At 34.3% G+C, this 140550-nt stretch overlaps 16 protein-coding genes, 1 long non-coding RNA gene, 4 other non-coding genes and 1 pseudogene across 29 annotated transcripts in view; 8 read left to right on the forward strand and 14 right to left on the reverse strand.

Annotated features, from left to right (window-relative positions):
• Nucleotides 1-10632: 10632 nt before the first annotated feature.
• Nucleotides 10633-15860, forward strand: LOC112792042 (disease resistance protein RPV1-like; annotated as a pseudogene).
• Nucleotides 15861-16302: 442 nt separating this feature from the next.
• Nucleotides 16303-18963, forward strand: LOC112792040 (heat stress transcription factor A-8). 4 transcript variants are annotated; one of them, XR_011870255.1, is made up of 3 exons: nt 16303-17076; nt 17161-18229; nt 18657-18963. XR_011870255.1 is itself a non-coding variant. In XM_025835116.3 (2 exons), exons 1-2 carry the CDS (start codon nt 16861-16863, stop codon nt 18091-18093), a joined length of 1149 nt encoding a protein of 382 aa, XP_025690901.1. In that variant the 5' UTR covers nt 16303-16860; the 3' UTR covers nt 18094-18366. The 4 variants fall into 4 exon arrangements, 2 of the variants coding, with proteins under 2 accessions (XP_025690901.1, XP_072069342.1); XR_011870256.1 differs by having other exon boundaries at nt 17169-18229; XM_025835116.3 differs by lacking the exon at nt 18657-18963 and having other exon boundaries at nt 17161-18366.
• A 46-nt stretch (nt 18964-19009) lies between these two features.
• On the reverse strand, nt 19010-27237 carry LOC112792041 (vacuolar iron transporter 1). The gene is made up of 4 exons (XM_025835117.3): nt 26870-27237; nt 26700-26785; nt 26487-26601; nt 19010-19435 (listed from the first exon to the last, which is right to left on the reverse strand). Exons 1-4 carry the CDS (start codon nt 27112-27114, stop codon nt 19138-19140), a joined length of 744 nt encoding a protein of 247 aa, XP_025690902.1. The 5' UTR covers nt 27115-27237; the 3' UTR covers nt 19010-19137.
• Nucleotides 27238-27447: 210 nt separating this feature from the next.
• Nucleotides 27448-32553, reverse strand: LOC112792043 (TMV resistance protein N). Its single transcript, XM_025835119.2, has 4 exons — nt 31871-32553; nt 30119-31205; nt 29710-30009; nt 27448-29599 (listed from the first exon to the last, which is right to left on the reverse strand). The coding sequence occupies exons 1-4, from the start codon at nt 32314-32316 to the stop codon at nt 27611-27613; spliced, it is 3822 nt and encodes a 1273-aa protein (XP_025690904.1). The 5' UTR covers nt 32317-32553; the 3' UTR covers nt 27448-27610.
• A 40-nt stretch (nt 32554-32593) lies between these two features.
• Nucleotides 32594-35334, forward strand: LOC112792044 (uncharacterized). The gene is made up of 7 exons (XM_025835120.3): nt 32594-33445; nt 33521-33607; nt 33733-33777; nt 33863-33958; nt 34053-34154; nt 34493-34647; nt 34741-35334. The coding sequence occupies exons 1-7, from the start codon at nt 32882-32884 to the stop codon at nt 34820-34822; spliced, it is 1131 nt and encodes a 376-aa protein (XP_025690905.1). The 5' UTR covers nt 32594-32881; the 3' UTR covers nt 34823-35334.
• A 168-nt stretch (nt 35335-35502) lies between these two features.
• Nucleotides 35503-38417, reverse strand: LOC112792045 (uncharacterized). Of its 2 annotated transcripts, none has more exons than XM_025835122.3 (6): nt 38218-38417; nt 36697-36745; nt 36578-36596; nt 36169-36246; nt 35969-36073; nt 35503-35892 (listed from the first exon to the last, which is right to left on the reverse strand). In XM_025835122.3, exons 2-6 carry the CDS (start codon nt 36699-36701, stop codon nt 35776-35778), a joined length of 324 nt encoding a protein of 107 aa, XP_025690907.1. In that variant the 5' UTR covers nt 36702-36745; nt 38218-38417; the 3' UTR covers nt 35503-35775. The 2 variants fall into 2 exon arrangements, with proteins under 2 accessions (XP_025690907.1, XP_025690906.1); XM_025835121.3 differs by having other exon boundaries at nt 37997-38255.
• On the reverse strand, nt 36948-37031 carry LOC112793557 (small nucleolar RNA Z159/U59). Its single transcript, XR_003198249.1, has one exon. It is a non-coding gene; the product is annotated as a small nucleolar RNA Z159/U59 (small nucleolar RNA).
• LOC112793556 (small nucleolar RNA Z159/U59) lies at nt 37226-37309 on the reverse strand. Its single transcript, XR_003198247.1, has one exon. It is a non-coding gene; the product is annotated as a small nucleolar RNA Z159/U59 (small nucleolar RNA).
• LOC112793560 (small nucleolar RNA Z159/U59) lies at nt 37466-37540 on the reverse strand. Its single transcript, XR_003198252.1, has one exon. It is a non-coding gene; the product is annotated as a small nucleolar RNA Z159/U59 (small nucleolar RNA).
• LOC112793558 (small nucleolar RNA Z159/U59) lies at nt 38000-38092 on the reverse strand. Its single transcript, XR_003198250.1, has one exon. It is a non-coding gene; the product is annotated as a small nucleolar RNA Z159/U59 (small nucleolar RNA).
• Nucleotides 38418-46731: 8314 nt separating the features above from the next.
• Nucleotides 46732-48732, forward strand: LOC140178212 (uncharacterized). Its single transcript, XR_011870475.1, has 3 exons — nt 46732-46883; nt 46975-47029; nt 48644-48732. It is a non-coding gene; the product is annotated as an uncharacterized lncRNA (long non-coding RNA).
• A 6027-nt stretch (nt 48733-54759) lies between these two features.
• On the forward strand, nt 54760-57727 carry LOC112792047 (uncharacterized). The gene is made up of 4 exons (XM_025835125.3): nt 54760-55039; nt 55484-55750; nt 56090-56290; nt 56373-57727. The coding sequence occupies exons 1-4, from the start codon at nt 55037-55039 to the stop codon at nt 56634-56636; spliced, it is 735 nt and encodes a 244-aa protein (XP_025690910.1). The 5' UTR covers nt 54760-55036; the 3' UTR covers nt 56637-57727.
• Nucleotides 57728-58900: 1173 nt separating this feature from the next.
• Nucleotides 58901-63418, reverse strand: LOC112792046 (mitochondrial import receptor subunit TOM40-1). The gene is made up of 11 exons (XM_025835124.2): nt 63085-63418; nt 62907-62988; nt 62704-62806; nt 62513-62608; nt 62170-62220; nt 61934-61999; nt 61380-61481; nt 60820-60888; nt 60648-60731; nt 59400-59495; nt 58901-59252 (listed from the first exon to the last, which is right to left on the reverse strand). Exons 1-11 carry the CDS (start codon nt 63185-63187, stop codon nt 59196-59198), a joined length of 909 nt encoding a protein of 302 aa, XP_025690909.1. The 5' UTR covers nt 63188-63418; the 3' UTR covers nt 58901-59195.
• Nucleotides 63419-66082: 2664 nt separating this feature from the next.
• LOC112792048 (small ribosomal subunit protein uS9) lies at nt 66083-66989 on the reverse strand. Its single transcript, XM_025835126.3, has one exon. It carries the CDS (start codon nt 66706-66708, stop codon nt 66271-66273), a length of 438 nt encoding a protein of 145 aa, XP_025690911.1. The 5' UTR covers nt 66709-66989; the 3' UTR covers nt 66083-66270.
• A 2063-nt stretch (nt 66990-69052) lies between these two features.
• On the forward strand, nt 69053-70290 carry LOC112792049 (putative clathrin assembly protein At1g03050). Its single transcript, XM_025835127.3, has one exon. It carries the CDS (start codon nt 69142-69144, stop codon nt 70255-70257), a length of 1116 nt encoding a protein of 371 aa, XP_025690912.1. The 5' UTR covers nt 69053-69141; the 3' UTR covers nt 70258-70290.
• Nucleotides 70291-74074: 3784 nt separating this feature from the next.
• LOC112792051 (THO complex subunit 2) lies at nt 74075-90557 on the reverse strand. 2 transcript variants are annotated; one of them, XM_025835129.3, is made up of 32 exons: nt 90220-90557; nt 89934-90059; nt 89391-89432; nt 89210-89269; nt 88985-89047; nt 88742-88822; nt 87896-87967; nt 87755-87802; nt 87575-87643; nt 87348-87481; nt 86583-86658; nt 86280-86473; nt 85898-85978; nt 85077-85287; nt 84741-84977; nt 84574-84654; nt 84361-84480; nt 84202-84261; nt 83498-83625; nt 80616-80712; nt 80368-80496; nt 79699-79802; nt 79442-79622; nt 79091-79266; nt 78295-78901; nt 78076-78180; nt 77745-77900; nt 77580-77660; nt 77087-77506; nt 75724-76893; nt 74839-75137; nt 74075-74459 (listed from the first exon to the last, which is right to left on the reverse strand). In XM_025835129.3, the coding sequence occupies exons 1-32, from the start codon at nt 90352-90354 to the stop codon at nt 74390-74392; spliced, it is 5613 nt and encodes a 1870-aa protein (XP_025690914.1). In that variant the 5' UTR covers nt 90355-90557; the 3' UTR covers nt 74075-74389. The 2 variants fall into 2 exon arrangements, with proteins under 2 accessions (XP_025690914.1, XP_072069343.1); XM_072213242.1 differs by having other exon boundaries at nt 74075-74482.
• Nucleotides 90558-93786: 3229 nt separating this feature from the next.
• LOC140177775 (uncharacterized) lies at nt 93787-94164 on the forward strand. The gene has a single exon (XM_072210940.1). The coding sequence runs from the start codon at nt 93787-93789 to the stop codon at nt 94162-94164; it is 378 nt and encodes a 125-aa protein (XP_072067041.1).
• A 4208-nt stretch (nt 94165-98372) lies between these two features.
• On the reverse strand, nt 98373-99576 carry LOC112783378 (receptor protein kinase TMK1-like). Its single transcript, XM_029297488.1, has 2 exons — nt 99099-99576; nt 98373-98872 (listed from the first exon to the last, which is right to left on the reverse strand). The coding sequence occupies exons 1-2, from the start codon at nt 99541-99543 to the stop codon at nt 98373-98375; spliced, it is 945 nt and encodes a 314-aa protein (XP_029153321.1). The 5' UTR covers nt 99544-99576.
• A 2708-nt stretch (nt 99577-102284) lies between these two features.
• Nucleotides 102285-108081, forward strand: LOC112792052 (26S proteasome non-ATPase regulatory subunit 1 homolog A). The gene is made up of 13 exons (XM_025835130.3): nt 102285-102709; nt 103155-103224; nt 103522-103627; nt 103819-103927; nt 104018-104186; nt 104359-104831; nt 104946-105081; nt 105186-105434; nt 105526-105746; nt 105826-106084; nt 106196-106428; nt 106498-107011; nt 107346-108081. The coding sequence occupies exons 1-13, from the start codon at nt 102564-102566 to the stop codon at nt 107667-107669; spliced, it is 3009 nt and encodes a 1002-aa protein (XP_025690915.1). The 5' UTR covers nt 102285-102563; the 3' UTR covers nt 107670-108081.
• A 1644-nt stretch (nt 108082-109725) lies between these two features.
• Nucleotides 109726-116225, reverse strand: LOC112792053 (histidine kinase 4). Of its 3 annotated transcripts, none has more exons than XM_025835135.3 (12): nt 115537-116225; nt 114382-115000; nt 114068-114301; nt 113814-113983; nt 112853-113071; nt 112569-112755; nt 112427-112478; nt 112087-112316; nt 111865-111963; nt 111066-111781; nt 110472-110975; nt 109726-110385 (listed from the first exon to the last, which is right to left on the reverse strand). In XM_025835135.3, the coding sequence occupies exons 2-12, from the start codon at nt 114754-114756 to the stop codon at nt 110145-110147; spliced, it is 3027 nt and encodes a 1008-aa protein (XP_025690920.1). In that variant the 5' UTR covers nt 114757-115000; nt 115537-116225; the 3' UTR covers nt 109726-110144. The 3 variants fall into 3 exon arrangements, with proteins under 3 accessions (XP_025690920.1, XP_025690919.1, XP_025690918.1); XM_025835134.3 differs by having other exon boundaries at nt 114382-114826; nt 115537-116211; XM_025835133.3 differs by having other exon boundaries at nt 114382-114901; nt 115537-116211.
• Nucleotides 116226-135866: 19641 nt separating this feature from the next.
• On the reverse strand, nt 135867-137879 carry LOC112792054 (IRK-interacting protein). The gene is made up of 2 exons (XM_025835136.3): nt 137388-137879; nt 135867-137296 (listed from the first exon to the last, which is right to left on the reverse strand). The coding sequence occupies exons 1-2, from the start codon at nt 137592-137594 to the stop codon at nt 135974-135976; spliced, it is 1530 nt and encodes a 509-aa protein (XP_025690921.3). The 5' UTR covers nt 137595-137879; the 3' UTR covers nt 135867-135973.
• Nucleotides 137880-139590: 1711 nt separating this feature from the next.
• Nucleotides 139591-140550, reverse strand: part of LOC112792055 (protein SUPPRESSOR OF FRI 4) — a 3296-nt gene continuing 2336 nt past the window's right edge. The window contains exon 7 of one of the 2 annotated variants that reach the window (XM_025835139.3): nt 139591-140101. In XM_025835139.3, the coding sequence (XP_025690924.1) occupies nt 140030-140101 (72 nt within the window). In that variant the 3' untranslated portion in view covers nt 139591-140029. The other variant, XM_025835138.3, reaches the window with a different exon arrangement.

The raw sequence follows: 140550 nt of genomic DNA on the forward strand, positions 1-140550 counted from the left end.
CCTTGCAGAGGAGATTCTTTTGGGGGAAGGATGATGGTCGACCTGGCATGGCCCTTGTAAAGGGGGAGCTGGTACAGACATCGGAGAAGCTAGGAGGATTGGGGGTGGGTGATGCAGTGGTCCGTAATTCGGTTTTACTGCTTAAATGGTGGTGGCAATTCTCTAAAGAGGAATGCCCTCTATGAAAGAAGGTTGTATGTTCATGCAATAGTTTGAATCCAAATCACTTGTTGTCAACTCAGATATTACTGAAGAGGGGAGACTGTGGAAAGACATATGTCAAGTGCAAATAAGGGAGCAACATGTCAAGCAGAAGATGATTGATGGCTTGGCTATGGAGGTAGGAGATGAAAGATCCACCAGATTTTGGGATGATACATGGTTGCAAGTGGGAAAGCTGAAAGACTCCTTTTCGAAACTCTTCTTGATTTCAAACCAAAGAGGATCAGTAATTGGGGATTGTGGGTTTTGAAATAGGATAGAGTGGGTTTGGCACTTACAGTGGAGAAGAGAACCGAGACAATGGGAGACAGATACACTGAACCAACTGCTTAATGTCTTGCAATCTGTTAGACTGATAGCGGATGTGCAAGACAGAGTGGTGTGAAAATTTGATAAGGAAGGCGTTTATTCTACTAATTCATTTGTGCAGGTTTTACAGGAAGAGACTTTGGATGAGGAGCTTCTGAGATTCAGGTTCACAAAGGAGATATGGAAAGGTCTAGTTCCGTTTGGAGTGGAGCTGTTCGCGTGGTTTGTTTTGGTAGGCCGGGTCAACACAAAGGACCGACTAAGTACTGGAAATCCTACAACAGAATGATGTGGTGTGCGTGCTGTGCAAGAAAGATGTTGAAAATATACATCATTTATTTATTACATATGAATACTCTTGGCAGGTGTGGCGTGCTTGGATCTCGACGTTTGGACAGATATGGATTATTCCTGGTACGTTGAAAGAGCATTTTGAGAGTTGGAGATCCATCCCAATGAAAAAAGAGAGATGCAAGTATTGGCTAGTTGGATTCTTTTCAGTTATATGAATTATCTGGCTACGCAGAAATGATGCTATATTTCGGTGCAAGACAACACAGATTGATGACTGTGTAAAACAATCATTCTCATGTGCTAAAGAATGATGTTATAAATAACTCATATTGTTAATGGCTATATCAAAAATAACGTAAAAATTGTTATGTTATTGATAACTACGCAAAAATGATATTTTTATTTTACAATACTCTACTTAAGTGTTAAACTCTTAAAAAAAAAAAAAGTTGTCTCATATGGGACTCTTGACTTTATAATTTTTATATTATGCCTACTTTACCTAGTGTGTATTATCCTAGCTAGGCATATTTCATCACAATATCGATAAACCTTATCCAAGTGCATATAAAGTTAGTATACAATAAATTAATAATAAGTGTTTGTCTCCTGTATTCGTTATTAACCTAACTTATTATACATCAAAATGTTGCAAAGAATGCGTACGATAAATGCGAAATTACGTACAAAAGTGGTTGAAACTTTCATTCTACGTCACTATGCGTGCTTAGTTTTTAATGAGATAAGATAATGTGCGATTACTTTTTTGGTTTAGTGGCCTAGTATACCCCATCAGATATGTATGAGTATAAATTATTGAGCAATGTTAGGGGAAAGCAACATTTGTGATTGATAGTTATTAATTAATTATCAATAATGATTTAATAGTATAAGATTGGTGTGAAATTTCATCCAATAACTCACCTTTTTCTACTGATTACATACTGACCAAAATACAATAAAATTGTTGGCCCTAAACTTTTCTTAAATTATTTTGTTGACTACTCTTTCTTTTTCGTTAAGGATGTACGGCTTTATGTTAGTTTTCTATTTTTTTTTTTTAGTATTTTCGGTTTAGCATATGAATAACCGACTAATCTATTTGTGTTGTTGACCCAACCTAAAAAATTCAAGGCTTACTCACGCACTAGTTTTTTGTTTTCAATTTTCAACTTGTCATGTGTAACTTCTTCATAGGCAGATTAATAAATTTCAATAACTTGTTTACGAAACAGATGCTCACTTCTCTATTTTCCAATGTTTCTAATGAAAAATGAGTGATAAATAAATATATAAAAAAATTTCCACTATATATATATATATATATATATATATATATATATATATATATTAGTGGAACCAAGTCCATCAAACTGAAAATATTAATAAGTAAAAAATAAAAATCTAATCATTATTAAATTAAAACAATGTGCTTCACCGATTACATTAAGCACAAAATTAATAATATTATAATAATTTATTTATCGTATCATTTTAATAATATTTTTAGTTTAGAATTTTTTCTTTATAGAGTACATATATAATTTAGTGATTCAATTTTCATTTATAGTCAATACCAAACAAAAATTTAAAAATGCAAAGTGTCTAAGTTTTTAAAGTAATTAAATTTAACTAAATTGTTAAAAAAAACTATTCACGTGTTTGTCATTTTTCTTTTTAACTATTTTTTTTTTCTTCTTCTTTAACATCGTTATCGTCATTGTTATCGTTATTGCCGTCGTCGTCGTTGCTACGACCACTATATTTTTCAATGTCGTTATCGTTGTTGTTTCTTTTTCTTTTTCTTGATGTTGTTATTTAATTTCTTTTTCTCCTCATCCTTCTTTATCATTAACATTGTCTTTGTTGTCATCTTCATCTTCTTTAATTTTTTCTATAAATATTCAAAAAACTAAAACACAAAAATTTTGATGTACAACAGATAAATTTTAGTGTAGCAAAAATTATTATACTATACTTTAAAAATTTGTGTATTATGTGTAAAAATTTGTATATTATACCAATAAAAAACATGTAGTATACAAGGTACTGATGTATATATCACAGATTCACAACAAGTTACAAACTTGAAAAATAAAAAAATCCAAAAAGTAGTTCCTTAGTTCGTTAGTTAGTTAAATTCTATTGAAGTTGTAATTAGTTCCTTGACTTAGTCTTAGATAAACTTGTATATATATATATAAGCGTCCTTAGTCGTAGAGAATACAATAGTTCATTTTTATAACTCAATTCCATCTAGTTTTTTTTATTGTAATTCTTCCCTGTATCTAGTGCACAATTTTATTTTTTTCTTCTTCAATCCAAATGCATCATTATTCATTTATGTAGCACATAAATTTTGGTGTACAACACAAAAATTTTAATTTATAGTACAAAAATTTTGATTTGTACCATAGAAATTTTTAAAAAACTACATAACTAGAACATTTGTAAAATTCAAATAAATGCTGAATAATTAATTAATAAACTAATTATAAACAAAACAAGTTTAAAATAGAAACTCGGACACTCATTTTAAAAATTTTGACCTAAAATAGAGCTAACGGACTTAAAACTGCAAACGGACCCATATTGGCCCACGGTTAGAAGAGAGAAGAGAAGTGAGAGCGAATGCCCTAATTCACTATTTATCACTTCCTTTCAAATCCACATAACTTTTAATTCGTAGTTCTGATTGACGATCCGTTTGCAGCTATACGTTCATCTTGGCTCCCTCTTCGATATCATCTAGCTATTGTGGTAAGAAACTTCAAAATTCTTGTCCCATTTTCTATTTTTTTCTGAAAATGCATTTTTGGTTAGTTTGATGTTGAAATTTTGTGATTTTGATATTTAGGGAAAGCTTAACCTTGATTTTTAGTAGGGTTTTGATCCATTAACACGTGGTTTGAGGTAAGATAACTCTATCCCGTTCAATTTTTCATATATGTGCGAGTCTTAGTTGAACTATGTGTGGAATTTGGTGATATTAGAGTTGCATAGTTGATTTTGCACAAATTACATGCTTGGTGTGGTTGTGAAGCTTTTGTTGAGGTTTGAAGTGGCACTTGTGCTGATTTTGGGTCACTTGGTGGAGACTTGGAAAATTAATCAAAACTTGGGTCCATCCAGGAAGAAATCAAAGAGTTGGAAAAATTGCCGTCATTAATGTACGAATTTTGATTTCAGGTAGATATTATGTAAAATTGTGTGAAAAATCTAAGTTAATTATCCCTAGGATTGGATTGAATGAAAATGATGGCGGTTATGTTTAAATTGGTTGGTGAGTAATATAGAATAGTATAAATGGAATTGGATATGCATAATTGACTTGGTGTTGATTGATGGTCGAATAATGATGTGTTTGACATGAAATTGAGAATGAGCAATATATATATGTATTTGAATGAAATTGTGGTTTAATTTGCCTATTAAGTCTTTGATATGAAAATTGGGTCGAAAACCGTGATAGGGTGAGATATTCTTTATTTGATAAGTTATGGTAAGTTGGATAGTTGTCATGTTGTGATTGGTTGTGAAATGATATGGTTTGGTTGAATGATTAGATTGTTGATATTCGTTTGTTGATGAAAATTTTGGAAATTGAATTGATTGTAGTGGAAATTGTTTGATTAGGTGTTGAATAGTTAGGAAATGGTGAATGAGTGTTAAGAATGCTTAGAAATAGTTTTGGGATGGGCTGAAACTAAATGAATAGATGAATTGGTAAAAATGAACAATTGTGTAAAATTGGTGAAAAATTGATTTTTGACCAACTTTGACAGACATAACTTGGCGCTCGGAGCATGAAATTTAATGAAATTATTTTAAATTAAAGCTAGTGAAAATATATTTAAAACAGTCTAAGAATGGATGAAAATTGATAAATATAGCAAAAATTATTGATGTTTAAACTTAGGGGTGAAAAATTGAATTATACAGGGTTGCAGAATTTTTAGCAGAACTGAATCTATACGTATGCACCTATCATGCGTACACATGTAATTGAACTTGCGTGTATTCATGGGTCATGTGTACACATGACTTATAAAAAAGAAACGAATGAAAACGACCTTGCACGTACGCATGAAATGAAAACAGAATTAAAATTGTGCATATACAGAGGTCATGCGTATGCATGATGTCCTAACCCAAATTGAAATCATGCGTATGCACGACCGTGCTGGTTTTCTAAAATAGATAAAGGATTGTGATTAATAAATATAATAACTTGTGAAATTGGTTAAAGAAACTAATATTGACTGGGTATGGCCTGAATGGCTGGATTGGCAAGGTCGGAGAATTGTCCTGCTTGCGTGACAATGACGTGGATTTTTGGTGGCAGAATTCAAGGTCCACAAACAAACTGGTAAGTGCACCAGGTCGTATCAAGTAATACCTCAGGTGAGTGAGGGCCGATCCCACAAGGATTGATGGATTGAGCAACAGTAGGCGAATGATTCCTTAGTCAGGCAAGCAGAAAGTGATGTTTTGGGGTTCAAAAACATTAAACAGTAGTTCAGAGAGTAGAAAACACAACAGCGAAAGTGGTGTGAGATATACGAGAGAAAGCAGTTAAGGTTTCGAAGATATTTACTTTTTCGGATTAAGTTTTTTTACCAACTATTTTAATCATGCAAGATTCATTTCATGACAAATTATCAGTGACTAAACCCTAATGTCTTAGTGATTTAGTCTCCTCTAACTTAGTTAACCGCCAATGTCTTGGTCACTTAATTTCGATTAAAGCGTTAAGTTCCATTCTAGTTTATGGCCACAAAAATCCTAATTACCAAAAACTAAGAGAATTATATGTCACATATCCCGATTAGTTCAAGTAATTAACGATTTAGGAAGAATTTACTTTCAAGCTGTTGTTCAGGTGAGATATCTCTTCCAAGAATCATAAGAACACATATAAAATAAGGGTTATTCTTTCGATCTACCCAAATTCATAAAATGAAGAACAAAAAGTACAAAAGTAATCTTTGAAATTGAATCAATACATTAATTAAAATAAAATAGTAATAGTCTTAATCCATAGAAATAAATAGAGCTCCTAGCCTTAACCGAGGAGGTTTAGTGGCTCATGACTTTGAGAAAAAACTAGGGTTCAAAAAATGTGAAAGTGCGCAAGTGCTAAGATCCCCAAAGGATGAATCTTTTCTCTTTTATATCTAACCTAATTTGATTTCAAACTAAAATAAAATAATAAATTCTAAACCTAAAAGATTTTGTTTGTAATTAAAAATAACTAAAATAAAATAAAATAGAGTAATTAAAAGTTAAATCCAACTAAAGATGCTCCTGTAGTGAAGTCTGATTCGAATTGCTTGGCGCTAAACGCCAGCTTTGGCGTTTAATGCCCAAAGGGGACAGAACGCTTCCTTCCAATGTTGAGTTGCTGGCGCTAAATGCCAGTTTGGCGTTCAGCGCCCTAGTGGGCATCTTCAATTCTTCTCTTTCTTGCACAAAATTCTGCCAAACTGATCCGAACTTTATCTGAATTAATTAAAACACCAAAATAATTCAAAGTAGCATCCAAAGAGGATTTTACCACTAAAATATACTTAAACTTAATAAATTCTAACTTAAAATAAACAGAAAATAGGGTAAAGATGCTCACGCATCAATTTCGTCCCGCTTGCATATTTTTGGTTTGGCACTTGTACCCGGCAGGGACGAAAGTCTCATCCCGCTTGCTTGTGGTTGCAGTGTGACTTGGAGAAGGTTACAGGTCACTTTTCCTTTTAGACAGAATGATACTCCCAATGAAAAAGTGACGGGGCACTCTTCCTCTTAGACAAGTGATAGAGTACTCTCTCTCTGAGACAATTGACAAGACACTCTCCCTCTGAAACCAGTTTGTGATAAGTTGAGAATGTTCTTTTTGAAGATGTAGTAGATTGTTTTGCCCATATTCTCTCTGATTGCAAGATAACAGGGCACTCTCCCTCCGAAACAAGTGACAGGGCACTCTTTCTTTGAGATGGCTTGTGATAAGCCTATATAGTTTTTCTATTGGAGATGTGCAATTGAGAAACAATGTTCGTGTTAGCTACCGAATGTGTCGGATTTTGGCAGTTTAACCAACACGTGAGTTCATGGCCAGTAAGACAAGCATGCATCATATGCATCTATGTGACATTATTTGAGTGTGCTTATTGTATTTGGTTTGTTTATCTGGATAATTGTTAATTGCTAATTATATTACTTGCTATAACTTGTCTATTGATTGTGTTTGAATTGCTTTACTTGTGTTTGCTACTACTGAACTAATCATTAGAAACGAATTGGGAATTTAAGATGTTTAGACTAAACATTGAAAATAAATCGATTGAGACTTAGTTTTGATATAGAGTTACTGAATTTGGACAATTATGATATTGAGACAGATGATGATTAGTATTGGGAAGAACTGAGATATAGAGATCACTAATACATATGAGATTTAGTCTGTTTATCGTATTTGGATTAGTGGAACCCTATGCTTGAACTTGGTATGTTTGGAGGCTAGGATTGCCTAGCGGGTTCATGTAATTTTACATAATCTCTATTTGGAATTATTATCATATTAGGAACTTTCGGATTCTCATCTATTGTGGAATTTTGTTGAATTTCAGATACAGGATGTGACGCACCTTGCTGAACGTGCTGGATTTCTCTTGGAAAGTGAGACTGCTTTTGGGATTTTATTTTGTACTTAGTGTATTTATATTCTCCACTTTTGAACATGTATTTGTATATCTCTCTTAGAGGTTGATATGGACAAACAGGTTGTACTTTGTATACTTCTGGGTTGTACTATACTTTCTATCCGGCCTTTTCTTTGTAGGTCGAGACTGGTACTTACTATGTATCTCCTTTTGAATCATATATATTTATTTATTTATATCTCTTTCTTTTTTGTATACCGACGTTTGTTACTTTTAACGTTTCAAGTGCGATGCGATTGTCGTTTTTGTTCACCTTTTTTCACAGGCTCCTAGCATATTAATATTTCTTCGAATATATATGTACGCATTTTGTTTTTAAGCATCGTAACGCCTCATCACGTTTGATTTACCACTATAGCGTAAGGTTTTGTATGGTAAGATGTTATAACATTGACTCACCAAACTAATAAAATACATTCGCAGCAAAAATTTGTGTATAATGTACAAAAACTTGTGTGCTATGTTTCTAAAATTTGTATGCTATATGCAAAAGTATTTATTCTATATCGATAAATTTATGTTATGTGTAAAATTTTATATTATGTTTTGAAAACTTGTGTGCTATATCAATAAATTTTTGTGCTTTTCAACAAAAATTTAGGTTCTGTAAAAAATACAAAAAAAAAGTGTAGTGATATAAACACGCATTTTTTTCGCTAAATTTTTTACCAACTTAATTAAACTTAATTACAAAAAGACTTCTATACATAATATTACTCAAAAAAATTATGTATTTCTAGTTAGATAATTATATAAATCACTTTATATTATAGTATATCAAAATTAAATTTATAATTTAATGTTTAAAATTAAAGATCAGTCTAAGATTAATTTGTTAATCTCTAAAAATAGACTTTTGATACTAACAAAATTCTGAATGATCAGATGGACCGTCTACATTGGTCTTTATAGACCAACTTTATTTCATATCAATTTTTACAAGAATTTATTTGACGGTAAACAATTTTTATGTATAATGTTAATTTAAAATAAAATAAATTGATATGATCTTTTGAAAAAAAAAATCAACATTCCACATAACTTAAAAAAAAATTAAATATCAATAAGTTATAATTCAAATAACATAATTTTTTTATAGTCATTTAAGAGATTGTGATTTCGAATATTCTTATCTTTTATATAAAAAAAAACTAAATACTAAATTTACTTTATTATTCTAAATTATAAATTAGCATACACTTAATATTCACGCATCAGGTACCCTCCATTACATTCATGCACTTTGGGTTTTACAAAAGCTATGATATATTCTATATATTAAATTATAAATTATAATTAGAAGGATCTATTATAATCTAAACCTTGGATGTTGATAGCTTCGATGATAGCCAATCAGAGCGCAAAATGTGGCTGAATATCTGTTTAGATCTCAATAATAATCTGATGTGCATCATCGCACTTTCCAATTGCGTTTTCGGGGTGCAGCATGCAAAGTGATGAATAGGCCATCAAAACCAAACACACAATGCCCCAAAAAAACACACATTAAAACACCTATCAACCTTTATCAAATTGGTGTCCCCTGCCAAAGCATAAAGTCTTTGCAGATAAATATTAAAAAGAATTGGATAAGAGTGGGTGTAATGGCTTCGCTAAATGAAAAACAAATAAATGGATAAACCACTCATGTTTCAAACTGTTGGCCCTCTCAATGTTATTTTAGGAATTAATAGGCATTATAGTGAACTATTTACTTAATTATTATCCATTGTCTTTGTTCCCTTGGAATCTTTCCATGAAGAGAAGTGATTGGTAATAATTAAGCATGTGATGAGAGACTAAACTTTCACTAGTTGGACTAGAAGCATCGGATAATATTTGAAATGCCAACAGGGGGTAGAGATTGGTCAAGATTTGCATACTCCTTTTCAAGTACCATTGCTATTGCTATGGATATTTGACCAATAGAGCATTAGTATATTTTCATGCGTATTCTTTCTATCAATTCTTCTTCTTCTTTATTTTTTGTTTCTTTTTTGGGACCCAATGTTGGATGATTAAAGATTAATGAAACAACTGGAACATTTCGTTTGAAGAAATTAAGGGAAATGCCATCTAAATAATGGTGAGGATATTTCGAACCAATTTCTTTTTTTTAAATAATATATATATTGTAGCTAGAATTGATGGCCCCACATACATATGTTACCAATAGAAAGAAGACCTTGTGGTCCTGGAATGGAATGAGTCTCGGGACCTCCAAATGGAAATAGAAAAATGATGTCATTTGAATTATAATTGATTTGTAAAAATTGATGGAAATTTTATAATAACTAAATTTTGCATTATTATAAAACTCGACTTGGTGATGGATTCTGCTGACTGCTGAGACATTGAGTCGCTACTTGGAGAATGGAGATTGTCCTAAGGGAAAAAAAAAAAATCTATCTAGTGAATAAAATGTTTACAAAGACAAAATATTGCCGTATAAGAGGGTTTGTTTTTTTCAGAAATAAAATGCAAAAAAGGTTCATATTTTTTCAGATATTATTTTTGAACTTTAATTTTTTAAATATAATTTTTTTTGTTTAGAACAAGTTTGCTGTACCTCGGACGAACTCTATAAAAATTATAAGAGTTTGCGCAAATTCTCATCAAATATTTTAAATTCCACCTTTTTAATCAATTTTAATCCATTATCATCATCTCCAAATAATATATAGATTTAGAAATAATATATAAGAGTACACAAAAATACACAAACAACAAGAATGACTTTTTAAAGGACTTTTTTAATTATAAACTAAAAAAATAAGACATATTTAACAATGACAACCATTATCATCATCTCAAAAAATATATGTACCCAAGTACGGGGTACGGTGAACTTGCTCTAAACAAAACAGGGGCGGAGCTAGGTACAAGCAAAGGGGGGCAATGGCCCCCCTTAATTTTAATTTTTTACATGTAAATTATATATAAATTTCAGTTTAGCCCCCCCTTAAAATTTTATTTTAGTCTTATTTTATTGTGTAAATATTTTTTGCCCCCTCCAATATTTTTTCTAGCTCCGCCCCTGAAACAAAAAAAATCATATTTAAAAAATTAAAGTTAAAAAATAGCATTTTGGAATATAGATTTTTTTTATTTTATTTCTGAAAAAAAATTCTCGTATAAGAAATTAGAATTTTTTTTTTCTACTTAGAATGGAATACATTTTATTTTGTCCTATAATAAAAAAATTGTTTTGAGAGAGGACCATGAGACTGTAGTGGGAGCCCAGGCTACAAAAAAGCCCAACTCATTAAATTATTAAAATATAGAGGCCCATTTTTCGCCTGCTGTCCCTGTCCGTTGTTGAAGTCAAAGTCAACTGGTGGCAGTAGCTGAAAAACACGACTTGTTTCTGAGACCAAAGTCCAAGAGCAGAGAAATTCGGTAGCCATGTTGGGCAGTTCTTCTTCTTCTCCTCCTCCTGCAATGAAGCATGATGTGTTTATCAGCTTCAGAGGGAAGGATACTCGTGACGGCTTCACCAGCCATCTCTGCACAGCACTGCGCAAGAGACACATTGAAACTTACATGGATGACAGGCTTGTGAGAGGGGAAGAGATTTCACCCGCACCGGAGAAAGCAATTGAAGAATCCACCATTTATGTCATTGTTTTCTCCCAAGGCTATGCTTCTTCCCGGTGGTGTTTGGATGAACTCACCAAAATCATGGATTGCAAGCACAGATTCGGGAGGGAAGTGATTCCAGTGTTCTTTATGGTGGACCCGGCACACGTTAGGCAATCAGATAGGAAGTTATGAACAACCATTTGAGAAGCACCAACAGCGATACGAAGACAAAGTGCAGGGATGGAGATCTGCTCTATACCAAGCAGCTAATCTCTCCGGATGGGATTCACGAGCATTCAGGTTAACTATTGATTAGATTTATAAAGAAAATTAATTATAAATATAAATTATTCAAAACTTAACTTTCTTTTCTCGAAAGATTGATCCTTTGACCTTTCGTTAAAATAGGGAATTCTTCTCTTCACTGAGAAGAAAGTTCACTTTTTGCCAAGGATATCTATTGCTTTAATTAGTTTCTTTAATATGTGCCAGACCTGAATCCATTCTTGTTGAAGAGATTGTGGAAGATATTTGGACAAAATTGAATAGTCAATCCATTAATGATAATGGAGGACTTGTTGGAATTGACAAGCATATTGAACAAGTTGAGTCCATCTTGCATGGTGATTCAGCAGATTTTCGGATCGTAGGGATTTGGGGCATGAGAGGAATAGGTAAAACAACAATTGCCCATGCATTATATCGTAAGCTGGCAACCTAATTCAGTTACACAAGGTTTTTTGACGATGTCTCAACAAAAATTAGAGAGTACAAAAATGATGGAGGATATAGGGACAGGAGGCACATGCTTCAAAGACTGAAGGTTCTCCTCATTCTTGATAATGTGAACAGCGCAGATCAACTTGAGGATTTGATTGGAAGGCGTCGTAGCTTTGGTCCGGGAAGTAGAATTATTGTGACTAGTAGTGACAAACAAGTGCTCAACAATTTAACTGACGAAATTTATGAGGTTAAGAATATGGATTTTCAGGATTCTCTACAACTGTTCAGCTTACATGCCTTTAAACAAAACTACCCAATAGAATCCTACATGGAAGTATCAGAAAAGGTACTCAATTATGCTGAAGGGATTCCGTTAGCTCTCAAAGTTTTGGGCTATTTTCTTTATGGTAGAACAAGGGAAGCATGGGAAAGTGAGTTGCAAAAGTTGGAAAAACTTCCCAATCCTAAAATCTTCGATGTGTTGAAATTAAGTTTTGATGCGCTTGATGAGGAGCAACAAGATATATTTCTTGACATAGCCTGCTTTTATAGAGGGTATGAAGAGCATACTGCAAAACAAAAACTTAATGACTCTGGTTTCTCGGCTACCATTGGAATAGAAGTTCTCAAGGAGAGGTGTCTCATATCTGTTTTGAATCGGGAGATTGTGATGCATGACCTAATACAAGATATGGGACAAGAAATCATCCGTCGTCAAGGTGTCAAGGATCCTGGAAAACGCAGTCGATTATTTAAGCATCAGGACATTTATCAAGTTTTAAAAAAGAAAAAGGTATATGTTTAGCTCTGACTTTGCTTTCTTATTCCCCCCACCCACCCAACAACAAGTATCACTTGCTAAGTCATACAGTCACATACTCATATTGATTGACTTATAGAACCTGTAGCATTTATCAGTTCCTTGCTTTTACTTTTAGGGGACAGAAGCAATCCAATGTATTGTGCTTGACATGTGCAAAATTAGAGAAGTTAACATACATTCCAAAACCTTCAAAATGATGCATAAACTGAGAATGCTCCAATTCTACACGTCAAAGTCAGCAAAAGACTCAAATGTACACATTCCTAAATTTCTTAAAAGTCTTCCGGATGAGCTAAGATTTCTTCGTTGGGATGGTTTCCCTCAAATATCTTTGCCACAGGACTTTTGCCCAGAAAATCTTGTTGAACTCAATATGCGTGATAGCCATCTTGAACGACTCTGGGACGGACATCAGGTATTACAAGCGTTGTGTAACCTTCATTTTTATTCTTTTTTAGTAATGAGAAGTACTCTTTAAGTAAATTACAATCTTATCCATGCAAAGCAGAATTGGTCTTGTGTATTTTTGTTAATTACTCATTTAATTTTTTGTCCTAGGATTTACCAAATTTGAAAAGACTTGACCTCAGTGGTTCTCGGAAGCTGATTCAAATACCAGACCTCTCGCAGTCTCCAAATATTGAAGAAATAATTCTTAGTCATTGTGTAAAGTTGGATGTCGTTTACTCCTCTAGTTTCCTCGCCAAGCTCAGCTGCTTATGGTTGAATGGTTGTTATGAGCTTAGGATTTTAAATCTTCCTAGTAGTATCCTATTGGAATCTCTTGGTGTAATAGTTCTTTGTGACTGTCCTAGCCTTGAGATGTTTTCAGTCAGTAAAACAAGTGAGGGAGTTCTACCATTTGGCTGTTTGCGTCATGGAAAACTCAGATGCAATGAGAAGAAGAAGGAAGAAGAGAAGCGTGCATGAGGAACGCATTATTTTGATATTTTGCATCCCATTGTTAGTGCTAAAGAATATGAAAACACCGAGGATAATATACACTTACTGAGGTTTAAAGTGTTGAGAGAAGGTTCGCCCTCGTCGTTCCCAGGTCTTGAAGAGATTTGTTGGTTAGATCTCTCTAATTGCGAATCCCTCACAATCCTTCCAGTTGAACTTCTCCAGATGAAATTTCTAAAAAGACTTGATCTCTGTGGCTGCTCAAGTTTGGAAAGTTTCCCTGAAATAAACCAGACTATGGAAAATTTAACTGTTCTCATCTTAGACAAAACAGGAATACAAGAACTACCTTCATCCTTGCACCATTTCGTAGGGCTTGAAGAACTGAGCTTGTATGGGTGCCGAAGGCTTGAGTTTATTCCATCTTCCATCGGAAGTCTAAGTAGACTCTGCAAGCTGGACCTTACCGACTGTGAATCGCTTGAAACTATTCCAAGCAGCATTTTTAAGTTGAAGTTGTCAAAACTTGATTTACACGGTTGCTCAAGGCTGAGGATTTTGCCAGAGATCATGGAAGCTGCAAAAAGTATTGCACACCTTCGGTTAACAAAAGCTGCAGTAAAAGAATTGCCTTTGTCATTGGACCGTTTGGAAGGCCTTACAACGTTGTGCTTATCATTGTGCAGTGATCTAGAGTTCCTTCCGAGCAACATTGTTAATCTAGGCCTTCTCTCTGATCTCGATTGTTCTGGTTGCGTCAATTTAACAAAAATCCCAAATAACATTGATCGTTTGTCATCACTAAGAGAATTGTCATTGCAGGGAAGTGGTATTGTGAACCTTCCTGAGAGTATTGCTCATCTTTCAAGCTTGAAATCATTGGATTTAAGTGATTGCAAAATGCTTGAATGCATCCCTGTGCTTCCACCATTTCTATAACAGTTATTGGCATTTGATTGCCCATCTGTTAGGAGAGTGTCAAGTTCGAGCCTTAAACTCCCCCCAGATTCCAAGGAGGGTCTCTTCAAATTTCATTTCACCAACAGCCAAGAATTGGATCCAAGTGCTCATAGTAATATTGCTGCTGATGCATGTGATATGATTATCCAGGATGCATATAAGTCTGTGCTCTTCTGCTTTCCAGGGAGTGAAGTTCCTCAGTGGTTCCCTTATCGATGCAGGGGAAATTCAGTTACTCTGGATCCAGGTTCTCTGAATCCGAACAACGGTGATAGACTCATTGGTTTCGCACTATGTGTAGTCTTAGGAAGCTCTGAAGTTCAGAGAAACAAGAATAGGGAATTTCCCTACAGACTCAAATTTGAATATGAAGGCATGCATGTTCTTGGCAACAATGATCATTTAAGGAACTATTTCTACTGGAAGGATATACGTATATTCGAGGTCCATCATACTCTCGTGTGGAAATATACTTTGGAATCTTCAGCCATTACCTACATGCTCTCTCATGCCCGAAACTTCAATTTTGAGATATGCGAAGAATCACATGGATATGGTGTACCAACTTCCAATGTAGTAGAGTGTGGAATATGCCCTCTTTATACCAAAGAGAAAGATAATAATTTTCCTGCCGGAGATTATTGGGTTCACTACAAGGCTTGCGCACCAGATCACTGAATTATGGTGAGATATGTTTTGAAGTATCCCATGTCATTATTGTTTTAGCTGCTCTCTTTTGTCCCACGGAAATATTCATATATGCATAAACGTCTTTGGTTTTGGGTGAATTATTTTCATTGGACCTTTCATTTTTACTCCATGTTTATTATGCATTAACTGCAATTCTTTCAGCGATAGGCCGATAGACAAATGCCTTTTGAAAGGGTAAAATATTTGATGCGAAACCAGAAGATCTTTTGTTTTGCATGGTCAACGTGGAACAGCTGAGGATAACAAGTCTTTTTGTATTTTTGGGTATGACCATGCTTTTTCTTCCAAACCCACTTCTCTTGCCATTCCTTGGATAATACTTGGTTTCCTTTAAATTTCAGGCATTTATTATTATTATTTTGAATTTGGCAGACGCAATTCTGTGGTGGCATTTTCTGCATTCATCAGTACCTGCTTGTTCAGTTTTCCTGCATGACGACGCATGATGAACGCGGTTGTTTCCCCCTCCTCTTTTTGGTTGGTTGAGTTCATAATCTATGAAGCCATGTATAATTGATTAATTGTTCTTTGTATTAGGTGAATTGTGACTTAATATTTGGATTAAAGACCGTTTCAGTTAAGAATTTTTTATATATATTAGGTGAAACTTTTTTGTATGGAAAGTGTTATAAGGAACTCCAGTTACGCCTAGTGTATAATCAGTTATACATCAGTTTAAGCCTACTTCACTTATAAAAAATTTTAGGTTAAAGTATTTTTTTTTTATCCTAAAAGATTTTGTAATGTAAAAAAACCAAGTACAAATTATGAGCAAGATGAATTGATTCCTTATATAATAAATTAATAATAAGTTCTATTAGGAACTAACTAGGAAGGTAGTCGATTAGAGTTAACTAGTTGAAAAATAAGAAATGTTATAAAAAAGAAGAAACAACTTTCCACTATCTTAATTTTTCGAATTTTAAAACTAAAAATACAAAGAATTGACTTAAATTGACTTAGGTTGCAGTTGGTTTTCTAGATTTTTTTTATTAATAATAATAGAATAGAATTTTTTGGACTGACCAAGTACATACTTTTCTATTTTGGTACTGAAAGGAGGCCAAAATCCAAAACTTCCTGGGGAATGTTAACCCTGTGTAATAATCATCCTCAATAATCTACTTAAGATTTCTAGGAGGGCTATCCACAAAATGTAATCCTTGATGAGCATTGAGATTCTCTTTTGCAAGAAAATCTGCACACCTGTCTCCTATTTATAAGCGTGTTGGAAGATAAACTCCCATTCTCTGCTTTTTTTTTTTGGTATTGTATCTGGATGTTCTTCAAGCCTTTCCTTATTAGCAAGTAAACAATGAAGTCCAGTCTAGAGGGAGTCTGGCAGCCTAGTCTAGAGATGAAGCCCAACTAAACAATGAAAGAAAACGACCGTGACCAAAAAAAAAAAAGAAAGAAAAGACAAAAAGAAGAGGATTTGGGAAAGGCGTGAGAAGTTGGAAAGCAGGGAGTGCGTGGAAATTTCGATTGAAGAGACGAAGAGAAGCGAAGGCCCCTTTTCCTTTCGTTTGGCCTTGTTGCGCAAGTCAAGAATTTGTTTTTGTTATTTTCCCCTGAACCCCTTTTCTGAGCATAACATAAACCCTCGAATTGGAAGTGATGGTGGCGAAATCAGGCGAGAATGGCTGTGTGGCTCCGTTCCTTCAGAAGTGCTACGATATGGTCTCCGACCCTTCCACCGACTCCGTCATCTCTTGGACCCATCAAGGCCACACCTTCCTCATCTCCGATATCACCCAATTCTCCCTCACTCTTCTCCCCAATTACTTCAAGCACAACAACTTCTCCAGCTTCATCCGCCAGCTCAACATCTACGTACGTCTCTCTTTCATTTGCTTTCAATTTACTTTTGTTTTCTCCATTTGAGTCGGTCATGGATAACTCTAAATTATGCATCAGGGCTTCAGGAAAATTGATACGGACCGCTGGGAATTCGCCAATGACAACTTTGTGAAGGGTCAAAAGCATTTGTTGATCAATATTCGGAGAAGGAAACATCCGCACGCTGCAGATCATCAAAAGCCAGACAATTCTGATGAAGCAGCAGCAAATGATGGGCTTTGGAAGGAAGTGGAGAATCTAAAATCCAACAAGAATTCCCTCATGCAGGAGTTGGTTAAACTCAGGCAGCATCAAGAATCTGCCGAGAATAAGCTGCTACTCCTCACTGATCGCCTTCAAGGAATGGAGAAGCATCAGCAGCAGATGCTATCATTCTTGGTCATGGTTGTTCAAAGTCCCGGCTTCATGGTTCAACTCCTTCAGCCTAACGAAAACAATTGGCGAATGGCCGAACTTGGAGATGGGAATGGGATGATAGTAAAGTATAAACCTCCGGTGCCCGAAAATCTCAAGCCTGTAGTTCCCCGATCACCCACTTTCGAGAAGCAACCGGAACCTGAGCTTTCTTTCGATGGTTTAAAAGACTTGTGCATCAGTTCTGAGTTCTTGAAAGTTCTTATGGATGAGAAGTTGTCTCCTTTGGAAAATCATCCTCCATTTCTTCTTCCGGATTTACCCGATGATGGTTCATGGGAGCAACTTTTTCTTGGCAGTCCTTTCTTGCAAAACACTGATGAAGCTGACAAGCCCACTGTCAGCGGAATGGAGATAGAACCCATCACACCCGAAGATCAAACTGAAAAGTCTCAGTCTTTTGAATCTTTGATTCTAGAAATGGAGAAAACTGAAGAGACCGATGCATTGGAATTACGAGCTGATGGAGTTCATTTGGAGGGGTCGGAGAAACTGAAATCTCTAACCAAGCAAATGGAACTTCTGGCTTCTGAAACTGACAATGAAGAGGAGGAGGAAGAGGAAGGAAGGAAGTGATAATAATGCTGGAGGGATATTTTTCAGTTGGATTATCTTCATTGAGTACCTTATACTATATAGATATAGCATTTAAGTTTTTTTTTGCTTCCATCTTCTACCTCCAACCTTTGTTAGATCCGCATCCAAAATTATAGTGAGTCTCCTAGTTATTACACATGATCTAGATGCTAAATATAGATAATATTCTTCTCTATGTTCTATATGTGAATCCAACTTGTATCTGAATACTAATCGCGGTTTCCTTTTATTGACAGACTTTGATTTTTGACACTTAGTTGTAGGATGGTGCACTTACTTTAGCTATACACAATGAAATCAATATTTGGTAGCAATAGAAAATGTCAGGGGAAAAGGGCCTTAAAAGGAGATTCATTTTCTATTAGTGGCACATGTACTAATATATATATATATATATATATATATATATATATATATATATATATATATAATTGAAAGCATGGTTTCTGTCATATTTTTGGCAGAAGGCAGTAGTAGTAGTAATCGTTGCTTTGTTATAACTTATAACTTATTCCTTTCTTTCTCTCTGTTTCTTCCCACAGGTTGATGCGTTAAGGAGATAAACTCAACCCTGGCCTCTGAAGGGGTATTCTTTTCAAGTCTTCCATAGGATTCGGCTAAAATATAATGAAACAAAAAGAAAAGAGGTCTGTGCTCACTGCTCAGTGACTCCTATAGGATTAGGCTAATCGCTCCTATAGTGTCTACCTCAACTGACATGGAAGATGCCTTAAAGATCGATGCATTATGAAGAAATATGTTATTGCCAAATTTCTAGTATTCATTTTTTAAGTATTACAACGAGACGTATAAGCTTCATTCTTTAATTTATTTGTTTCTGGGTGGAAATGAAATTCATGATACGCACTCATGCAAGCTACAAAGATAAAACATCTAGTGATAACATCATAATATATTAAACCAAAGATCAGATCAAAAGTTGAATAGCAAATTGTACTTGTATGAAACAAATGGTAGCTAGAGAAAATGAAAGATGTAGCACATAATCGTAAAAACATGAATCTAAGTGTGAAAAGCCTTTGCGAGACCAAAAGCAGCAGCAGAGGCAATGGCACCAATTAGAGTTGTCTCGAAAGCACTCCTGAAGGGTCTGTTGCCTGTGAAATATCCCTTGGCATAGCCAAAGATGAGCAATGCAAATAAGGTAACAACCACTGATATGACAACAGCCTCAGCTGCGTTCGGAATGAACATGTAAGGAATGAGTGGAACAATGCCACCCAATATGTATGCTATGGCAATGGTCATTGCACTGTGTAAGGCTCTCCTTGGATCTGGCTTTTCTAGTCCCAGCTCAAATCTGCCAACTCAATAATAAAGCAACTCATCAAATCCTCACCCAAACATTAGATGTATATATTCAACATGTGTTACTTGATCAAAACTTTTTCATGCTTATGACCATTCAAGCTAAGTAGAAGGTAACAAGAGATGGCAATAGTGACTAATATGATGTATATGACTAAAAAAGAGAGAAAGAAGAGGGGTGGGGGGGGGGGGGGGATAATAGTTGATGAGAAATTAAAAAATTGTTATTTTGAAATTGGGTTCATATAAAATGAATCTGATTTCTAACTTGAATCATATTGGTTGTTTCTTAGATTTCAAACTCGATAATTTTGCTATAATATATTATTTTTCCAAGGAGCTTTTAACCTAACAATACTATCAATAATGCATTTTGAGCTTATTTGGGTGCTATTAATTTTTTTAACTTACAATTTATATTTTTTATATAATAGATAATCAAAAAATATTTTTATATTATTGTACACAAACATAATCGATGGATAAAAAGATCTTTTTACATTAGAGATCGAAACAAGCCTAAACCCTAAACCCTAAACCCAAACAAGCCTTATATCAACTAGGGGTGTGCATGAGTCGGGTGAAATTGGGTTTGATGTGACCCAAATTCGACCCGAAATATATACCGGGTCTATTTATTATACCCGAACTCGGCCCTAGACCCGATGAAACCTATACATTTTCGGGTCACGATTATACTGGATAAAAACCGAGCCGTTAACATTACATTACCTTGATACCTTCTTATAAGCTAACATGTAAAAATATCTAAATTTCCAAAATTCCAACCATTATTTGACATGGTAAAATTCACTTAGAAAAATATAACAAGAACCAACTCTTCTCTAAAATTAAAGTATAACCATAATCAATACTAATATTGTCTAATAACACCAAATATTTAAATCAATACAAATAATACAATATTATGCATTAATCTAAAATCTTATGCATTTTAAACGTAAAACATTAACTTATAATCTTATAATAACTAATAACACAAAATATTAAGGTTTACAATACTTAAATTCACATAAGAATAACCATCATCCATCACTAATAACACAAAATATTAATTGTGTATGATGACCGGGCCACCGGACGGAGTTCGGGTGACTCGAGCCATGGCCCGAACCCGACCCGAAATAATAATAGGGTCTATTTTTGAGACCCTTACCCAACCCTAGATCCGGTAAAATCACACCAAAATAGTCTCTAAAGTGTTTAAGTTGGGCCGGGTCTTCGGGTCGGGCCATGCCTACCCCTACTATCAACTCAAAGAGTAATTTCTAGAACATATATAGAGCTTGTTTTGGTGCCATTAAGTTGTTAGAAAAAAAAAAAAAGTCACCCAAAAAAGTTGTCATAAAAAAGTTTTTTCAATGAAATTTTTTTGTATATTTGACGAAATTTTAATAATAAAAGTAAAAGTATTAAAAAAATAAAAAAAATTAGAAGCTACAATTTACATTTTTTAAAAGATATTTTTTACTAATAAAAAGATTTTTAACATAATAAATAAATAAATGAATATTTTATATTATTATATTTAAACATAATTGTTAAATAAAAAAATATTTTTACATTTAGTATCTAGACATAAAATTATTTTTATTTTATTGAAAAATCTTTTTAAAAAAAGCACTGGAGTTTTGTTTATAAAAATCCATCCAAACAAACCTAAGTAAAAAAAATCATATGTATTTAATCCCGAGTCAATAAAATATATTATTTTGTTTAATTTTACTGCATAACATAAATAACTAGATTTTATTTTATGTCAACTACGTAGAAAGAGCTTTTTTATTTAAATAAATAAATTTAATTATTTACTCAAATAAATTGATTTATAGAATTTTACATTTTTTAAATATTTAGTTACAATTTCGTTGGCAAAAAAAAAAAACAAAAATAAAGAGTACGATATTTGTATTAATATTAGCAGCCATAATAGCGCTGAATTATTTCTACATTTTCGCTATTTGTCACAGAAAATTTTAGAAGGTTAGATTTAACGGTGTTTGTATAATTTTCTGGAGTGTTTGAGAATACTCTAGATGGTTTCGGAACGTTCTAGAATGTCCTAGAAGGTTCCAGAATACTCTAGAAGGTTCTAGAAGACTCTAGAAGGTCATAGAGTATTCTAGAAGAGTATAGATGTATATAGAAGTATAAAGAGTGGTATGGAATAATCTAGAAACATTTAGAGAGTTGTGGTAGGATAGATATTTGTAAAGAAGGTTCTAGACGATTAATCTGGACCGTTGATTAGATTTAATCCTAACCATCCATTGAGGAGGTGGATGGCTATAAATAGGGGTGAGAGTTAGAGTTTGGGTGTGTGTGAATCATTTGTAACAAACACTTGAGCAATAAAGTGTTCTTTCCACCAAAGCTTCCTTTCTCTTGTGTTCTTAGCTTTCTTGCTAAGTATTGAGGGTTAGACTGACTTGGCCTTAGCTCAAGAGGTTGAGTAAGTCCGAGTGCCGGCACGGTAGCGTTGGAGTGTGTCCAAGGCCGTGACAATTTGGTATCCGAGCAAGGTTCGAGAGGGAGCACAAGTGGTTTGTGGGAATGACTTCTAATATCACCATGGAGCATGTTGAGTCTCAAAGGGGAAGGAATGCTACTCCTTCTCAATGGGGAGGCAAGAAGATCCGTTCTTCAAGTGAGCCTAGATGTAAGGACCCTAACTCCTTAGAAGAGAGAGTTTCTATGTTGGAGAATGTTCTATCCTCTATGGATGAGCGTTTCCAAAGGATAGAACATGACAAGGAGACCCTCGAGGCTCACGTGTTAGGAGAACTAGATGCTTTCAAAGAAAGCATGCTCCAAATCGAAGAGAAGCTTGAGAATTCCTTGAAGTTATTTGAGGAAGTTCGAGTTTGGTTTGAGGAGGCGAAATCTCGACCAACCATTATAAGGGAGACGACAAAGATTGATCTCCCCAAGCCAAAGGAGTTCAAGGGTGTAAGGGACGCTCGCGAGGTGGAGAACTTCCTATGGCAAATGGAGAGGTACTTCGAAGGCCAAGGGATGGTCGAAGAAGCAATAAAGGTACGCACTGCAGCTCTCTACCTTTCTGATAATGCTACTTTGTGGTGGAGGAGAAAGTGCGTAGATATGGAGAAGGGTACTTGCAACATAACCACATGGGAAGATTTCAAAAGGGAGTTGAAAAGACAATTCTTCCCTGAAAATATGGTTTATGAAGTAAGGAAGAAGTTGAGGGAGTTGAAGCACAAGAGTACAATTAGTGACTACGTAAAGGAGTTCACTACTCTCACGCTTCAAATCCCCAACTTAGCATCAGAGGATGCATTGTTCTTCTTCATTGATGGACTCCAACCTTGGGCAAAGCAAGAACTACAAAGAAGGAATGTTAAGGATGTCGATGAGGCCATCGTGGTGGCCGAATCACTCACTGAGTATCATAGGGGAGACTCTAAAACCAAGTCTTCCTCCAAGCCTAGTTCTGCTAAAGGTGGGGGAGACAAGGGGAAGAGTTTCTCAATCAAGAAGGAAGGAACATACTCTTCAAAGAAAGAGTACGAGGAAAAGAAGAAGGCTTTCATGCCCAAAGGAGGATGCTTCGTGTGCAAGGGGCCACACCAAATGAAGGACTGTCCTAAGCTAGAGACTCTGGCATCTATCGCCGAGGAACGAGAAGCTCAAACTCAAGTAACTGAGTGTGTTGGATCCATCCAACACATAAATGCTGTGAAGGGCAAAGAGGCAAGCACCGCAGAAAAGAAAGGCTTGATGTATGTCAAAGCCTTTATCAATGAAAAACTCGTTATGGCTATGATCGACACTGGTGCTACACACAACTTCATCACGCCTGATGAAGCAAAGAGACTTGGGTTGAAGATCACCGAAAAGAATGGCTGGTTCAAACCCGTGAACACCAAGGGTGAACCCCTTAAGGGAGTAGCAAAAGGGGTTGAGATGACTCTTGGTTCTTGGAAGGGCCTTGTGGATTTCTCAGTAGCACCCATGGACGATTTTAAAATAGTCATCGGGCTCGATTTGCAAAGGAAGGCAAATATAATACCTATGCCATACTACAATATAGTATGCGTCATGGAGAAAGGGTCTCCATGCATGGTCCCTACAATCTCAACGGCGGGAGGAATCCCGATTCTCTCGACCATGCAACTCAAGAAAGGTTTCAAGAAGGAGGAGATGATGTCTTTGACTTTACTACAAGAGGAGTCAACAGCCAAAGGAGAAGATGTTCCCTATAAAATCAAGGAAGTCCTTGAAGAAAATAAGGATGTGATACCTTTCGAGTTGCCAAAGCAGTTACCACCTAGAAGAAAGATGGATGACAACATTGAATTAGAGTTAGGAGCGAAACTGCCTATCTCAAAACCATACAGGATGGGGGCCATTTCTATGGTTGAAGGAGATATTGTGCATACCATCAAGGAAGGGTTGCATCACGATCCATTAGCCAAGAAGTTGGTGGAGTTGGCTAGAGAAGGTAAGACCAAAAGATTTTGGTTAGAAAACGACCTTCTCTACACAAAAGGGAAAAGACTATACGTTCCTAAATGGGAAAATCTGAGAAGGAAGTTGGTAAGAGAATGCCACGACACCAAGTGGGCTGGTCACCAAGGTCAGCGAAGGACCTTAGCACTCATTGAATCTTCTTATTATTGGCCTCAAATGAGAGATGAAGTGGAGAGCTATGTGAAGACTTGTCTTGTGTGCCAACAAGATAAGATTGAAAACAAGACACCAAGCAGGTTGTTGGAACCTCTGCCCCCATCAGAGCGACCGTGGGAAAGTGTCTCTCTAGATTTCATCTCTGCCTTACCGAAGTCCGAGGGGTTTGGATCTATTCTCGTGGTAGTGAATCGATTTTCGAAGTATGCTACCTTTATACCCGCCCCTACTGACTGCACTGCAGAGGAAGCAGCACGACTATTCTTCAAGAATGTGGTGAAGTACTGGGGATTGCCTAAGAGCATCATTAGTGATCGAGATCCACGCTTCACAGGACGACTATGGACAGAGCTGTTCAAACTCCTTGGGTCGGAGCTTCATTTCTCAACAAGCTTCCATCCTCAAACCGATGGGCAGACTGAGAGAGTGAATGCCTTACTTGAGTGTTACTTGAGGCATTTTGTAAGCGCTAATCAGAAGGATTGGACAAAACTCCTGGACATTGCTCAATTCTCATACAATCTGCAAAGGAGTGAGTCTACAGGGAAGAGCCCATTCGAGATTGTGACCGGACAACAGCCGCTTACACCTCACTCTCTTTCTTCCTCTTACTCAGGGAAGAGCCCTGGAGCTTATCATATGATTAAGTCATGGGAAGAACAAGCAGATGTCACTCGTTCTTACCTCGACAAAGCTGCCAAGAGGATGAAGAAATGGGCAGATAAGAAGACGAGGCATGCAAGCTATCAAGTGGGAGACAAGGTAATGATCAAACTTCTTCCACAACAATTCAAAGCCTTTCGCAAGGTTCATAAGGGCTTAATCCGCAAATACGAAGGACCATTTGAGATCATTGGACGTGTTGGGGAGGTTGCTTACAAAGTACAACTTCCTCCCTCTATGAAGATTCACCCGGTCTTCCATGTGAGTATGCTTAAACCATATCATGGAGACCAAGACGAACCGAGTAGAGGTGACTCAAGTCGCGCTCCGCCTGTGGTAATTAGATCATTTGATAAAGAAATCGAAGAGATCTTAGTTAATCGCATCGTGCGACGAAGAGGGGTGCCACCAAGTATCCAATACTTGATCAAGTGGAAAGGGCTCCCGATAACCGAAGCTAGCTGGGAAACTCACGAAGATCTGTGGCAATTCCAAGATTACCTAGAGCACTATCATGAACAGAACGCGACGAGGACGTCTGCGCATTAGGTGGGGGAGAATGTCACAGAAAATTTTAGAAGGTTAGATTTAACAGTGTTTGTATAATTTTCTGGAGTGTTTGAGAATATTCTAGATGGTTCCGGAACGTTCTAGAATGTCCTAGAAGGTTCCAGAATACTCTAGAAGGTTCTAGAAGACTCTAGAAGGTCATAGAGTATTCTAGAAGAGTATAGATGTATATAGAAGTATAAAGAGTGGTATGGAATAATCTAGAAACATTTAGAGAGTTGTGGTAGGATAGATATTTGTAAAGAAGGTTCTAGACGATTAATCTGGACCGTTGATTAGATTTAATCCTAACCATCCATTGAGGAGGTGGATGGCTATAAATAGGGGTGAGAGTTAGAGTTTGGGTGTGTGTGAATCATTTGTAACAAACACTTGAGCAATAAAGTGTTCTTTCCACCAAAGCTTCCTTTCTCTTGTGTTCTCTTGTGTTCTTAGCTTTCTTGCTAAGTATTGAGGGTTAGGCTGACTTGGCCTTAGCTCAAGAGGTTAAGTAAGTCCGAGTGTCGGCACGATAGCGTTGGAGTGTGTCCAAGGCCGTGACTCTTGGGATATTGTTAATTGATATTTTAAAATATTTATTCATAAACGGTTAGATCCAAAAGATTAAAAGACCTTAATATATGCCCACAGTTTTATTTTGAGTAAGTATATATCTTTAAATATTATTTATATAATATTTACTTGAGCTATTTATTAAAAAGTATAAAGTAAAATGTATAAGATTATGCAACTTAATGCTAAGATTATGTAACTCCCACGTATTTCTTCCATGCCTCTATAAAACCAATTCCAAGGTTTCACTTAAAACTACTTTTTCAAATATCATTCCCTTATCTCATTGTCATTGGACCATGTAATGTGATGATAACCATATATGCTCAAAATGTGATGACCTAGTTGCACCCACAAACAAAAAGGTGGCTATCCATTTCAACTTGTCAACCAATTGGCATTAGTCCATATGCAATACATTCAAGTTTATAATTCAAACCTTGACAATAGATATTAGAGTAATGTTAGGCGGATTTTTGAGAGTGGATTTGACATAATTGGCTTCGCTTATTGCAGATAAAAACCATGAATAAGTTGTGAAGTTTAATTAAATTTGGAGATTATGAAAATTGAGTGTGTGAACTTACTTCATCATGAAATCAAGCCATGCTTGTGGATTCTTTCTGAGAGCACTGACCACAGGTCCATATTCATGTGCCTCTATTCCGTATTGAGCTAGAATTTCTGCTACCTCCGCCGCTTCTGATTTCTCCAACAAAACATATGAATATTATAATTTAATTTTTAAAAAATTAAAAGAAAAAAGAAAAAGAAGAAATTAGTCAAATTACAGTGCACACCAGTATCAGGAACAGTGATGATTTCTTCTTGCTCCCTTTTCAATTCTCTTTTGTAGTGATCGGATTCGCTTTTTGCCGCCAGATACCTGAAAAGTGCAACATAATTGGTTTGTTTTGCTTTCCGAGAAAATCCAGAGTAATTGCGAAGAGTTAGTCTTCAAGGTACGTACCCGCCGAGTCCCATGGAGATGGCGCCGGCGGCGACTTCGGCGATGCCGGCGGTGAGGACGATGGAGGAGGTGGCATTGGCGCCGGAAAGGCCAGCGGCGAGGGCAAAGGGGACGGTGAGGCCGTCAGAGACTCCGATGATGATGTCTCGGACGATCTCGCCGGCGGTGAAGTGCTTCTCGCTGTGTTCATTGAGAAGCTTCTGCCTCTCAGGTTCAAGCCTTATGCCATTTTCGTGGTCACCCATTTTGCAACGCTGTTTCTGTTCTGTGAACGTGAGAATGTGATCTTTCCAACCAAACAAAGCCTTATTAACCCTGACTTTGGTGCGGTAGCTATTAGCATTAACAATCCAACATGTGTTGGTACACTAATCAATTATTCATGTATTTATATATAAATATATTAACAATTGATTTTAGTATATAAATATTTTTTTTATTAAAAAACCGTATTAGTCTTTTGTCTATGACTGCTAATCATTTGTCCTGGTCACCTTCTAAATTCTCTTTTATTATTTTTAAAAACATTTTAAAGTAAGTATATATCTATAGTAGACAATCTTTAATCACTCCTATCATTTAATTTGCAAAATATTTTTCCTTTTTGTTCATGCATATTGTTCTTTTATATAGATTCATAGAACCTACAATACATTCTGAATGTTCTCCAAAAAGCTAATAAATGTGATTGAGTTATTACAATTATAATACAGAATACAAGAAATAGAAAATGATCCTAAATCAGTTGGTATAAAGGGGAGATATTCCACACTCCTTTATATTGAACCTTGGCCTATAATTTGGCCAAGAGCGACCAACATCATACTTGCATATCTGGAAACTGAAGTTGTGTGCATTATGAGACAGCATGTGGTTGATGGTCTGAGTCTCCAAGTAAGATTTCCAAATGAATGTGTGATCATGAAGAATGAATCTCTGTCTGCCCTTCCAATTGAAATAGTATCTTAGCTGATCATTGCTGGGAACAACATGAATGCCATCATCACATTCATATGTGAATCTATAGCTAAAAACACTATATTTACATTCTTCATCATGCATGCCTTCAAGTCCAAAAACCACACATAAAGCAAAACCAATGAACCTGTTATCACTGCACCAATTTAGAGAACTCTGCTTCAATGTTACTGAATGTCCTTTGCAACGATTAGGGAACCAATGAGGAACTGCACTCCCTGGAAAGCAAAACAACACAGACCTATATGCAGTATCTAGCATTCTTTGCCATGCATCACCAGCAATATTACTCTGAGAACTTTGAGTCAGTTCTTGGCTATTGGTAAGGTGAAACTTGAAAATACCATCTTTGGAATCTGATGGAAGTTTAATGTCAAATCCTGAACTTGACACTCTCCTAACAGATGGGCAATCAAACGCCACAAAGTGTTCTAAAAATGGTGGAAGGCCGGGGATATTTTCAAGCTTCTTGCAATCACTTAAATCCAGTGATTTCAAGCTTGAAAGATGAGCAATACTCTCAGGAAGGTCCACTATGCTGCTTTCGTGCAGCGACAATTCCCTTAATGATGACAAGTTTCCAATGTCACTAGGAAGTTCTGAGAGTTTCTCACAGCCTGAAAAATCAAGCTTGGAGAGAAGGTTTAGATTACCAATGCTGTTTGGAAGAAACTCAAGATCTTTGCACAAGTTGAGCTGCAAGGTTTGAAGCCCAACCAAATAGGCCAAGGATGAGGGTATTTCTTTAATTGCTGTTTTTGCCAGGTTCATGTGAGCAAAAGACTCTGCAGGTTCCGTGATCTCTGGTAAATTCTTCAGCATTGAGCAACCATGCAAATCAAGCTTTGTCAACTTCAGGTTGAAAATGCTGCTAGGAAGGGATTCAAGTGCTTCACAGTAGGTAAGATCAAGAATGCAGAGTTTGCTGAGACGTCCAATTGAAGATGGAATGAACACAAGGCTTCTGCAACCATGCAAGCTCAACTCCTCAAGACCTACCAAATTTTGCATTGTTGAAGGTAATTCTTGTATTCCTGATTCATCTAATATGAGCACCATTAAATTTTCCATATCCTCTTCTATCTCAGGGAGCTTCTCGAGATTTGAGCAGCCACGAAGATATAGTTTTCTTAGCCATTTCAGCTTAAAAAGGTTAATTGGAAGGGATGTGAGGGATTCACAGTAAGAGAGATCTAACCAACAAAGCTCTGAGAGACTTGGAAATAATGATGAAGGTGAACCTTCCCTTAACACTTTCAAGTTTAGTAAGTGTATATTATCCATTGGTTCATCATCTAAATTAGCAGCAGCACCCCCATTGGGGTCAAAAGTGTCAGAAAAGCTCTCAAATAAGGACCCTCCTCTTGTTCCCATCATACACCGAATCATAGACCCTGGCAAACAGTTTCTGAAGAGACTCTCTATTGATCTACTGCGGGAACAACCATGTAACACAACATCCTTTGTGGTGATGCTTATTGAAAACAACTCAAGGTTGCTACAGTCATTGAGAACTATTAAGCCTGAAGATTTTGACAGAATGTTGCTTGGAAGATTTAGATTTCTAAGCTCAGTGCAGCCGTTTAGCCATACGCAGTTGAGCTTGCTAAGGAAACTTGAGGAGTAAACTCGAACCAAGCTTTTGCAGTGGCTGAGAAATATTTCTTCAATATTTGGGCAGTGGGAAAGGTCTGGTAGTTGAACAAGGTTCTTGGAACCACTGAGGTCAAGTCTTTTCAAATTTGGTAACTTCTGCAACCAAAAAAAAAGAAAGGAAAGAAAAGAAAAGTAGATGAATAATTGTGTAAATTTCACCTAGCCATACATGCATAGAACAGGAACAGTAAATGAAACTGCATTACCTGATCCTTTTCCCAAAGTTGTTCAAGTTGACTATCACACATGTCGAGTGTAACAAGATTTTTGGGGCAGAAGTGCTGTGGCAAAGATCTTTGAGGGAAGCCATTCCAACACAGAATCCATAAACTATCTGGGAGACTATGAAGAAATGCAGGAAGGCGCACTTTTAAGGCTTGAGTTGAGCTAGACTTATAGAACTGGAGCAGTCTCAGATTATGCATCATTTTGAAAGTTTCAGGATGTAGTTGAACTTCTTTGATTTTGCACATGTCAAGAAATACACACCGGATAGCATCCGTCCCCTGAAAGAAAATGCAGTTGCAGCAAAATTCAATACCTGCCAAGTTCTTTTGCAATATGTAAAGAATGACAAAGAAAAAAGAATTCGAGATGAATGCATAAAAGCTTTACCTTGTTTTCTCTTATAACATGGTAAATGTCTTCATGCTTCCATAATCGACTTCGTTTTCCAGGTTCATTAGCACACTGTTGATGAACTATTTCCTGACCCATTTCCCGTATTAGATCATGTATCATCAGTTCACCTCTCAACATAGATATGAGGCCTCTATCATTGAGAACTCTGATTCCAGTGGCAGCATTGAAACCGCAGCTATCGAATGCTTGTTTTACAGTATTCACATCATGTCCCTCTCTATAGAAGCAAGCTATGTCAAGAAACATATCCTTCTGTTCTTCACTAAGCCCATCATAACTCAGTTTCAACAAGTCATAAGTTTTAAGATTGGGAATCTTTTCAAGCTTTTGCAATACACGTTCCCATTCTTCCTCTCTGCTACCATGAAGCATTGATCCTAAAACTTTGAGAGCCAAAGGAATCCCTTTTGCGTAACTTAACATCATTCTTGATAAGCTCATATAATTTTCTGTTGGATTTTTTTGCTTGAAGGCATTTAAACAGAATAGTTGTAGGGAATCTTGAAAGTTCATCTCCTTAATCTCATACATCTCATCAACTCCAGCATCCTTAAGCGTTTGCAAGCTCCTACTTGTCACAAGGATCCTACTTCCCAGGCCAAAGATACCATGTCCTCCAATGAAATCTCTTATTTGAGCTGAATTGTTCATATCATCAAGAATGAGGAGAACCTTGGACACTTTAAGCTTTTCTGTTAACACTCTCAATCCCAAAGAATCTGCAGGCATTTTTTCTTCTAGAAGCTCTGATATATATTTGCTTTGTGTGTGCTGCATCCCATGGTTTTCTATTTGTTGTTGAACATTTACAGCAAAAGTGCTGAAACTGAATTGGGATGACAATTCATGATACAATGCACCAGCAATTGTTGTCTTACCTATTCCTCCAATGCCGCATATTCCTATGATCCGAACGGCTTCTAACTCAACATGCAACAAGGAGTGGATTTGTGCAATATGGTTGTGAATTCCAACCAGTCCTTGGTAATCAGTTGAGTAATTGCTTTTCAATCTTCTCCAAATGTGTTGAACAATTTCTTCAACAAGTATGTAATCAGGACTGGCACCGAAGTGGCACATCATGATAAATTAATTAAACAAGCTAGTTAATAATCTTCAACCTACAAACTAAAACTAATTAACCTATGTACAAAACACGAGTCAATCAAAATGAAATGAAATTCAAAGTGATTGCACTTTTTCTACATAAACATAGACACATTTCTTGGCATTATTATTCACATAGAAACATTTCTTGGCATTATTGTTAATAATTGGAGTTCTATTTAAAAGTCTGGCCAATGTATTATGCCATAAAGTAAGATTTAAAGTTCCTAATACTTGCTTAATTTGATGAATAGGTTGATTATCTGATCGATTAACTTAAGTTAGTTTATATTGAATATAATTTTGTTATGCCAACGTATGCATAATACTTAACAGACAAAAAATAAATAGGTAATACGTCATTGACTTTTTAACTCAAAAATATATGTCACTAACAAATTAAAAATTTAATGTGAGACATTTAAGCCCTCTCGTCTAAAATATATAAAGATAAATAAATTCATCGATAAGATTTAAATGTGTTGCATTTTAAAAGGTGAAGAATGTTTTTATATTTTTTATTAATTGATAACTTATTTATCTTCTAGATAAAAAAAGTTAGCATCTATTTATCATTTTTTTTAACTAAAATTTCTTATGATTAGAAGTGACCTATACCTGTATATTTTTGAACGAGGGGGAGATAATCCAGCAACTTGAGTTAGAGCAAGCTTCCACCTCTGCACTTTGTCTCCAAATCGTTGTTGATGCTTAACAAACGCATCAGCATAACTGCCTGTTTGATTGGCAACATTTGATGGATCCATCTTATAGAAAACAGGTATGACATCCCTTCCATATCTCTCCTTGCATTCCAGAATCTTTGTGAGTTGGTCCAAACACCGCACCGAATGGGCATAGTGTTGAGAGAAAATGATGACATAGATATTTGATTGTTGTATTGCTTCTTTCTCTTCTCCTCCGTCATCATCACCGCGCGTGTCATGCATGTAAGTCTTGATCCTTTTAGCGCATAAGGCTGCGTAAAGATGACTGGTAAAGCTGTTGCGCGTGTCTTCTCCTCTAAAGCTGAGGAACACATCATGCTTCGTATTCCCCAACATAACTCAACTTCAATTTGCATATATCTCGTGTTTGTTGTATGTATGTATATATATTAGTAGCAAACTAGCAATTCTTCTACATGAACGATTCAACGTGTGAAAAAGTACAAGGTAGTGGTTGCAGTTCAGTTTGATTAATCAGGTTTTACCGAACATGTTTGAGCAAATCAACATGAACGTTTCTTCGTCAAACATTCGAATGCGCCACGAAATTAAATAAAATAATCGTGATAAGTGGGACTGGCAACAGTGCTTATGTTGATCTGGTATTGAGCAGGAAACGCAAGTTGAAGGACGATTTTGCCCTCCGGCATGAGCCGCTACTACAGTCCCTTGATTCATGCTATTCAATTTGTCTACCACAATACGACAAAATAGCGGGTTTATAAAAAGTTAGAGATAGAAAGGGTTTAGGCCTTTAGGGTGAAGACTTTTTAAGATAAGAAGTAAGAAGACTATTGCACCCTCCAACATCCGGTGTGTTTTAAAAAGAAAAGAAAATCTATCCCATTCAGCCGCCAACACACACACACACACTCTCTCTCTCTCTCTCACACCCACATCAATGGCTTCCCTCACCCTCCCGCGCCACACCGGAATCTTCTCAGGGTCCCTCCCGACGCGTCCCACCCTCAGATACGCCGCGCCTGCCAAGGTCCGAATGTCACTCAGCGAGAGCGGGCCCTCCATCGCCGTCGTCGGAGTCACCGGCGCCGTCGGCCAGGAGTTTCTCTCCGTCCTCTCCGACCGCGACTTCCCATACCGTTCGATCAAGATGCTGGCCTCCAAGCGCTCCGCCGGCCGCCGCCTCACCTTCGAAGGCAACGAGTACGTCGTGGAGGAGCTCACGGCGGAGAGCTTTGGCGGCGTCGACATTGCTCTATTCAGTGCCGGCGGCTCCATCAGCAAGGAGTTCGGCCCCATCGCCGCCGACAAGGGAACCATCGTGGTGGATAACAGCTCGGCGTTTCGGATGGACGAGAAGGTTCCTCTGGTTATTCCAGAGGTGAACCCTGAAGCCATGCACGGTATCAAGCTCGGAACGGGGAAGGGTGCTCTAATTGCCAACCCAAATTGCTCCACCATCATTTGCTTGATGGCTGCTACCCCTCTTCATCGCCATGCCAAGGTGCCAAAGCTTCAAACTTTTCCTTCTTTTGCTTTCTGGGTCTTTGATGTTGATGTTAATTGATGAATGTTGCAGGTATTGCGTATGGTTGTTAGCACATATCAGGCAGCTAGTGGAGCTGGTGCTGCTGCAATGGAAGAGCTTGAGCAGCAAACTCGTGAGGTTTGATCTGTTCTTCATCTACTTAGTTCATTAACTTATTTCAAATTCTGCCTGTGGGAATAAATAAGAAGAGCATGTTTTCATTTCGTGAATTGATTTTTTCTTTTTTCGTTTTCTTTTTTAAGGTGTTGGAAGGAAGACCACCAACTTGTAAAATATTTAAGCAACAGGTTTGACATTCTCTGTTTGTGGGTGGATACTTATAATGATCAAAGGGATCAAGAACAGCTCCCTAATTATGTTATTCTTTTGCAGTATGCTTTTAATATATTCTCGCACAATGCATCTGTTCTTTCAAACGGATACAATGAAGAAGAAATGAAAATGGTCAAGGAAACAAGGAAAATCTGGGTGAGTTGTAATTGGACGTGCCTAACTTGTTATTAGCTTATCTCACAATGTGCAATTCTTATGCCTTGCTTATTTCACTGTTAATCTCTTGCAGAATGACAAGGATGTCAAAGTAACTGCAACATGTATACGTGTTCCTGTTATGCGGGCTCATGCTGAGAGTGTGAATCTTCAATTTGAGAGCCCCCTTCATGAGGTAGTTCATGTTCTGATGAATAGAAAACTAGACACAGGCTATTCCATGTCTTTAATATTCATTATATGCACATATGTTCCTTTTACATCATTGTATCATTTGATCATTTTACTGAGTCAGACTGTCTGTTCTTTTATTCAGTTCTTTTACATCATTGCTCTGTTTCATCTACATGGAGTTTCCAAATGATAAATTGGTGCTGTGAACTTATATTATGCATTTTTCTATTTATTGAGGGCAATTATATATGTTATGAAATATAGGATTTTGGTGGTGAAATAGAAATCTTGTCTGGAAGGCTATGATCTAACTCGTCTATTTGGGTTTCACTACCTCAGGATACTGCAAGGGATATTCTGAAGAATGCTCCTGGAGTTGTGGTTATCGATGACCGGAAAGCCAATCATTTTCCTACACCATTGGAAGTCTCAAACAAGGATGATGTTGCTGTAGGCAGGATTCGCCAAGACTTGTCTCAAGATGGGAATAAAGGGTAAATATCTTCCACGGCAATATATTATTAGTTTTCAGCTTGCACTTGATCATAATTGTAAGGATCTTACATCAATGGTGGTTATGCACACAGGTTGGACATATTTGTATGTGGTGATCAAATTCGTAAGGGAGCTGCACTTAATGCAGTCCAGATTGCTGAGATGCTTCTATGAGTTCTGATATTTGAAGGTTGTGGTACTCAAGGACTATGCTTCTTTGGAATCAGTTTTGTACTTGCTAGTTTGATGCCATTATTCATTCCTCTCATTAGATTTAACTTGTCTGAGGTTCTTTGGAATCAGTTTTGTACTTGCTAGTTTTGAAACTATTTATGTTTTTTTATCAGAGTTTAAGGCTTTTATTTGCAAAACTTCTGTAATCTATAATCCTTTTTCTATTGGTAACGACAAGCATCGGAAGACAAGACACCACCCATGCTTACTGCTTAGTTCCAACCTCTACAGTGTACACAGATCAAGAATTGATTGGATTCCTCCGGTGTATTTTATTTTGTGTTGATCCTCGCAAATCATTTGCGTCTTTAATATTTGTAATTAGGAGTTTAATAATGGACATTTGACGACGTGTTTGCCGATGCCATTTCTTCATACTTGTCAAGGGAAAATGTGTAAAAACAAAAGTTAATACAAAAGTAACGAGTACTTAAGGACTACTTATTTCAAAACTATTTAGATTGATTTTAGAGTGTTAACCTGAGTCGCGTGATAATGACACTAAGTTCAAAAGGTATTTATGTATGGTTGAGATTGAAAAGCTTATAAAACTAAAGTCCTCCATCCTAAAATCGTAGTGTGGCAAAAGACAAGGGGAGTGGGAGACGACATAATCAGAGTAGAGCGAAATAGAACTTCAAATATCTAAGGTTAAAAGCTATTCAATACATCTATTGGTTGTACATGTCGAATAAGTACATAAAATGGAAGGTATTCATTTCAGCTTGGGCAACTCATCAAATCAAAACGATAATATACATGATCCGCCAACATCTAAAGACGCATATAATATCAAGGGCAGCATAGTCTACGAGAATGTCATCGGGAAATTCAAGACATCAAAGAAAAGCAACTACTCAGCCAATGACTTCAAAGATTGAGTGATAATATGCTTATTTAGGGTTCCTAAGAACAATGATGACAGAATCTCCACGGAGGAACATTTTGCTGATGAATCTATCCTTGTTGACTGGCTGAGCCTTCTTCTTACCTTTACCAGTCTTTGGCACCTGTTTGTAATAAAAACTATTAGGAGGCGCGTGTGATGAATACAAGGAATTTATTGCAAAAAGAAATAAAGAATACCTCAGTCCACATCTCCCGGACATTTTCAAGAACCATATTGCAGTGTCTATCAAAAGCCCTAACACGACCAAGAAGCTTTTTGTTGTTTCGGCAATTGATAAGTACCTGCATCAGTGAATTGGTTGAGCAAGAGAGCACATCAGAAATCTAAGCCTCAGAACAATAGTTGATAGTACTGTACAATTGAAGAGTAAACACACCTGCGTGTTGTTCTTAACACTCATCATGAGTACAGACAGCGGACCGGTGTTAAACTCCTCTTCCTCAGTCTTACTAGTCTATAGAAATAAAATACACAAGTTTGGTTAGATATTGAAACAGGATGTTCAACTGAGCTCTAAAGTACTAAACAGTAACAAAATAAACACTGCAAGGACATAGGGAGATGAATCTTAAAACTAAATTCAAGAAAGGTAGGTTATGTTGCTTCCATATGATCATAGGAAGGAAACAAATCTGCTATAGTTCGAACTCCAAATTCTGAAATCTGTCTATTAAAAATCTGACACTCTAAGAACCTAAACATGTAAAACAAAAATTACAATTTATAAACCAGAACATAAAAGAAACTTGACACAGCATAGTTGCTTGAAGAATAAAAGAACTTACATCTTCCTCCATGGGCCGGCTTCAAAGAGAGAGTTGGAAAAAGACAACAGAAATGTTAGTGTTCAACAGGGAAGATAATATCCGAAAAAATAAACACGGAAATAGTAAGAAATAAATACCTCATGTTGAGAAGAAATGAAATGCAGTTGCAAAATTCTTCAAGTAAAGCTGAAACACATAATAGATAACATATCAATCAAAAGATATTTTAAAAAAAAGTTATGAACTTATTTATAAGTTTAAAGGAAAAAATTACAATAACAAGAAATACAATTCATATGATAGAGAAATAGAGAGAGAATAATTGAAAGTGCAACAAAAAGTGAATGTAAGAAAGGAACAACAGAAAGAGGAAGCAAAATATTAGTAGGCCTCCTCAGTTCAGGTCTCCATATATTTTCCGCATGGATTACTCGGAAGAACGAAAGTTATATTTTTGATCATCCTTGGAGGCTTTCTGATAGAGATTTCAGAATGGGATAAACATAAATCACTAGATAATAAAAGAGCTACATCATTAATAAACATGAAACAACCAAGAGACTATTTCACTACTTAACTCGTGCATTTTTAAAACTAAAATAAAAAAGTGAACATTGAGAACCATAAAACTGGGGTTATTACGGGAGAACAGCCAAGCATTAGGAAGCCTCTTCAGTTCAGGTCTCCATATAGTTTCCGCATGGACAAATCGGAAGAACGAAAGTTATTTTTTGGATCATCCTCAGAGGCTTTCCAATTGGTTTCAAGACATGGCAGACTCAGAAAAGAAAATCGACAGAAGACCTAATAGCACATGCCAAGCTAAAATAAAACAGTAGAATATATAGTTGAACAAACATCATGAAATTGGGAAGGCAAGGGAGAGGGGAAACAAGCAAGCATAAAGCCTCTTCAGTTCAGGTCTCCATGTAATTTCCACATTGACAGCTCAGAAGAATGTTTTTGATCATCCTTAGAGACTATATGATAGTTTTCAAAATGGCAGGACACATCGTGTACAAAGGGCCACAAAGAAGGGGAAAAGATTTCCTCAAAAACTAAAAAAAAAAAAGAAAAAGATAGCAATGCAACATCCTTCAAATTAAGAATAATGGTTCATACCAAGAACAAAATGACTTGGGTAAAGAATTAAGCTGAAAAATCCAGATAATGGAAACTTGATTTATTCAGTGTGTCAAAACTTTCACATGGGATTTGCTTCCCCAACCATGTCCATAAACCTTAGCTAGGGTTCCAGTTACTACGACTACAATCGGGCAGTAGAAAAAAGAACAAAAAAAATCACCAAATCTAATCAAATTCGAGTTCAAAATAATCAGAAACGGTGCAGCGGAATCTATCATCTTATAAACAAAGCACTTCAAAAAAGAAAAAAGCATAACGATAAGCAGGAGGATGTGTTTGGGAAGTGACAACCATGTCTCCTCAGTTCAGGTCTCCAAAAAAGCATTCCTCACAGAATTGTTCATCAGAAGAACGAAAGTTTTACTGAAATTGATCCTCATCAGAGACACCAGCACTTCCAGACCGAACTTAAGCAGAAAATGAAATGCAAAAACACACACAGAGGAGCACTTATTCAACAACAGAACCACCATTATCGAACAATGGTGTACGTAAATGGAAAAACAACATACCTTACGCACAAGATCTGAAACCGGAAAGTGACGAAGACGAAGGTTAAGCTACCAGACTTGGCAGATTTTATAGTGCGAACTGGTAAAAATCGCAAAACCCTAGCTCATGTTTTGGGATATTCTGGTTATAACTTATAAGAGAGAAAACCCTAGTTTATTGGGTAGGCCCATTTACATTTTTTGGCCCATCTTAATATTTTAAAAATTAAAACTAAGGAAAACCCTGTCCAAAAGAAAGCCTAAGGAAAAAAAAACAACTGCTAGGAAACGACCCAAAAAAAATGCTGCCAGCAGAATAACTAAAAAAAAATTGGTTGGTCAAGTGGTTAGTAAATTGGTCTGCTTATCATAAAAAAAAAAAAAAATGGTCTGTTTAAGCAACTGTCGGGGATTTAAATCTTACCTTGTCCATGTTGTAACCCATTGGCTAATAGCAAATCTTTTAATGGATCTCCAATCTGCGACGGATTAGTCATTGATTTGCCGAATTTAGGGGTGTTTATAAATTGGATCTAAAAATTGCGGATATGAATCCGATCCGCAAGGCTATCGACTCGGATCTGATCCGCATACTAATAGGATCGGATTGCGAATTTTGTGTAGGTATCTGCATATCCGCGTATCCACAAAAATAAATAAATAAATTTTCTTTTTATGTTTTATTTCAACTAATAATTATCATATATGTTGTATTATTTTAATTTATTATTTAAGAAAAGTATATTCAATTTTATTTTAAAAGTAAACATATTTAAAATAATAGAAAAAATGTATTTTATTGATATTTTTTAATAAAAATAAGCTGTTAAAAATATTTTTGTATTTTACGAATATAATCGATACACAAATGTGCGGATTGGATCGGATCGAATCCAAGCTTAAAACTACAGACATGGATCCAATCCGATCTGATAATTTTAGTGCGGATTGAATAGAAATTTTGGCCATATCCGATCCGATATGCGTTTACCCCTAGGGGTATTCATGGATCAGATTCGATCCGCATATTCGCGGTGTTTATCCGAATCCAATCCGAAAATTGCGAATGTGGGTCAGATCCGATCCACACACTAATAGGATCGGATTACAAATTTTGTGTAGGTATCCACATATCTGCAAAAATAAATAAATATATATAAATATTCTTTTTTAAGTTTTATTTTAACTAATAATTATCATATGTGTTGTATTATTTTAATTTATTATTTAAGAAAAGTATGTTTCATATCATTTTTAAGTGTAAACATATTTAAAAGAATATAAAAAATGAATTTTTTGATATTTTTTTAATAAAAATAAGCTTTTAAAATATTTTTGTATTCTGCGCATATATCTGATATTCAATCCGCAATTGTGCGGATTGGATCCATACTTAAAAACTACGGATTGGATCTGATAATTTAATGCAGATTGAATCAAAATTTTAGCCATATACAATCTAATCTGCATTCACCCTTATTCAGCCCTTACCAAATCAAAAAATACTATGAAAAACTAAAAAAATAACAAGCTCATATAGTCACAAGGATAGCATCATCGAAAATGTTGGAGCAGAGCTGGTGTGTGCATCCTCCAATTGCTATCAGAGCCACCCTCAAAGCAAACGCTCTTCCTCTGCGAGCCACTCCAAGATGCCACGAAGAGATGCACCAGTAGTGGAGTGGAGGCCTAAAGGAACAGTGAGCAATTAAGTAGGGTGGTATTGTTAGAAACCTTCTTTTCAAAGTGGGTAGCTGAGAATATCTTCTTATTTTTAAAAGACAGAAATTAGGAGACAAATAAAATTTAGTTTTTTTATTATATTATTATAGAGTGTACAGAACTAAATTATGTCTTAGTATACTGTTTGACTTAAACTAAATACAAAAACTAAAATAAAACAAAATTATTTAAATACCCATTTCACCTCTTCTCCTTTTTTCTTTTCTCTTCTTCTTTTTCCTTTTTTATTTTCTCTCTTTCTCCTCTTCGAGGCTTACACCCATTGCTACTTTCTATTCTCCAACCGCCCTTCCTTTAAAAAAATTTTCATGCTCGTGGTTTACCCACTTTGTTACAATTACTGATCTGGATCCAAACCCAATCTAAGTGAAGGTTCTAAAATCTCAAATGAAGGAGCAATAGAGAGAGGCCCAATCAAAAATAGAAGAGAAAGGAAGGCCCTGTTTGCGCTAAGGACTACCATATGGGGAAGTGAGGGTAAGAGTACAATAAGAATGTAGGAAGAGAATTAGTTATGACTATAGTAGAAAATAGGATAAGTGGGGTAAAAGAAGAATCAATTTGTTAGAGGTGAAATCAATTTCCTAGACTCAAAGGAAGGGAGTGTTACCACTGTAATTCGCATTCACAATAATCAATTCTCTATCTCATACCTTCTTCTATTTCTTTAAACCTTGCTACACTAATTCTAAATTTTGTGTTGTGAATTTCATTCCTAACACACTTCATCTTGGAACTCACCACTTCATCAAGGACCAAGGTTTTATTAAGCTTCCCTTCTCCTCCATAGTCCATTTAACGTTTAATTTCTTTTAAAATATTTTTTCTATTTTGAGATTTAAGAAGCCATGACAGTAGAGACTTAGGAACTCCACTAGCATAATGAAATGGTTCAATGCATAGAAAATTCATAGCTCTTGACGATGGCAGCGAGGATCTCTTCGTCCACCACTCTACTATTTGATCCAATAATTACTAGACACTTTCGGATGATAGCGGAAAATAACTCTTCTTCGGCATGTCTTCCATGGTTAGGTCTCGCTCGTTTGGTGGTTGTTTGTAGTGGAAGAAAAAGAGGATCAAGAGGACAAGGTGGTATTGACCAACATCTTGTCTCTCTTTGCTGCTTTTGTCTTTGTTAGTTTTGTCTCCGTCACGACGACAATATTGGTGGCGGCAGTAGAAATGGAAATTAAATTGTAGAAAAGGAAATTAGATTGTAGGAAAGGAAGGCATGATTTAGGAGAAAAAGAATAGGTGGGATTAGACTAAAAATTTAAAAATTTGGATGAGTGTAATTTTAGAAATAAATATTATTAAGACTTCAGTTTTTGTTTTCAAAAATTTCAATTTCTGTGTTTTTTATTTTTTAAAGATACTAAAGAGATTAAAATTTTATATGTGATTGAAATTTTAGTTCTGAATTATGAACACCAAATATAATAACTCAAAATAAATAATACCTTAGAAATACTTGGGGCAGAGGGTAGGATGTTCTTGGGATTCTATCGGGTCGGGCCAGAGCGATAATTTGGAGAAAAAAACGGGTTGGGTGGATGGGGTTGGAGGTTTATGTTTTGGGGATGTGCCCATCTCCAACCCCAAAAATATTCATCCTCGAACATAAAACATTTCGTAAGTAATTGTTTATTCTTATACCCTTATTCTTAATACTAGGGGTGTTTGTGGTGCGGTTTGGATCGGTTTTAAGAGAAAAAGTCATTCGATCCAAACGCTTAATTTATGTGCGGTGCGGTTTGGATTATATGAACTTTTTTTGGAAATCCGATGCAATCCGATTACAAGTGGTTTGGATGGGGTTTGGATCTACGGTTTTTTTTAAATAAAAAATAATAACTTAATTTATAGAGTTGATAACTTGTCCAACAATCCAACATAATAATAAAACGTAAATTCCATAAAACATTATAAAGCAACATGTCCAAATATATAACAATCCATACCTACTCAGCAAGTTTTGAATAATAATTCTTCAACATAAAAACAACCAAACAAATCTCAACAATATAAAATTAAATAATATAACAAAGTCTTAATAAAACATAACATAAAAAACTCGAAGCTTAGAAGTGAAGCACCAATCACTAATCAGATTCATCACCAGAGTCTTCTTCATCTATTAGTTGAGGCATTGGCTCAAGTTTTACAATAAAATATAATAAAATAAAGATTAGTAACTTAAACATATTATCAAGTAGTAAAGTTAATCAATATATGTAGATATCTCTCGCAATTTGACTTAGAACAGGATATTTGTAATTGTTAGAGCTCACTTTCCATCAAGTTAAAATATCAAAACTACTTGGATCAACTGGTTTCTCCAAGGACTCCATGTGAGATATAAATCCACTTCATTTGTGTTGACACTCTCACTTGTTTGTACATCATTTTCAAATGCTGCTGCAAAGCGAACATCATCAAAGACACTATCATCCATATCCACATCTTGGCTGTGTTGTGCAGATTGGTGTGCTTGATTATTATTGAGAGCAACCCTATAGTTGTTGAACAAGCCATTGAATACTTCCTTCACCTTACCACGTAAGAAATCAGCATCCTCCTTCTCAAACAACCTTTGAAAACTTCACTCAACGAACTTAATCTTATATCTAGGGTCAAGTATCACAGCAACAAAAATTATCATATTCATGTTCCTCAAGTTACCCCAATATTTATCATACTTAGCCTTCATTTTTGTAGCCATATCCTTAAATAATATGTCATTACTATCAGCCCAAGTCTTCAAAGAACTAAGAATTGAACAAAAGTGATGAAAATATGAAGAAGAGGTCACAAATGTAGAACCCGAGACTTTTTTTATTACATTAGAAAAAATCTTCAAAAACCATACAAAGATCTTGCATTATCCCAATCTTTATTCTTTGGAATGCCCCCTTGCATCATTACAAACTCAGCATCCTTCTCACTTAATCTCTTAAAGGCTTTTTGGAATTTTAAAGCACTATCAAGCATTATGTAAGTGGAATTTCACTTAGTGGGGACATCTAGTTGCACACAAGAGCAGTCTTGGATCCTAGCCTCTTTAATATAACTTTTAAACTTATACATGCGACTAGGAGAAGCACGAACATATCTAACAACATTCCTAATTTTACTAATTGAAATATCCTTCAAACCATCATTTATCACCAAGTTCAAGATATGAGCACAACACCTAACATGCAAATGATCACATTTTAAAGGATGTGAATTCTAATCTTCCATTCTATCTTTCAAGTAACAAATGGCAACATCATTTGAACTAGCATTATCAACTGTGATGCTAAAGACTCTACTCATTCTCCAATTTAAAAGATATTTTTCTATCTTTCTACCAATTGTTTCACCTTTATGATTTTTGATGAGACAAAAGTTAAGAATTCTCTTTTGCAACTTCCAATCTTGATCAATAAAATGCAAGGTTCTGAAAACTGAACTGGTCATTGAACCGCTCTAGCTACTGGTTTACCGGTTTACAGGTTTAATCGGTTCGACCGTGGTTGAATCAGAAAAATCGTTTTATAATAAAATAATAAATAAAATATAAATAAACACACCAAAACTATATGATCTTATCAATTTACAAACTCAAAAAATTTCTTAAAACACTATTAAAATATATGTTTCCAAGCACTTTTGTTATCATCATCTTCAGCAATCAGTTTCAACAATTATTCATGCTTCAAGCAATCAACAACAAAATTTAGAACTAACAAGTAATCACTTTTGATGTGAAGAACATTACAAACAGTTTCTGAAAAATATTCTAATAATTAGCAATCAGCTTCAACAATTAAATGAATTAATCATGCTTCAACAATTATTATTACAATCAACAGAGTGTAATCCTAGGGTTAGAAGCTAGAAACCTGGAAAAATGCAGAGCTGGCGGGGACAGTGGCGTGACAAAAAGTGTCGAACAGAGCTGACACCGGCAGGAGGACACTGCGCAACGGAAACTGGCGCTAGCAGTGGTTGCGATTTTCGAAGGCTAACTCCGCGACAGTTCGTGGCTACGTGAACAGAGCTGGCTAATGTTGGTTCAACGGATGTTGCGACGGCAGCAGTGGCTGGACGAAAGTGGCGGTGGCTCAATGGATAGTGAGAATAGAGACTGGAAACGTGAGAGGTGAGAGTGGAGACTCGAGAGAGGAGAGGGGTGAGGTCTGTGTACCTCTGTGACTACTGACTATGGTTCCCTTTGGCCCCTCAGCATGCAAAACGTGGCGTTTGGGACAAATTTAAAAAATCGGCCAGGTCACAGTTTGGTTCGACCGATCAGTTCCTGGCCGGTTTGGCGGGCCAACTTCGGTTTTCAAATCCTGCGGTTTTATCTTTTGTTCGAACCGTATTTGGTAACGGTTCCCTATTCAACCAGTTCGATTGGTCGGTTCAAATCGATTTTCAAAACATTGATAAAATGTGCAGTGAGACAAAGATAGTTTAGATTTTGTATAGAAATCCAACAATCAGTGGTCAAACACACACTTTGATTTGAATTTATAAAGACACTATTCAACTTATGTTTTTCATTCATGAACAAGTTCCAACAATCCCTAGCAACTGATATCCTGCCCGGAATATGGAGTTTTGGCTGCAAAATACTCATGAAATAATGAAACCCCTCTCCTTTGACAAATCTAAAAGGCAACTCATCTACGATTATCATTCTAGCAAGAGCTTGTCTACATAAATCAAGATCAAATGATACAGCAGTCAAACAATTACCCATCCTATTTCCTTCTTCTTTTTTAAGTTGCTGCATAACAAGTGTTTTTTTTGTGTGGGTTCAAGTAAATCTTTTGGAAATTTTCTACACTGACCCAACAAGTGACTTTTAAGATTGCTAGTACCATTTTTATGTGAATCAGCCGTATAAGATGCTCCACACCACTTACATATAGCCCTTGGTTTAGGACCACTTTCATCTTTTTTTTTTTTAAATACTCCCAAGTCTAAGATCTAGGTCTAACAGGTTTTTTTAGTGTTACCTGTACCTGGTTCTTCAAACTGGCCAGGATTAGTTGACTCATCAGCCACATTTGCTTTGCCTCTCCTCCTCTTAGATCTAGTTCCTTCATTGTTTTTATCACTGTGTGGCGGTAGCGACGGTGGTTGCGTCTGCGTCTGCTTTGTGGCTGCGACTGCAGCTGTAGCAGCGGCATCGACTCCGACTGTCCCGAAGATTTGACTGATTCAAAAGTGGACGGAGTAGCACTAGTAAATCCTGACTCACTACTTTGAACATCCTGTGATAACCAAAATCAGTTTAAGTTATCTTAATATTTTTTTAAATAATCAACATATTGAATTGTTACCAACATACACATTCTAAAATAAGAATATTATCTCAGGATATAAAGCTGACATTGTTGACCTTCAAATTAAAAGCTAAAACCAAACTGAACAAATATAAAATATGTAAAAGTACAACACAAAATTAAATATAACAGATTCTCAAAGATAACAAGAATAGATTGTTAAAAATAACAAATTTAACATATTAGATTGTCAAAGTAACAAGAACAGATTGACTTCAAATTCAATATATTAACAGAAATATAGAAGAAAAACTGCTTCTTTTTATTTTTAATAAAAAAGTCATGAAGAAAGCAGGGTTGGGAGTGGTTCGTGGATATTATTATTATTATAACTATGGTTTGAAAATCAAATGTTGATTATTTGATGATTGAGCTTAAACTAGACTAGAAAATCGTGTAAACTTTGATATGATCATTATATAAAAAAAAAGTAAAAACTCACTGAGAAGAGGAGGCGGCAGACGGCGTCGGCGACTCAGCGTGTGACAGTGACAGTGAGTGAGGTCTAAGGTGCGTGTAAGTTTGTGACTCTATGAGATACGACGAGAGACTGTGAGTTAATGAGAGTGAAGATTTGTGAGTATTGAGTATAGTTTCTTTCTTTACGTTATGCCGTTAGGGTTTGTGTTTGTTTGGGGGAAAGAGAAATGGGAAATGAATGTGTGCAGTGCTGTGGGTGACTCATGACTCGGTGTGGGCCTAGGCGGAAAAGTAAGGGAAAATGACTAAGGTGGGCTGGGTTGCTGTATGGCCATATGCCATATGGGTATCATCATCATCATCATCATCATCATCATCATCATCATCATCATCATCATCATCATTATATACGGTTCGGTTGTGCAGAGTGAAATCGCAAACCGAGCCGAACTGCAATAAAACCAATCCAAAATCTAAAAAACATTTAAAATTGAGCGGTTTGAAACAATTTCTGGTTTGGATCGGTGTGGTTTCGCTGTTTTTTTTTTTTTTACCGATTTGGATCTGAACACTACTAGTACTGAGTAGGGTTTTTTTCTTTAGGTTATGCCGTTAGGGTTTATGTTTGTTTGGGGGAAGGAAAAATGGGAAATGAATGTGTGCAGCACTGTGGGTGACTCGTTACTCGGTGTGGGCCTAGGGAGAAAGTAAGGGAAAAAGACTAAGGTGGGCTGGGCTGCTGTATGGCCATATGTCGTATGGGTATCATTGTAAACCCTGGTTAAATTAGTAGATAATTAGTCAATAAATTAGTTTTTAATAAGGAAAATTAGAAATGTGAATATTATATCAAATTAGGATAGAACTAATCGAAATGAGAATTTTGACACCAATTTCAAAAAAATTGGTCTAAGATTGGACCGAACGGGCCAAACCGGTTGAACCAGATCCAAACTGGGCCGTGGGCCCAACCGGACCAGCCCTTTAAGTAAAAGCCACGTTCTTCTTCTCCTCATTTTGGCAGAATCAAAGGGCAACATAGGAGAGGAAAGAAAGAACGTCAAACCCTCACGTTAACTTCCGTACACCGTAACTTCTCCGTCCGAGCTCCAATCGCTGCACCGTTTGCGGCCACGCGTTCACCGCGTTGAGCTCTACGTTTCTACTGGAACAATTTTATAGGTAAATTAATATTTCACTTCATTCTCTTCTTTCCCCCAATTTTCGAATTTTGAGTGGGAATATTGAATTTCTTTGATTTTTGATGTTTTAGGATCTAATTAGCTTGAGGAAAACGTTCACTCTTGCTTATGTGAAGCTTGGGTAAGGTGAGGATACGATAATTCTATTTTAATTTATTAAATTTGATTTTTGAGTATTAAATTAGATATATATGTGTTATAAATATGTATGAGGTTGTGAATAAATAATTGGAGCTTGAAATTGTGAATACTGGAACTTGGAGGAAGCTGATTAGTTGAGGTTTTGAGGGCTGTGTTCTTTAGGAAAATTGTCTTGGAATAATACTTGGGAATCGGCTAAGGTATGGTTTAGGTTTCTTGCATTTAATATATAATGTTATGTAAAAACTTAGGCTAGATGACTATAGGATAAGTTGGATTGCATATGTATATTTACTACTTAGTATCTTGTTGATGAACATAGTTGGTTTGGTGCTTGTTGATTAACTGGTGATTTGGTGAATTATTGATTTGAGGTATAACTATTATGGAGGCTGTTGTGATAATGAGGTATTTTGTGTTAAAAGCCTATGATTTGTGAACTATGATTCTTAGTTGAATTTTGGTTGTTGGATTTGAATATTGTATGAGTATAATTGTTGATTTGAGGTAGATTTATTGTGGTGATTGTTACGATGATGAAGAAGGGTATGTTGAATTGAAAAGAATGCAGGTTTGGACCTGAAAAGGGTAGCAAAGTCTGAGTTTTAGAGGAGATGCAGCCGAAATTTTATAAAAAATTAGAGATTTTGTTTATATGATTATTTAAAAATATTTAGATTCAAATGTTATATGGTTTGATTTTGAGTTATTAAGAAAATGAGTATGTTTTAAGTTTGATTCATTTAGAAAAGAATGAATTATGTTTTGAAATGAAATTATTGATGGACGGAATGAAAGGTGTGACAATGAATGATAAGGATTGAATATGAATGATGTATGATGATGAATGAGATGCGATTGAGAATGATGTGGATATTGATGAATTATAATTGAATTATTTATATGGCTTATGAATTTGAATGATCTGAGATACGAGATTCCCTGGATTAACTGCCGTGGCTTGCCACCACGTGTACCAGGTTGAAAACTCGATACTCTATGGACCCTACGACGTAAGTGTGCCTGGGCATTATATAAATTCCTGGGAATGTTACCCCTATTGAGCAATATTGATTATTTGAGAAAAGCTATGCATATACTCTTGGGGATGCACGTCGGGGGACAGTCTAAGTACAATTCAGACTTGTCGGGTTGGCTGGATAACCGACAGATGAGCCTCATCAGCCATAGGACAGGCATGCATCATATGCATATTACTTGAACTACTTGCTTGTGTCTTAATTAGGTGTGCCTATATGTACTTGCCATGTTAAATGTATATTTGTTACCTGCAGTAATTGTAACCTTCTTGTGCTTGCCTTTATCTGTCTATTTGTCTCTGAAAATGCATGATGGAGTTGGAGGTATGGAGGAATGACAGTATGAGACTTAGATTTAAGGTTAAGTTAAGTTAGGTTGAAATATTCTTAGAAAATCACCTTTTATGGCTTCTGTTTAATACTTTAAGCTCTATAATCTGAATATCGGCGTTCTAGGATTGCCTCTGGCATTCCCAAAACCTTATATATTATGTGTGTGGCACCTTTACCATACTGAGAACCTCCGGTTCTCATTCCATACTATGCTGTTGTTTTTCAGATGCAGGTCAAGAGGCATCTCGTTAGGCGTCTGGACTCTTGAAGCGAAGTGGTTACTGGGTTATTTTGTTATGCTATGGTGTATATATATATATATATATATATATATATATATATATATATATATATATATATTGTGTGTGTGTACTTGCCTTTCTCTCCGCATAACTTGTTCTTTTTTATCCTCTTAGAGGTTTACGGAGAGGCATGATTATATATGTACTTTTGGATTTTGGATATGTATGTATATATATGTAAATATTCTCCGACCATTCTTAACTTCGCGGGTTAAGTTAGGAGCTTGTTATTTTGTATTTTTGGCACTCTATTCCTACTTCTGTTATCTTATGTTTAATAGCTATGATTTTCTTGGCATGCAAGTAAACTCGTTTCTCGAGCGTTGCGCTTTTATTTTGCGATCTTTATTTCCTTTATTCTTCGAGACTCATAGCATATTATAATTCTTCTGCTATTATATATATATACACATTTTATTTTAGAGGTCGTAATTCCACACCACCTCTATTTTACGACTTAAGCGTAAAGCTTTGCGTAGTAGGGTGTTACAATTATTATTATTATTATTATTATTATTATTATTATTATTATTATTATATGCGGTTCGGTTCGGTTGTGCATAGTAAAATCGTAAACCGAACCGAACCGCAATAAAACTGATCCAAAATTCCAAAAAAAATCTAAAATTGAGTGATTTAAAACGGTTTTTGGTTTGAATTGGTGCGGTTTCATAATTTTTTTAGATCGGTTTGGATCTAAACATCCCTATTTAAATACACCAGTACATAAGACTGAGATAAAAGTAACTAACAAAAATACAAAATAATAACTTATAAGGCTTGTTTTTAAGTGATATTTTTAAAGATAAAAAAACAATTTTATATTTAAATATTTTATATAAAAATATCTTTTTATTTAATAATTATATTTAAATACAATAATATAAAAATATTTTTTATTTATTTATAATATTAAAAATATATTTTTAAAGTAAAAAATTCTCTTAAATAAAAAATATAAATGATAAATTATACTTTAAAAAAATATTTTTAATATTTTTATTTTTATTATTAAAATTTTGTCAAATACATTAAAAGAATGTCTTTTTTCTAACAACCTAATGATATCTAAATGAGTTTGTAAACAATTAAATTTCTATCTAGACTTAGTTAACTATTTGTATTTTTTCATTGATAGCTAGCATGGCCGAGTGTCTGGCCAGTGAAAAATTGCTCAATTACTCAAAAACGGTAAACCCTAAGCAAGGATATTTTCGTTCATGAAAAATAATATTGTATTTCCTTCTTAGCAAAATAAAGGATATTTTTTAGAAATAAAATTAAAAAAAATTCATATTTTTTTAAACACTATTTTTAAATTTTAATTTTTTAAATTCAATTTTTTTAGACCAAGTTTGTCGCACCCTAACGAATTTTATAAAAATTATAGAGTTCATCTTATTCCGTGAACTCCCTTTAAATTTTTTAAATCCACGTTTTAAATTTGTCCATTATCATCACTCCAAATAGTATACAGATCTACAAAAATAATGACGATGATAATGGTTGTCATTGTTAAATATAATTTATTTTTTTAATTTATAATTGAAAAAATTCTTGAAAAAATCATATTTGTTGTCTGTATATTTTTATATATTTTTATATATTGTTTGTAGATTTATATACTATTTGAAAATAATAATAATTGATAATAGATTAAAATGAATTAAAAAGGTCAGATTTGAAAAATTTAAAGGAGTTAACTGGCATAAAACGAACTCTATAATTTTTATAGAGTTTGTTGGGAATGCGACTAACTTAATCTAAAAAAATTATATTTAAAAAATTAAAATTTAAAAATAGCGTTTGAAGAAATATAGATTTTTTTTATTTTATTTCTAAAAAAAATCCGGAAAATAAAATATCACTTGATATGACGCGCTTTCGATTCTTGATTCTTCTCATGCCATTTGCTTATTGCTTATTGGTTTGTGTAGTATCAGCAAAAGCAATAGTCTAAGCCCATTTATCTGCTTTTATTTCACACCAAAAATAGGCACTCTTCTTAGTGAAAGTTACAATACTTCAATATTGTTTGAAATTTTGAACTCTTTTATATTATTAACCTTGACGCAGTATTTTAGGGAGTATTCTATTAACGGAATTTTTATTGTATATTGATAAAATTATTAAATAATTAATATATTTTTTTTATAAAATTATAAACATATTAATTATATCTTTTAAAATATATTTTTAATAAAATGATAATTATAATTATTATTGAGATTTTTTATGACATACTATTGAGAATTTAATATATTCTATTGGTATATAAATTATTAAAATTATTAATTCGTTTATAAAGTTTAATTAATTAATAATTTTAAAATTTATTTATTTTAATTATTTATTTGATATTATAATTTATTTTATAAAATTTGTCTTATATACTATTTTTTTCATCTACAGCATCATAATTTTAAAAATTAACTATATTATAATATATCATTTAATTATAATATATATATATATATATATATATATATATGAAACAAAATTAATATTTTTTAAAGTGTTATTTTAAATCAATTTGTCAAAAATACTTGAAAAGAAAAAAGAGATATTGAAAATAAATTTAAATACATTGAGGTACTGCATAATTTTTTTAAGATTTTATTGGAAATGTTTATTTTAGGTTATTAGTTGAATGTAATTTTAATTTTTTATAGTTAAAATTTAATTTAAAAATAATTTTAAATAAATAGTCACAAATCAAGGAGTAGAATAGTGTTACATTATCGTCAGATTCGTAATTAGAGTGTTACTTCTAATGTTTAATCCATGAAATTAGGGTGTAATCGAATTGGCTTGGGTTGGGTTTGGAAGAAATTGGAAACTGAATTGATTAAATTTGATCGTTTTGAAATAGATTGGATAAATATATTTTCGTGACTAAATTCGGACCGATCATGTCAGTTTGCATTAATTTAAATATGGAATTAGAATTAGATTTATAAAAAAAAAAGAAAAAAAGAAAAAAAATTTGCAACGAAGAAAAATAAGAATAAAAAGAATGTAAACAAGGTAGCGTTTGGTAGAAAGATAGAGACTGAAAGACTAAGACTGAGAGATAAAGACTGAAATAAATTTCAGTATTCTGTTTAGTACAAAGTGAAAGTCAGAAATTGAAATAAGAATGAAGTTCTAATTTAATTTGTACAAAAGGTAAAATTAGAATTAATTAATTAATTGAAATAAGGATATTTTATGTATAAAATATTATTAAAATTTCAGTATCTGTTTCTAAAAATTTCAATCCCTTGTATCTCCAGTTTTTGGAGATACTGAAATACTTAAATTTTATGAATAGAGACAAAAATTTTAGTATCAGTCTCTGAACCAATAAACATAATAGTATAATACTGAATTTTAGTCTCCAAATCTCTATCCCAGTACTTCAAACAAATGCTATCTAATGGTTGAAGTTTAATTAAAGTTAGGTAAAAATTATATAAATTTGTATATTTTTAATATATAAATTGTATATTTAAATTTTTAAAATTAAAGTTAAATTCATAAATACTTTTATGTAATTAATGACATAAATTTTGTTCTCTTTTAATATACTTACATAAAATAAATGGTATTTTGATCTTTTTATTTTAATATATTTAAATAATATTAATATTAAAAGAATATTTTTGTTTTTTAATTAAATAAATTTTAAATTAAAATTAAATAATTTTAATCTTAACGGGTATTCTTTAGTCTTTTCAAATTAATACTAAAAATATGTTTTGAGTTTTTAATCTTTTAATCTTTTTATTTTTGTTTCAATTATAATGTTATAATAGTTTGTTTTAAATATTTTTTGGTAATTTTTTAAATATTATAATAATCTAATATGAATAATATTAATAAAAAATATAATAAATTCAAACTAATCCAAAATAAAATATTAATCTTAGTCTAAACAAATTTTAAATAAAAAATATAAAATAATCATAAATACTAATTTTTTTTAAACTCTTAAAATGAGTTTTAATATTTCAAAATTTCAAGAAGGATGAATGGCCTCCCTTCTTTCTAACACCAAAACCAAAAGCAATAGTAACTCTCTAGTGTCTAGAGTATACTAGTATAGAGGTGGAGAAATTCTTAGATATTCTTCTCATACAAGTCTTATATGATAGAATGTGACATCCGTCCCAGTTGGTCCACCATGAGGCTAGTATAAAAAATGACTTAAGAATATATAGGCTTCCTCGTTTTAACGTTTACAATACTTGCAACGCGGTAGGTCACACTATCTAGGGAAATTTTTCATATTGTGTTTTGTCTTTTACTATAATATAAATAACTGCTGTATTAAATAATTTATTTATATATATTAAATTATATAATAATAATTTTTAATTATTATTTTTAAATAAAATATTTTCATTTGAGTAGTTAAAAAAATATATTTTTCGGAGTAAATAAAATTATCAACTATTTTCATAGACCTAAACTACAAAAATGGGAAAAAAAAGTTTCTCTTGTTGTAGGACTCCATGCTATGAAAACAATTTGTATGTGTAGATCAGACTTGTGTTTGCTGGGCTAATAATTTAATGAATAAAATAAAGAAGTAAATAACATTTTCTAGTATTTTGAGATTCCACTAATACTGTAAAAAAAAAGCAATCAAAATCATTCTTTTAATTAGGATTTGACTCGAATCAATTGAAAACTTCTATATTTGATTTGTGGTATAAAAAAATTAATTATAACAAAAATTGAAGAGTCCCCTAGAGAAATTAGATGTCCCGAGTGAAGAAGATATTGCTCTATATATATTAACGACGAGAAAACGCAATGAATAGTCAAAATCTAAAAACAACTTATTTTTGGCATGGTGTTCTAAAATAGGAAAAACTTTTCTTTCTCATTTTCCTAATTTAAGTGTACAAAAAATAGTTGACAAATTTACTTTGTTTTGGTATTTTAGATGTGCGAAAATATAGTCTCTTATTTTTTTTAACTGCGAAAACATAACTAAATATACAAAATAGTATATTTTTGTATCTACATTTAAATTGATAAATAATTGATTTTTTTTATTTAAATGAAAAAAGCCTTTTTCCAATGTTAGTCTCTAGTACTTCCAAGTCAAAATCCATTGTTAAAATTCCTTGGATTTTAAAATTTTCTCTAAAAAAGATCTAAACATATTATTTTACCATTAAGAATCTTTTTCAAAAGGTCAATTGAAAATGATAAATTCTAACTGGATGCACAAAATCAAATAAAATTAGATACACAATTTTTCTCCTAATATGAAAAAATTGCATTGCAAATTAGAACAAACAAAGTTTATTTTCATATGTGTAAGAATGGTTTTTATTTTTAGAAAAAAAAAAGTGAAGTATTAATTACAGTTATTAATGCACCAACGTATTCAGCATGATTTGATTGTAATATATACAAAAATAAAAAATATATTAGACAATCAATATATTTTTGTAGTTATTTTATATTTAAATCAACATTAACCTAATTTTCAATTTTTAACTAAATATATCAATTCATAACGTTTTCCTCTAAAATTTAACACAAAAATTTATCAATATTCAACGTTTCTTAGTACCGTTTTGTTTTTTGTTTTTAAAAAGAAAAAAAAAACTTAATTATAGATTTGTAGCCGCATGCCCAAGAAGCCACTATTAAGTTTTAAAGTTTAAAACAAAAAGAAGCAATAATAGTAAGTTGTCATTTGGAATTGGGGCAGCACATAATTGCTTTCCATATTCTAAACCAAAATAGTATATCCAATTAATCTATTTATTTATATGATTTAATGTGTAATTAAAAAAGATTAAAATAATAGAAATTAAATGATTCCGAGAATTTCGGTTAAATTGGCGGGAAATGGGTGGGAGGCAGCTAGCGCCTTTTGGGGTTTTGCATTATTTTCTCACACGTGTGGGTCCCATCCTGCATTCAATCTCAACCAACCACCACCCTCCGATCACTCTCCGATCCAACGGTTCTCACCGCATTCCCATTCCCGCCTATCGTACGACACCTCTACTCTGCACTCTGCAGCAAAAGAAACGATTTGGTTGGTCTCTTTTCATTTTTCATGAAAATAAATATTTCCTTGATAATTGCATTAATTATTATTTACCCTTCTTTTTCTTTTTCAAATCATCAAAATGTAAAACTAGAAAAAAAAAGCCCTTTTTAGTTTTTATTTTATTTTTTTCCATTTCTTTTCTCCCTATTTCTATTTCAATCGTTTCACATTCTCACAGACAGAGGTCTCTGTTTTTTTCTCTTTACTTCCCTTCAAGCCGCCTCTGCTACTCTCCAACCAAATCTCATTCCAAAAAATGGTATTTCTTCGTTCCTCACTTCTTTTTCAGCTTAATTTTTAATGGGCGTTCAAAAAGTTTGGATTTTTATCTTTCATTCCTTGTATTTTGATTGCAATTCCATGATCACTTCATACCTTATCTAGCATGAGCTTATTGTTGATCATTTGGATTAATCTTTATAAAATCACTTGTCAAGTTGTTACCCAGTAAAGATGCCAGTTTTAAGTGTGGATCGAATTTCCAAATTGAATCTATGGGTTAGGTTGGTTTGTTCTTGTATCTTGTATCTTAAATCTTAGGAAGTAGCATGTTTAGATTTTCTTGAAGAATAATCTGCTGGTACTTTGATGTGTAAAGTTTGATACTTTGATCAGAGATTGGTGAAATCTGTTATTTGCTTTCCTGCATCTGCCATTGAAGGGTTCTTGAACTCCTTTTACATCCAATGACTGAATTTTGCAGGTGGGGAATAATCATTCACAAAGGGAAAGGGAAAGGAATAGAGATTGGATTAAAGTTCTTATGAATAGCAATGGCCACTGTGATGATCATCCTGATCTTCGTTCTAAGGAAAAGAATTTTTTCTGTGTAGACTGTGCAGTTAGAATGTGTAAGAACTGTAAGGAAGCTCATTCCCTTCACAGAAGGTTTCAGATATACAAATATTCCTATCAAGATGTCTTCCGCCATTCCGAGCTGCAGAAATACTTTGACTGCTCAAAAATTCAGGTTTTCTCTTCTTTCTCACAATATTGTATTGATTTATTTGCCAATTGACCTAAATCAATTGAATTTCTTGATATCCATATTCCATACTAATTGATGCTATGAGATGCTTGATTTATTTTGATCTGATTGGTGATGCCCTACTTAATTTGCTGGTGCTATCATAGCTGAAATAAACCATGTTTATGCTTCATTTGGATTTAAGTAGTTGTTGATTTGTTGGACATTGTTGAAGTATCTAATTCACTAAACCTAACTGACCAATTAATAATAGTATGCTCTGAACATGAACCCTTTTTTTTCCTTCCTATAATGGTGACATGATTTTCTTGGCACTGACAGACTTACATATCCAACAATGAAAGGATTGTGCATCTAAAACCCCGGCCTTCAACTAATAAACCTAAAACTTCTGATCTAAGCCCTGATTCTAAATTCAAAGAATACAACTTTTCATCAAGAACAAAGCCGGGTGGTACATGTGAAGAATGTGGGAAACACTTACAAGATGAGCGGAATCGCTTCTGCTCTATTACATGCAAGGTAACAAGCCATGGTCTGGTTCAATTGTATACATGTTACTTATGTGCATTGTTTTTAATTTTGTTTCATGTGTAAATGTTAGGTCTCAGTGGTTCCCTTGGAAGCTCAAAACCAAGATCACAATCAATGTTCACAGAGGAGTTCGGTAGAATCTGCTAGTCAAAGTAGTAGGTTCATCAACACTCCAAAACCAGAAGGTAGTGATTTTACTTTAGATAACCAGAATTCGGAACCAGAGTCATCTTTATCTGAAGCTGAGCCATATGGATGGGTTGAAGTTGTTAACTACAGAAAGCGCCCAAGGAAAACAACCCCTCAAAGGCCTATTTTTGTTTTCATGTCCTAAGATTTGAAGTCATATCACTACTCTAATCAATTCCTTCCATTCTCCGATTATATTTTTTGTTTTCCATTTTTGGAGAATAAGATTTAAGATTTCTTGAACATTTGAGGGAATCTCAACCCCACTATACCCCATATTGGGATTCAAGTATAAGCTGGGAGTTTGAGGTTTAGTTGCACTGAGAAAAGTAACCAGCTGAGCTTGTACAGCATAAGGGAACAACAATAGTAATCCAAAGACTTCAAAGGGTGCAAAGGGGTTACTCTCCATTCCATCCTTTTCAGTTCTTTATGGTTTAAACTTAGCATCTCTTATGATTGAATGACTCTTTAACAAAAAGAAAGACTCACTATAGTAATGTAAAATTTCATTTCTTTGATTTGCAGTCAGCATAGTTTTAACATCAATTATCTTCTGCACTTTGTGTTCCATGTGCACTAGGCAAAATTATGCATTCTGCAAGGAATAGCTCTTGCTATGCTTTTTCTCTGTAGGATTCCCGGCCTCTGACAGATAATTGATGGGATGATGTTTCAATTGTGAAGAATGAATAATAATTTTATAATGGGGTATGAGACCCTTCACAGTACAGGCAACAACTTGTGCCCATGTTTCCCTCACAACATGGCAGGCAGAAAGGACATGAAAGCTTATATAAGGTTGTTAAGTGAATAAGATGGCAAAGATTTAGTGTCCCCACAATCAATTATAAAGCCACAAATTTTTGAACAATGAAGGTTTTCCTCCAAGTGATTTGTGAGTACTATAGTAGACATTAAATGTGGCATGCATTAAAAACGCAGCCCTTTTTAGACTTTTTCTGTACAAAAGAAGTTAAAGGGGGGCCAAATCTTGTGCCTGTGGAAGCACATGCATGATGCATGGTCAAAATAATTAACTTCCTCGCGGCACCACCGACTTTTATCGCACTTCTGTTGCGTTAACGTGCTTTGCTTGACTGCTTCAGGACAACTGGATTAGTATACACTGCTGTTGCTTTCAATTATTTAATTATGTTATGATACTTCTTCTAAGTTCTAACTGTGTGGATGCAGATAAATTAAAACCAAAAGAACCGTGTGGCATTTGAAATATTCAAAAGGCTCACTCATTTTGTTTTTTTAGGTGCCCTTTGATTTTCTTATATTCTATCTGCTATTATTCAAAAAATGTCTGGTTACGTTGGAAAAGTCAGTACAAAGTTTCGGTATTTTGACGGAGTTAAATTTGATTTGAAATGTGTAGCCAACTTTTTCTGCACGCTTTGTGGGAATAGATGGCATTAGCTTCAGTTTCCCAGAATATCTTGTCGTTGAACAGAGTTGAAACTTTGTCGGAAATGACCTTCCAAGTTCCAAGTAGCGAGCCTTTTGAGAACCCTTATCTCCCTCAAGGTTCTGCACCGCAAAAGGATGTAAAGAAAATTACAAGTTTACAACAAAAAACAGAAGAAAAAATGACACAGTACTTATCCTTATCGACACATTAATAAGCCACATAAAGCCTTAATAGAAATGAATTATTGAATACTATCTTGTTTGGTGCAACTTTATACGAAATAAGGTGTTGGCAAGCCGATCTTTATTCAAGAAATCTTTTCTTCTAATATTATATATTTAGAACCCACAAAGTAGACACTAATATTCGTAGCACAGCACTACAAAGTCATTTAGCCAAGGGGGCAAAGAAATATAAAATTGTTACAACACAGATAAACTTGACAAGTAAGAAATTATTTATGTGAAATTACTTGTTCAAATTAAAAACTGAATAACCAAGGTTTCTACATGTAAGATTATGGTATGTCAACGAATTTATGATAAAATATACAGACGCTGTTGGCCAACAAGAGGTGGATGTCAGCAAGTGTAACTTATCCGCAATGAATAGGGAGATTATTCTCCTTATTTTACATGAAACAAATTACTTTTATGCCTCAACAATATCTTTCTCACTAAAATTTATCACAAATTTACGTAGCGACTTAGCCTATAACATGACCATGAATTTAGGTCCTCTAAAATGAAGTTAATAAAGTAGTAAAGTGAAGAGTTAATCACCATTGATTTTGTAACTTCCATGAAATGTGTCCCACTAATTTAATTTAAGAATGATTAACTCCTCATTTTACCACTTTACCAACTCTTCACTTTAAAGGATCTTTGATCCACATGACAATACCAGTAACACGGGCATTCATCTTGCAGCAGTCACATTAGGTCCTCAAAAAACAAAATTGGATGCGTGTAAAACAAGCACCACAATCATTATTGGAAATGAATCTCATAATATGCATTAATCAGATATCACTCTACATCCCCCTCAAGGGAAAACAGGGCAAGAGTCCAAATAAATCAAAGTTCCTCTTTTTAGGCACAAGTTCCAAATAAATTGGCGACTACTAAAATCTCTGCAGTAACTCGTGAATTATAATAATGTACTTTTCCCGGCACAAATGATCTTTCCTCCTTTGATTTTGTTCTTTTCTAGAAATAAAGGAAAAGGAAGCAAGAGAGCTTGCTAAACTAGATGCAATGGAAACATAAGTCTACTCATGCTAATCTACTCTCCAACGGTCAAACCAAACCCGAATTTGTAATCTTTTTTCTTGTGGTCAAGCTGCAATGAAGAAATATGAAACCCATGTCAAGGCAAAGCAAAATCTGACAAATTATCAAAGAGATTTTACAGAAGTTGATTTTCATGCGTTCTACACATAATCCTCAATCCTAACAATAATACGGAATAGAAGTTAAGTCCTCTGACCTCTGCAGAAAGTATAAAATTCAGGCCCATGTTTAATCGCTCCTCCAAAAACGCAGCGCAACAACCATTGGAATCAATCTTTCCCCTTAGGCGGCACTATAATGCATAACAAGATTTGGGAAATACATGAGATCACTCATAAACAGGACATTATCATTACAATTTGACATTATTATCCAATAAGGATCGGCAGAATAATGGGCTTCAGGATCACAAAAAGAAGAACTTCAAAATGGCTTTACAGCCAAATAATGAATTCACTAAACTACACAATCCACTTAGTGAAAGGACCTATCAATATCATGAATACGTAATATTAAACTTAATGATCCGAATAACTGAATATACAGTTTTTCCTTTCTTTCTTCCCAATCATTTAATTTATTCATCTGTTTTTCCAGTTGAATAGAATCAGCCAATCATGGTTAGTTACATTTCTGTATGTTCTCATAATTAAATTTAATATCCATTTTCTTCTGTTGGAATGTAAAATTGAGAACTAAATCCCCATTACAACTCGCAGAAAGCTAAAAAAAATATGGGGTTCATTAAAATTAACAAGGGAAAGCTTTCCATGGTTGATTTTTTTTCTTTTTTTTTTTTTTGCTCTCCTATTGGATATTGTGTTCATAAGGAGGATCCCTTCCTCTTATATCTTTAAGTTGTACATCTCAGCTATTAAAGATTCTTAGACAATAAAGTTTTAAGATTGTAGTTTCTTGCCAAAAAAAAATTTAGGGTACAAAAATCTGAGTAAAAAGTAAAAACTAAATATGTTACAAGTGTAACTATTGTTCCATTTTTCACACTAAAGTAGAAACCACAAACACGTAGACCCCACTCTTGTTACCAATTAAAACTTCAGGGAAAAACTATTTCACAGGTCCAGATTATATGGAGGTGCAAACAAATTGCACTGCCAACTAATGGCATGTTCTAGTGGTATTTTTAGCCAAGCAACCGTTATGCACTTTGAAGAATGACTTGTGCATAGATTAAAATATACAATAATTCATACAATCTATATGTATATTTAAGTTTGAATGTTGATATGATGTTATTATTGATGTGAACCGAGGTGCACATACAAAGAACAGGGGAACTTTAAAGTGCATCAAGATGTGATGCACAAAAGATAGGCTACAAGTCTGAGTTCATTCCTATGATCCTGCTAATTTTACCAACAGTCACATTAATTTCTGTATTAAATCCGACATCTGACTTAATTCATGGAAGATAAAATATTACCTGTCTTAGTATGTAATCATATCCAAAGCTAGCCGTGACATCTCGTGACAAGTAGTTGCACAGTAACTCAGTCGCTAAAGAAACCTGAAAGATACATTTAAAATGAGAAATAAAACAATGTTTCAATTGAAAAGCAATATAAATGTAGTTCATAAGCTCATAATTGACTCACCTTCTCAGATACTTTCTGAACATAGCTTGCAAGAACCATTCCAGTGCTAGCAACTTGTGCCGTAGCAACCTGGATGCACATGAATAAATTGATCCAGCTAAATGTTTTACTTAGTTTTTACGATAAGCCAGTTAAATCATGAAAAAAAATGACAATATAATGAAGTGTTACTATAGAACTTATTATAATGCATAGTATGACTGAAACTATAATTTTAATGCTTCCAAGAGGATTACAAGTAGCACAGAATATATGCGAGCCATGGATGTGTATCTCAATGCAAAACAAGATATGAAAATGTGTCTAGGAGAGGATCAAAGAACATCATTGCTTTGACCAATGAACTTGCACGGTTCAGAAGCATCTCATATACAGCTCATCCATACCACATGTACTCAAAAAGACTAGAAAAAGACAAGCCTAGAATTTGGCATATGAAGCAGCGCAATAGCAGCAGATCAAATATTCTAAAAAATACAAAGCATTTAAAATAAGGAGTATAATCAATAGCCACAATCCTTGAGCAAATGTAAGCAGTCGAAATTCTTAAGTGACCCTACCCATTTGTCAGTGTTATAGCGAGCAGCATAACCAACACCAGACTTACGATGCTGTCCAGCCCAAAATACCTCCGCGCCCAATGATAAGTTACGAGTCACGCTCTGGACAAAATAAAGTAAATACTTCAGTATTAATTCACATACATCCTTTAATATCTCTATAGAGACAAGGTAACAATTATGCATCAAGACATGGTAACATCAGGGCAAAAATTGACCAAAGTAGTCTAAATTTATCTAAAATATATATAAATAAATAAATAGATAAAAAATGCTAATAATCTTCAAAATTTCATTGGAAAAGAATCGTGAGCATAATAACAACCTAATGAAATTAAAAATAGCTAAACCCTAAGAACCTTGGTTAAAGAAAGGATCATACTTTTTTTGGAGAAAGAAAAAAAATTGCAGCACAACCAATATATAATTAGACATTATAGACCGCTTAAAAACTAATACACTGTCTAGTTTTATCATCCCGTACGGATTGTCACTAGAATTTGTGCTTAAAAAAAAGGTATGGAAGTCTTGCATACTGCACGCTGAACCTTTACCTGAATATAACTTGCTCCGAGTAAGGCACCATTCCCAAGTTGAAACTGTGACCTATAGTCTTTTCCCTGTAAAATTACAGTTAATCATATAAACAAAAGAGATGAGAGAGAGAGAGCGAGAGGGGGGCTTGAAGGCAGTTCTTGTGGTTAGTATATAAAACTCCCATTAAGTCACACTAATACAATATATGTCAAAAAAGGGGGAAAAATGATCTAGGAAGGTTAAAGCAATTGACCTTGTAATCAAAGTTGACCATCCCTTGAGACATGTGTGGCTCATTCGTAAGCTGGAGAAGCAAACAAGAAACAGTAGGTTATGGTTAGCCAAAAGGAGAATTAGCAATAAGAAACATGAGAATGGGAAGGGGGTTGTCATAGATCAAATATTGGATGAATAAAAATGAACATAATGCTCATTCAACAACTCTTGCACGTTATCAAGTTAAAGCTGAATCTGTAGTCAACAAAACAAAACAGCACTAAATTCTTGTAAATATAAGGTGTAGCAGAATATCAAAGGTTCAAAAACAGCAGAAAAATTGTGGCATTTCCCTTATAATAGAAAAGGAGCATAAATACCTGAGCATTGGCTTTAAGAGTGAGATTTTCAGAGACCTCGTACTTGACTCTTGCATTGAGCCTTCCATCAGTCAATATTCTCCCCAACAGCATCAACTAAAGCAAGCACAATAATATCATCGTCAATGAGAGTTGGAACTTACAACAACGAAACGAAACTAAGCAAAATCAGAGGGGGGGGGGGGAAGCACCTTGGGATGATCAATGAAGGTTGCACCAAACTCATAGTTAGCGGTAGGGATCTTAATAGTCTCCGTTGACTGAGAAGGGATCTCAGTAGGCCCCATCGAAACGCTGGTCGCAATCAGATTCCAACCAAGAACCAAATAAACAAATTAGATAAATATTTTTGCATAATTTAATTTGAAGTCAGCTAAAAGATATGAAGAGGTACCTGTGATTGAGGGAGAATTTCTGGTTGAGCATCTTGGTGAAATCAAAACGCATACCCTCGAAAAGCTCTGGCTTCAAAGAAACTGAAAAGAGAAAGCAGGATGAATGAAGAGTGAGATGCAAGATGAAGAATATGGAAGGGAGAGAGAGAGAGAGAGAGAGAGAGAGAGTGAACAGACTGATAGCTTCACGGTGGAGCTCTTCGAAGGGAATAGGACATGGGAGGTTGAAGTAGTCGACCTTCTCATCGAGCTTGGTGTCGGTGGGAGGCGCCTGAGCCATTATTGTTGGTGCAGAGTGAGAGTGAGGTGTGAGGTGTGAAAGAGAATCTGTATCACAAATGAAATGAGTGATTCTTTCTATTCTCTTTCTAAAACCCCGGAAGGCTTCGACGGCTGCCTGCTAAAACCCTAAGCTTCTGTTTCGTAAGCTGCCCGCTTCTCCTCACTCCTCTCTCTCACACTTTCTTTCTCTCTCTCTCTATACCTGGACTGGACCCAACCCGTTGCGCCTACATTTCCAACCCGACCCGGATCCATTTTACAATGCTGCGGCCCGGGTTTCTTTCAGTAGGTTTCCCCCCCCTTTTTTCCCTAAAGTCACATTTGCATTAGAGTCAAAGTGACGATCTAGATTTTGAATTAATTAGTCCCAAAAAATATTAATTTAAGGAAAAATATATGGAACCAACTAATAATCAGCCAAAAATGGAACAACATAATTAATTATAATTAGTTATATTAATTTATAATTTAATTTGTTTTTTAAATTATTGTTGACCACGTTCAAAACATGAGGGAAGATACGCTAGTGATAGGAGAGAATCACGGAACAGATGCTTTGATCATTCATTAGTTCGTTCTATATAATTAATTATGTTTTATTAATGCGTAACACATGAAACATAGAAATCATATCAAAAACCATCCAATTTACAAGAAAAAGAAACATCCGTGTACCTATCAGTAGCAACATCCGGTTAAAGTCACCGGTGCCTCTGGTCTACCAGTTGGCTGATTCTTGGCTTATATAGAGTTGGTTCCCTAGCATTGTTGTTAATTTAATTTTTTAAGATAGTAAATAGTGGATTCATCATGTTTTTCTATTAATTTATAAAGTAAAATTTAGCGATAATATTTATATATACTGTTAATTATTCTGATTTGTCTATCTATGAAAGATAGTAATAACTTTATTTGTTTTGATGAAATTTATGATAAATAATAAATATTTCACTGTCCAAAACTAAATTATTTTTATGCTCATGTGACAACGAGACATATACCACTATAAATAACGAAACATGAATAATTTCGTTGCATTCATACTATTCATTGACAAAAAAACATACATGTTCACCGGCTACTATCTTAAAGGACCTAATTGATATTTTTTTTAAAGACTAATTAGTCCAAAATCAACATATTCGAAGACTAATTGCCACTTTACTCTTTGCATCAGTTTAATAAATAAAACCACGTTTATAAAAAAAAAAAATCAGCTGTTGTGTATTTAAATTTATATTTCATATTTTAATATATATTTTATATAAATATTTGATTTGGTAATTCCGTAACTGTTTGTGATGTATATAGATATTTAATGTACAAAAGAAATTGAATGTAATTTTATTATTTGCCTTGCTAATATCATGGAGTAAAATGATTTATAATTTATGATTGACAAAGAAGGCACTTACATTCATTCAAACTTTCATAATTTTATTCCTTCCATATAAACGAATAATTTTAAATTCTTAAACAATGCTTTTATGATGCTCTCATTAGAACCCAAGTCCGAAGCCAAGCTCCAACTTTCTTCTCTTGTTCTCCAAAAATAGAGGGAAAGGTATGACTGGTAGCAAGGTGCCAAAGAAATTAATCATATCACAATTAATACTTCAAAAACTTAGGGTCAGAATGTGAAGCTGAATGCATGCCTTCTGTGTCCTTTAATCGATTCTCGAATCTATAACTGAAACAAATAATTTATTCACTTCGGTCTAGGTTTAATCAACTTTATTGAAATACTACTTGTATTAAAAAATAACTCCAAATACATTGATTTTTTTCTAGAATTAATCGAATCAGATTACAAAAAATTTAAAAAGATAGCACAATGAAACAATTATTTAATACGACATTTGAACTGACTTACTACTCAAGTAACTTTATGATCTATTATTACTTTATTTGTGTGATTGAAATACTTATAAACTGGACACATAGTACTCTAATGAAAAGCTTTTAATTATTAAACACTATATTCATCGCTTATAGGACAATAGCATCCCACATAATAGACACAAGGAGAGACAGGGAATCAACGATGATTCAATATTTTGTTAACACAATACGCGGCTATTAGGGCCATAGGCCATTGGATCCATATACAATGAAGCTCGGATACGAGTATATGTTATGAATTACGACAGATTATGACGATTAACTAATACTTTGACATGATTTATTATTTGAGTGATTGCGGTATGATTTAAACGTAATTTACTGCTCAAAGAAAATTTAAAAGATGGCAAAGCAACACAGATTTTCGTATACAAGAAACATAAGTCTCCACCCAATAATGTATGTGTGTTGGGAGCATTTATAAATTCCAAATAACATTTAGTTTCAAACATACAAGAACACTATCTCGGAAATATACATTAAAAAAGTTTATTTTATAAATTAGATACAGCCAAGGAACAAAATCATGTCACATTTATCCAGAGTCGGTTTAAGACGAAATGAAACCAATACTATTCCAAAAAGATAAGCATAGAGAGCCTTCAAAGAGGTAAGAGGAATGAATGATGATTGATATTTGGCTATGTGATGATCCTATCAAGCTATATTCCGTTCTAGAGGCTGATATGCTGGGTATTTTGATTTGATTGCAAAAGTTCAACACCACAAATAAAATAAGAAAAAAATTACAGAAACTCAAGCAAACAACCGAGACATACCTACCCTACGCAATGAAAACAGTGAATCACACACCATGATTCCATTCGGCTCCATCAATCATATAATATATCTCAACAAATGGAAACCTCAATTATGCGATATTCGCCACAAGGAACAGAATAAACAAACATTAACAAAAGCACGAACAACAACAAATAACTACGCAGCAGCAGCTAGAAAAACAAATAAAATACGAAACCGGAGAACCATATAAAATAATGTTATACCTGTATTCAAAGGGCTAAATAACTAAGTTCAATTAAAACCGAAATGTAGCGTCTCAACGCAGCAAGCAAAATCACAGAACTAAAATTCAAGCTCAAAAGTTTTTAACATAACATTAAAGGTAAAAAAGACGTTTCCAAAACTGAAAGATGAAATAAAAAGAGAGAAATTCCCTTAACGGTAGGACTTCTGGAACCTAGCACGAGCACCGCGACCACCGAACTTCTTGGGCTCGCAGCGCCTTGGATCGGCGACGAGGAGGGTTCGGTCGTACCTGACAAGAATGTCCTTGATCTCCTTCTTGCTCTGCTCGTCCACATACTTCTGGTAGAACGCAACAAGAGCCTTCGCTATGCTCTGCCTTATGGCGTAGATCTGAGAAGTGTGTCCTCCTCCCTTCACGCGGATGCGCATGTCAACGCCGGCGAATCGGTGCCTTCCGAGCAGCAGGATTGGCTCGAACGCCTTGAACCGCAGGATCTCCGGCTCCACAAGCTCGATTGGGCAACCGTTGATCTTGATGAGGCCGCGTCCTCTCTTGCAGTATGTGACGGCCACCGCAGTCTTCTTGCGGCCGAAGCACTGCACTTGCTCCAGTGGTTGCTGCGCCATTTTCGTCTTGCTGGCTTCCTCTCTCCTTCTTCTTATTCTTCAGAGGGATTAGGGTTTGGAATGAGCTTGTGGCTGCTTATATATTGTGTCGATAAATTAGGGTTTTTTTTTTTTTTGTCTTGATGTATTAGGGTTTTTTGAGTTGGTGAATGACCATTTGGACCCTCCTTATTTATTTATTTTTTTGGTAAGGTAAAGGGACCTAAGCCCATGGACCCTCCTTATTACACTACTGTGTCGTGGCTATACGGGCCGGGCTTTGATAAACCAATGCCATATTTCTTTCACCGGACTGGGCTAAAATAACAATACTAATATCTAGACCAAAAAAAAAAAAACAATACTAATATAGAATAATTAATGGGAAAATTGGTGTCATTGACCATTATGAGACTTTAATTAACAAAAGGACCAATTATATTAAAAGGGTTTAACTAACATATGTTTTAGGGTACATGATAAATTTATCATTAATAAAAAATTGATAATATTTTTATTTAAAGAATACAAAACAAATGCATTAAAAACTTGATTTTTTTTTATATTTTTAATAAAAAAATTTTACTAATAACAAGCTTATCATGTACCTTTGGAGCATATGTTAATTAAATCCATATCAAAATTATTAAAAAGGACTATATAAATTATATTGAAAAAGGAATAAATAAGATTTGGAATGATAAAATTATCTTTTTTTTATTCTTTCTCCATCATCTCTATCACCATTGTGTTTTCTTTTTTTCTTTTTTGATATATCTTTTTTTTATTTTTGTCAACTTTATCTTCTTGTGCATTGATACTTTTGGCAAAGGTAGAACAGAGCTACCTAAATATGATAAAAATATCAGTATATAAGAAGATGAAGTCGACAAAAAAAAATTTGCCAAAAAAGAAAAAGCACAATAACAATAGAGATAATGGATGAAAAGAAATTTAAAAAAATAATAATAAAATAATTTTATTATTTTAAATTTTATTTGTTAATTTTTTTAATATAATACCTATTTAGCTTTTTTAATAATTTTGATATGATTTGTCCTTCTAAGGAGTTGATAACATGTTTCTTCTTATAAGAACAAAATGTTTATTGGAATAAGGAATTACAATTGTCATATATGGGCTGAAGAGCCAATCACTATATCAATGCTCTAACATTAAGTTCCAAGGGTCATATGCATGAATTTTTAAATTAATTTGTGATAGTTAGGGCTGGCAATATATATTTTATTCGCGGGTATTTAATTCGGACTAACCTGATTAGTTAGAGTTGTCTACCTTATCCTACTTGCATCTTTAATATATTATATAATATATATGTAAAAATTATGTATATAGTGAAGAAAGTGAATTTTGTACTCACAATCTTCTTCTTATAAAAATTTGAAATAAGCACTAAGTTAGTTGATGATCATATTATTTATAATTTTATATTGGATTTTTTTAAGATTTTATTATTTTTTATTTTAGTTTGAACTTAGTTTTTTATTTTCTATTTTACTAATATGTATGAAATTTGAAATAGTTGAATTTTATATTTATTTGAATTTTTTTTTGTTTCTGTAGGTAAGATCGGATAGGATACATAATTTAGAATTTTAGAGTGCGGGTAGGGTTAGGGTTGAGAGATTATCAACCCGCAGATAAGGTAGGATAAAATTTTAAAAGAGTTTTCAACCCACAAGTAGGGTTAGGGTAGAGTCTAAACCCTATTCTACTCTATCCATTGCCAACCCTAATGATAGTCTAGCAATTATTTTATTATTATTCTGTTTAAGTAAGTATTAGTGATTCAAATTTTATTTTGTGTATGCAATAATTCACTAGTCATCGACAAAATTCTTAAATGAAATCTTAATGCGTAAAATATTAATTATTGACTTATCGAGTTGGGAGATAAAAGAAAACATGCATGAACTTAAAAAAAAAACAATAATTCTATATGTTTTAATTATAGAGTGGGGCATGAGCCTTGAAGGAAGAAAAGGGGCATAAGGTGGATCCTCCAAATATAGTCTTTCACCATTGTTAGATAAATGATTAGCATTTATTAATGATAAAATTGTAACTTAAAGTATCGAGTAAATTCCCATGCTATATGTTGATATGTAAATCTCATGAGTCAAACAAAGAGTAATGTTAATAAGTTATTAAACAAAACAGAAAAAGAGAATAGCGAAGGTGAATAAAGGAATAATCGTTAAGAAATGTATAAACTTTCACTTGTCTGTAACACCCAAGGTTTCACTTAAAGAATAAATAATAGGCCACGAGATGCTTTTTATCATTCAAATATACGTTGTTAGCATAATTTGTATCGCAAGTTGATTGCTCACATTTTCTCGTAGTTGTAGCCACGACAGTACCAAAGCAGAAAATGTATTTAATAAGCAAATGAAAGAAAGAAAGAAATAAAGAGCAAGAGGAGAGTGAAAGATGCAAAGGAGGTTCCGGCAAGTTTGCAGTGCTCTGAAAGAGCAGAGTCACGTGAGATATGCAAAGATAGCATCAGCGGGTGGATACTCAAACATGAATACGATGATGATTAAGGCAACAACACCCGACGATGTTCCAATTCAAGACAAATACATTGAATACTTTTTGACACTCTTTTCGCTTTCTCCCTCTTCATGCCACTCCTTTGCAATCACATTCACTCGCCGATTCGGAACCACTCGCAGCTGGAGGGTCGCCCTCAAATGCCTCATTCTTCTCCACCGTTTGCTTCGCTCTGTTCCCGGAAACAGCCCTCTTTCCGAGCAACTGCTCTGGATTCGTTCCAATGGCTTGATCTCTCTCCACCCTTGCCATTTCAGGGACACTTGTTCTTCCTCTTCCCATTCCTACACCAACTTCATCAGATCCTATGCTCATCTTCTTGATGTCATGCTGGATTCCACAGACTTTGAAGACCAACAACAAGAACAAGTGCTTGAACTGTTGCCGCAACTGCAGAGCGTGATTGATAGGGCCATGGATTGTTTCCCAGTGGGACTAGCAGCACAGAGTTTCATGGTGCAATCGGCAATGAAGCTCATAATCCGCGACAGTTTCGTTTGCTACACCAGATTCAGGAAAGAGATGGCGGCGGTTTTGGACAATCTGCTTCAGGTGCCATATAGAAGCTGCATAGCGGCTTTCAACATATACAAGAAAGCATCAGTGCAATCAAATCAGCTCTATGAGTTCCATGAATGGTGTAGGGCTAAAGGGTTATGTGGTTCCTATGAGTACCCTTTGGTGGATCCAATACCACACATACAAATCAAAGCTCTTGAAACTTTTCTCAGCGGTATGTGGGAGTTAACTGAGGACGAAGAGGAGGAGAAGCCACTGATTGATGTTGAAGATGATCAAGTTAGTTGGGAGACACTGTTGGAAACCTCTGTTACTTTTCCTCATCAGAATGACATGATGAGCAGTTTCTTCTTCAGCTCTGGACATGGACATGAAGATGAACAGGCTGCTGCTAGTTCTTATAATCCTTTCTATCAGCCAAACGAACATTGTGGGAGTTTCCCTCGTAACCCTTCGTACCCTTGGGGTCTATGACAGTTTAAAGTCAAATGCAGCTTCACCATATCAGTATTTCATTGTTTCCTCCTTTTGATTATTTTTTTATTGTTGATTACTGATCATTATTAATGTCAAAGTAGGTGAATAAATTAATTTAGAAAACTTATAACTACAGTATTTGTTCGCCCAAAATAGTTAAGACATTACATGCTAGTTTTTGCTTTCTACATGCCTCCCCTAAATTATTTGAAAATGCAACAAAATAGCTAATAAATATTATCTCTTTTATAAATGGAAAAATAATTAGTATTCAACAAACGGTTTATCGATTTAATCCAAATTTTTGTGTCAACATTTAAATAAATATTTAAAAGATATACAAAAGAATTTAAAGTGAAATTTAATCTCAATAAAAAAAATTAGATGCCATAAAATTACAAAATTTTAAAAATAAAGATATTTTTCTAAAAATATTTGCAAAAAAAACATCATAATTCTAAAATCCTTTTTTAGAATAAATATTTAATATCTAATTTTTTATTGTATTTTAAAACTTTTTGAAAATTTATTTGTTGTTGCATCTTTTAAAATTATTTTTGTCATAAACTTTCGAATATCGTTTTAGTAATTTACTTTTGGAAAATGCTACATGTACAACAAAATTCAATCTTTGGAAAATACTACATGTACAACAAAATTTAATCTTTGGTCAGTCTTTAATATTATTTAATTATTTTTTAATTAAACATATTTCTATTTTTTAGATACAACAACAACAAAGCTTTGTCCCATTAAGTGGGGTCGGCTACATGAATCAAACGACGCCATTGTGCTCTGTCATATATCATGTCTACAGAGAGACCGTTTACATGTAGATCTCGTTTGTCCACCTCATGGATGGTCTTATTAGGTTTTCTTCTGCCTTTCGCCCTTTGTCCATCTTCCATCTCATCCACCCAAACCACCTGAAACGCGATTCTACCATCTTTTTCACGATGGGTGCTACTCCAACTCTCTCCCTTATATCTTCATTCCTTATTTTATCCAATCGTGTATGACCACTCATCCATCTCAACATCTTCATCTCTGCCACACTCAACTTATGTTCGTGCTCCCCTTTAGCCGCCCAACACTCCGTACCATACAGCATAGCCGGTCTTATAGTGGTGCGATAGAATTTACATTTAAGTTTTAAAGGCACTTTTTTGTCGCATATAAAACCAGATGCACTCCACTATTTTGACCAACCTGCTTGGATCCTATGATTTACATCATGTTCAATCTCTCTATTATCCTGTATGATGCACCCAAGATACTTAAAACTTTTAAATTTTCGTAGGATGTTTTCTCCAATCTTCACCTCTATATTGGGGTTTTCCCTTCTCAGACTGAACTTACATTCTATATATTCCGTCCTGCTACGGCTTATGCGCAGACCATATACTTCTAAAGCTTCTCTCCATAACTCCAACTTCTTATTTAGGTCTTCCCTTGACTCTCCCATAAGGACGATATCATCGGCAAAAAGCATGCACCATGGCACAAGCTCTTGGATGTGCTCTGTGAGTACTTCCAAGACTAATGTGAAAAGGTATGGATTTAAGGATGATCCCTGGTATAATCCTATACCAATAGGGAATTCCTCTGTCACACCACCTTGAGTCTTCACACTAGTTGTGGCCCCATCATACATGTCTTTAATTGCCTAAATATATGCGATCCTTACTCTCATCTTTTCTAAAACCTTCCATAATACCTCCCTTAGTACCCTATCATACGCTTTTTCCAAATCAATAAACACCATATGTAGATCCCTTTTATTACTACGATACCTCTCCATAGATACTGTTAGACAAAATATTATTTTTATAAGAAAATTATAAAAAAATAAAAAATAATAAATAATAAATAATTAGTTGTCTGGTAATATTCATATATATAATATTTATATCTATTTTAAATTAAATTAGATCATTTGATAGTTAGTTATTTATTTGAATTTTGAAATTTACATCAAGCAAGAAGTGCGGGAAACAGCTACATGAAATTCAAATTCCTTGCAAGTGGTGTACAAAGAGTAACTGTCCATTGAGATTAGGCTGGTCTATAAATAGAGTTTTAGGAATACGTTGTAATCTGTTCAGTTCTTCTTGGAAAACACTTGGAAACTCAAAAACACTCTCAGCCTCCCTGGCAACACAGAGTAAAACTGGGAATTTTAAGTAATTCCTCTGAAGTCTGAACTCAAACTTGTACTTTATTTTCTATTTTTTATCGAAGTTCTTTATTTTTATTTGTTCGTCTTTATCTTCTTCTTTCATTCTCTTTCAATTTCTGCAATTTATTTTGCTACTGGCACCTTGCATTTACATGTTTATTTGATTGCTTTTATTCCTTTTAATATTATTTGCCCAGTTACAATTGAGACTTTGAGACACCCACAAAAGGAGTCATTTCCGCTCCTTGAATTAAGATTGTGAAACAAAACTCGAAAATTGTTGATTTATTTGTTGTTAACAATGGAACAAAAATTTGAGTAAAACAGATACACATTTATAATTGAAAATAATTTAAATTTTAAAAACTAAAATTTCTCTAACTTTGTACCCACTTCATAGTTAGTTATTGTTTGCTTCTTTACGTCACGATTTTCTTCTCTCTTCTATTCTTTTATCTCGTTCTCCGATTCTTTCTTATAGTGGCCGTAATTTCTTTTTCAATTGTAACACATCTAAAATTATTAACTTATATAAAAAATGTTCTTGAAACACATCCAAAATCATAAATTTAAAATTTAAATTTAAACATTAAAAAACAATTGTAATACATCTAAAATTATGAAGTGATATACAAAATATTTCTAAAACACATTCAAAATCATAAATAAAAAATGTAAATTCTTGTCGTGGCCGTAATTGCAAATATAACAGTGTTGACAATTTGAGGATTGTGATTCTTTAAATTGTTCTTCTACCTAAACCATTCTCCAATGCAAATTAGGATGTTGTACATGACATGCAAAATCAATGTGATTGAATAACAAAACAGATACATACGATTAACTATGAATCACTTTCTCTTAAACACATCCAAAATACCTGAGGTTACCAATGAAGAAGGATTAGCAACGCTAGTGAAGACTAATGCGATGAAGAGTAGGATGAAACAAAACTGCGGATTGAGCGGCGAAGAAAAAGGCAATGCCAAGGACGAGCGAGGTGGACGACGGCGTTGCAAAGGAACGACAAAGCAGGAGAACGGCGCTGACATGACATGGCAGCGCCAAGGAGGACGCCAGCGTAGACAAATAATCACAAAGACGAATTAAAATCTTCAATTTTACTAAATTTATATTTTTGGAAGTGTATTTAAATGATAATCTGTTAATAATTAAAAATAATAAAACTGAAACAGAAATTTTAAATTTTAGTTTTATTCAGTTTGTATTTTAGATATATATTCAATTTTAAAAAGACATCAAATCTATTTAAATATTTGTTTTATTTTTTTAAATTATTGTAATAAAAAATTAAATATTGTACAATTTTTAAAAGATACTTAATTGAATTGTTTACTCTTACAGAGGTGTTTTCTACTATACATGCTGCTATTGTTATTTCGTGCATATATATATATATATATATATATATATATATATATATATATATATATATATATATATATATATATATAGTCTACACAAATAGCACAACTAACTAGGAAACGCTCTTCTGCTCCTTTTCAGTTTACATATATGAGCAAACATTGATATATTAGTCGCCAATGGCAGACTCGCTTCATCAATTGAGAATGCACAGGATTCATCCCCAATGGCAAGGCTGAAAATCCCATGTGTATCGAACCCTTTTCATGTCAAGTTAATATAGCAATTCACAAAATTCATGTTTCTTGTTGGTTAGACTATTCATGTAAGTGTAGGCTCAGCAAAATAAATTATTCTCACAATGGTACAGCTAATCACTGGCTATCCAGAATATACAACACTATATACAAGTGCACAAGCCAATTCACAATTGATTGGCATTGCCTTTTAGAAGACCAAATAATTTTGAACAGCTGAAAATTGCAGGATGAGGGAGTAGCAGATAGAATTGATGTGATCCCGGAACCTACTTGCAAGTCGCGAACAATCCTGCTTTGATGTATTTTATTTTCGGTGCCGCCGTTTCTGATCAGCTCTTTGCCTCTTCTCATCATCCCATTCTCGATCATACATTCTATTACTCAATTAAGGAAACAACTGCACAACATGATACAAGGAAACCAAACATCCAACAAAAAGCATGTGTATTTGACCTTAGTAACCTAGCTACAACTACACTAGGATCTTAAATTAAAACTCCTTCAGTCATAAAAACAGAGAAAAAGCAGCGTGTAGCCGTGTAGTGCAGACAGGAATGAATATCATGCCATCTCATCAACCAAGGACCACCATATTCTAGCTTCCTTCCATGAACTATGTTACAAATGGAGCAAAAAATGCAGACATGGTAAATAGTCAGGCAAATCGCAGTAAAAGATACACTAACAGACAAGTGATCTTGATATAAATAATTATGCATATAAACCAAAAAAGCACTCTGCAGTATAGGATACGGATCAGATTCACGACGATTCAGCTTGCTGGCTACCTCTTTACCATGAATTCTGAGACCTGGTTCATCTATGTAATTTGCATGTTGGATCATGGGTCCCTTCCTGTCTACCCTGTCTCTTCCATCATAGGCTTGTGAAACACCAATACCTAGGGGTGGAGGTGGAGGAGCCACTGGTGAGTACTCCCCAGGTTCACCAGCTGGCAGATGCTCCCTCTTGAGCTTACGTCTCTTGGATGCAGCATTTAAATCCAACTCTTCCTTTAGAAGATTTGTTTTTTCTCTATCCCTCTCTTCAACCTGAAGAATATATGAGCATCCCAACAATTAGAATAATGAAATCCTCCTAGTCATTGGTTGATCTAATCAAAGAACCAGAAGAGAGAAATTTATGTTAAGAAGCATAACTTTATAAATACAACCAAAAAAAGATTTAGAGAAATACAAAATCGAAAATACATTATTTAAATCATTGAAAAAATATACAAAAAAACGTAAAACAGTAATAATTAAAATCACACCAAATCATGGGAAGCCATATTAACCTAAGATTAAATCTACATATGGTTATGCTTTACATGATGAATGATGTACACTTACCCCAATACCATCTTATTAGAATATTATAATGTCAACTTTTTTCACTTGCATTTTCAACTTGAAGCAAAAGAAAACTTCAACCATCTAGAGAACAAGTAGCACTTTATAGAAATATCATGCATTTGTACTCTTGGCTACTGCAGGCAATAAAGACCTAGTTTACGGACAGAAGCATATCTAACCAAATGAAAAACTAACTTTACTCCATTTAAGTTCTTCAACCACGCGTAAATCACTAGTACATATGATGCAGATAGCAAAACTAAGATACAACATTGATTTCTACCTTCAATGATAATGCTTCTCGTTCCTCGCGTTTCCTATCTCGAAAATCATCTTCTTTTCTGCGTTTTGCATCATCCTGGGAAACCACAGCCTCTTCAGACCGTCTCCGTTCTTTTTCTTCATGCCTTGGAGAAAGCCTTTGAGAATGTCTAGTGGGAACGTACCTCCTATCAGCATCTTCATCACGCCTACCACCACCAACAGATTGAGGAACCATATTTGGAGGTAATGGGGGTGGTGGAGGCAGGCTTTGCCCATGGAAGCGATCATCTGCATGAGATTTTTCTATAGATACATCATTGTATCGTAATTTACTTCTATCATCCTTGCTTCTATCATCCTTAGCCTTCTCAGGGAGTCTATTGAAACCCCTTTCACTACCCCTTTCTTGCATTCTCTCAACAGATCGTTCTCTTCCATATCTTTCGATTGACCTATCCCTAGGTTTCTCCACAATGAAGTCATCTCCACGAGACTTATCAACACGGTCCAATCTCTCCCTGTGCTCTCTTTCATACCTTTCATTTCCTTTGTCTTTTGCCCTTTCCAATGGCTTATCCCCTGCCCTGTACAAACCTAGTTCATCTGGCCCCAATTTCTCATCAGATAATCGAGGATCTACAAGCTTCTCTCTTTCAGAGAATCTGATTTCATTCTCGAAATCTCTTTGCTCCGCCTCCGCTTTACGCCGTTTACCAAGTCTATCAGGTTCTTCAGCAGAACTAGCTCTCTTCTGGGCTTTATCAGTAGACTTTGAAGTAACAATTGTATTGTCATGCCTAGGAGAATGAACTACACGTGAAGAGGAACCTCTTACCGAGTCAATAACATCATTTCCATCATCCTTCACCACAGAAGCCCTAATATCAGAAGACTTTACGACACCGATCTCAGCCTTGAGCTCACCACCGGTCTCACCCTTGGTAGATGGAGCTGAGATTTTTGCAGAAGCTGAAATACTGTTACCATTAGCATTGACTGAAGAAGATAAATTAGTACTTCCAGTGTGTCTTCCCTCTGATGCATGGTTTTGTATATCCTTGTCACTGCTCAAAGAACCAGACGCTCTGGCAACAGCTTTACCAGATCTAGTATCCTCTTTTGCAGGATCTTGTTTCGAGGGCTTTGAGTGTGAGCTAGCAGGTGCCGAACGTTTCCCGGAAGCTCTTGACTGAAAACAGCAGAATTAACTTATTATTCTTTTAGAGAGGAAGGGAGGGTGAGGGGATATTTAAAAAACTGTTAATAAAGAAGAAGAATAAAAGATTATGTGTCTAGGTTGCACTAGAAAGAAGGATTCCACAACGATGAATGGAAAGGAAAATGCCTAACTGTACAGCCTAGCTAAGATATAGAAAAGCTACCTCTGCAGCTCTCGGAACATGTTCTTCCGATGCTCTACTTGCAGATTCTTCTGCTTGCTTTTGGTTTTCCATGGATTTTGTTGCTCCAGATTGTACAGCAGGTGAGGGCAAGGTTGATGGAGCATCCAATCCATTTAATGATGAATTACCCTTGAGTTTTGCTTGGCCAGAATCAGATTTTCCAGCTATTGTGCTGTCAGTTCTTTCTACCTTGCTGTCTGCAGTTTTTGTTTTTGTCTGGTCTTTGACTGTGTTTACCGAGTCCAGATGTTTTCCACTGCCAGATTCAGTTTGAGAAACACCAAGACTTATCCCACTTTGTACAGATGTTGAATTTCCAGCAGAAGATTTACTAATAGATGGCGCAGGCTTCAACTCAAGATATCCCATACCGAATTCTTCATCAGTAACCCATGAAGGCTGTGTGATGGAAGAGATTGAAGTGTTAAACTCAACAAAATACAGCCATACCTACACCAAATTAACAGCATACCTTCCTAGCAGCTAATGCAGCAGCAACACCAGTTGCCAGCACCTTAAGATCCTCTCTTTCATCACTTTTAATCTTAGCCACCTACATGATGATAAAATATGTCAAATAGTGCATTGATGTTCGAAATTACTAGCACAAGAGAAGTTTACTATAAAGATAAGTTACCCGCTTTTCAAGGTTTATCCCACTCTTCCGAGTAACAGGGAAAACTCCAGAAATCTTTGTCAACATAATGAGAGAATTTCTAATTTCCATGTACTCACTAGATTCCAAACACTGAATTAATAGTCTGGTTATTCTCTGACTCCACTTCCAGTGTACCTATAAGCAAAGAAATAGAAAATTGATCAAAATAATTCACTTCTGTAGTATTTGGATCAGGAAGAAACAAGGTGCAGGCATAAAAAAATTTGGGAGGACAACCTTAAACATTAAATCTATCCAATACATGTAAGCAGATAATTTTCAGAGTAGCATAAAAGTAGCGCACACTTGCCTTGATAAACTGGCCATATGTAACTCGCTGGCTGTTTGGATATCTATAATAAACAGCAAAGCCAGGCATGTTTCCACACTCACGTTCATAAATAGATTCATCACTCTGAAAAGAATTTAGGAGTTAAGGAAAAAAGATAAAAGAGTACTACTGGAGCAACAATACAAAAGGATAAAAAGATTGCATAACTAATGTTATGCACCAGTAATAATCAATTACCTTCCAATAGTAAGCAATCTTCAGAGTCTCATACAGAAACCTACCAAGCCTGCCTGCCTCATATTCTGTGCAGCAACATATCATAGGTTGTAGAGTCTTACAAATCAGGACATCTATATGGTTGACGGTATTGAAAAAGGGGGTTCCGAGCGAATGAAGCGTGTGGACAAACATAGCACAATAAACAGCATCTGGCATACTGAATGTGCAGCGTGGAAATATACAACGCTGAAGAAACTCCATATTGATCTTCAAAGTGTCAGGACAGGAACTTAACCATTTGTCCTTTTCGTGAGAAAGCCGCCTATGAACTGATGCAACATTCTCTTCATGTTTATGAAGTTCACTAATCAGACGGTCAAGTGATTCTTGAATTCTTTCCTTTTCCTTCTTCCTCTTGGTGATTGCTGAGCTTGAATTGTCAGAAAGCTCCTCCAAAGACTTAAGATTAGCATGCAGCTTGGCTATTTCAGACTCGTAGCGACTTTTTGGAACGTACAAATCATATAGTGTGAGGCCCCAAAATGTTGCATAAAGATCAGGAGAAAGGCTATTCCACGCTTTTGAAGGCAGCATGGTTTTAACAGTATCAAGTAGATATGGCCAGCTGCATACAGTAATCAAATAGTAAAAACTACATAACCAAAGTCAAGAAGAAGAAAAAGGAGGGGGGGGGGGGCAGAAATTTTTTTTGCATATATTATCCACTTCTAGACGTAGGTTTACCAGATGGAATGGCATCTAAAACACACAGGCACCAAATAAGTAAAAGTGAAACTAGGAAAAAGATTATAACCTTATAGGATTTCGAGCAGAGCCAAGATCTAGAACCATACTGCCAGAATGATCTACAAGATCAGATTCTGTAGATGCATCATTTGCAGCATTATTATCATCCAACGGCCAGCAAACATCAGGACTCCTCTGAGACTTGAAAAGTCTCATCACAGGGCGATATATCAAGAAAGCAACCTATGTCCAGGAAAATGACAAGCAATAAAAAAATAAACAAGTTCAAGCATAATAAATGAATAAATGTTGCAGGTGAAGGGATATAAACAGTTTTCGTGATAAAATCAAGCAGTAGTTATCATGAAATCATGCCCTAAGTTTACAAGACAAAAGTATATAGAATGGGAACACAGACCTCAGGGTCCAGGTGGTAAAGGTGGACCAGGTCATTAAGCGATGGAATGAGTGCAGCATAATTTGATGCTGGAGTAACTGCACTGCAAAGAAATTCCACATATTGAAGAAGAGTTCCATGGGATCTATCAAATTGCTCACAAACCATCTTAATGTATGGTGCATCTGCATTGATGACAATCCTGTGAAAAAAATTAAATCATGAGAACAACATTTTGAGTCTTGGCTTTCCAGTATTTGTACTCTTTCTAATCTTACAGAGAACGATGTTGAGCAATAAGCAATAGGAGGGGGATCGCCAACTTCGGTTCATCTTTGGGAAGTAATGCATCTCTAAGTCTGCTAGTAGACTTTAACAATGCCTGCATCAAAAAGATTATATATATATATATATATATATATATATATATATATATATATATATATAGTTAACTTGGTATGACAGAAAACCAAATGCCAAAACCTTAAACTATGGATAACTCTACAACAGTAGTAAAAGATTAAAAGGCAGCATGGTGCCAAGCATTCTACATTATGGAGGGTGCGGGTAAGAGCCGCATGCAAAAGGTGTAATGCAATCAGCTTAATCTGATGCAAGCATCAATGGCTGATTCCACAACTTGAACCCGTGACCTTAAGGTTGTTGCTCCAAGACTCTCCTTTAATGGTAGTCGAAGATTAATACATTATATCTCGGCCACCCATAACAAAAGATACATGATTTACTAGAGCTTATAAAACTTAAATACAACATCAACACCAAAGTTAATATTCAAACAGCAGACAATTGCATTCGCTGCTATATTTTAGTCTTAAAAAAACAAAGTTGAAGACATTATTTTTTACCACACCTGGCAAACTTGCATCTCATTAGCCACTTTCAATCTATTGCTTTCCAAAATCACTGTATTATATACTTTTATGTACCTTATTATTTCGAGTTACTCCAAAAGAAGTTGCTTGATATCGAAGAGTGTCACTCCCTGCCATGGCATCCAGCTGCTCCTCAGTCAGGTTCTCTGTGTACTGGACGTTTGCCATTTGTTGAATAAGTTCCTGAAAATTATCAGCGAAAAAGATTTATCCAACATCAGCATGGAACATTGCTTTTTCATCAGCAGCCATATAATACACAACAATTCTTTAATTTCAATTTTTTAGGTAAGTATGAAAACCTGCAATAGAACAAGCTCAATTCCTTGCCCCTTTTTTAACTGGTTCACAAGATACTGGAAAAGGCCTCGCAATTCCATTGAAGGGTACTTCTTACACCTACAACGAAACAAATATCATTTGCTCATGAAAACATTCCCCATCTAGTCCCTTTGGAGAATAAGTCAAATACGTCATAATGTTCTACACTACAAGAATCAAGTCGAACTAGCTATAACAAGTTAACACCAATTTTATCCCGCACACCCAAAATATTAAAACCCAATAGTATTACAGAAAGAGGTTGAATGTCCAATCTCGATAACTAGAACTAGGTCTGGTGAGAACCCAAACCCATTTAATGTGGTATTGCCACATATCATAAAAATTGCCACCAAAATGATGAATTAGCTGAATCACAAGTGTAGAAGGTAAATCAGGTACTGGTCACTCACACATGAAGAATTAGCTGAGCACATAACCCATATTAGGTCGAGGTTTTGATCACAATGGTTAGGTAAGTTACAACCCAAATGCTAATGCTAATGTTATTATCATGATGATTATAAAAGAATATAAACCAACACAGAAAATGTAGATTTAGAATAACATAAGCACACAAGACCACAAATCTGCAACTAAACGTAGATAAGACATTCAAAAAGTTTGCCATGCATAGAAGCCAATAACCAATTCACTTATTTTCTAGGCATTCAACATCTAACTCAATGATCATGGTCCCATAATTAATTTTTTATTCAAAGGTATTATTTTGATTATTTTATTTAGCAACACTTAATCATGAAAATTGACACTGCCTTTGGTCTAATTTGTTTCACAGATCACATCTTCATATCTAATTCATTTCTTACATTTCACCCAACCTTAATTCCACGAGTTCCTAAAGGGAACAAATTTTCAAATCATCTTTTAATTATACAATCAAGACACTTTAAAGAAGGTAACCAATAACCCATTCAACCTACACTTTAATTCACAAAACAGAGGAATTCAGAAATCAAATGCAGCATCACAATACATAATATTATTACAGAGTAATCAGTATATACAGAAGAAGGGAAAGCTAAAGCTAAGGAGATGAGGAGTTAAAAAAAACAAACAAACCAAACAGCTCCAAGAATATCAACCCCAACCCTCCAAGTCAAAAGCATTTTTCTAGTGGAATATTGGCCCCCGAAGTTTCAGGATTAACAGCTATGCTTGCCCAAAATAACACGGCCACAAGAATTGAAGTATCTACCTCCATAAGACCATCAGCACATATTACAAAAACTTGTTATGCCATCCTTTTTTCAGAAGATGGGACTCAGTGGTATACAGACATGATGATGATCATGAAACATCCTTTGCACTTAAACAACTGTTGATCAATCAAAACCACTGATGCTAAAAGTGAACTGAAAAGCAGTATTCTTACATCTTCAACTTAAGAATGAATATACCACTTATCAGTACACTCCATTAGAAGGTGCATTTGCAGAAAAGCATGGGGAACAGCTCCAGAAGAAGTTAACTTCTTCAGAATCTTGCAGCCTCCATTAGCATCACAAGATTAAAGTAATTGCTAATGGAATAGACCACCTAAAGCACGCTTTAACTGAAGGGTCATCAGATCGATCCAAAATTCCAAATCTAGCTATTATCAGCCTAAACAGCTGGATGTCAGCAACAAATAATCATCCCATAACCACCACCCATTGTAAACAGTTCAGGCTCCATCTTCTCTATATCCTCAGTAGCTTACACAACTATGCACCTAATTATAATGAAACTTATCACAAAACAAGCATGGACAAGATTTTTGGTTCACATTAATACATGGATCCATCTCCCTCCTGATCATATCCCATAAATGCCATTAAGCTGTCATTTTGGAACTGACATTAGACATTACCACAAACTGTTGAGATTCAGATAAATCATGTATACAACACAGATCATTCTTCAGACTCAAAGATCCACTGATTTGCAACTGACGTCATTGCCTTTCAAAGCAATCATTTTTTCTTCTCCACAAATTAATTGTACCTGGGAAAGGTCCAACTAAGTGAAAACTTCTTCAATCAGATGATTCTCCATCAAACATGGTAAGTGCTATTGCAGCAGACAGGTAAATTTGTACTCCTCATCTTTTTTAATCTTCCCTTGTAAAATGATATGGGCAGTGGGGACCAATGTAATAGAAGTTTCGACTTTAGATATTGAAATTTGAAAGGGCAACAAAGAAGTTCCCACCCCATTCAACCAACAACAAATATCCATTCCAAAACATCTGTGAGCAAAACCCAGTGGTACATCATATGATTGTCTGTGCATGCCCATGGTTTTAACTGATCTGACATCATGACTAGGTACGAAAAGCTCCTAGTGTCCTGTAATCCCGCATTCGCTAAGGTTGATCTGCAACCTGGAATTTGATACAAGGCATTCTGGATGTTCTAAACTCTATAGGATGACGCAAATGCAGAAAAATGCCATGTTATTGTCAACCATGATTACTAATTCATAGAATAATCCCAATAAAATTAGGATTTCCATAAACTGTTGTATTTTCGCGAATGAAACACCATCACAAAGAAAAAGTAGAAAAGTAGACAAAAAAATATATGGGGACAACCTACAAATTTGTTGCTTAGCCATTATAAATAATGCCTAAATCTTTTATCCAAAAAAAAATTAATTAATGCCTTAAATCAGTTAATTGAAACATCACCAAAAAGATTCAGTCACATATCCTGACAGCAAGCGTAAAAGCATGATAATTACTTCCTATAATTTATCCAGATGCACAGGACATTCTGCCAAGAATAATAAACCAGATTTTATCTCCCAATCCAATAGAAATAATAAAAGTTAGAGTTGGGAATGAAGCAAATATACATACAGGTGACCCCAAAATGAAGCTAGTGATTGAAGCCAATCTGACAAATTTAGACCATCGTCTTTTAGCTTATCACGTCCACCAAGTGCCAAGCGCTCAATCACAACATATTCCAAAATGTCATACTCTAGCTGTTGAAGGAGGGAGAGAGAAAAAATAAGTAAATAGATTTCCAAGTTGAAAACCATCTATCAATAAGAAAACAACTTCACATGCACCACATAGAGAATGCACAAAAGAAATATAAAAATGGAGAAGCACCCCATCTATAAAGAAAAAAAGATTATAAGATTTTCATGAATTATCTTTCTCAAAAGCTTACGTTGTTGGGTACAGGCACATAAATGATTTTATAACTTTATATGGTCACCAACCAAAGCCTCATATGGGTTTGAAGCATTTATAATGCATACGTCCAATTTATCTCGTGCCATAATTTAGCTTTTGTTTAGAAGAATGAGGGACAGCGATAGTCAAATACTAGACCTCTTACTCATAGAAGCCTCAGGCCTATCATGAACTATCTATCCCAAAAGTTTTAGTTGTTGAGAAGTAAATGAATAGACAACACAGTTTTATATATTGACAAAGATATATCACTATCAGAATAAATGATACAGAAACACTACTCAGACCTGCTGACATCACTGATAGATGGATCCAATTAACATGGGAATAAAGTGAAAAAACAAAGAATTTGCACAGACCTGAGTCAAATACTTAAATGCATCCACTACAGGAGTAATCATGTCTCTGTATGCCTCAATCTGCGTTTCACACGCACAGAAAAATCAACATGATAGAACATATATCATCGATAGCACATGGTGATCAAGTTTCAAGGTAAAGCTCAACTAAATCAGCACCTGATGAACAATTGTTCGTAGGACAGTCATAGGGTTAGCATGAGCTAATTTTGCGACCATTCGACCTAGCTGCTTCAAATTCTCCTTTGCCAACCTTTTTAAAATGCGTCTAGTGTCCAACTATAGAAAGAGAAAGTAAACAGTACAAGGGAAATAAATAATAAAGCTTACTGAATTTAGCCTAGGCAGTCCCAAATATATGCAGATCGGTACCTTGGCTGTTTGTCTTGCTGCTAGGAGCATAGGTATGCGCTCATCATCTTTCTCCCATTCACCGTATAAACGATATCGCACCTAAATAAATAACACTCATCAACAAAACTAATTGATAACTGCTAACAATGCATAGGGTAGACAGATGAAAATGTATAAAGTATAACCTCATAAGGAAGGAGACTCATTAGTTCCCAAATTTCCTGGCCAACAGCTGGATTGGCAGGAATCAGTTGCAAAGAAGGTAGTAGGCAAGCTCCTAAAGCATCCTCCACCCTTAGCCTTGCATCTTTCAGGTGTAGATGAGGATTTCCAATTCCAGGAAATTGAGAATTCAAGGCACTGTCGCCATGACTAACAAGCTCAAGGGCAGAAAAGTAATAACCTCTCAGCACCCTACAAACCTACTTGGTTTTTAGGGAACAGGCAATGAAGGGGAATCATTATTACCACAAAGCACAGCAATGAAAATAAAGTAATTGGAAAATAAAAACTTCATGCACCTTCTGCAACAATATAGGGTCACGGTAAAGGTAGGGTCCAGTACAAGCAAGCATCTGAAAAAGCTCCTTCGGAAGATCTATGAAAGAACTTCGTCTTGAGGAGTTATCTACATCCATAGGATCAGTACTAACTCCTGTAGATAATCCAGAGTTTTGATGATGTGCGTGCCGAATAACATCATATGCTGAAGAAATTGTCCTCTCAATGAGCCTGGATGAACAACTGAATATTAATTAAAGGCCCAAGGATACAAACTGTTTGATGTATGCACAAATACACAAGCTTTCACCATACAGATATCCACATTAACATTGGGTGCTTCCTGCCAATTTCGATTTGGAACTATTTCTCAGGGTATATTTCAAAAGGCTTTCATATAAAAAAGGACGCAACGTGGTGGAGCTTGCAGTAAATGCACTCCTCTTGGGTTTGGCTGGTGGTTTCGTTGGATAAGAATCTCTCCACGGCCTCTCGCAAGTGCAGTACTCATGGTATTACCAGGATATGCAGAGGCACTGCAAATCATCTTTGCATTCTTGAATCTTTTCTTTTGTTGTTTTCTAACATTTATACTTGGATCTTCCCACCCTCAAGATGTACTATCCCTCTAATTGTCTAACCGCATTTACAATTTCGATTAAGAATATAGAAACCACCATTCGCAATGACATGTATATCCAAATGCATTGTGCAGAAAATAAAATAATAACAAGAAATTCAATATATGCATTCAATGGACATTTCCATATATAGATGTAACTCAAATAAGTTCTCAATGCCAGTGTCTACATGACTCGAGAGATTATGAACAAGCATTTACCTAAACAAACTCTCACATATTTGGATATGTTCCACTGCATTGAGTGGTGACAGACGACCAAACAGCATATGTGCATGATACCTGCAAAAACAAAAATAGAAATCTAACGATAAACTAAAGAGAACGTAAGGATCCAGTCAAGCTATAGCTTAGTTTATCATGACTGGAAAGGAACTAAATCTTACATCCATAAATTTGAGATCCATCACATTCAATAACCACATATTATACTAATGAAGTCAGGGGATGGCAACATTCAAGTAAACAAAATGAACGAGAAATTTTACGGAAGATGGAATGAAAAAGAAAACAAAACAATAGAGCATTTACTATAACACCATTTACCACCACATATTACATGCAAATTACAAATAACACATACCAGTCATCCACCGAAAGAAAGCCGGTAAGCAAGCCCAAAGTTTGACTGTTTTGAAGCTCAGACTTTCGCTCTTCAATTGCATCAGTTTCCATGTCTATAGCAGCAAAAAGATCTATTGCGACGTCACCCTGTTTTTCATCATCCATTAGATCTTTGCCAGTAGCAGCAAGGTTTATTCTTCCAATTTTGTTAGCCTGTGAATGATATTGTCAAACTTCAGTAAATTACACTAGCCAAAAAATAAGAGAAAAACATAAAAATCAAGGATGGACTGTTCATCATAAGCATTCATAGCATAAATACCTCATCAAGCCGCTTGGAAGAGAAAGTGTTATAATGCTCAAATGCTTCTTCATCCTTCGGAAGTAGATGTGCATATCTTCAATCAAAATGATAGTTACAAAGCTATCTTATGCATTGCATAAATAACAAATCATAACATAACCAAGACCTAGATGCCAATAGCATTAGCACCTCAGCCGAGCAGAACATATATTTGACACAAGTTTCTCGATAAATAAATTATGGCAGATTATATACACTAAAAGCTAATTTCAACCACTCCCATCCTACTTATCGAGTAATTAATTACTTGAAATATCTTTAACAACACAAATAGATATGCTTTTCCCATGCCTAAATACCGGAACATCATCACCATTAACAGCATGGAAGTCTTCTCCAACTAGGTAAAGTGGGTTACATGAATTGCACAATTTTATTATGCCTTCACTGTTTTAGTGATCAGATTTGTGGTGTCAATCATAGAAGAAGTGAACAGAGTGCATCAAACTACAAAGTTGACCATCCTTATTATATCTTAAACTACAAACTACTCAACTTTGGTATGATTATAAAGCATTCCTCATCTGCATAACAACATTTTCCCCACAACTCTGAAAATCAGGAATCATAACCCATGACAAAATTAAATTTGTAAATATCATCCAATACTAGCTTGTTTCTAATAGTCAAAACAGACCCAAATATTGGATTTAAGTTGAGTATGCCTTATGAGAATGCAATATGTGAATTGTGATTCTTATGCAGCACATGAGCACATCTTACATGCTATCAATATCAATAAAATCTTGTTTCACCAGCAACGCTGTGAGTTTATAGAGCCCAAAGGGAACAGGGCAGCTGACTTCCATGCGCTGATAATATTGAAACTTAAATCCAAGAATCTGTGAAGCATGAGACTGCAAAAAAAAAAAAAAAAAGATAACACCAGAGTATTAAAACTTGTCTAACCAATATCAGATTTTGAAATAAGAAAAACTTAGAACAATAACCTTGGGGAAAATAGGAATCAGCTCTAGAAACACACTGTTATCAGGTTGAAGTTCAAAACACTCAAGAACCTGATCAACAAACATCAATAGCCAGGTAAAACATAAAATGAGAACATAAATAGGCAAGTTAACTATAAAAAACGAGAAAGAAAGAAAAAAAATCAAATTGAAGAAACTTACAATATCAAAAACACGATTTGGATCCAAATCAAAATGGCCAATTAACGACTGCAGAATTAATCAAAATCAACACCAAAGTCATCATCATTAAATACAGAAAAAGGACAGTGGGATTCTCAAAGTCATTGAAAGCATCAAAACCTTAATAATGCCAATTGTTGCGGCAGATGCCTTTTGAGTTGGAGCTTCGGAATCTCGGCAAAGAAGAGTGACCTACACAATTAAACTGAACTGAATACAGCATACCAAATCAAACCATAATGACCTAGATCGTAACCCATCTTAATAGTTAAGTCATTGAAATATAAAAACACTGCAACTCTAATCTTTAAGAAATGAGCTTCCTCCATCTTATCTACTTTCTTACCAAACCACCTAAGGTGAAATTAAATAACCTTCCACACATAGGCACTATACTAGCACTCTCCAATACATACTTTTAATATTTTTTTTACTAGTGTTTAGTCATCAAACAACGGATGTTCATTCCTAGCCTCACTATATTGAGCTTATTCTTTTTAAGCTTTTCAGTGCCCAATATTCAATCCTCTTCAACAATTGTAAGTCTTGTAGCTATGTAGTATTTCCCCCCTATATTTGAGGGGTGATTTCCTATCATAAAAATAACACCCAAAACCCTCTTCCATTTGATCCACCAAGAATGATACCTACAATTTACATCACCTCAATTTTCCAATTGTTTTGTAGGTAAACAGAAGATGCTTAAGTTGTCTGACACGTGGTACAGTATGATCACCAATTTCTACCTATAAGCTAGAATTAATATGTTCCTATTATACTATATCTTCTGTTACGATAACACCAAGGAATAAAATTGTGAACAAAGTTTTGAAAGGGAAAACAAATATAAAACATTGGACAAATAAGGGAACAGTCAAATTCACTTCAGCCAAAATCACAATAACAATAATAATAATAATAATAATAATAATAATAATAATAATTAAAATGAATTTGAGATCATACCAGCTTTGCATAGCCCTCACTCTCTTCTCTAAGAAGGTTAAATTTGGTTTGTTGATAAAGAAGCCGTGTATTAACTCTGACCTGAAATCAACAGCCCAATTGAATCAAATACATGCAATCACAAAGCTTAACAATAAACGCCAGCCTTTGGCAAGAATAGTTCGATTTTCATGGTAGTCTGCAGCTAATGTAATTAATAGGTGTATCTTGTGGCAAATATATTTCTAGCAATTCATTGCTCACCTCTTTTCCCTTCAAATCCTGAGCCTTTATTTTGATCATTTCAGCCTCCCCCAAAAACTCTTCCTGCAAATTGTGTAAGATAGAAATAAAAAACCATGTTAGTTCACAAAAGACTACATCTCAGTCACTCACAATTGACACTAACCAAAAGCCTCAGAAGAAATAGAAAGTTAAGTTACACAAAGTATGAATGATGACGGAAAGAAAGGAACAAAAAAGGCAGACCTCACAGCGTTCTTGAAGTAGCCTAACCGGAACCAATTCAGATTCCACAAGCCATCTTGCCTAGAAAAATTAAAGTCTATAAGCAATGATATTGAAGAAAAATTATAAAGAATTAAGAACCGTAATGTTTAATTTGAAGATGTAAACATGCAGAGATCAACACGGTGGGATCATAACTGACCAGTTTAATGAGACGAGATCGAAACTCTCCCGACATTGTATGCTGTATAGAAAGAGATATACATAAGTATAGTATCGTGCTGACCACAAACGATGAATAACTAACAGTCAACTACTTAAAATTGAACACTATTCGCTATCAACACAATTTACAATTCTTTGGGAATAGTCATCATATAAGCCCTGATTTCCTCTTGCCACAACAAGTGAGGTAAAGTTGTAAAGGAACTCCAGCTCAATTTGATGTTCATGCAATTTGAAACAGAAAAATATATTTAACTCACCCTATCCTTTACTAATAACAAAATTGAACAACTATAAATGGTACCAGATGAGGAGAAAGAAAGCACAATATAACTTAAGGAGGCTCACTATTCTCATTACAGAAAAGAAAAATGAATGACATATAATGATCATTCCAATTCCAATTTTTGAACATCGACCAATTTGCAGGTGTAATAAATTAACAACTACTCTTGAAAAAAGAAAATCAATAAGAAAGAATGAGAGGGACTAAAAACAGCTTCAAGCGGCGGTAACTCACATCTTGGGCCATTTGGGTCACTATATCTGCAAAATTTGAAGCTAATTTCTCAGTCGGCGGTCTGTCGGAGAATATGACAGAATCTAACGCTACTTTACACTTCTGAAACGGCAATTCACCCCGAACCTGACATCAATCCAGGAACAAAAATCAGTCTTTATCCCAGAAACGGAGAAATAAAGCTCCGAATTCACCACCAAATTTTTAAATTTTCCAACGCAGGGTGCGAAAAATTTAGGTAAGAACAGATGTATTATGAATGCAAAAAACGACGGAAAGGACGAACCATAGTCCAGCAAAGCTCGTAGAGGAAGCGTAGCGATGGAACTGCTTCGGAAACCCTGAGGGCAGGATTGCCACTCTTCCATTCGCGAACACAGTCCTCCGTTACATAAATACACTCTATGGGTGGCAGAGACATTGTTCCTGATTGGAAACCCTAGAGAGAAGCGTGAATTTTGATGTACGGAGATGAATCGGATGTGAGGGTTTAAGAAGAGAATAGCATTTCCATGGACGAGTGTGACAGAGCAATGCGAAAATTTTAGGGTTTTCAGAGATACCCAGGGGGTTTGCTTTTCGCAACAAGTTGGAGTTGCCGGTGATTCAGTTTTACCCCCAAACAAATATAATATAAAATAATATATTAACGATATACAATTATCCATTAAAATTTAAAATTAGTATATAAATTTATATAAAAATATATATTATTTAATAAATTTTAATATATAAATAATATTTTTAATATAAAATATTTGAATAAATTACTAAAATTATTTTCAATTTTTTAATATTCGGTAAAAAATATCACAATTTTATTAATAACAAAAATATTTTTAAATGCAATAAAAATACCTAATGTTAAATATATATCATTAAAAAATAATTTAAAAATTTGATAATTTTACACTAAATAAATTTTTATAATTTCTTATTAAAGACCAAAAATACTTTTAAATATATATATATATATATATCGAATTTTTATCCTTTTTTATATGTACTTTTATTCAAATATTTTTACAAATTTTTTTATCAAACGTATAAGCAATTTACAAAATATAAAATTTATTTACTACTTATAAAAATATTATTTTTAGTTTTTTTGTTATTTTTATAATATTTAAAAAATATTTTTGTTATTATAAAAATAAGAGTTGTTTGTATTAGTGTCTCAAAAATCGGATGTGATTTTAATAGTTTATCGTAAATATATAATATAAAATATAACCAAAATTAGTACTTTTAAGAAAATTTATTTTAATAAATTCTAAATTAGTTTTATTTTATCTTGCTAATATCCCAATTAATAGTTATATTTGAGAAACAATAAAAAATTATTTTAAAACGGTTTGAAATTATGTTATTTTACATTTTCTAATAACACATATTTTATTTTATATTTATTAATTATTGTTAAAAGAATTAAATAATATTAGATAAAATAAATATATAATTTTAGATATAACATACATAAAATTATAAACTAGAAAAGTTAATATATTTGATATTTTTGTACTAATAATTTCTTTTTCTTTTTGGTATCATTTAGCTTGATAAATTTGTGAATAATTTAGGTTTAATTATTCTATTGGTTTAATTTTACAAATTTTTTAATTATGTTTTTATACTTTTTTTTAAGTAAGTCCTTGTACTAATTTTTTTTTTTAATTGGATCTCTACTTTTTTTTTCTTTTTATTTGAGTCTCTGCACTAATTTTTTTTTTAGTTGGGTTTCTATACAATTAAGCTAATTACTATCAAGAGGAACCTAAATGAAAAAAAATTGGTATAAAAATCCAATTAAAAAAGTTATAAAAATTTAATTAAAATTTTCATAAAACTATAAAAACTAACAAAATAATTAAATCAATAATTTATTATAAATTTAAACTTTATTTAAGAATTTACAACAAATAAATTATTCCAAATATAATTTGATACACTTATTTAAGCCGCGGAACGAACTTATCACTCCACTAATTCAATTTAATTTATACTAATAGACTCTAAATTAATATATTAAGTCATTTGAAAAAAAAAATTATAGATGGTAAAAGAGTAATAATGAAAATGTTTTCCATTCACATTTTTCTCCTAACAATTTGTCATTAAATTGACAATTATATCTTTAAATTATTCTTTATTTCAAATTTTAAATAATTGTGTTTTTAGTTAAAGCAAAATTAAAAACAATGATAAATCTAAAAAATTAATAAAAATCACTTAATAATTAATTATTACAAAATTTAAATATATCATTTTTAAAAATTTTAATATACAACTTTTTCTTAGCTGACTTTTATTCTGTCCTAGAATAAATAGCTAGCTGAAATAACCTACAATATGTTACCACATATATATTGTCATTTTCATTTTATATATTTCACCCTTAGTCACTTATTATATATATTATTTTCATTGCATTCTTAAATGAATACGCATGTTGGAATAACCATTTACGTCAATATCTATATATCTATATATCTTTAAATCTATCTATATCTATACAATATATAATGAAAATATATTATATTTGGGGCATAACTTTTTTTTCTAATATACTCTTTATCATATATATTTTTTTTAAAAGAATTGTATTATTTTTAATACTTAAATCGAAGTTTTCTTTACTTGGAATATAAAAGATTTACTATATTATTAACTAACCTCACATAAATAAACACACTAGTGTTAATATAAATAGAAAGTAAAATGTTACCGTAGAAAATAGTATAATATAAAAACTCGAAAAAAAAATATTTAAACACAATTAATATAGTAAGTGTATACTAAAATTAGCTATTAAAATTAGACGCTAAAATAAAATATAATTAAAATACAAAATGCATATTTAGATTGAATTAAATTATATATCTACTAGATTAAGATTCGTGCGATAATTGACTATACTATATAATATATATTTAAAATATTATATTATTTAAAAATAAATTAGATAATATGTAAATTAATATTGTATAATATATTCATTTAGTAATTTAATTTATATATGATTAATAGGAAAAGTGCACAAATATCATTTTTAAAACATTGTCTTTGTCTTTTTCTCTGCTTGCAGTATTAGAAACAAATTAAACCAAAACAATATATATGCATGTATTTTATCATGAAATGTTGGGTTGTTCCTTCATGAAACAAAATTAATGTCATCTAAATCTTTTTTTATTATTGTTATTTGTGATAGAACAATGCTTCTAATTCCATCGAGATAATGTATACCAAAAAAGTAACCGTAAACAGAAATTATTCTCAACACCTTTATCCCTTTACATCCCATTGTTAAAAAAATAAAAATAAAAAAATTGCTATCTTTTTTTTTCTTTCTTTTCTTATTTTTTCCCTTTAGAATGAAGGCATTAGGGTGAAGATGTTCTGCAAAGGGATGAAGGGTGTCAAAGATGGTCAACTACACATACATTACACTCAATCATTAAACAATAACAAAAAAGAAAAAAAGAAAAAAATGTTAATGAAATCTGATGCATATCAAGCCACATATGTCACGGCTAAATATTAGGAAACAAATTCTTTTCAGTTTTAGTTGATTTGGTGTATCCCGTTTTATTGGCTGTAAATATCTTGTATTACCACAATTAGAAAATCAGATAGCTAATTGTTAGGTATAGTACTGTATATATAATTGATATGCTATTCAATAAAATACAAGGCAATTTGGCATGGTATCAGAGCTAGGTTGGCTCTGATAATCATCACATAAAAGAGACTTCCGCCGCTGAAATGGCTGGAGTAGGTGAGACTCCTCCAAAAAGAGAGAATTAAAAAAAAAGACGAAAATGGATCCAACAAAGGACCATCGCCTTATGATATGAGCGCTAACGACAATTCTAAAAACGTAATCACACAAGTGCAATTACGAGGAGAGAACTACGAAGAATGGGCTCGAGCTGTGAAGGTGTCGCTACGTGCTAGGAGAAAGTGGGGGTTTCTAGATGGAACTCACAAGAAGCCACAAGAAGGGGCATCTGAAATGGAGGACTGGTGGACGGTTCAATCCATGCTTGTCTCATGGGTGATGAATACGATTGAGCCACGGCTGCGCTCCACCGTCTCATACGCTGAAGATGCAAAGGATCTCTGGGAAGAAATCAAGGAGCGATTTTCCATCGTGAATGGTCCTAGAATTCAACAATTGAAAGCTGAACTTGCCGAGTGCAAACAACAAGGACTGGCTATGGTGGAATAATATGAAAAACTAAAGACTCTTTGGGATGAGTTGACAAACCATGAACCAGTGCTTAGATGCTCTTGCGGAGGCTGCAAGTGTGATATTAGGTCACGATTAGATAAGAGAATGGGAGAAGAAAATGTGCGTCAGTTTCTAATGGGGTTAGAAGACGTAAGCTATGGCACAGTGCGATCTAATATTCTCGCAACGGATCCTCTACCTTCTCTCAACAGAGTGTATGCAACTTTGGTACAGGAAGAGAGAATGAAGACGATCAGCAGAACCAAGGAAGACAAAGGAAGCATAATGGAACTGGCAGTACACACTGGTACAAACACAAAAGCCGAAATGAAATAAAGTCACTTGTATGTTCTCACTGCGAAAGAACAGGACACGAGATCAAGGGTGCTTTCAACGGATTGGGTATCCGAAATGGTGGGGAGATCGATCTCGAGATGAAAAGGGAAGTAACACCAAGACCTCGCATAAGCAGGGAGGACGCTTGCGAGGGGGGCTGTCATACGTGCCAACACAGCACAAGCCACAACAGAAAAATCAAGTGACCATGAAGAAGAAATAGGAGGAAGCGCAGTGACTGGACTTAGCCAAAAACAATGGCAGACGTTGTTAGAGATGCTAAATGGCAACAACGGAAGTAGAACTAAAAGCATGACTGGTAAGGAAGGATATGTTGTGTGGATTATAGATAGTGGAGCCTCTAACCATATGACAGGGAATTCAAGAGATCTAAGGGGCCTAGAGCGTATTGAAGGATGCACGGTGGGGCTACCAAACAGAGAAGAAGTTCTTGCAAATACAAAGGGAACAGTGACTCTTGATGGAGGACTTAAATTGACCAATGTTTTATATGTGCCAAAACTAAGATGCAATTTGATTTCAGTATCACAATTAACAAAGGATGCAAATTGTACTGTACTATTTACTCATGAGCTTTGTCCTATGCAGGACCTCATTTCGAGGATGCTGATTGGAGCGGGTGAACAAAGAGATGGGCTCTACATGTATCATGGTGTTCGCAAATTCACAGCATGTCAAACCCAAGAGAAGAGTAGTATTGATTTTTGGCACAAGCGAATGGGACATCCTTCCTATAAAGTGGTACAAATGTTGCCGAATTTGAATGGTGGTTGTAAATTTGAAGAGAAGAATAAATTATGTGAAGTTTGTAAAAAATCTAAACAAACACGAGATAAATTTTCATCAAGTGATTCTCATCAAACACATCCTTTTGATTTAATACATTGTGATTTATGGGGGACCCTATCGTACCCCCTCTTCTTGCGGAGCACCTTATTTTTTAACAATTGTTGATGATTATTCAAGAGCAGTTTGGATATATTTGTTGTGTGAAAAGTGGGAGGTGTCAAGTGTGATGATTAATTTCTTTGCTCTCATTGAAAGGCAGTTTAATAAACAAGTCAAAGAAGTGCACAGTGATAATGGGACCGAGTTCATCTGTATGCGTCCATATTTTTTGCAGCATGGAATTGTTCATCAAACATCTTGCACTGGGACACCCCAACAAAATGGAAGGGTAGAGAGAAAACATAGAGATATTCGTAATGTAGCTCGGGCACTGAGATTTCAAGGATCTTTGCCCATTCGATTCTGGGAAGAATGTGTTTTAACTGCAGGACACTTGATCAACCTAACACCATCATCTGTTCTTAACGGAAAAACTCCTTTTGAAATGATACATGGAAAACCACCTGACTATAATCATCTTAGAGTTTTTGGCTCATTGTGTTATGCGCACAATCAACAAACCAAGGGTGATAAATTTGCCAGCCGAACTCGTACATGCGCATTTGTGGGATACCCATTTAGAAAGAAAGGATGGAAACTTTATGATATGGAAAGAAATATTTTCTTTATATCTCGTGATGTCAAATTTGTAGAAACCGAGTTTCCGTTTGCGTGTTTGGCCCAGGAAAATTTGGTTTCCACTTCTTTAGTGCATGAGAAAAATTTTTTGGAGTCCATTAATAATAAGCCCACACTTGATGTTCACAAGGAGGTCCTTCCTCAGGCTAATTCCAATGACGAGCCCATTGTTGCTGTTGGGGGGGAGGGGGGTTGAATCTCCACATACAGACCCAACAAGGACAGCTTCACCCCTCATCGAAACCAGTAGCCCCTCACCAACTGTCTCAGATGATGTGCCTCTTTCTACCGACACCACCACGCTCTCTGAACTTCCTCTGGGTCGTGGACACCGCGTAAAGCACCCTTCGATCAAGCTGCGTGATTTTGTCACCAACACGATCATTGTAAACCCGTCCATCTCTTCACCCTCTCCATCACATTCCTCAGGTCCACTCTATCCCTTATCTCAATATATGTCATGCGATAAATTTTTCGTGCAACACCGTACTTTCCTAGCAGCATTAGGGGAAGAACGTGAACCCACAAATTTTCATGAGGCAATACGTGATGCTCGATGGAGAGAAGCCATGAGCATTGAAATTAAAGCTCTTCAGGACAATGGTACTTGGCACCTTACCCATCTACCTCCGCAGAAGAAGGCTCTGGGGTGCAAATGGATTTATCGCATCAAATATCGTTCGGACGGGCAAGTTGAAAGGTTTAAGGCACGCCTCGTCATCCTTGGTAATCATCAAATTGAAGGGCTGGATTATAATGAAACCTTCGCCTGGGTCGCAAAAATGGTAACTATTCGCACTATTTTAGCTGTGGCCGCTGCTAAGGATTGGGAACTCCATCAAATGGATGTTCACAATGCCTTCCTCCATGGGGATCTTGAGGAGGATGTTTATATGAAATTGCCACCGGGATTTCACGTCCCTACTCCTGGCATGGTGTGCAAACTTCAAAAATCCCTCTACGGACAACGCCAAGCTCTGCGCTGCTGGTTCTCTAAACTTTCTTTTGCCCTCCTTCAGTACGGGTTTCAGCAGTGTGCCTCCGATCACTCATTGTTTGTCTATCGTCATCACAATATTCAGCTTGTAATGCTCGTTTATGTTGATGACCTTATCGTGGCTGGTAATAATTCTCTTGCTATTCGCCAGTTCAAGGACTACTTAAATCAATGCTTCCATATGAAAGACTTGGGGAAACTAAAATACTTTCTAGGGGTGGAAGTGGCTCGCTCTTCCACTGGCATTTTTCTTAACCAACGCAAATATACGTTAGATATTATCATGGAGACTGGCGTGCTTGGTTCTCGGCATGTGTCTACACCTATTGAAGAAAATCATCATCTTGCATTGGCTGATGGACCTTTGCTCTCTGATGCAGCCTAGTATCATCGTTTGGTTGGTCGTCTCATTTATTTGTGCTTTACTCGCCCAGAACTCTCATACAGTGTTCACATTCTTTCTCAGTTCATGCACCAGCCTCGTGAAGAACACTGGAAGGCTGCCTTACAAGTTGTTCGCTATCTAAAAAGCCGGCCTGGTCAAGGTGCTTTATTGCGCTGGGAAAACGATTTTACCTTGCATGCTTGGTGTGATTCTGATTGGGAGGGTTGCCCTCTTACTCGTCGGTCTCTCACTGGCTGGGTTATTCTCCTTGGCAACTCGCCAATTTCATGGAAAACAAAGAAACAACATACAGTGTCACGGTCCTCTGCAGAAGCCGAGTATCGCTCCATGGCTAATACCATTTGTGAACTCAAATGGTTAAAGGAACTGCTCTTGAGTCTCGGGATCTCCCACACGTAACCCATACCTCTCTCATGTGATAGCCAGGCAGCACTTCATATTGCTAAGAACCCTGTTTTTCATGAGCGTACTAAGCATATTGAGGTTGATTGTCATCTTGTTCGTGATGCTGTCATGCAGGGCCTCATCCTTCCCTCCTATGTCCCAACAAAATCTCAGGTTGCAGATATCTTGACTAAAGCTCTAAGCTCCCATTCATTCGCATCAATGTTGGACAAGTTGGGCATTAGTAACTTACATGCCCCAACTTGAGGGGGGGTAATGAAATCTGATGCATATCAAGCCACATATGTCATGGCTAAATATTAGGAAACAAATTCTTTTCAGTTTTAGTTGATTTGGTGTATCCCGTTTTATTGGCTATAAATATCTTGTATTACCACAATTAGGAAATCAGATAGCTAATTGTTAGGTACAGTACTGTATATATAATTGATATGCTATTCAATAAAACACAAGGCAATTTGGCAAATGTTAAATACAATAGTGAAGTTTAAGGCCATCAATGTCAAATGTTCTCTAACTTAGACGTGCATCTAAAGATCTGTATGAAGGTGCAATTCCAGATTGTGGAGGAGAACTATTTGAAGAAAAATCAAGAGTGCTATTTCCTTCAAATTGCTTCCACCTTTGAAGTGCTTCTGGCAATGTCATGTTAAAGTTTATTCCATATATTTCATCAACATCTGGTTCTGTAGGCTTCCACACCTCAATAAGAGGCGAAAGCACGTTCACCACATGGCTCATGTCAGGCCTTTGGTGTGGCTCCCTTGCACAGCAATGGCCTGCTAATTCTGCAACAGTGTTGATGCTACTCAAGGTTTCCTCATCAGCTTCAATTGTCAAGTCGATGATGGTTCGAAATGAATCTTTGTCAAGTAGCATTCGACGAAACCATGAAACTAGGTGGAAATTCTCTTCTGGTCTACTTTCATCAAGTGCTTTCCTTCCAGTTATGAGCTCCATCAGAATTACCCCAAAACTATACACATCAACCTTTGTTGTAAGTCTTCCAGTGGCTGCATCATTTGGAATGAGACATATAAATACATATGTAGCTGTCTTAAGTTGATATTTGAAAATGATTAAATGGCAATTTAGTCAAACATCTAACCATTCTCATCTATCACTTGACATGAAGACATCTGCACTTGAGTTTTCACCGTGTAATAATGCGTCATAAATTAAATCAAGTGGCTAGTATAGTATAGATAAAAGAAAAATTAGCATTTACTATGTACCTACCTGCATACTCTGGTGCTAGATATCCAAAAGTTCTGGCAATTCTGGTCTGAAACGAGGCTTTTCCTTGCGGAGCAAGGCGAACTAATCCAACGTCAGCAACTTTAGCTCGCATATTATCACCGAGCAAAATATTAGATGGTTTGAGATCCCTATGGATAAAAGTTTGTTGGGCTAAACCATGAAGATATTCAACACCTCTAGCAACATCCAAAGCAATAATGAGTCTTGTCTTCCATTCAAGTGGTTTTAACCCTTCATTTTCCCAATGGAATAGATGTCTACTAAGAGTACCTTGAGGCATGTATTCATAAACAAAAAGTCTCTCATTTTCATCCAAGCAATACCCCATGAGATTAACCAAATTCCTGTGTCGAATCGTGACCACTGCTATTTCAGCCATGAACTCATCTACTCCTTTCTCTGCCACTATTCCTGATTGCATCATTTTAATTGCAATCCTTGTCCCATCATGCAATTTCCCTTCTACGTTGTACCTCTCTTCTCATATCTCTTTTGGCTTCCGTTTATCACTTGATCTCCTGTTCAAGTTACTCCAACCGACCATGATGTTCATGTATGAGTCCCATAATTTTAGTTGGGTGCGGAGGTTCTTCGTTCTCAGGTGGTTGTACCTTTGACTGTAGTCGTCGACTATGAGGATTTCGTGATCTTCCTTCCCCATTACGATTACTTGTTCCTTCTTGTCGTGGAGGTATCACAAGGGCTTGATCGTAACGGTTCAGACTTAGATGCAATGTGTTCGTCTTCAAATTGCTAGTCCGCCATGATTAGGTATAGATTTTCAGGTCGCCGTTAATGGTGCTAATGTTCTTATGGTTACTTGAAACAGTGATTTGGGCCTGAACGTGAGGTACAGACTCCTTTTGAGGTAGCGCCCGGCTTGTGCTGATGCCGAGGTGCTAGCCGTCTGAGTTCCTTTTGAGGAGGTGGGAATGGTACCTACAAAAGACTCCAATGCTTAAGTTAGCAAACAACTTTACGCAGGGCTCGTTTTAGTAGATTGGATTTTGAATATACTTGAGGGTGTCATTGTATTTATAGTAGAATAAATAACTACATTTCAGTGTAATATCTTTGATGGTGAATAACGGTTCTTTTTTTTAGAAAAATTGTTAAGATATCTCTTTTAAATAAATGGAAAATATCTTAAGAATTAGTTATTCATCAAAATAAGTAGAGTTAGGTTGGTTGTTATTATGCTCAATCTATGTAAAGTCGGGCAGGCATTAGGGAGACACAATTTTTTAAGTGGGCCTCTGTTTATTTTGGACTTGGTTATTTTTTTGGCCAAGATATGAACAGGTAAGAGATAGAAAATGCTATTTCTATATATACAAAAATAAATAAATGTGTTATATTATATATACAGAAATATATCTTGATATCCATTTAAAAAAATAGTAAAGTCTTTTTTGGTCTTTTGACTATTTGCTTGAAAGATAGAGCATATCCATTTAAAAAATAGTCAAGTCTTTTTTGGTCTTTTGACTATTTGCTTAAAAGATAAAGCATATTTGTATAATTCAAAAATTTATATTCAGATTCTTAACTATTTAAATAATTAATTTAATTAATTGGTTTAAGCAATTTTTGTTATTAATTTAAGCTTCTGAATAAATACCATTTTCAGCTGTTGACTATTTATTTAAACTTTAAAAGATAAAACGCTCCTCCATAATTTAAAAACCCATCATAAATATCCCTTACTAATGTATTAGTAGTCACTTAAACCAATAATAAAAGTTGATTATTTCTATAACCTTACTTAAATTTATAATCGACTTGAATCGCAAATCGATCAGCCTGCATAATGACATCATATATCAATTTCATTGTTGACGTTTGGGTCGAATATGAGACTCCTACAACATAAAAGATCTTGTAACCACCATGTTAGGATGCTCTTTAATATTATAGATGCCTTTTTATAAATATATTATAACTTATTAGATATATTATAATTAATAACTTTATCTTATTAACTATTTTAGTCATACAAAATTTAAAATCTCCTTACTCTTTGTCTTTTTATTCCGATGAATAATTTTTATATTTAATTTAATTGAATTTTTTTATTTTATATTTACTCACTTAAATTAATTATTTTTTAATTTTACATAATTATTAAAAAAATTAAAATATTGTTAAATATCTCTAAATAAAAAAGATAAACAAAAATATTTCTATTAATCATACCATATTTTTATTATTGATAATTATGTAATATTTATTAATATTAACTATTTTTTAATATATATTTAATTAATATAATTAATTAATAAATTATTAAGATATTAAAATAACTTAATTTTGTATTAAAAGATGTATATAAAAATTAAATTTTATATAATTATTTAATTATAATAGAGTCAATCGGTTTAATCTGTAACCCACTAGTTGAATCAATAATTTAGTAACCTAGTAATTTGATCGGGTTGCAGTTCGGTTCTGATAATTATGCTTAAATCACCTTTATAATTGATCAAAATATTAAATTAAATTAAAGTACTCACCACAAGATATTATTAGTTTGATTTGGTAACTTTTTTAAGAGGTGGTTATATTTAAAAAAAACAAGATTTTTTATTATATATTTAATAAATAAAAAATATATTTATGCTTGTATTTTCTAAAGTTGGAAATGTTCTTGAAGGATCAAATTTTTTTAAGTGAGAAAATTAATAAAATCATAAAATGAATTTAATCACTCTCAAATTAATATAGTGGAGTTCATATATAATAGAAATTATAAATTTAATGGTAATTAATCTTTTATTTTATTATTTTACCAATCTTTTCATTTTGAAAGATTTAAATTCGCTTTTAAAAGCACTTAAAAAAAATTTAAAATTAATATGAACTTATAAGAAATTTAATACAATTTTATATATTAATAAATATCTAAATTTATTTTTATATTTATATTTATATTTATTATTATTTTTTAAAATTTAAAAATTATTTATCAAATATAATTATTATTATTACTTATATTTATTAAAAATTACTTTTTAAAAGATTATATTTCAAAACAAACTTTAATAAATTACTTTGGAGTTAAAAAGAAATTAATATAAAATATATATTAGAATATAAAATAAATATTAAAAATAAATTAAATTATATATATTTATGCATAAATATCGATTTTACTGTTCAAATAATATGTTTGTTAAAAGTTATCCAAGAAAAGAAGAGAAAGATCAGCTTCAAAATTTTGAATTAATTAAAACTAAAAAGAGGAAAAAAAGAAAAAGGAGCACCCATCAAATCCATCCAACTGATACATTTCGTGCTGAATAAGAATTGAAGATACTACTAAATAAACAAGGCGAAGAGTATTCTTAATTTCTTCCTTCTTTGTTCTGAGATCACCAATCCCTACGACCCCCAACCCAAAACCCTAACCCTAGCTATTCGAATTCTTCGTCTGAGAGCACAATCATGGCGACGACGCTGGTTAGTTCTGCCGGTGGGATGCTGGCGATGCTGAACGAGTCCCATCTCTCTCTCAAGCTTCACGCTCTCTCGAACCTCAACAACCTGGTTGACACATTCTGGCCCGAGATCTCAACCAGCGTCCCCCTCATGTACGCATTCTCTCGATCTCTCTCTTTCTCTGCTTCTGAATTTTTATTCTTTTTTTTATTTGGGGTTTTCAGCTGCGTTTTCTTTGCCGAGGGTTTGAGCTGTTTTGCACGTTTATTTTTAATCAAGGTGAAAGCAATTTGGTTTGAATTGCAACAATCCTTACTCAAAATTTAGGTAGTTCATGAAAGAAAATTTGTCTAGTTTTATGGGCAGAAGGTTTAAGTTTTAATTATGTTTTAGTAGTGAAACTCCACTTACACAAGGGTCCATTGCATTCGATGTAGGGACTGAACTCCCATATGCATTTAGTTGTTGCAATAACACGCCACCAATCAATTTAGTGTTCAAATTTAGGGCTTTTCTAGGTAGTTCATGTTAAAATTGTTGGTTGAAGGCTTTTTGAAGATTGTTGAAGATTTATGTTCTGTTTTACCTGTCAAACAGAGAGAGTTTGTATGAGGATGAGGAGTTTGATCAACACCAAAGGCAACTTGCTGCACTTCTTGTATCCAAGGTATTATTGCTCTGCCAAGTCTTGAACAAGTTTCTTCCATTGAGGAAATTATGTTGCTTATTTGAACAAGCTTCAAATAACCTGGTTGTCATGGTTCCGCCTGTCATAATATTTGAGATTTGAGATATGCAGAAAGAAACCTGGACTTCCTCCTTTTTGATTTTGCTGACATCTATAGCAGTCATCAGGGGAACATATGTGTTCTTACTTAAACTAAAATTGTATTATTAGATGCAGAAGTTGGTTTTGGGGTATATTTTTTATGATCTAATTTTGCTTTGCTTCTTGTTCTTTCAGGTCTTCTATTACTTGGGTGAACTAAATGATTCCTTATCTTATGCCCTTGGAGCTGGTCCTCTGTTCAATGTTTCAGAAGATTCTGACTATGTGCATACTCTTCTTGGTAAGAATTATCCCCCCCCCCCCCTTTTTCTTTTATGAAGGCAAGGTGTGATTGGTAATATGGATCACTCATTTTAATAAGTTTTAGACAAAATGATTAACGTGAGTTAATTTTGAGCTGTATAATCATGAAGGTTCAAAATTCTAGATGGAATCTGATGGACATTTTATTCTCTTTCTTTTGTCTGGCAGCTAAGGCCATAGATGAATATGCCAGTCTTAAGACTAAGGCAGCAGAGTCAAGTGAATCTGTTACGGTGGACCCCAGGTTGGAAGCAATCGTGGAGAGAATGTTGGATAAGTATGCAAGCTGAATCATTCTTCTGATGTTTGTATTAAATTATTCCTTAATTGTTGGAGTTCCTTCACGTGTTGCTTTCCCCTCGTTTAGGTGTATCGTAGATGGTAAATACCAGCAAGCTATGGGAACTGCCATTGAATGCAGGAGGTTGGATAAACTAGAAGAAGCAATTACAAGGAGTGACAACATTCAAGGAACTCTTTCATATTGCATATATGTCTCTCATTCCTTTGTGAATCTTCGGGAATACAGACAGGAGGTTAGTGAAATGAAAATTTTCTAGTCATGTTAAAGTTCTCTACTGCAATACATATCATGCATGTGGTAAATGAATTATGTTTTCTAGCAACTTTTTAGTGTGAAAATGTGAGACACATTTTAACACTGCTGTCTCATGAAGGTTTGCATTGATTGTTTTTCTGTTTGTTCAGGTTCTCCGTCTCCTTGTTAAAGTTTATCAAAAGCTTCCTTCACCAGATTATCTGAGCATTTGTCAATGTCTTATGTTCTTGGATGAGCCAGAGGGTGTTGCAAGCATCCTAGAAAAGCTTTTACGATCTGAAAACAAAGATGATGCTCTGTTGGCTTTTCAAATAGCGTTCGATTTGGTGGAGAATGAGCACCAAGCTTTTCTTCTAAATGTTAGAGATCGCCTTGCTCCACCCAAGTCTCAGTCTTCAACATCTACTCAAGCAAAGCCAAATGACATAGGTTCGGAACAGAATGCTACAGCGAGTGGTCCGGATGACGTTCAAATGACAGAGGGTGATTCAGCTTCTGTTGTCAGTGTACCTGAAGATCCAAGCGAAACCTTGTATGCTGAGAGGCTAACCAAAATAAAGGGAATACTGTCTGGGGAAACTTCAATACAATTGACTCTGCAGTTCCTGTACAGTCATAACAAGTGAGGCAATTTTCTTTAGTAATATTTTAGTATACATTCCTTTCCTTGTTGGTTTTAGGTTCCTTCAGATAGCATATTGGTTCTTATACTGCTTTGGCTGTTTAATGAATTTAGATCCGACCTCCTTATTCTGAAGACAATCAAGCAGTCTGTGGAAATGAGGAATAGTGTCTGCCACAGTGCTACAATATATGCCAATGCAATAATGCATGCTGGAACTACTGTAGATACTTTCCTCAGGGAAAATTTGGTTAGTTGTAGCTTATTTTGTTTGTCACTTTCCTTCTCCCCTTGTTTTCCTTGGAAGTGTGATTGCTTTCAATTCTGAAGATATTTGTCCCTGGAATAAATTAGGATTGGTTGAGCCGAGCAACTAATTGGGCCAAATTTAGCGCAACAGCTGGTCTTGGTGTTATCCACAGAGGCCATTTGCAGCAAGGAAGGTCACTAATGGCACCTTACTTGCCTCAAGGCGGGACTGGTGGAGGTGGTAGTCCATACTCCGAAGGTGGTGCTCTCTATGCGCTTGGTCTTATTCATGCTAACCATGGAGAGGGAATCAAACAATTTCTTCGTGATAGCCTGCGTAGTACTTCTGTCGAGGTGCTCATAACTAGTATAACTAATAATTTTGCTTTGATGTGGGAAAATAATTAGCCTTTGATTATACTTTAACATAAGTTTTATGGGGCAGGTTATTCAACATGGTGCATGTCTGGGTCTTGGATTGGCATCCCTAGGAACAGCTGATGAGGATATTTATGAAGAAATAAAGAATGTTCTATACACTGATAGTGCCGTAGCTGGTGAAGCCGCTGGTATCAGTATGGGATTACTCATGGTTGGAACAGGAAGTGATAAGGCAAATGAAATGCTTACTTATGCACATGAAACACAGCATGAAAAGATTATTAGGTAAAAGTGCTCCAACTGACGAGTTGTTAAGCCATGGCTTCTCTTTTGCTGATCTTTATTTGGTGCCCTAATGTTTCAGGGGATTAGCATTGGGCATAGCTCTTACGGTTTATGGTAGAGAAGAAGAAGCAGACACTCTGATTGAGCAGATGACACGGGATCAGGATCCAATATTACGCTATGGTGGCATGTATGCATTGGCCCTGGCTTATAGGGGAACTGCAAACAATAAAGCCATTCGGCAGTTGCTGCACTTTGCTGTGTCTGATGTTAGTGATGATGTCAGGAGGACTGCAGTTCTAGCATTAGGGTTTGTGCTGTACTCTGATCCAGAGCAGGTTAGTACTTCCCTTTCTTCTTATTATCACTTGTTATGAACTTGTTTTCCTCTGGCTCTGATTTCTTCAAGAAATTTTGTTGAGATGCCATGCTACTTTCTTAAATTGCAGACTCCAAGAATCGTTTCCCTCCTATCTGAATCTTACAATCCTCATGTTCGATATGGAGCGGCCCTTGCGGTGGGCATTTCCTGTGCGGGCACGGGTCTCAGTGAGGCTATATCTTTGTTGGAACCATTGACATCGGATGTCGTTGATTTTGTTCGTCAAGGTGCTCTTATAGCGATGGCTATGGTCATGGTTCAGATCAGTGAAGCTAGTGATTCCCGTGTTGGAACATTTAGGTAAGGCATTCACCTTCTTTGAGCATTGGATTAATTGATATCTTGTCTGACTCACTAGTATTCTTCTAGGCGGCAATTGGAGAAAATCATTCTGGACAAGCATGAGGATACCATGAGCAAGATGGGTGCAATTTTGGCCTCTGGGATCCTTGATGCAGGTGGAAGAAACGTGACCATAAGACTACTCTCCAAGACAAAACATGATAAGATTACTGCAGTGGTTGGTCTTGCAGTTTTCAGCCAGTTTTGGTATTGGTACCCTCTGATCTATTTCATAAGCTTGGCTTTTTCACCCACAGCCTTTATTGGTTTGAACTATGATCTTAAGTCTCCAAAGTTTGAGTTCCTATCACATGCAAAACCTTCACTCTTTGAATACCCAAAGCCCACCACTGTTCCCACCACTACATCAGCTGTGAAACTTCCCACTGCTGTTCTGTCTACATCAGCTAAGGCCAAAGCAAGGGCTAAGAAAGCTGAAGAACAGAAGGCCAATGCTGAAATTTCATCTGAGTCTGCATCAGTTGCTTCGGGAACTGGGAAGGGGAAGTCTTCAAGTGAAAAGGATGGAGACGCCATGCAGGTGTGTTTATTATAAATGAAGGCTTCTTTAGAACTCTCTGAATTAAAAGCTGAAAACAAATTGTTTTTCATTTTCGTAGTTTTTTAAACCGAGAATCCTGAAATTGGAAAACCGAATGAATACATGGTTTAATTTTAGTATTGAAAACATGAAATGTAAACAGAAAACATGTTTTGGAATTAAACTGACTCCAGTGTTTTTCATCTCTTGTAAAATAACATCTTGTTGACTACACTGTATTATTGTCTCAGATACATGCACCCTTACATGTATGCTTGAGATGAACTATCTAATTTGTAGATGTAAAGACATAACTTTCTTTAATTTTTTGAAGGTGGATAGCCCAGTGGATAAGAAATCAGAGCCCGAGCCTTCATTCGAGATTCTTACAAATCCTGCCAGGGTGGTTCCGGCCCAGGAGAAGTTTATTAAGTTTATGCAGGACAGCAGATACCTGCCAGTTAAGTTGGCACCTTCAGGATTTGTGCTTCTTAAAGACTTGCGCCCCAGTGAGCCTGAAGTGCTCTCTCTCACAGACACCCCGTCATCTACCACGTCAGCTGCTGGTGGTTCAGCAGCAGGGTTGCAGAGTTCTGCATCAGCAATGGCTGTTGACGAGGAACCTCAACCACCTCAGCCATTTGAGTACACCTCCTAGGTCCGGCACTGATTAGCTAAGCTCAAATTTGCGGTGGTTAGATAATTGGTTCTCCAGAGGAAAAGCAGCTACACAAATGGTTAAAGCGACTACACTGTACTCCCCCTTGAAGCTGATGATGCGGGGCATGGAATTTTTTTGTTCTTAATTTGCCGATGGTGTGGTCTTTTTGCTCCATTTTGTGGTTAATCTGTGAACTGGTTCTTACTATATTTTGGAACTGAGGGACAGAAGCAGTGTGCGGCCAGACCTAAGGATTTAATGTTTCTGTCATATTCCATTTGTATTTGAAGGGTGCTTCTCTTCTCCAATTACTGGTCACTAAATGGCGGCCAAAGATTCTGTGTGTAGGGTGGTGGCACTGTTAAGATTTATTTTCTCATTCTAAATGTCGCAACCTTTTTATCCTTTATCATCTTTTCCACGGTGAAACCAACGAATCTCAAGTTACGTGCATTCACCATGATATGGTGTTACAAACTACTAAGCACAGACTACATTCATAGCGCTGGTTAGATACAAAGTTTTCCATAGTCTTAATTGAAATGAACTATCCTTACGCCTACAAAAGGTGTGCAAATCAGTTTGTTCAGGGATTAGATTAAATGATTCGACTTCCGAGTACTTACTCTCTAATGCCATATGCCTTATCGTGCATCATATGTGAGTTAATTAATCATTCTAGTAGGGATTGATGCTCTTTTATGGTTGCAGAGCAGTTTTGCACTTACTCGCCTTGATCGCTACTCCTATGCTCCAATTATGTCTTATTAGTCGGTTTGAAATGAAAGGGCAAATCTTTAACATTTTCTCTCTATTTCAGACATTACTTGAAAGGTCACATAAGCGAAACAGTAAATTTTTTTTCCCTTAATTAAAAAAATTTGGATTCAATTTTCTAAAATAATAAAATTATACATGTAGATACTTTTTAAGCACTGGATAATTGTGGGAGAAGCCATGCTTGCTATCTAAACAGCATTATGTACGCAAACGATTTTTACTAAAGAGATGACGTTGTCCAGCTCATAATGAACAGGAAAGGGTGCTGTCAACGTCAGAGTTATTGATTTTCAATATAAGTGAAAAATTAAACAGATGAAAACTCATTCAGGGTGCTAATATGTACGGTTGATTTTGAACCGAAAAGATCTTGGTTAATGATCATGAACTCAAATGGGTAATTTCGATCACGTTCTTTACTTAGGTAATCAATTCTCAACAACCGCTTTTCAATTTCAGCAATTAGATAACAACTAAGATTATTTTATTTAGCAACATAACAACGATACATCAAAATTACATAACTTGAGCTCGAAAGGGAATAAAACGAAACACAGGTACGTAGCTACTTGTTATGGTGGTGAGTTATGGGAAGCTTGTCTTTTATCTTCTCTATTATTCCTTTCTTCTTGTGTTTGTGCTGCTCTACTTCATTTACACCCACTGCATCATGATGAAATGCACCACCACCACCACCTGTGGTATCACTGTATTCATTTGCTGCTATGCCAGCGGTGTAGCCGCTCAAGTCCATTTCCTTCCGAATTGGATCCGTGCTTGCACTTGAAGTAACTGCACCATACTGGTTTTGATAGTGCGCCATTCTTGGATAACAAGCTATTGAATTGTAACTAGTGGAGTTAGGTTAGGGTTTATATTAGAGGGAGTTGCCCACTGCCTGGTCACTGTAACTGCTACTAGGTATTGACACGTGCCACTTCACACAGGCCACGTGTCCGTCACCCCATGTGCTACTAGGTTCAGATCTTTAGTTGCAGAACACGTCTGCTGTATGCAACTCTGCTTTGTTGAAACTTGAGAGGTATTCATTTTAACATACATTTAGTTTATTTATGCGATCAATTTCAAGAGTATCTCTGGAATATTTATAAATAATAATAACTAGCTAACTAGTGTAATGATATTTAATCTACTTCATTAGTAAAAGGGATGATCATCGATCTAGTTGTTGGATAGGATCTCCTTATGGTTGCAATTCAAGATATGACCGGAAATGCATGTGGTCCCAGCAACAACAATAACATTGAAAGAATTAAAAAGAATAAGAGAACCATATGAATATATATGATGGCAAATGTTTCATAATGAATCAAACCACTCTGCCAGAGATGCCTACAGACTAAGCAACAACCTCCCTTCTGAATATAATAACCAAATCCTGTCCAAAGATAATGATTTAATAGGGAAAGAAAAAACCTATTAAGAAAAAGAAAAATATTGAATTTACATAATTTGACTCATCCCTTTAGAGAACCTGTACACAAGGAGGGGATGGATTGTTATGTGGTATACATTCAAACTCAGCTGGTTAGATATTATAACTTGATTCTTTTGTATCATCAAGAATCCTTAGGAACCAAACCAACTGTTACAGCTCCATAATGCATGATGAAAGCATCATAAATCATTAAAAAAAAAAAAAAGAAAGAATGGCAGCCTCCAAACTTGATGTCATGAGGCTGCTGAGATATGCTTTGACTTGAAAAACTTTGCAACTGCTTGATAGAGATTCTCTTCCTCAAACGGCTTTGATACATATCCATCCATCCCGCACTTCAAGCACTCTTCATAAGTAGCATGGATAACATCAGCTGTCATAGCCAATATCGGTAAGTGGGGGTGCTCATCGCCGTTCGTCAGTTGCTCGTTCGCCTTGCTCTCCATCATTCGAATTCGACGAGTTGCCTCAAACCTGCAAAATTCATCAAGTGGTAATCAATGCAATGCAATGCAATGAGAATCAGCAGCAGTAGCAGCAAGGAATGCAAAGAAACATACCCGTCCATTTCTGGCATTTGAATATCCATGAAACAAGCATCAAAATTGTGAGGCAACTGAAGCATCTCAAGAGCAACTTTGCCACTTTCAGCACACTTCACATCAGCTCCAAACTTCTTTAATGCACCGGCGGCGACCCTCCTGTTTACAATATTGTCATCAACCACCAACATTTTCTTTCCACAAAGAAGGCCTTTTAGGAAAGTTGAGCCATTTGGCATGTCTTTCCCAAGCTGCCTCTTCTTTCCCATCCCCAGAACTTGCTGCAGACAAGCAGCCACCATACTTGCTCTCAGAGGCTTCATGATCACCGTGTCGCTGAAACCTTTGGCTTTGGCTCTATCGAATTCGGCATTACTAATATTGGTTGCAAGAAGGATCATTTGGGGTATCTTCAACATATGACCATTCTTTTTCCAATCTAGTTGCCAGATATTGAAAACTCCATCCTCTCCCGAAAACCATGAATCCTTCTCAACGAAAACAATATCAGGCTGAAATAATCTGCCACATCCAATTATTTGAACTTCAGTGAATGTACTCAATTACACAACATAAAAGATAGTAAACAACAAAAAGGAAATTGAAGCTTACCCTGAAGTTAAAGAACCATTCTTCCCACATAACGAAACAGCCTTTTTAATGTGGTTTGCAACTTTAGCTTGAATACCAAGTCTCGTCAAATGGTATCTCGTGACAGCAGCTCTAACAGGCTTTCCATCAACCACTATAGCTTTAAGCCCTCTAAAACTAGAAGGAAGATCTTCCACGTTCAGCTTCTTCACATCTGTTTTTGAATTTTTATTGAACGTCCCAAAGTTTGCAGTAAATGAAAATGTACTTCCAACTTGGGGTCGGCTTATGAAGTTTATCTGACCACCCATTAGTTCCACCAGACACTTACTAATACTCAAGCCAATCCCGGTACCACCATAGTGTCGTGACGTCGAGCTATCTGCCTGCACAAAAGGCATGAAAATCCTATCCTGGGCCGAGAAAGGAATTCCAATTCCAGTGTCCTCCACACACACCATTAAAGTAACTTGCTCATAGCATTCACTTGAGGCTACCTTCTTCACCAAACCATCAAACAAAAATTCCTCATCAGCAATTAGATGCTTGAAATTATCCCAGTTGTTCCGTTCATCAGCAGCTTCACACCCACTCAGAGTTTTCGAATTACAACCCCCGGATATATGCCCAACTTCATCTGTTTCTCCATTTTGATAAGTCTCACATGTTCCATTCATTGTGGACTTTCTATTTTCTGCTAGATGAACTTTGACAAATATATGTCCTCGTTCAGTGAACTGCAAGAAATTTATACTTGTCAGCCACTACCTTGCAAAGAAATTAATACAACATGCATATTAATAATACAACATACACTTACTTTAACCGAGTTGCCAACAAGATTTGTTATTATTTGTCTGAATCTCCCAGGATCTCCCATAACAATGTCTGGAACTTTATCAGAAACAAACACTGCCAACTATAATTCCCAAAACAATTTAAAAGTCAAAATTAGAAGAATAGCAACCATGTGGAAAATGAAAAGGAATCAAAATTATCAAATTCTGAAGCTTGCATGAATCAAAACAACCTTAGGCCTTACCTCTAAACCTTTATGCCTAGACTTCTCAGAAAAAAGTGAAAGGACGTCATCAAGAATGGAACGGATGTCAAATGGAACAGCTTCAAGCTCTAACTTGCCAGCCTCAATTTTAGCACGATCAAGCACCTCATTTATTAGTGTTATCAGTGCCTTTCCACATGCTTGAGCTGTCTGAGCATAATCTCGCTGGGTTGAAGTCAACTCTGTATCTAAAAGCAGACCAAGCATTCCTACAGTGATATGATTTTTAATGAGAGCATCAGTAAAATAAACATTGAAGGGATCAAAACATGTTATTTATTTAAATGATAATGAAAGAGAGCAAAAAACTTGATGTTACCTAAAATTCCATTCATGGGAGTTCTAATTTCATGGGACACAGTAGCTAGAAACTGGCAATAACAACAAAGTGTCATCTTTCACAATCAGTATGCAATCTGGGGAAACAACAAAACATGCTAACAATATGCAAGATACAGTACCTGTGACTTGGCAACATCAGCTGCTTCCGCGCGCACTTTCAACTCCTCCATTTCCTGGTAATCATCCTCTACTTTGACAATATGAATTCCAGCACCATACAAAATGTAACCAATTAATGAGAGGATCACAAAGGATAGTAATACTGTGGTAATTGCCATCCAATTAGTTGGTGCCTTCTGATGATACCTGTTCAAAAACTAGAAGATAAGTATCTAGTAACAAAAGATTAGAAATCATTTCTGTCCTTTCAGAAAATGTACAGAAGACAGAACAAACTACCTACCTACACATCATGGTATGATTCCTGTAAGGATCTCCAAAATCAAGGTTACTTTCATGGACAAGTGACATGTCACCTTTTTCATTTTGGCTCCCATACATGATCAGGGGGGTAGAAGAGTTTGTAACATCATATACATTCACCAAAATCGCTTGGTTACCAGCAAGCTGACCGAGTAAATTCTCCACAAGGGACTCAACATCAAAGGATCCTCCGACATATCTGCTTCAATCAGAAAGTTTGTTGAACTCATTGTACCAGTAGGCAGTTTACAGTAAAAAGTAAGCAACCAGAGTGAACTAAAAGTAACTGACTAGTCCACTGATGTGATTATGGGATTTGAACTAAATATTGGACAGGACATGAATACAAAGCAGACATGTTGCATTTAAGGATATGAAATGAAAAACAAAGTGTAATCAAAAGCAAGCCTAATAATGGAGAATGCAACTGTTATCTTCACATTGGCAAAATAGTATTCTGCCATTTGCCAAGGGGTGCAATGAATGTAGCATTGACAAACAAACTTTATCATGGATGCATACTACAACAGCTCTGTAACTCCATGAATTGTGAATGAAGCAAAAAGCTGTCACAATATTTGGTTATCACTGGAAGCAATGAGGCCATAATTGACAAAGTCACCTGTGTTATGTTGGACAGTTGGAGCCTGTCTTCATAGTGTATGAATTGAAATGTTTACACTAGTGCAATCAAAAGGACTATCAATTAATTGAGAATTGAACCAAGAAGTGGTCCTTAAAATTCTATTTTATGGGGAAAAGATCTCTTTTTAAGTTGAATTAAGAAAGTTTTAATTATTATTCTTTTGGTAAAAAATCCAACCAATCAAATAATATTTAATTACTGCCTCATTAGAGCATTTTAGAAATGGAAGATACTCCTCATATATCCAAGAATCAAACTTCAGAAACCAAGAAGAAGTGAAAACGAGGAAGCATACCCTGCTGTTGCTTTAACGCGTTCTTCCAATGTTGGATTTGGAGGAAGCTTAGATTTGTAAACAGGAAATGTTAAAACCACACCAAGATGATGAGACCCTAAAAGCCTAAAGGGGCTTGTCAGAACGGCTTTCCCAGTGGCCCTGGCCCTTAAAATATTCTCTCTATCCTCCTAAATCATGCAAATGAATTGCAATTAAAAGAAGAAAAAAGAAAAAAAACAAGATGTGCACTACAAACTAAGGTTGTTAATTACCTTCCCAGACATCATATCAAGAGATTCAAGGTAGGAAAGGGTTTCCTGGGCAAAGATCACCGGCGCATACTCGTCTCTGAGCTGTGAGGGCTCTCTTTCCATTGACTTTATAATCCATCCATGTTGCTTCTCAAATCTTTCCCTCTCAGAATGAACCACTCTTTGAGCATAAGCCACCCCACTCAACAATGGCCTTTCAAATGCTGTCCTAGCTGTATATTCTGCAAAGGTTTCCTGAAGGCAAATAAACAATACACATATAAAAACCATAAACAGATAAGCGAAAGTGGAATTGAAAGATCGAAAGCACGAACCTGGTCAATGGCAGAAGGGTGTCTGTAGTAATGGAAGGTTGAAACAAGGATGGCAAGGGCATGAACATGGTTGACACTAACACTGAATTGATCTTGCAGCATTCTTGCTCTTTGGTCACACTGGCTTTCTAGACCCTCCTTCCTCCTCACCTTGGCATCAGCATCCATTTTGTTGAAGATGTTGCAACAAAAGTAAAACATCACAAGGATCCACAGAAGCAGAAACAGTGGAATCAAAGCCCTGTTTTTTTGAATTAAAGTGTACTTTCTCTTTTGGCTCCCATTTTGCTCATGCATCCTCAAAGCCACAGGGACATGGTGCTTCTGCATCACCATCTGCATCTCCTGAATCTTCATCTTCAACCCAAGGCCCATAAGAAAGAAGAAAAATCTCCCTTTGCCTAGTTCTTACGGGCTTCTGCTATGTCCCCTTCACTCTTCATATCTATTAGGAGGAGATTGGAGAAGAAGTCCCAAGGATCAGTATGATGAGCGCTTAAATAAGAGTACTTCACTTTGTCTTCAAAAGTTGAAAGAAAAAGGTTACAGAACAAAACTCCAAGCAAAAAAGCATCATTACAGCATTGTTTTGCGTGATTCAAACCTCAGAAAGGAGAACCTAAAAAGCAAACCAAGCATGATGTATGAGTAGCCAAATAATTCCCCCTCTTATTTTTCTCCCCTTAAGAAGCAATCCCCATTTCAGAAACTACCCCAAAATAAAAATGCCAAGAAGAAAGAAAGGAAGAATATAAAAGAAGAAAAAAATCACATTCAGAATCAGAAAGGTGAGAGAGACAAGCATGGGTCTCAAAAGATGGAAAACAGCTCAAATTTCAAAGGAACCACCTTTGGCTCTCTCTTTCTCTCTCTCTCTATTCAATTAAGTGTGATTTTTTTAACAGAGTTTTGGGATTTAAGGATGACATTAAAAAAATGAAACATGATGCATAGGCGTGAAAACTATTGTTGGAGTCGAGGACAAAGCATGAGCACGTTCACACACTCACTCCTACCTTCCATATATAATAATCAAAACAAGAGATTGACCCCATAAACACCATACAGCGAAGCACACTACCCAATGAAGGAGAGAGAGAACGAAAGAAGATGGGAGGGGGTTGTTGAGATTTTTGAAGGAGAGACAATGTTTACCTGTACATGGTACAATGAACATTTCGAACCACCTTGCTTTGTTTTTTGATCTCCCCTTTTTTTAGTTTCTCTCTCTCTCTCTCTCTCTCTCTCTCTCTCTCTCTCTCTCTCTCTCTCTCTCTCTCTCTCTTGTTTGTTTAATTTAGAAACTGAATCCAATTTTTATGTTTTTCACAGATACGCTCTTGTCCCCCTTCAACTCCTCAGAAACCAAAAAATAATATAGTCAAGCCTTCTTCTTCTCTCTCTACCTTTCTTCAAGAATACTGAATACTAGTAGCAATGCATTCCTTGTTTTCACACCCAAGATACCATCTTTTTGCACTCCTGAGTTCTCGTGACCAACTTGGTTGCTTCAGAGCAAACCCAATATTTCAAAGAATGAAAAAAAACAAGAAATAAAAGAAGCAGCTTTTTTGGACCAGTGAGTGAGTGCTCAAATCCAATTTCCCACTTTGAAACACAACACAATCGTGTAAGATGAATCACTTTCTATTTTTCTTTTTTTCTTCCTCACCTGAATCACTCACTCCCACTTCATCGATTCCTTGTATTTTTGTGAGCTTTCAATGTTGAAGATTTGGGAGGGAGGGAAAGAAAGAGAGAAAGAGAGAAAGAAGAGTAAGAGAGAGAGAAAATGAAAAACGGGAAATCTCAATCACAAATCTGAACGATAATGACATGGCGACAAGGCGCGATCTTATTCCCGGTGAATTTCCAAAAATGCCCATCAGTTCTACGAGGAATTGCGTACTTACCTTTTTTTGAGGTACTGTAATTGATCCTTAGTTAGTGTAATAATGGAATTAGTTGGCATGTAATCACTAATGTAGCTTGCATTAATTAAGTAACCCTTCTTAATTTTCTGTAACATTATATAATATTCACTCTTCAGGGTAGTTAGTTAATTTAGTTACTACATTTAATGCTTTTTCTCTTCTTTTGGTCAAACAAACTCTTACAGGTTCCTTGCTTTTACGACACTTTGACTCATTCATTAGATGCTTAATACTATAGTTTTACAAAACGGGAAAAAATAAAATAAAATAACCTACCCCTGCTTATATGATGAGCGTTCAAAAATAAAAAAAATTGGAATCAGCTTTTTTCGTTAATATTTGTGTTGTCCTTTAAATAGTAAAATCATCTTCAACATTACCACGAGCATGTGGCACAGGTTGAACAGCCTATTTCATATTAATTTTTTGCTTAATACTATTTGCATATTTTATTTGATGTTCACTTTAGATAACTTTTTAAATTTAAGGCCATATAATCACAACTGTTTTTAGGGGTGTATATAAATTTTTAATTATTAGTTTTTCATATGATCTTATTAAGTATGATTGTTTGTCAACAAACAAATTTCATGATTGCTTATTATTTAAAAAGTAACCCTGAATAAAATATGTAATAACAATTATATGTATATTAAAAATTAGTTATTAGATTAATTATTTAAATAAATATATATTTTTTAAAAGTGTGTATCTAATATGTATGCACAAATATATAATATACTAGAAGTTTTTGGTATGGGTTGTGAGATGGATCGGAGACTTGCGAGTCGAGATGGTCGTCGAATTATCTGGCTAAAGCAATGATCGTAGAATGACTGACTATTTGAGGGGGCTTCTGTCTCCTTTTATATAGCTAGTGGTAGTTATCTCAACTTATCTTATCTGGCTAATATAAGGGAGACATTGTTATCAAACACATCTTAATCCGACCGGTTCGACCGAAAACTTGGTCATTTGATTGGGCCGAGCCACTCGTTGAACCGAATGTGTAGTTGACCTAATGAAATCCGGTTCGACATGACAGGTTTTCATTAAACCTAGTGACTCGGTCGGTTAATTTAACCTAGTTCGGTTTTGGTTTTTTTTTTTTTACCTGATGCCTTCCCCTTTGAATGAAACCCTAATCCCCAGCCCCATCCTCATCTCTTTGCCCTCTCGACCCCAACCCCAAATGCCCTAATTTGATCTGTAGTGACCCACCCCTGCCCTCAAGCCTCAACGTCTTTCCTCTGAGGTCTCTTTCTCGTCACTCTCTCTCTCAAGCTCTCTCACCTCTCTCACGCCACTCTCATCTCCGGTGTGTCGCTTCTCTCTCGGTCTAGCACTCACTGTTTTGAAATCATGCTCGTCGTGCTCTGTGTCCTCACCGTTTCGACCTAAGTCACCGCCTTCCTGGACTCGCTTCACGGGCGGTAGAACCAGACGGAACGACATGAAACCCAGTCCCCCCTCCCCCCTGCTCATCGTCACCGGAAGCAGAGGCAACAAGTCTTGGTGGGCTGGTCTTGTTCGTCTACTTGCTTGGAGCCTCGTCGTCAACTTTCTTGGCGCAACCCGATTTAGTTAGTTCCAACAAATTCTCCCTTTCTTTTTGTTTCGATTTTGTTGTTGTAATTCATCACTGCAGTTTAATTTTGTTGCTGAAAGTTAAATTTGTTGCTAAAAGTTGAATGTATTGCTGCAATTTGTTCCTAATTATCACTTAATATTAAATTTGTTGTCTTGCTGAAATAATCACTCAACTCTAATTTTTTGATTGAATGTTGAGTTTGTTGCTGTAATAATCACTCACTTGAATTTGTTTGTTACTGAAAATCATGACTAAATTAAATTTATTATTGATTATAAACACGATTGAAGCTGTTGTTGTTTTGGTGAAATAATCACTTGGCTAAATTAAGTATGGATGAGAACCTCACCGCTAGAGTTAGAAGAATGCTTGCAGGCACTTAATTAAGTGACTAATACTAATTAATTGATGTTAAAACAAACATGTAATGTTGTTAATGTGAATTTGATTTGTTTATAGTAGCTATATTGAGGAATGAAGTAGGATGGTTCGATGAGGAGGAACACAACTCAAGCCTGGTGGCAGCAAGGTTTGCGACAAATGTATCTGATTCAAGTTTGTCATTGCTAAGAGGATTTCAGTCATTTTACAGAACATGATTTTGTTGCTGTAAATCATCTTTGTAGTTAAATTTTTTGTTGTCATAAATTATCATTGAACTTTAATTTATTTATTGTGTTATGTTTTTCTCTCTTTATTTAAATTGAGAAAATATTTTGTATTAGTGACTAATTTGTTATATATTTTTGTAATATTAGTTATGTTTAAGAATTAATACCTAATTTTTGTTAGTGTGTTTGTGAAGACATATTTTTGAACTTTTAATTTTAAGCTTATTTTTTTATAATTTTATATTTATATTTAATTAGATCGGCTCAACTGACTTAATTAGTGACCCACCAGTTGAACCAGTAATTCGGTGACCTAATGACTTAGTTATATGACCGGTTTGATTATCGGTTCGGTTCTGATAACTACAAAGAGAGGTATTTATCTGGGCCGTCATCATCTTATCTTATCTAGTTAAGATAAGAAAGGTATTTGAATTCAAATGTTGGATCAAGATATTAAAAGTTATTAATCCGTCTTTGGGGTGTGAGGATAACCCAATCTTGGAATTATCGAGTTCGGTGACCGTTCCGAGAAAGTACCCGGAGATCAGGTCTAAAATACATAACAATTAATGTATTGATTAATTTTTATTTTTTATTAGCAAAATGTAAATATATAGTAAAAAATACAGATAATAAATTTTATGTATGTGTGTCATCATCCTATCTTAGATGCTCTCAAGAATAATTTTAATCTTCACCGGGAAAAAACAGCATGAAATTATCCTGAACCTTAATCAAGAAAGATTTGTGCCCGTGAACTCTTTTTTGGTCAGAGTGAACATTGGTTTAATTGATGGGTGCAGCTTTACCTTGACATTCATTGAGATTTCATTCAACACTGCAAAACTTTCTTCAATTATGGTTATCTTTTTATTATTTTAATGAAATCTACGTTTATTAATTCCTCAATTCTCTAATACAATTATGCAAGCTTTTAAGTGTAAAGGAATGGTATGGAGATTAAATGTTACAAACTTCTTTCCTTAATTAACAACTGTAAATGATGTAACTTACTTTTGCTATTCATCAATCGTTAATTTAATTATTATTGATAAATGATAATAGCTCTAGGCAGCATCCAATAGTCACATTAACAGTATTTTATTTGGGTAACAGGTAGATATATAATATAAGTCTATTTTCATGGTTGGTATCTTAAAAAAAACCAAGAGTTATAGCTATCATCAAGTTCTTGTCATTTCAATTTCATATCATCATCACTATTCTATCATGTATCCTCTGCTATCTAAAGTCTAAGCGTACTTTATAATATAAACTAAATCAACGGATAATGTTTCACACTATAAATATATGAGTTTAGTTAACACTGTATTTTTTAAAAAAATATAATTAAATTTATACTTTAAATGTATTTATTATGTATTTATCAAAATAAAAAATTTAAATTTTTTACTAAATATATATAACTATAAGATACATTAATTAAAGCCTAGGTATACAGTATCACGCTGTGCATAGATGAAAGTGATGGTTCACGTAGCAATTTCTGTTGGCCATTAAAAGTTGGAATCTAAACAGAACTAATAATACATTAATTATTTTGTCAATTCACATATATCAATTTCTAGATCCATATTTATTCTACAGGATATTTATTAAAAAATATTTAATTTATTCGATTTAAATGTAATTTCCACTACATGAAAAAGTGCAACACTAAAAACTTAAGCTAATGAAGCCCAAGTTCTTTAGTTTACAAAACCAATCAAATTAGTGATGAGTAATAATAGTTATAATTGACTGCATATATTATTACCCAAAATGAAAGAAAAATTAAAAAAAAAAAATAGGATCAAATATTGTCTAACGAAAGCAAATTGACCAACATATTTGACAATGATAATTATAAATGATAAATGTTGTCCCGTTTTTCCCCAAAAATAAAAGCTTATATATATTCAACATATTCATGTTACTTTACAGAAAGGTTGGGGAGTTTTTTATACTTGTAAACTTGTCTTGCATGTGGGTTGAATAATACGCATATAACCCACATTGTCAATCAAGAAACAATAATCATTATTGTTATTTCATATTCATTGAATCAATTTGAAAATCCATGTTTCTTCTCTGTTAACGTATAAGCCGCAGCGTCAGTAGTCAACTTTATTATTTATGTTATTTCATCGAATAACTAGAACTCGTGGCGTTATTAAAATTAAAAGGATAAATTGAATTTGGTATGGTTAATGTTGTGCTGAATCCTTTTTCTTAATATTTAGTTAGCTAGTGTATGTTTTGAACACGTAACCACTTTCAGATTCTACATCCAATAAACTTTTAACAAAGGAAGTGCCGCCAACGGACTAATTTTTAAATTAGTCCCTCTTATTCACAATTTTTATTATTTTAATTTTTTAAATTTAAAAATTAATTATATTAGTTTATGAAATTTAATTCTAAACATTATATTAGTTTTTAGACTTTTTTTTAACAGTGAATCAGCGCATGAAATATTAAATTAGTTCTGACTCATCACATTAGATACATAACTAAACGATATTATTTCGTTTTAGCACTTAAACAAGATAAAAATAAAATGTCAAAAAAAAATTTATATAATATTACAGACTATTTTATCTTCTCTTATTAAAAAAGTAAAAATTTTAGGAGATTAAATATATAATTAAGTATATAAATTATATAAATAAAATATTTATATTTAAATTAAATATGTTAATTCTTTAATTTTTTTTCCAGTAGTCATTATAAATTTATGATATAGAATTGTAATAATTTTTTTAAAAAGTAAAAATTTTAATTAACATAATAGCATCTAAAATGATAATAAATAGATATTTTTGTTTGTCCAATTTTTTATTTTTAAAAAAATAAAGATCAATAAAAAAAATATAAAACGGTAAACTTAAAATCTAAGAAATCTTTAATTTGATTGTATGATATCACTTATTCTATTGTGTAATACATTTTAACAGTGACATAAAAAATTAAAAAAATTATACTTATTTTAATAAACACTTCTATATATATATAAAATAAAAAAAGAATTTTGTATTATAAAATATTAAAATTATTAAAAAAGTATGAACTTTTTTATTCATAATTGAATTTCATTTAGTAAAATTATTATAGTTTAATAAAAATTTGCTTATCTTTCTAAGTATAAACTTAAGAAATGCTGTTTATGATTATAATGTGAAATATAAAAAGTATTTTATTATAAAAGAAGAATTGAACCATGGGAATTAAGGCTGTATTTATTTTTTAAGATTGAAACTGAAATTGAGAGATTAAAATTGAGTATTGTGTTTGACGATTAGAGATTAAAACTAAAATTTTAATTTTGAAATACAAAATTTTAGTCCCTTTAATACTTTTAAAAAATAGAAACATAAAAGATTAACATTTCTATAGATGGAGGTTAAAATTTTAATAACATCTCTTTCTGAAAATTCTCTTATTTAACTTTTTTTAATTTTAAATTTACACGATCAAATATTTTATGTCAAACATAATATAAAACCTCTCGGTGTCAGTCTCTTTTCTAAACTCAGCATAAAAAAGCAAAATGTGGTTTAAACCCAAGATCACTGGTTGTGAAAGACTTGCATGAAAATAAAACCAATTCAATAATTTTTATATAAATAAAATAAGTTATAACTATTTTTTATTTATAAAATATTTGAGAGATCATGGCTTCATTCTCGTAATAAAGCTCAGCCATAGTGTGCACGACTTGTTGAGTGTTTAGAAATGATGGTTCACGAAAACGCTAGCATCTTCACAGCCATCCCTGCACCCTGAAAGAAAACAATAGAGAACACTACAAGAAAAAATCCTGTCGCCACGCTTTTTTTGCGATACTTTAAAAGCGTGGTGTAAAAGAGTCAATAAGCACGCTTTTATTATGTAGTTTTGGTATCCTTCATCTTATTTTGGTGTAGTTTTGTTGTCGTTAAGTTGATATCTTTCATTATGTGCTCTTGTGACTTTGTAAGGAACTGTAAATTATCTGACATTCAATTTAATTTTTTAAGGATCTTCTTGTACAATTTTTTTTTATCTTTATTTAGGTTTATCATAGATTTATTTGTCATAAGCTGAAAGTAATTGTTGTCTATGCTCTCTAATGCGGGTAATTGAGGTACCCATATTTTAAAAATTAGAAATTCTTAAATTGAATCAATATGATTCAATTCAATCATGGTTTGACATTGTATATTATTACTGCAGCCTAAACTTTTTTCCAGTAAATTCAAAACCAACCTTGATAAAATCTAAGCGCAATATGTGTATATAATAAACCATATTGAGTGAAAGATTGAGAAAGAATCTAAGTGGATTTTAACCCTATACATGTAGGTTTTGCAATAATCTTAATAAGTTCTTAACCTGCTTCTTTTGTTCTATGACGTGTAATTCAAATATCTTCTGCTTCTTTAGATCATTAGAAGTTGTTCCATTTTCAGATATCTCCTACTTCTATGTTTATGTTCCTATTAAATTTTGTTTCAGTAGATTCTTTTATGTATGAGTTCATTGTCTCCATAATTACTACATAAATAAATTTCTTTGACAAGTTGCCTCAGGTATGTCAGTATTCAAATTTCATTGCTCTTTTTTCTTTTAAGTTTTTAATTATGTTTGGTTAAGATAAATGAAAGTTTATTGTTATGTTTTCAGCAAATTGATACATTGGCAGGGGCAAAAGCAAAGAATTGCCATAGCAAGGGTAATTTTGAAGAATCCGAAAATTCTGATTCTGGATGAAGCCACAAGTGCATTGAATGCTGAATCTGAACGTGTTATTCAAGAAGCCTTAGGAAATTATTAGTGTTGCAAGTATAAGGAGTGTTGAAGTTAGTCCCACATCAAAAAAAGCAAGGAAGAGTAAGGAGTTTATAAGATGAGAGACACATTAACTTAACACCTTAAGATTTTGATTTGTATATGGTGTTTTCTCATCTTATGTTCTCTCACTTGATTTTTCCTCGAAATCTTAACTATCAAAAAGAAAGAAATAAAAGGCTATTGATGTTTTTGATGCAATTACTACGAGTTATTTTTACAGTTTTTGTAGTACATTGGAATATACATGAATGCTCGTATTAGGATTTTTTTTTTAATTTGATAAAGATATAAGTCAAACTTTTAAAGCATGGCAATTGGTTCTGTCTAAACACATAAATAAAAAAGTGTGGCAATAAGTTGACATAAAGGCACGTTTTTAAAAACGTGGCAGTAGATTTGTTGCTAGACACACTTTTAAATCATAGCAATTGGTCACCACCAACAGTAACATTTTTTTCACCCAAAACGCACCGCCAGAAAGTAAGCATGACAACTGATTCCAAAAAGCGTGGCCATATAGAATTAGCCACGGTTGAACAAGTGACTTTTTAAAAAATATGGCCGTAGTTCAGAAAGCATGGCCACACTTTTTTTAGCTTTTCGAAACACTTTTGGAGCATGTCAAAAATCATATTTCCTTGTAGTGAGAGATCAAACAAGCCGAAGAAGGTCAAGATTATTGGGAAGATAACATAGAGGGTTAAGTACGATTTTAGTCTCTAAGATATAAGTAAAAAAATTTTTCCGTCTTCAACTTTTCTTTGCATAAGAAATTATCTTTAAGATTCAGCTTAGTTTTAAAATCGTCTTTCGGACAACAAACCTTCACCAAGATACTCAATTTCGCTTCTTCTTTTTCTTTTTTATCACAGCATTAGCAACAACAACAATGGACAAATAAACAAATATCAAAGATCTATAAATAGAAGCAGAAACTAGTACTAAAAAATCAACAATCTGTATTTCAAATATCAAAAATCAATAAAATTACAAAAGAAAAAACGAATCGAAACCCTACGGAACAACGGCAAGTACGCGAGGAGCAACAGCGAGCGAGTAAGGAAGAGGAGTAGAAATGGCGATGCGGTGCGCGATGTCCTCCCTCACTGATCTGCTGATATCGACGTCGAATATTGGCGCAGGAGCAAAAATAGCAACGCGACGTGTGACGTCTATCCTCTCTTGTGGGCATCGTTGCCACCTTCCTCTTCCCCATCTTCTTCCCTTCTCCCTTTTTCTTTTTCACTATGTTTTCTTTCTCTCTCTCAACTTCAAATACTCTCTTTCTCTTATTTTTTTATTTTATACATTTCTTATTAAGAATAATTTAGTTCAAAATTTTAAAATTTAAATAAAAAAGATAATTTTAAATTAAATTAAACTTTAGAAACAATTTTATATATAAAAAATGTTGAAAAATAAAAAATTTTCAACCTAAACCTAAGTCATGCTTAACTCTAATATAGAAGTGATAATGAAGATGCATGTTGATTGTTGAATTGATGGCCAAAGCAAGCGGCGAATGGAAAATAAAGATCTTGTGACGGGAATACAAGGAAGATTGCATGGGGACCATTATTTAAAGTTTGAAGTTTTCTTCCGATGGAGAGAGGCACAAGGACTAAACAGTCAAATTGCTGGTTTGCCTCTTGCGTTGGTGCTGTGTCGGCCATGTGGATGAGGGTATGCATGACATATATATATATATATATATATATATATATATATATATATATATATATATATGAAAAGTTTTTAAGTATATATCGATAAATTAATATTTCAATAAATTTTAACTGTTAATTTTAATTATATATGTTATATATATTTTTTATAATTAAAACTAACAATTAAAAATTACTGAAATATTAATAAATTGATACACTTAAAAAATTATATATATATATATATAAAATATGTATTATCGAAATTAGTTTAAAATAATATATATTATTTATTAAAATAAAATATTTTATATAATTAAAAAACAAAAAAATAAAAAATTTAATTTATATTTTATTTTTAATAAAATATTTATTATAATTATTAAAAAATATTTTATATTTTATATATATGTCGTGGATGTTCTGTATTTATGCCGCAGAAACAAATAGATTTTGAAACGTATATGTGTTTTGTTTATAATTTACAACTGCATTCTATATATATATATTTGTCTGCAGAATAATATTTAAAATTAAATGTATCTAAGTGTGTTTAAAATATTTTTTATTTTTTATTTATATACAATTAAACATAAAAAATATGTATATCAATAAATATCAATAAATATTATATTTAAATATTAGACACGACAATTAAATAAAGTATTCATATTTTGATTTATATGATATGCTATATATCGGAAACAAAGGTGGCTCATGCCCATAGTTCACAAGTCTAATACTGTAATCATATAGTATATAGTACGTTTTTTTTTGTTTTTTTTTTTTGTTTTTTCCAAAAAGTCCTGTGATGTTAGTTACGGATGATGAGATTGTTGAATAGAGCAGGTTTGTCTTTAATTTGGTAGGCCTTCTTCATGTTCAATTTCTTCAACCAATTCAGTCTTAATCGTATCTTCAATATGATCTGCTTCACTCTTTTAATATTCCACAATTTTTTCTTTCATAAGATTTCTATTCACATAATCAACGAATCTGGTTCTGCCTGGCTATGTATCTTATTCCCTTTGTCTACAACGCTCTTTCACTTCACTCCCATCCATTTTCTTTGCCTTAGCTTCTATCAATATTTGCAATTATTGTGTTTCAGTTTTTAGGGAAAATTTAAACACTAACCGAATAAATAAGGTTTTATTAACATACCTCTTATAACAATTTTCGTAATACTACATGTACACAATATAGTTATTAATGAGTCACTCCTATAATATATATACAAAAAACAATATTGAAATCAACATATATAAATATAAATAATAAATATAACAAATTTAGTGACTAATTTTTAATATATATATATATAAAGTATTTTTTGTTTTAAAATACTATAAATAAATAGCATATTGGTTAGGGATGGCAACAATACCCGTACCCGCCCTGCTCCTATCCATTCGGGACGGATTTGAACCCGACTCGGAATGGGCGGGTCTGAATCGTGGCGGGTTGATGAGCGGGGCGAAATGGGGTCGGGTTCAGGCTAAACCCGCCCCTACCTGTCCCGGAGTGCATATATATATATATATATATATATATATATATATATATATATATATATATATATATATAACTTTTTAGTTCTCATAACTTTAGTTCTCACCGTCACTCACTCAATTAGGGTTAGCGACCCCTTTCTCAGTTCTCACTTCCTCAACTCTTCTCCAAGACCATAGCATCGCCGCCTCGGTTTAGTTTAACCCAGTGCCGCCGTCGAATCTGCTCCAGTTCCGCGTCTCCTTCAAGCCGCCTGTGCCTGTCGCTCCTCCTCCGCGCAACTCGTCTCTGCCAGCGCAAGTTCGCAACTCGTCGAATCGTCTCATTGCCACTCCTCCGCAGCGCGTCTTCTACGATCTCTTCCGCATCTCCTTCAAGCCGCCTGTGCCTATCGCTCCTCCTCCGCGCTGCCTCTCAGTCTGAAATTCTCTGCGCTCCCTCCGACCTCCAAGTCGCGCACTAGACGAGCCACCCCCGTGCCTCCTCTGCATCGGAATCGACCCTCGTCCAATCGTCTACGCCTCTCATGGTCCCGAAACGCGCCACCTTCACCAGATTCTCCCCGCATAGCATCGGTACAGTTCTTGCCCCTATCCCAGCCTTTCTTTTCTTTTTGAATGATTTGATATGTTTAATCTCTGGGTAATTTTGGATGTATCATGAGAATTGACAAAGAAGAAGTTCTTTTGTTTTTGGGTGATAACAGATTGTTTGGGTAGTTTCTTGAGTTTGTAACTAAGTTTGTAACTGAGTTTTTTGAATTTTTCAGCCTTTCTTTTCTTTTTGAATGATTTGATATGTTAAAACAGCTTGTTTGGGTTGAATCACAAACTGTTCTGTTTCCTTTGTTAACAAAATATGCACTTAGTTGGAATAAAGCTTGAAAAATTGAAGTTGTTTTGGCTTCTTTGTTGATTAGTTATATGCAGAAGTTGTTTTGACTTCTTTACCATTCTTATGCATTCTAGATTTTGATTTTATTCTGATTTTACAATTGTCATGGTGTTCTAATTATGGAGAAAATCACAAACTACATACTATTCTGTTTCCTTGGTTAACAAAATATGCACTTAGTTTGATGTTGATGTTAACTTTGATGTCATTGAGTTCCTTCAGCCTCATCACAATTTGCAACTTTTGGAGATTTATGGATACCTTAACTCCACATTCCCAAGATGGATTTCAGATCCTTCATCCAATAATCTTAGCTCAATTACTTTGGAGGAATGTGTATGTGAACAGCTTCCAGAGTTTGGTGTATTACCTTCTTTAACTTAGTTAGAATAAAGCTTGAAAAATTGAAGTTGTTTTGGCTTTTTTGTTGATTAGTTACAGGCAGAAGTTGTTTTGGCTTTTTTATCATTCTTATGCATTCTGAATTTTGATTTTATTCTGATTTTACAATTGTCATGGTGTTTTAATTATGGAGAGAATCACAAACTGTTCTGTTTCCTTGGTTAACAAAATATGCTCATGGTGTTCTATTTTATGATGTTACTCAATTGTGTTTTGAGTCTAAATTTTCGACTGCTAATCCTTATTTTACTTTGGTTTGTAAAATAAAAGTGTCATTGGATGGATAAAAAATTTCTACTAATAATCCGTTAATTGCTAATATGGCATCTAACATGAAGAAGAAATTTGAAAAATATTGGGATGAAATTCATGGCACTATGGGTGTTGCTGCTGTTTTAGACCCTAGGTATAAGATGGTTGGGATTAAGTTTCAATTTGAAAAAATGTATCCAGATCCAACGGAATGCTCCAAGCAAGTTGATAGAATTCATCAGTTGTGTAATGAGTTGGTTAATGAATACACTCAAAAAATGAGTTCTGATGTATCACATGGCGGTGTTGGTGTTGGTGTTGGTACAAAAGAACTTAATGAAAGTGGAAATGCAAATTTATTTAGGGGTGATGATTACATGGTGTATCTTAAAAGAAGAAAAATGACAAGGAGTTCATATGTGAATGTTGAATTTGATCATTATCTTGAGGAGGAAATTCATCCTTCAAATGATCATAACTTTAATGTTTTGAAATGGTGGAAGAATAATCAGATAAAATTTAAAGTTATTGCAAAAATAGCTAAGGATATATATGCTATTCCGGTGTCCACTGTTGTTTCTGAATCTACTTTTAGTACAAGTGGTCATGTGATTTCTCCTCATCCTGCAAAGCTCAAACAATATATAATTGAAGTTTTGATGTGTGGTCAAAGTTGGTTGTGGACACATTTAAAAAGTAAAGGTGATATATTGATTAATCTTCATTTATGTTAATTTTTTTCATAGTACCGATTAATTTGTTAATTATCTCTTTTAATTTTCAGGTTTAAATCTTGATTTGCAAACTTTTAATGATGATGAAGATGTTAAAAGTGATCAAGAATAAGAGTTGAAGATCATTTTATATCTAATATTGTAATTTCTTTATTATGGTGTTAAATTTGTAGTGATCTAACAATATTTTTTTTATTTCAAGTTATTTTAGCTAATAACATTGTATGAATTTTATGTTTGTATTTTAATTTATCTATGAATTTTAATTTTTTGTCTTAATTTATATATAAATAGATAAAAATTAAAATATTTAATTTTTACAGAAGCGAGTCGGGGTGGGACGGATATCCGTAAGGACGGGTTCGGATTCTGTAATTTACTACCTGCGGGTAGTGATGGAGCGGATAGTATATATATAACAGGACGGCGGGACGGAGTCGAATAGGGCAAAAATCCGCCCCTACCCGTCCCACTACCATCCCTAATATTAGTTCAAAAATACTATATGCATGAAAAAAATAAGTCATCATATATTTATATTAGGTATAGCTTGGATTAGTATATAGATTAAAGGATAGCTTCGAAATTTAGAATGTGAATGTCTGGTATTTTAAACAATAACTTATTCTTGTCTCGATCGATGACACTGTCGTTAGGAATGAGCACAACGAATATTTAGAATAGTAATTATATTTCTCCATGTAATTTGATCAAGTTGTGACACAAATTTTTTTTAAAAAGTATTGTTTTATATATTTTTAATAAATATGTATTCTTGTGCAATTATGCATGTTCTATTTCCATATACATTTGTTCTTTATTTTTTAGTGTCAAATATATGGTTGTATTTTAATATAAAAAATTACTTTGCACCCAAAATAATGACCATCATAAGTCCACATCTTCAAAATAATCCCTTCTAATACTTAACAAATTTATCATATATATTATCTTATTTAAACTAATTTATAGTTACACAATTAAAACAGGTTTAGAATATATTCACAGGTTTTCAGTCGAAAGCAATTTATTTTTCTTGGGTTAGACTCAACTTCTTGTGTAGACACTATTATTGTTGACTTGTTGCATTGGAGTTGGACCGATGGGTCAGATAGGTAGGTAACTATGTAAAAATTAATATTATGAAAAAAATTTTAAGTGTATTGATATATCAGTATTTTATTGATTTTTAACCGTTAATATTAATTATAAAAAATATATATAATATATATAATTAAGATTAACAGTTAAAAATTACTGAAACACCAATATATACGTATACTTAAAAACTTTTTAATACTACGAAGGACAAGGATTATTTATGAAATTTAAGAAATAGACCCAAAATTTTAAAAACACTACTCTATTTGTGGCTTTATTGATTAGGTCACATGAGCTGAAAAAGTTGTGTCTTAATAATTATGGCAATGAGGAAATCAATGTGTCCTTCCAAGTCCCAATAGAGTCATATTCTTCTTCTGTATATAATTGCCAGATATATTAAGATTTATTTTCATTCTAAACTTCACAAATATCATATATCAAAAGCAAAGATAGGCATAATTATATTTTAGGAATGAAATCAGTGTTAGTATATATATAACATACACTATCTAGGAAGAAATAAAGGATCTAGGAAGATAGGTCACTTTTTTCAAACGTTCTTCTAATAAAGTGTGTTTTAACTTGGTATCAAGATTAGGAAAAATATTCTTGCCAAAGAAGAGTTTACACTTGAAAATTGTTCAACACAGTCAAAATATCTTCAGAGCTTTGTCTTAGTGCGTTTTCTAAAAAAAAATAATAAATTAAATTGTTTTTGGCTTTGGATAATGGAATGAATGAATCACCAAAAGACTAGATTATTATCTAACTAATTAAATTAAAGTTGGTGCAAAAAGCAAAGTCTATGCTGCGATGATAGTGTATATATGTAAAAGGACGTTTATTATAGCCAAAGTCATTAGTGATTTATTTGCATACCAAACCATGTTGACTATTTAATTACACATACAATAAGCTTTATCATATGCAATTTTTTTTACATAACCTGAAAGAGAGAAGCAAAACAAGATTAAAGACTGATCAATGACACATCTTAAAGGTGTGTTTCTAAAGTTGAGATGTTGGAAGAAATTAATAAAGCCACTACCATTATTCCCAACACCATGCATAAGCCAACAAATTAAACTTACATAGCTTAATCAAATAAAACCATGCATAAGGTGGCAATTTTACACTATCTAATAGAATTAACTAGTTATTACAATATTAGTTTTATATATAGAGGAAAAATTTAAACCATAGCTGTCCTTTCAGACTTTCGAAAGTATTCATGTACCATGAGATAATATATATCCCAAGAAAGAGACATGCATTCTTTATATTTTTTTTTTCTGTTTTCTACTATATCTTTGAATTCTACTAAACACTTAAATGGACTTCTCTCTTAACTAATATAAAAATTGCTAAATATACATTCTTTTTGTTTGATATTATAAAATATATAATACTTTTTTAAATATTTTTATGTATTAAAATATATTTTGTTAATTTTTATATGTTATTTTAATTTAATAAATAAATATTAATTTTATTATAAAATAAATTAATAATATTTATTTAAATATCTAAAATAAAATGATAGAATAATATAAAAAATTATTTAGATTGATGTTTTTTTAATTATTTTTTATTTAAAAGTGATTTTGAATAGTATAATTTAAATAACATTTATTTTATTATAATCTATTTTGATATAAAAATTGTTAAACATAAATTACGTTAATATAAATTTATTTTTCATCAAAATCAAATTTATAAAATTAATTTTACACAAATTTTCGTTTACAAACTACAATCTAAACACAGACTAATTAATTACAGATCAAAAATATATCGGTTCCGCTACGTTACCAACAGCATATCTGTCAACTTCTACCAACTCTTATTTATAATTGTATTTTATGGAAGTGTGTTCATAGATGTGTCTAATAAAAATGTCTTTTTTATAACTGTGTTTAATAGAAGTGTCTTTATAGATATATTTTTTGGATGTATCTCTTTATATATGTATTTAAAATATATTAATTATTAGACACATCTACGAACACATTTTTATGAAATACAAATATAAACAAGAATTGACAGAAGTTGACAAATAATATATTAATAACCTATACTTTTCCAAAATATATATACAATTCGAATTTCTGACACTCATTTAAATGAACTAATCAACTTCTTAGACATTGAACCAATGCAACTTGATTGAATTCTTGACATTTGACAATGCAAGTGGGAGTCATTCTTATTAGATATGGCCCAACCAGCATACTCTTTACCGTACAATAATAATCAATTAATACTATATATCAGAGGAATTAGGAAACCTATTGCCAGGGACAGGGACCATTTTTCACCTCTTTCCTCAACTTTAATTTATATCAACAGATATGCATATCTTCATTGGCACATCAATATATACCTAATACCTATAAGATTAATATAGTAACTAATAACTACTAATTAAACCTTTATTTTAGTATGTTATATTTATTCTATATAAAAATAAATTGTTGTTAAATTCTATCATTTTTTTTAATAAACTGTCCTTAGAGAAGTCAAAGTTACATTTTACAAAAGACAAAAATAGCATGTATCTAATGTTATCAAATTTTTTATTAAAAAAATCACATTTTTTAAAGCAAAATATATTTTGTATAATATTATTTAACCTGAAATTTGTTAAATATAATTTTTTTAAAAATTCAAATATTTTTAAAACACTAATATTCTACTAATTTTTTAACTATTAATTTTAATGAATATATTTTTATAATTAAAATTAATTATTAAAACTATTAAAATATGAATGTTCTAAAAATATTTAAAATTCTTCCTATAATTTATCCTAAAGTAAAATTTATTGTGAATATGTGGGTTAAATCCTTGTATAGAAAGCTAGCTTTTTTTAGATATAAAAAAGACCGCACCTTCGGATTATTGCAGTGGCTAGTCAATACCGTATCAATGACTTGAAGAAAATAGGCAATGGTCCCTCCAAACTAAGAATTCACAATTTTTTTAAAGCAACTTAGATTGATTGAATCATTCGTTCATTTAAATAAGTACTGGAGATTTAAATTTTATTTTATGTATATAATATTTTATTGATCAGCTAAAATTTATGACAATTTTTTTTGACTTGGTAAATAGAGGGATACTATATAGTCAATGACTTAAGCGTACAATGTGTACAATGGAAGTTTATGAAGTATTAGAAATATGACCATTAATGTTACATTGTCCTGTCAAGTTACGCTTTTGGGATGAATGGGTTCATAATATGGTATTAGAGTTCTAAATTCAAAAGGTCAAGAATTCGATCCTTGGTATAAGTGATGTTTATTTTATTTATAGACCAAAGATTTAACTCATTGTACACATTGTACACTTAGGCCATTGGTTCCCTAGCACTATTAATTTAATTTAAAAATATATTTATTTATTTTATTAAATTAAAACATTCAAAAAATTATTGAAAAAAAAAGGGATGAACATATCTATCATTTGACTAAAGTATTGAGTACTGACTACTTTTGAATATGGAGACAAGTTTAGTGGTTGACAAAAAATAAATAATAAATAAATAAAAGAAGAAGAAAAGTGTGTAGTGTGTGAAGCTTGACCAAAAATCCCCCAAACATCACCGTGTCCAACACTGCCTCAGGTCTTTGCTTTCAGATCACAAACACTAAACAGGGTTCAATTCATGTCACTTTTCATTGTTTTTGTATCCACATAGAGTAAAAGGTACTTTGGACATTAATAGATATGTTATAAACAAATATGGACAATTACAGTTTAATGTTATGGAATTTGTATGCATCTCAATAAGTATTTATTCAATCTTAGGATATGCTTTGATTTCAGTGGCATAACCGAAACCAGATTCAAGTAAACTTTTAACTTATTTTAAGGCAATAATAAAAAATATGAGAAAATTAGAAACCATAACATGCATGATTTTGGTAACTTTGAAAAGAAATTAAAAAATAAAACTATTGTTTCGCAGAATATAATTTTGAGATTAGTCACATAATATATGAACAAAAACTCACTGAACTTCAAAAGATTCGGAGTTGGAGGGAACATTAAATCATACTTGTAATTATTGAGTCCTAAATCAAAGCACTCATCTTTACTTGTCTCATAAGATAATTATTAACGAACGAACGAACGAATTTTTTAGTTGACTTTTTTTTCGTGCGCTTGAATTGAATCGTTTCTGTGGACTATTATTTGAAAATTAATTAATAAAATCAAAGAACCAACTTATCCATTTATGATTTATCCTATGTGATTGTTTTAAATGAAGAACTAGTTTTTAGTTTCTACTCAAAATCAGGTAAAGTTTTAAACGATGAGTGCCGGCAAAGATCTTTTAAATGATATGCACCTTTTTATTAAATTGAAGGACAGAATTGATTAAAGCATAAGCAAGTTGATCGATCCCATACTCATACTGCATTATGTAATAAAGCATTAAATAATCTTTGATTAAACGAGTGTGATGATTTATTTGCCTAAAAGGAAGGCCTAAAGTAAAGTGGATTTAGCGAGGTCAAATCAAAGGCGTTGTATCCTTTCTTTGTTTTTTTTTTGGACATGGATCCTTTCTTTGTTTTAAAGCCCTAATTATGGAAATCAAAAGGACCACAAACTCTCACACTCATATCTATGACTCACTCTTACCAAAGCCCAACCCAAGACATGAGCCCATACTAGGTTGTTTTTGTTGGACTCAGAAGCTGTAGACCCATCCCATCTATGAAAACACAATAGGCCCATAAAACCTTTTTTTCCTCTATGGAGTGTGGTTGGAGTAGCTAAGTCATTTTCGTTATAACAATAATGAATTTATTGACATTATATTGTTTAGTGTTTACTCATTAAGTCTTGTATAAAGATTGAATTTTATGAGATCAATGAGTAATCTTGTTGATATTTTATATTTATATTTTAAATTTAAATAGCAACTCCAATGTTAGCTTTTATTTCAATTTCATTTTAGATTTTATAAAATACTAAATTAATATTTGTAGAATCATATGACATAAATCATAATTTGTAACTAAATATAAAATTTATTACTCCAATGCTAATTCAATTTAAATTATATATTATTTTAACTATTCTAAAGTGAGACTAATTTTATTTTAACTATTAATTTTAATACAAATTTTAATTTTAAATCAATTTATTATTTATACATATAAAAATAATATTTTAAAAACACACTATAAGAATTGGTCTAATAATTTGAATTTAGCCTCCCAACTGTCCCTGGATGGTGTGTTTTGTGATGTAATGACAATCAAATGGTATTTTATCAACAAGAAGAAATATCGATACCCATTGAAATTAAGCACACTTACGTGTTTATGATAATTAATATTCATAATTGTGATTTTGAAATGATGGTCCACTTCTTCGGAAAGAAAGAGGGAGGAATGATGGCCCACTCACATTTATATGAAAACTTATTGAACAGCTGAAACAGGGAACTAACATCATCTTATGTATATGTCAGTTGTTCTTTTTTCGTAGTAAGTCCAGATCTTGTCATTTTGCTAACCACGATTTAAGCTCATCATTGGTTAATTTGATGAAGAGAAAATATTTTCAAGCGTTTACTCTATTCAATGCTTCATTTTATTTTAGATTTTTCAATTTGCAAATAATATTAATATGTGCAGGTAAGCATATGAATATTGTGATGATGAGCATGCCTAATTTGGACTGTTTCAGCTCTGTATTTGAGCAGCCCTTTTCCCAACGGCATTGAGATAAGATGGCATTACTCAATATCAAAAAAAAGGGAAAAAAACGACAGAAGCGTAAGATTCAAAAAGAAAGTGAGTTCACATCACAAGAGGAAAGATAAGCAAGTTATAATTACGGGTCGTGGCAGATGGCAATCGAGAAGGATTAGGACTCATGAGAATCTGAATCTGATGAAACAAAATTGACAGCAAGTCCAAAGCCAAAAATTCCCCTTTGACCCTACTCAACTCATTCATTAATTAAAGCCAAAGAAGGCATCTAATCTAAATTAATAATTAATAATATACAAAATTAGAAAGCGGGTTAAAGGTAATTAAGGGGTAGGGGTGGATGTGAGGTACCTACAAAGCACCTTACATTTGACGGCACTGCCGTACACGTAGAAACCAGGGGCGACCATTATCCTCACCAATGTGGGGACGAGGCTGTGAGACTTGTCAGCGGCCATGTCTTCCATGTATAACGACTCGAACCTCGCAGCCCTGTCCACTCTGAGTATGGACAAGCTTGGGTGCACCGAGTTGGCAAGAAGGTGAACCATCCACACGCTCTTTGAAGCGCCAAAGAAGGCCTGCAACAACCCCTCCGGCCACGCTCTGTTCCAGCCCAGCATCCCCACTATCTCGCTCATCTTCCTGTCGCAGAACCTGCTGAATTCCGAGCTGAAGTGCCTTGTGCCTTTGCTCAGAACCTCCTCCCATGTCAGCCCCTGTACCATCTTGAACGACTCCATGTTCGACTCGCACCTCTCCACTGGGTTCAGCACCTGGTTGCACGCGTTCTTCATGAACCCCACCGTTTCGAAGTCCTCGTAGAATGCCCTGTTCAGCAGTGCCTCCAGGTACACCACCAGGCTTCTCGGGTTCTTTGAGAAGGAGATTCTTATGTCGTACGGTTGCAGCAGCGTGGACACCTTGTCGTACACCTTGCCTCCTCCCCCCATGTGGCGAAGCTGCATAGTCAGGGAGCGGCTCAGAAGCCTCACTGAAGACCTTGCTTCCGAGACTGACACCAAGAAGTGTTGGATCACTGTCTCTTGCTGTGGATTCTGAGCAACCACCACCTTGTTGCTGCTGCTGCTGCACTCTTCCAGGCCCGATTTCAAGGTGTGGCAATACAGCTCCAGTTTGTTGAGCTTCTTCTCCAACTCGGCCATGGATTTCATGAGCCTGGAGGCTTCCACGAGAGCCTCGTCTCTCTTCCTTGTGGCTTGGACCAGCTTGTGAGAGAGCTCGGCCACTGCGAGCTTCCATTGGTCTTCTCTGGAAGAGGCGGAGGAGGAGGACATGGGGCTCTTGCGTGTGAGCTTGGAGACAATGGACTTGAAGATGCCATTGGGAGAGGCCAAGAGAGAAGAGTGTTGGTGCTTGTGATTGTGGTTGTGGTTGTGATCCAATATGGGGAGCACGAAGATTTTGTCTCTGGAGTGAGGCCTGCACTTGTTGCAGGAGACGGAGGCATCTTCGGCGTTGAGTGAGGAGTCGGATTCTGACCTCTTCTTCTTGTGGTTGGACTTGCTGTTATTCTTGTTGACAATGGGCGTGGGAGGGTGCTTCTGAGGAGTGAGTCTTGCTGTTGTTGGTGTTGCTCTGCTTCTGTCTTCACTGTACTCATCCACTTCAAGCTCTTCTTGAATCTGCCATAAACCAGATACACACTCATCAAATCAAACAAGAGTAATAATGTATTAGCTAAGAATAAGTAGTAGATGAGATGATGATGCTCACGGGAGTGAAGTGCGGAGAATGGCGAGAAGGAAGAGGGGGGGATTTGGAACAAGAAGCAGCCATTGTATGTATGTATGTATGTAGTGAATTGAAGTGAGTGAGTTTTATGTATGAGTGTGGTCCTAAAATGATTAAATTAAAAGAGGGTATAATAAGTAAGTAATAAGTGAGGAGTGTGGGAATTAGGAGAAGGCCAACTACCCGCATTTATTTGGAGCGCGGTGGATCACGGAACCACCAACCACGTCTTTTTCGTTACTCAGAGCCACACCCATGTGAACTTATTTAATGACTCCCTCTCCACTCTGCACATCTACATATATGGACCCTCTCCCCTCTCCTCTCTACTCCCACTATTTATTGCAACTCTCATCTGCCATTTCATCTCTTTTAATTTAACTTGGACTTACTCACTCAATTTTATATATCATTACTACAGCTTCTTCTTTTGTTTCTTCTGCAAATGCCTCATAATAACAGTTTAATGGGGATACCACATATCCTACTTGTCTTTCTCTCTAATCTCTAAGCAATCCTTGTCTCTAGTTAGCTACTCTCTGCATATCATTATTTGCGAAAAATGACCTTTTTACAATCAATAAAAAAAAAAAAAACTTTACTAGCTACTATCAAGCAGGGAATAAATATTATAATACATCATTCTCGGATTTAATATTCGGGGATGAACTCTTAAATCGACAAGCATGTACTTCATACGTTGCACATTGTAATGTAGATTACATTTGACATATCATCCATCATTAAATCAGATTAGATTCCTGCAGCTTCTCATTCATAAATGTATAGTAATAGAAATTACTTTTGCATGCTCAGGGACCAGTCTTGAACATCACACCACTTTTGTAGATTTTATACTCACGAAGCAAGAAATCATCAAACAAAATTCAAGTGGGGCCAGTGTAAATTAAAACAATAAACACAGCCCAAAAAAGAACAAAATTGAAAGAAACATGTACAAAATGGTCTACTCCAAAAGTTCGATTCATTTGTAAATCAAGAAAAGTCCTTCTAAAGTAAAACCTAATCTAAAATTAAAAAACCAACCAAGGAGTACGACGTTATCTCGTTGAACCAATCTATGATTAGTTGGGTGTCGTTACATACTTTCCATATTGTGTAACTCGTATTTTTGTGCTTTCTCTAGTCAGGACTCAATTGTTCGTAAAAAGTTAAAAAGGAGCATCTAAAATCGTGGTGTTGATGTAATCACCCGCTTCATATTTTGGTATTCAATTATTGTCGCGGAGTTAAGAATGAGGGTGAAAATGATGGAAGGAACTAGGGGACTATATAATAAAATTCAAACTTAATTGAAGTTTAGGACGTAAGAGAATTTAGCCTCATAGCCAGCCGTATTATTTGATTTCGATGTGATGGGCGTAGCAAACTCCAAAATAGAGGCAGCTTCAAATTGCTAGTTGAAGACTCAAAAACTTGAAGGTGTAGCAAAATGTTTAAGTGGTCAAATGAAATAGCATAACGTTGACTATTCTGTATAGTACAACTGCACGTGAAAGCTATAATAACATATGCCATGTGATGACATTTAATCCTTTGGGATTTTGAGAGTCTATATTAGACATAGATATAGAGAGAATATAGATAGATCCACTTTTAGAAAGCAATAACATACCATCTAGTGTTGAATTCCTACAAAGCCTATCTACCAAGTACCACCACATTCATTTTACCTTAGTCAGCTAATTAACTAAAATAAATAAATTAATTATAAATACAGGATTTTCTGTTCTGGCTTCTTGTTTTGTTGGTCCTTTCACATTTTCACATTCTAAATGTTGATTGCCTGTTGTTAAAGTTTCCCATTTCCAGGGTGTATTTTTCTGCAATATACTATCATACATCAAGTATATTTAAAACTTCAATCCTTATTTTTCTAAATGAAAAGCTTTAAACCTCAACTTCTATCACCTGTTCAAGTTCAAACCATTAAAAAGTTTAAACCGTGCATGTAGACGTGTATGCTTCAAAAAGTTTGGTAAGGTGTACCTAACTATTTCTGCATATCCCTCTCATTAAATATCACCGACTCAGACCATCAATGCGTATGAGCGGCCCTTTTGGAATTATGCAATACAATGGCACCTTTTACGGGTAGCCTGCATTGCGCATTTTCTCCCCATCCTGGCTGTTGCTTTTATATAAAAATCAAAAGCTAACAAGATTAACAAACTGTAATGAAGAATATACTCAAGAACAAAGAAACAATGCTATTGTTCCCCCAAAACTGAAAACGTTACATCAAATGGTACTCAAGCATCTGCTTCCTAAAGGATGACTACAAATCGTTGAGAAAGAGAGAGAGAAAAATAGGAAAAGAAAGAACTAATAATCATAAATTCTGAAACATATCCTACGAATAATACTATCATCAGAAAACCATTCAAGGTCCTTCTCCTTTGATTCAATACATCGGTCAGGTCCACTGCCTATTTGCCTTAATTTGACAAAGAATCGCACCAAAAACAAGGTTACTTACTAGACCACTAAAATAAAGGAATGTTGATCCCACCTTGTCCAAAGCTCGGAAAAACCTGTTCTGAGTGAGCGCCAATTGATCGGTGTTGAAATTTGACAGGTGTACATGGATAGGTAAGACATATCTAGAACGCCATGCGACCAGCCAACCTGCTTTCAAGTATCCTCTTATCTATTGCTGCATCAATTGAGCTCATCTGAAAGATAAACATGAGAATCATGATCAGCAAATTAACAATCTGACCACAAAGGACGACATCAAACCAAATATTTTAGAGCACAGTCCTATGCAAGAGATCCAAACTCTGCGAAAGAAGCTGACCTGGGCCAAGTCTGAATTCACTTGTTCCATAAAATAAATTGTAATGATGCTACGAATGAGCAAAAATCTGTTGGGTAAGATGTTCCACCCAAAACCCCAAACTTTTGGATCGAACAAAGGGAGAAAAAATAACATTTGCAAATACCAAACCCAATAAAAATCATATATACATACTCTTTTACTGTCTACAAAATGCTGGCATGCAGAATCATGAAGTTGGTTGTTTGCAGCAAGCTTCACAAATTATGTTGGAATTATAATTAACTACCGAAATAAATCAGTAGAGTACCTACTTGAATCTTTTGAAGCCCAGAAAATTTGGAG

The sequence above is a fragment of the Arachis hypogaea genome, chromosome 13 (genome assembly GCF_003086295.3).
Source record: "Arachis hypogaea cultivar Tifrunner chromosome 13, arahy.Tifrunner.gnm2.J5K5, whole genome shotgun sequence".
NCBI lineage: Eukaryota > Viridiplantae > Streptophyta > Magnoliopsida > Fabales > Fabaceae > Arachis > Arachis hypogaea.

Excerpts from the sequence above, each read along its gene's own strand:
- LOC112792054 (XM_025835136.3), bottom strand. The coding sequence starts at position 137,594 with ATGCGGGTAGTTGGCCTTCTCCTAATTCCCACACTCCTCACTTATTAC. Across the intron at positions 137,297-137,387 it reads ATTCTCCGCACTTCACTCCC|ATTCAAGAAGAGCTTGAAGT; the intron begins GTGAGCATCATC and ends GGTTTATGGCAG.
- LOC112792053 (XM_025835135.3), bottom strand. The coding sequence starts at position 114,756 with ATGGGCCTTGGGTTGAAGATGAAGATTCAGGAGATGCAGATGGTGATG. Across the intron at positions 112,479-112,568 it reads CTGATGTTGCCAAGTCACAG|TTTCTAGCTACTGTGTCCCA; the intron begins GTACTGTATCTT and ends TGTTATTGCCAG. Across the intron at positions 111,964-112,086 it reads CTAGGCATAAAGGTTTAGAG|TTGGCAGTGTTTGTTTCTGA; the intron begins GTAAGGCCTAAG and ends TGGGAATTATAG.
- LOC112792052 (XM_025835130.3), top strand. The coding sequence starts at position 102,564 with ATGGCGACGACGCTGGTTAGTTCTGCCGGTGGGATGCTGGCGATGCTG. Across the intron at positions 103,928-104,017 it reads GTGGAGAGAATGTTGGATAA|GTGTATCGTAGATGGTAAAT; the intron begins GTATGCAAGCTG and ends CCCCTCGTTTAG. Across the intron at positions 105,435-105,525 it reads TGCGTAGTACTTCTGTCGAG|GTTATTCAACATGGTGCATG; the intron begins GTGCTCATAACT and ends TTTATGGGGCAG.
- LOC112792044 (XM_025835120.3), top strand. The coding sequence starts at position 32,882 with ATGGCTTCCCTCACCCTCCCGCGCCACACCGGAATCTTCTCAGGGTCC. Across the intron at positions 34,155-34,492 it reads TTGAGAGCCCCCTTCATGAG|GATACTGCAAGGGATATTCT; the intron begins GTAGTTCATGTT and ends TCACTACCTCAG. Across the intron at positions 34,648-34,740 it reads TCTCAAGATGGGAATAAAGG|GTTGGACATATTTGTATGTG; the intron begins GTAAATATCTTC and ends TTATGCACACAG.
- LOC112792041 (XM_025835117.3), bottom strand. The coding sequence starts at position 27,114 with ATGGGTGACCACGAAAATGGCATAAGGCTTGAACCTGAGAGGCAGAAG. Across the intron at positions 26,786-26,869 it reads ATCTCCATGGGACTCGGCGG|GTATCTGGCGGCAAAAAGCG; the intron begins GTACGTACCTTG and ends TGCACTTTTCAG. Across the intron at positions 19,436-26,486 it reads TGGCTTGATTTCATGATGAA|ATTTGAGCTGGGACTAGAAA; the intron begins GTAAGTTCACAC and ends TTGAGTTGGCAG.
- LOC112792043 (XM_025835119.2), bottom strand. The coding sequence starts at position 32,316 with ATGTTGGGGAATACGAAGCATGATGTGTTCCTCAGCTTTAGAGGAGAA. Across the intron at positions 30,010-30,118 it reads ATGTTATAAGAGAAAACAAG|GGGACGGATGCTATCCGGTG; the intron begins GTAAAGCTTTTA and ends ATTTTCTTTCAG. Across the intron at positions 29,600-29,709 it reads AACTTTGGGAAAAGGATCAG|AAGTTACCAAATTTGAAAAG; the intron begins GTAATGCAGTTT and ends TTTTGGTTGCAG.
- LOC112792046 (XM_025835124.2), bottom strand. The coding sequence starts at position 63,187 with ATGGCTCAGGCGCCTCCCACCGACACCAAGCTCGATGAGAAGGTCGAC. Across the intron at positions 62,000-62,169 it reads TGGTCAACTTTGATTACAAG|GGAAAAGACTATAGGTCACA; the intron begins GTCAATTGCTTT and ends GTAATTTTACAG. Across the intron at positions 59,496-60,647 it reads ATGATTACATACTAAGACAG|TGCCGCCTAAGGGGAAAGAT; the intron begins GTAATATTTTAT and ends TATGCATTATAG.
- LOC140177775 (XM_072210940.1), top strand. The coding sequence starts at position 93,787 with ATGAGCGCTAACGACAATTCTAAAAACGTAATCACACAAGTGCAATTA.
- LOC112792049 (XM_025835127.3), top strand. The coding sequence starts at position 69,142 with ATGCAAAGGAGGTTCCGGCAAGTTTGCAGTGCTCTGAAAGAGCAGAGT.
- LOC112792051 (XM_025835129.3), bottom strand. The coding sequence starts at position 90,354 with ATGTCTCTGCCACCCATAGAGTGTATTTATGTAACGGAGGACTGTGTT. Across the intron at positions 90,060-90,219 it reads ACGAGCTTTGCTGGACTATG|GTTCGGGGTGAATTGCCGTT; the intron begins GTTCGTCCTTTC and ends GATTGATGTCAG. Across the intron at positions 84,262-84,360 it reads TACGAACAATTGTTCATCAG|ATTGAGGCATACAGAGACAT; the intron begins GTGCTGATTTAG and ends TGTGAAACGCAG.
- LOC112792047 (XM_025835125.3), top strand. Across the intron at positions 55,751-56,089 it reads TTGACTGCTCAAAAATTCAG|ACTTACATATCCAACAATGA; the intron begins GTTTTCTCTTCT and ends TGGCACTGACAG. Across the intron at positions 56,291-56,372 it reads TCTGCTCTATTACATGCAAG|GTCTCAGTGGTTCCCTTGGA; the intron begins GTAACAAGCCAT and ends TGTAAATGTTAG.
- LOC112792040 (XM_025835116.3), top strand. The coding sequence starts at position 16,861 with ATGGTGGCGAAATCAGGCGAGAATGGCTGTGTGGCTCCGTTCCTTCAG. Across the intron at positions 17,077-17,160 it reads TCCGCCAGCTCAACATCTAC|GGCTTCAGGAAAATTGATAC; the intron begins GTACGTCTCTCT and ends ATTATGCATCAG.
- LOC112792048 (XM_025835126.3), bottom strand. The coding sequence starts at position 66,708 with ATGGCGCAGCAACCACTGGAGCAAGTGCAGTGCTTCGGCCGCAAGAAG.
- LOC112783378 (XM_029297488.1), bottom strand. The coding sequence starts at position 99,543 with ATGATGCAATCAGGAATAGTGGCAGAGAAAGGAGTAGATGAGTTCATG. Across the intron at positions 98,873-99,098 it reads TCTAGCACCAGAGTATGCAG|CCACTGGAAGACTTACAACA; the intron begins GTAGGTACATAG and ends CAAATGATGCAG.
- LOC112792045 (XM_025835121.3), bottom strand. The coding sequence starts at position 38,030 with ATGCTTTTTTGGAGACCTGAACTGAGGAGACATG. Across the intron at positions 36,074-36,168 it reads GTGTTAAGAACAACACGCAG|GTACTTATCAATTGCCGAAA; the intron begins GTGTGTTTACTC and ends TCACTGATGCAG. Across the intron at positions 35,893-35,968 it reads TCCGGGAGATGTGGACTGAG|GTGCCAAAGACTGGTAAAGG; the intron begins GTATTCTTTATT and ends TATTACAAACAG.